The 117772-nt window shown below is 52.9% G+C and overlaps 6 protein-coding genes and 7 non-coding genes across 18 annotated transcripts; 5 read left to right on the top strand and 8 right to left on the bottom strand.

Moving 5' to 3' along the window:
- Positions 1-18043: 18043 nt before the first annotated feature.
- On the top strand, positions 18044-26872 carry LOC115831495 (arachidonate 15-lipoxygenase B-like; the record flags this gene model as incomplete). The annotated part of the gene is given in 9 exon segments (XM_030799797.1): positions 18044-18117; positions 19175-19275; positions 19940-20004; positions 21490-21613; positions 22135-22286; positions 23355-23502; positions 23505-23740; positions 23842-23979; positions 26600-26872. Coding segments are annotated over 9 exon segments (1311 nt in total), but the record flags the coding sequence as incomplete, so codon positions are not given.
- Positions 26873-26903: 31 nt separating this feature from the next.
- LOC100582770 (arachidonate 12-lipoxygenase, 12R-type) lies at positions 26904-41814 on the bottom strand. The gene is made up of 15 exons (XM_030800257.1): positions 41394-41814; positions 40133-40337; positions 35191-35272; positions 34969-35061; positions 34743-34865; positions 34362-34465; positions 33884-34056; positions 33543-33686; positions 31234-31437; positions 30901-30987; positions 30419-30588; positions 29839-29960; positions 27924-28024; positions 27413-27583; positions 26904-27215 (listed from the first exon to the last, which is right to left on the bottom strand). Exons 1-15 carry the CDS (start codon positions 41538-41540, stop codon positions 27036-27038), a joined length of 2106 nt encoding a protein of 701 aa, XP_030656117.1. The 5' UTR covers positions 41541-41814; the 3' UTR covers positions 26904-27035.
- An 8104-nt stretch (positions 41815-49918) lies between these two features.
- On the bottom strand, positions 49919-73356 carry LOC100586195 (hydroperoxide isomerase ALOXE3). 4 transcript variants are annotated; one of them, XM_030800141.1, is made up of 16 exons: positions 72780-73353; positions 72134-72616; positions 71059-71263; positions 69894-69975; positions 69224-69343; positions 68761-68886; positions 66462-66565; positions 65730-65902; positions 64755-64898; positions 64462-64665; positions 64286-64372; positions 63524-63693; positions 62811-62932; positions 58686-58786; positions 57931-58101; positions 49919-50812 (listed from the first exon to the last, which is right to left on the bottom strand). In XM_030800141.1, exons 2-16 carry the CDS (start codon positions 72278-72280, stop codon positions 50633-50635), a joined length of 2136 nt encoding a protein of 711 aa, XP_030656001.1. In that variant the 5' UTR covers positions 72281-72616; positions 72780-73353; the 3' UTR covers positions 49919-50632. The 4 variants fall into 4 exon arrangements, with proteins under 4 accessions (XP_030656001.1, XP_030656002.1, XP_030655999.1 ...); XM_030800142.1 differs by having other exon boundaries at positions 72991-73353; XM_030800139.1 differs by having other exon boundaries at positions 72134-73354.
- Positions 73357-73445: 89 nt separating this feature from the next.
- Positions 73446-73518, top strand: TRNAK-UUU. Its single transcript has one exon. It is a non-coding gene; the product is annotated as a tRNA-Lys (tRNA).
- Positions 73519-74041: 523 nt separating this feature from the next.
- On the top strand, positions 74042-74113 carry TRNAQ-CUG. Its single transcript has one exon. It is a non-coding gene; the product is annotated as a tRNA-Gln (tRNA).
- A 455-nt stretch (positions 74114-74568) lies between these two features.
- TRNAL-UAG lies at positions 74569-74650 on the bottom strand. Its single transcript has one exon. It is a non-coding gene; the product is annotated as a tRNA-Leu (tRNA).
- Positions 74651-75178: 528 nt separating this feature from the next.
- TRNAR-UCU lies at positions 75179-75265 on the top strand. Its single transcript is given in 2 exon segments — positions 75179-75215; positions 75230-75265. It is a non-coding gene; the product is annotated as a tRNA-Arg (tRNA).
- On the bottom strand, positions 75234-81205 carry HES7 (hes family bHLH transcription factor 7). 2 transcript variants are annotated; one of them, XM_030800356.1, is made up of 5 exons: positions 79764-81205; positions 79343-79409; positions 77284-77379; positions 76596-76683; positions 75234-76275 (listed from the first exon to the last, which is right to left on the bottom strand). In XM_030800356.1, the coding sequence occupies exons 3-5, from the start codon at positions 77377-77379 to the stop codon at positions 75824-75826; spliced, it is 636 nt and encodes a 211-aa protein (XP_030656216.1). In that variant the 5' UTR covers positions 79343-79409; positions 79764-81205; the 3' UTR covers positions 75234-75823. The 2 variants fall into 2 exon arrangements, with proteins under 2 accessions (XP_030656216.1, XP_030656215.1); XM_030800355.1 differs by lacking the exons at positions 79343-79409; positions 79764-81205 and having other exon boundaries at positions 77284-78099.
- TRNAG-GCC lies at positions 79998-80068 on the top strand. The gene has a single exon. It is a non-coding gene; the product is annotated as a tRNA-Gly (tRNA).
- An 11821-nt stretch (positions 81206-93026) lies between the features above and the next one.
- On the bottom strand, positions 93027-93108 carry TRNAS-CGA. Its single transcript has one exon. It is a non-coding gene; the product is annotated as a tRNA-Ser (tRNA).
- Positions 93109-93572: 464 nt separating this feature from the next.
- On the bottom strand, positions 93573-93646 carry TRNAT-AGU. The gene has a single exon. It is a non-coding gene; the product is annotated as a tRNA-Thr (tRNA).
- A 921-nt stretch (positions 93647-94567) lies between these two features.
- Positions 94568-110578, bottom strand: PER1 (period circadian regulator 1). 2 transcript variants are annotated; one of them, XM_030799362.1, is made up of 23 exons: positions 110379-110578; positions 104452-104863; positions 104239-104337; positions 103991-104145; positions 103775-103896; positions 103482-103683; positions 103279-103330; positions 102666-102808; positions 102203-102281; positions 102019-102125; positions 101696-101849; positions 101489-101597; positions 101269-101400; positions 100919-101024; positions 100615-100786; positions 100393-100523; positions 99988-100167; positions 98784-99014; positions 97300-97910; positions 96683-96869; positions 96303-96492; positions 95838-95988; positions 94568-95432 (listed from the first exon to the last, which is right to left on the bottom strand). In XM_030799362.1, exons 2-23 carry the CDS (start codon positions 104724-104726, stop codon positions 95163-95165), a joined length of 3858 nt encoding a protein of 1285 aa, XP_030655222.1. In that variant the 5' UTR covers positions 104727-104863; positions 110379-110578; the 3' UTR covers positions 94568-95162. The 2 variants fall into 2 exon arrangements, with proteins under 2 accessions (XP_030655222.1, XP_003274692.2); XM_003274644.4 differs by lacking the exon at positions 110379-110578 and adding an exon at positions 106354-108039.
- Positions 110579-113201: 2623 nt separating this feature from the next.
- VAMP2 (vesicle associated membrane protein 2) lies at positions 113202-117056 on the bottom strand. The gene is made up of 5 exons (XM_003274645.4): positions 116933-117056; positions 116294-116414; positions 115654-115812; positions 115517-115568; positions 113202-114912 (listed from the first exon to the last, which is right to left on the bottom strand). Coding segments are annotated over exons 1-5 (351 nt in total). The 5' UTR covers positions 116935-117056; the 3' UTR covers positions 113202-114895.
- Between the last annotated feature and the right edge of the window lie 716 nt (positions 117057-117772).

Raw genomic sequence — 117772 nt, 5'->3', positions numbered from 1 at the left:
GAACAGGGCCCCCAGATGGGAAAGGTGAGGTCCACTGGTCTCTGGGCAGGACCTCATCAACAACCCACACTCCACCTCTGACCCCTCACAAACCTGCCCCTGGAGCTTCAGAGCAGGAGAGACTATTCCAAAATCACCAGTGGGTGACTGGCCCCTAAGTCTTCCCGGAACCCAGCTGTTCCTGTGCCAGGCCCAAGGTCCCAGACAGGATGACCTGTAATGGACATCGACTGTTCTGCCTTCCTACATCCGTCCTGCTGGGCAGTGGGCAGCCATCTGTGCCCCATTCCTAATCCCAGTGGAACTGGCTAGAACTGACTGCTGACTTCCCCCTTCAGGCCAGCCCAATCATTCCGTTCCTCTGGCCTCAAAGACAGATGAGCTGGGCCAGGCTGATGAAGCTCGGTGCTGGGACGTTGTTCGAAGCCATGGGGAGAAATTGTCTTCTTGGGGGTTGCTGAGAGGATGGGACATTGAGAGATCCTTGCCACCACAAAGACAGAGCTGAACTGGCAAATGGAGAGAGACTAAGGCCTGATGGCTACTGTTTGAGCTGGGATACCTCACTGGGCCTAAAGCCAAGTCCGGCTGTTTAAGCAACATGGGCCAGCAAATTATTTTCTTTGCTTAAGCCAGGTTGCGTTGGGTTCTTTCTTTCTTTTCTTTCTTTCTTCCTTTCTTTCCTTTCTCTTTTCTTTCTCTTCTTTCCTTCTTTCTTGTTCTTTTTCTTTCTGTCTGTCTGTCTCTCTCTCGCTTTCTTTCTTTCTCTTCTTTCATACCTCAAAACCTTCACGATGGCTGGGCACAGTGGCTCATGCCTGTAATTCCAGCACTTGAGGTGGCTGAGGTGAGAGAATCACTAGAGCCTAGGAGTTCTAGACCAGCCTGGGCAACATAGCAAAACCTTGTCTCTACAAAACACAAAAATTAGCCAAGCATGGTGGTGCACACCTGCATTCCCAGCTACTCCGGAGGCTGAGGCAGGACGATCACTTGAGCCCGGAAGGTCAAGGTTGCAGTGAGCTGAGATCACACCACTGCCTTCCAGAGTGAGACTCTCTCAAACAAACAAAAACCCTCGTGATGTTTTCATGGTGATGAAATGTTGGTCCATTTGATTACAATGTGCTGATGGCTGCAAGTTCAACAGGAAGCTTTCCCATCTACTCCACCTCCTCACCCAAACCACTATGCCAAGCAGACACCTGTCCACAGCCACGCACTTTATGGCCTTGCCTCAACGTCATTCCCTTTGTCTCTGGCCAGCATGTCATCTCCTAGGCCTCTCTCTCAGCCCTGTCATCCATTCCCAAGCTGCATGCCTCCATCGACATATTCCTGTTGCAACTATCAACCAGGGGCCACTGAGGCCACAAGGGTTCTCCCGCATTGATTGGCTGGTCCTCAACCACAGTCCCTGGGGTCACCTCTCCCAGGGCTTAGCCTTTATCCAAGGATAAAGGGATGGGCACCAGAGCTCCTGCCACACTCTCTTCCAGGGCACGGGTGAGGGCAGGGGTGAGGGCAGGGTATGTCACGGCCCCAGTGGAAACAAGGCCTGAGGGACTGCATACCCAGCTTTGAAGGTCTGCACTAAGGCTCCAGACTGCTTCAGGCCCTGAAAAGGCAACGAGAGGCTCCAGTGCTAAACCCTTATCCTCAATGATGCCAAGGGGTGGAAGCCTTTCTGGCCCTTGGAGAAGAGGCCCAGCCATGGGGTGGCTGAAATAGATGATCTCAGATTATCTCAAGACCAGAGCTGATCCCAGAAACTGGTCCTTCCCCGAGTAAATGCTTCCCAGAGAAGGCCAGAGGACATGCCCTGTAATGATGCAGCTCTACAAGATGCTCCTCTGGGAGCCAGAAAGGAAGCAGAACTGGAGGTCCTGTGCTCCTCTTTTGAAGAAGGGAGAGGTTTAAGATCATCATGATGCTGAAGGGGGGAAGCCAGTACTGCAGGGGAGACATGGGATGGGGTGACAGGGGAATGAGGCTCCTGTGTCCAGTGGGGATAGATCCAGGCACCGGGGAGGGATCACTTTGGATGGGAAGAAGGGAAGCCTTTGAAAGAGGATTAGAATAGGACAGCTTGGGCCTGGGAGGAGCTGCACATTCCAGGACTTTCCATCAAGGGTTTCTGTTTTTTCAAGAAAGTGGAAGGTGAGGTCATCTTCTGAGTGTGTGGGGGAGGGAGGAGCATTATTTTCCTTGCTAAGTGCTAGAAACTGGGCTGAGCACTTTACCTGATAAACCTCATTTGATACCTTGAGAATCTCACGAGGCATGTGCAGTTGGTCATTTGTATCCACGGGATCTACATCCTCAGATTTTTTTTAGGGGGGAGGGGGGATGGAGTCTCACTCTGTCACCCAGGCTGCAGTGCAGTGGCATGATCTCAGCTCACTGCAATCTCCGCCTCCGAGGCTCAAGCGATTCTCCTGCCTCAGCCTCCTGAGTAGCTGGGACTACAGGCGTGCACCATGATGCTCAGCTATACATCCTCAGATTTAACCAACAGCAGATAGACAATATCTAAAAACAAAACAAAAAATAAAATACAACAATAAAAATAATACAAAGAAAAACAATACAGTATAACAACTATTTGCATAGCATTTATATTGTATTAGGTAATCTAGAAAAGATTTAAGGTACACAAGAGTTTGTACTTAGGTTACACGCAAATACTTCTGCACCATTTTGTATCAGGAACTTGAGCATCCTCAGATTTTGGTATCCAAGGGGGTCCCGGAACCAATCCCCTAAGGATATCCAAGGATAACTGTCTATTACACTTCTGTTTTACAGTTGTTAACCCTGAGGCTTAGAAAGGTCGTTTGGACTGCCCAAGGTCACAAAAGCTACTAAATGAGCACCAGGACTCTACTTTTCCAAAGTCTTAAACGCTACACTATTTTTTTTAATAACATAATGGATTTATATTTAATATAGTACTTCTCATCAGGAGGATGTTACTCAGTTAATATAAAGTTTTTTCCAAAACATTAAATCTCTTTTCCATGTCAATGTCTATAGTTTTTTTTTAACATTAAATTTTTTTCTGCATTTCAGTATTAGATACACTGAATACATTTTTCTAAATGTTTTTTCCCCAGAGATAATTTTCCTTTTTGGCTGACTCTCTGATATCTAAATATATTATTAACTTGGGAGACAACAAAACAAAAATCTAATAAAGAAATGGAGAAAAGACTCCTCAACGATTCAGGAGGCAGTGATTATAACCGAACAGTGGTGATTTCCTAAGATTCTGAGCAAGAACTTCCTTCTTCCTATTTCACATGCTTTGAGAGAATTCTAAGATTATGAAATATTAGTTGTGTAAATTTCAGCCATCTTACTTCTTTGACTGCCTTTCTAACCAGCAAATTATAGGCTGCATTTTTCTGTGCATTATTTGTTGTAAAGAAAACAATTTTTTTTCAATTTATAAATGTATGTTTGTTCCCATTTCATGGAAACAATGAAAAATGTGAAACTCCCTTAATTACTGATTCTTAGAACCTTTCACACACCAAAGCTCAGGTTTAGCCTCTATAGCACAAAAGTTTTCAGGGTGAGGTTTGACTCAGTAGGACTTTCAAAGTCACATCTGTCCATTTCTTTTTCATGCATATACCCCCGGGCGATTGCATCACCGCCTTCTACTGCTTCCACAACAGGCAGCACCAAAAGCAGTGACATGCGGACTAAGGACAACTGTGTTGAAACTGAGGTCATGATGTTGGAATCTTGAGGCCGCAGTGAGCTATGATTGTGCCATGGCACTCCAGCCCAGGTAACAGGGCAAGACCCCGTTTCTATTAAAAGAAGGAAAAAAAAAAAAACAAGGCCAGGTGCGGTGGCTCCCACCTATAATCCCAGCACCTTGGGAGGCCAAGGTGGGCGGATCACCTGAGGTCAGGAGTTCAAGACCAGCCTGGCCAACGTGGTGAAACCCCGTCTTTACCCAAAATACAAAAATTAGCTAGGCGTGGTGGCACACACCTGTAATCCCAGCAACTTGGAAGGCTGAGATAGGAGAATCACTTGAACCTGAGAGGCAGAGGTTGCAGTGAGCCCAGATCATGCCACCGCACTCCAGCCTGGGTGACAAAGTGAGACTCCGTCTCAGAAAAACAAAAATGAAAACAAAAAATGCCTAAGAGGTTGATTGTGACCTACTGTCTCAGCTTTAAAATGAACAAAACACTGAAAAAGGGTCACTGGGAGCCAGGCAGAATGAGGACACACTGCCCAGTTGGCACAGGCAGTGCCTACGTATACTTTCTTAAAAACGTCCCCTAAAGTTAAAGACTTGTATGTTATAAGGCAGGTTCCGTTTCCAGAGAATCAGAAAATATTATCATAACTCTAATCATACTTCGTTGCTAGATTTCATCTTCACTGATGGAATTACAACATTTCACACACATTCTTTCATTCTGTTTTTCTTTTTTTTCTGGCTCATATTCAGTGAGCATCCATTAAGGTAAAAAAGTGTCCTTTAAAAAAAAAAAAAAACTCCAGTGGAGACACCTGGTAGACATCACCTTAATCAAATAATCCAGGTGAGTTCGGGCATGGTGGCTCACACCTGTAATCCCAGCACTTTGGGAGGCTGAGGCGGGCGAATCACTTGAGGCCAGGAGTTAAAGACCAGCCTGGCCAACATGGCAAAACCCCATCTCCACTAAAAGTACAAAAACTAGCCGGGCTTGGTAGCAGGCGCCTGTAATCCCAGCTATTTAGGAGGCTGCGGCAGGAGAATCGCTTGAACCCAGGAGGCAGAGGTTGCGGCGAGCCGAGATCGTGCTGCTGTATTCCAGCCTGAGTGACAGGGAGAGACTCTGTCTCAAAAAAAAAAAAAAAGAAAAAAGAAAAAAAAATCCAGGTGAACTTGCTGATACCGTGTTGCTTTGCTCTAATGTTGTAAGAAGAGCACCTCATCTCTGTGGCTTCTTCTAGAAACTCATAACTACAGTCTAGTGATGAGAAGAATACAGACAAACCCAAACTGAGGGACATTCTACAAAATACCTGACCAGCACTCTCCAAATTTTAAAATTGCCTTTGCTTTTTTGGTGTAAAAACAAAATGCGTCCTTTACAATTCACCTAATGATTTCCATCACTACTTCACATTGCAGGCATGAGTGCTTTTGTTTTTCAGTTTCACTGATTTTTATAAAACAATGTGGAGAAAAATGCAGTTTATATACTATAACTGCATAAACACTACCATTGGAAAAAAACAGAACAGTGCCCTCAGAAATGGCAGGGCTGACTGGCAAGTGGCATTTGACCCGCTCATTCCTCGTTGAGAGTGAGTATACCAAAAGTGATTTAGAGATATATGTATCTGTCAAACTTCTTTCCATCAATTCCTGCTAACTTAAGCAATAAAGGCGTTAATGGAAAAGAAATGGAGTTCCTTGAGAAGTTAAAGAGCTGACTATGCTGGCCAGGCGAAGGGACTCACGCCTGTGATCCCAGCACTTTGGAAGTCCAAGGCAGTAGGATTGTCTGAGCCCAGGAGTTCAAGACAGCTTGGGCAGTATAGTGAGACCCCATCTCTGCAAAAAAAATTAAAAAGTCGCAGAGCGTGGTGGCTCACGTCTATAGTCCCGGCTATTTGGGAGGCTGAGGTGGGAGGACTGCTTGATCCAGGGAGGCAGAGGTTGCATTGATCATACCACTGCATTCCAGTATTCCAGACTGGGCAACAAAGCGAGATCTTGCCTCAAAAAAAAAAAAAAAAAAAAAAAGGCCAGGCACGGTGGCCCACACCCATAATCACAGCACTTTGGGAAGCCGAGGCGGGTGCATTACCTGAAGTCAGGAGTTCAAGACCAGCCTGACCAACATGGTGAAACCCTGTCTCTACTAAAACTACAAAAATTAGCCAGGCATAGTGGCAGGCGCCTGTAATCCCAGCTACTTGGGAGGCTGAGGCAGGAGAATCACTTGAACCCGGGAGGCAGAGGTTGCAGTGAGCCGAGATTGCACCACTGCACTCCAGCCTGGGCAACAAGAGTGAAACTCCATCTCAAAAAAAAAAAAAAAAAAAAAGTTAATCATGCAGTTTCAGGAAAGAAACTGAAACCCAGGAAGCTCCAGGCATCTGGGGAATAAGGGACAAGAACTGATGGATGCTGTCCCCAGGCACTGCCATGGGAATAATGAAGCGCCTACCATTTTTCATCCTTAAGTTATTTGCCTCCATATTCAGTTCCATGAGAGAGGCTGTTTGACTTAACACGGAGCAGCAGAGACCACTGGTTCCTGGAGCGAGAGAGTTTACACTCACCCAATATCTCATGTACTTCCCAACATTTCCCAGCCTGCCTTTCAGTTAGGTTGAGGCCATGTGACTAATTCTGGCCAAAACACTAATTCTCAGAGGAGTGATGTGTGTCCTTTCCAAGATGGGACAGTTACAAGCTGGTGTGCCTCCTTCATCCTTCTATTGTCCCATTGCCTATCCCTCGGAGGCATTTCCAGCTGACCTAGCCATCCTGACCTCTATTGCTGGACTTCCAGTTCAGGAGGACAAGGTTTGCAACTGCCCATCACAGCGCCGGCACACTGCAGATGCTTGGTAAGTACATGCTGAATGGAGGAATTAACGCACAAATAATTCCTAAAACCCTGTGGTGCCCATCACTTACCTGTGTGTCCCCAACCAGACCGTGAGCTTATTGAATGCAGGAGCTGGGTCTCACTCAACTTGCTAGGCCTCGTGCCCAGCGCTGCACTGACACAGAGTGATACTCAACAAATGTTTGTTTAATGTTGGATGAAGGGAAAGTGATTGGATGGTTGCATGCGTGGATATACTGGTGAGTTGGAGGGCAGTTGCACCCCAGTCAATAAACTGGTGTTTGTTTCAGTATATATCTTTTGGGATCAACTATCATTTCCCAGAGAAACTGCAGCATCCAAGGCAGCTCAGCCGTGAAAATCCAAGCAGTCAGTCCCTAACCACCCTTGGAGAAGCCACCACTACCTCCTCTGCCCAGGGCCTGTGAGCTTGTGAGCCTGTGAGGTCCCCCCGCCACACACACCACACAACCCTAGCCCCAGGGCTCCTGCCCAGGGCCTGTGAGCTGGTGGGGCCTATGAGGTCCCCCCGCTACACACACCACACAACCCTAGCCCTAGAGCTCTCAGCTGCCGCCCCGCCTTGAGAAGAGAAGGTTGTTACAGAGAACATTCACCTCTAGGGATATCCAGTTAATGCTCCAGAATGGTGGTCTCCTTGGGCTATGATGGATAGTAAATAGATAGAAGATAGATAGTAGATAGATAGATAGATAGTAGAAGATAGATAGTAGATAGAAGATAGATAGATAGATGATAGTAGATAGATAGTAGTCAGATAGTAGATAGAAGATAGATAGTAGATAGTAGATAGATAGATGATAGTAGATAGTAGACAGTAGATAGTAGATAGAAGATAGATAGATGATAGTAGATAGATAGTAGTCAGATAGTAGATAGTTGATAGAAGATAGATAGATGATAGTAGATAGATGGATAGATGACAGAAGATAGAAGATAGTAGATAGAGAGAAGATAGTAGATAGTAGAAGATAGATGATAGTAGATAGATGGATAGACAGATGACAGTAGATAGAAGATCGATAGATGATAGATCGATAGATAGATAGATAGAAGACAGTAGATAGAAGATAGTAGAAGATAGATGATAGTAGATAGATGATAGTAGATAGAAGATAGATAAGGAGAAGATAGAAGATAGTAGATAGAAGATAGATAGATAGATAGATAGATAGATAGATAGATGATAGATAGTAAATCGATAATAGACATATAGCCATGCATTACTTAACGATGGGGATAGGTTCTGAGAAATGTGTTAGGTGATTTCATCATTGTGTGAACACCATGGAGTCTGCTAACACAATTTTAAATAGTAGCGCCTACCACACACCTAGGCTATACGGTCTCGCCTGTTGCTCCCAGGCTGCAAACCTGTGCAAATGTTACCATGCTGAATACTATAAGCAGTTGTAACACAATGGTAAGTATCTGTGTGTATAAACATATCTACATATTGAAAAGGTACCATTAAAATATGGTGTTAAAGGTAAAAAGTGGTACACCTAAGTAAGGCATTTACTGAAGGCCTTGAAACCAGGGATGCCGATGGTGTAATGAATGGAGCCGCAGGACCGGAAGTTGCTGTGGGTGCATCAGTGAGTGCGTGGTGAGTGAATGTGAGGGCCTAGGACATTACTGTACGCTTTTATGTGACTGGCAGCACAAAATTTTACTTAGACCAGCATCACCACAAACAAAAAATGTGAGTAATGCATTGTGCTATGACATTATGACAGCTATGATGTCACTAGGCATTAGGAATTTTTCAGTTTCATTATAATTTTATGGGACCACCGTTGTACATGTGGTCCATCATTGATTAAAATGTCATTATGTGGTGCATGACTACAGACAGATATATAAGGAGAAATTAGGGGAATTGGCTCATGTGATTATGGAGGCTGAGAAGTCCCACTACAGGCCGTTCCCACTACAGGCCGTCTGCAAGCTGGAGACCCTGTGATGCCAGTAGCAGCATGGCTCAGTCCAAGTCTGAAGGCTTTGGAACCACGGATGCCAATGGTGTAATTCTCAGTCCAAGACCAAAGGCCTGAGAATACTTCCACTGGTCGGGGGGCCACTGGTATGGGTCCTGGAGTCCTAAAGCCAGAGAGCCAGGGTTCTGGTCACCAAGGGCAGGAGGAGGAGAGTGTCCCAGCTCCAGGAAAGAGAGAAAGGGAGGAAATCCTTTTCTCCCCTTTTTCGTTCCACCAGGACCCACAATGATTGGATGATGCCTGCCCACATTGAGGGTGGATGTTTCCCACTCGGCCCACTGACTCACACCAATCTCCCCTGGAAACACCCTCACAGACACACCCAGAAATAATGCTTTACCAGTTCTCTTGGTATTCCTCAATGCAGTCAAGTTGGCACTTGACTGCATTAATGATGAAGTGTTATATAATATAGGTAGAAAACAAGTCACACCGTGAGAAGCACATGATCCCTTTTGTTTTTTGTTGAGACAGAGTCTCACTCTGTCACCCAGGCTGGAGTGTAGTGGCACGATCTCGGCTCACTGCAAGCTCCGCCTCCCGGGTTCACGCCATTCTCCTGCCTCAGCCTCCTGAGTAGCTAGGACTACAGGCACCCGCCACCACGCCCGGCTAATTTTTTGTATTTTTAGTAGAGACAGGGTTTCACCATGTTAGCCAGGATGGTCTCGATCTCCTGACCTCATGATCCACCCACCTTGGCCTCCCAAAGTGCTGGGATTACAGGCGTGAGCCACTGCGCCCAGCCCCCTTGTGTTTTTTTTTTTTTAAGTGAAGTATGTAAATCAATAGAAATGGAAAGGAAAGGTCTGGAAAGAAGGATGCACACCTAGCTGTTGCTTGAGAAGGGAAGAAGGAGAGTAGGATTGTACAGCAGGGCCACAGTGAGGAGCAAAGAAGTGGGAGCCTTTAACTAAGAGAGAAAGGGAGAGAGATAGAGAGAGAGAGGTGAAACCCTAAAAAGGAGATCTATTTGATTGCTTGATATACTCACAGGGAACAGCCTTAGTTAAGAAAAATCCAAAACTGATGAATAGAATCAAGAGGACAACTGCCTGTCCTTTTAAAGATGTTTTCTTTTCTTTAATTTTTGGTTTTCTGGTTTTTGAGACAAAGTCTCATTGTGTCACCCAGACTGGAGTGCAATGGTGCCATCTCAGCTCACTGCAACCTCCGCCTCCCAGGTTCAAGCGATTCTCCTGCCCCAGCCTTCCAAATAGCTGAGATTACAGGCACCTGCCACCACACCCGGCTAATTTTTGTATTTTTAGTGGAGACGGGGTTTTGCCATGTTGACCAGGCTGGTCTCGAACTCCTGACCTCAAGTGATCCTCCCACCTCGGCCTCCCAAAGTGCTGGGAAGGATGTTTTATTTTCTAGCACAGCATACCATTGTTTGACTTTGCTGTCTATTATTAATAAACGCCTCGGTTTCTGTGAAGTTCATGTAAATGATTTGTTCTTTTTAAAAAAAAAAGAAAAAGCAAATAAACCGGAGATTATAGTTCATTGTTCTGTAGGATGTTGGCTAGTTTCATATCTAACCCAACAATCATATCCTAACATTCCTTTATTAAATTGCCTATAAGTGCCCGGCTCCTCAATTGTTCTTGGAACCAGCATGACCATCTGGCTGATTCGAATAAAATATTTGACTTGTGAACATTCTAATTTGTATGAACCATGTTTTTAATTTGTTTGAAATCCCTCCCGGGTTGAAGGGAGAGCTGCGTGTGCCACCCCAGAACAGTGCCTAGAGCCCCGGTCCCTTCTTCTGTCTGCCAGGTCCTCTTCCAGCCTCCTCCTTATCTTTGTGCCCGCCTTCCCCTCACGGCACCTCCATCCATGTTGGACATCCCAGGGGTGCCTTTGCCCACTACCCCGGGGAATGAGAAACAGACTCTCCTGTCCCGACCCGCATCCCCCACTGACCTAAGACGGTGCTGAAGCGTGGGACAGAGACAAAAGTGGCAGAAATGGAGAGGGATGTGTGGGTCGAAATAGGGGGCTTGGATGTGGGCCCAGGTGGTCGAGGACCAGCCTACACTGTGCCCATTTAAAGATTAATAGTATATGCTTTAGAATAGTGCTTTACTAATATAATTATGAATCAGAAGTATAGCTTGTGCTTAGTCCAACAATAAGAGAATCAGGCAGTGAGCTTGCTCGACTGACCACAGGGTGGAACAAACAACCACAGGAAATCTGAGGAGCCTCTGAGCAAGAAAGCTGGCTTATTGCTCAACCTTCCACTTGAGTGCCTGAACAAAGGTCTCGTGGGAAGGGAAGCCACCCCTGCTCTGTTACCCGGGAGGGTACTGCAGGAGGCTGCTGGTAAAAGAGGAGAAGTCCTCTGCAGTAGAGATAAGGAGGAAGTCTCCTGTCTCCCGCGTGTTCCCAGAGGCAGAGCAGCTGCTCTGCTAACTGTGCTCAGGAGTTGACCACTCCTTTGATGTACAGGCCTGTGGGTTTGAAGGGCTGTCTGCTTTCACGTCCTGTTCTGTTCTGTTAACCGCTTAGTTGGACTCTGATGATTATCTATAAGTTAAACATAGAGTATTAGCTTACGTAGTGGAACAGTAAATAGTATTAACTGGCTAATGACGGACGCAGCCCCCTCCGCCACCTCTCCCTATGCTCACTCACCATCAGCCCACCCTCAGCCTATAGGATCAAAGGAACTGTACTCAATAAATATCAATGGCACCCAGAGCTCAGGGCCTTTGCAGTCTCCGCGTTGCGATGGACCCTTGGACCCACTTCTGTTAACTCTTAAACATCGTGTCTTTGTCTTTATTTCTGTTCTCATTCCCTCGTCTCCACCGGGAAGGGGAGAGCCTGCGGGTGGTGTAGCAGGCTGGTTCCCCTACATCTTTGGCACTCAACTTGGTCTCCTTGAACCCAGGTGAAGTTATGCCTGAGCATGGTCATTGCGAAGAACGGTCACTCTGTCGAGGGACTCCTGAGAACGTGTGGTCGGCCTTGTGGTAAGCTTGTGCGCTCGGAGCATTCCAGGGACACCATGGGACAATCAAAAAGTAAACATTCTGCTTATTTACACTTTATTAAGCTCCTTTTAAAGAGGGCGGGAATTAAGGCTAGCACAGAAAATTTGATTACTCTGTTTCAAATAGTAGAGCAATATTGTCCTTGGTTTCCTGAGCGTGGTACTATGGACTTAAAAGATGGGAACAGGTGGGAATTGCCTTAAAACAAGTTTGTAAGGAAGGAAAACTTATCCCTTTAACAGCCTGGTCAAACTGGGCTATAGTTAAAGCAGCCTTGGAGCCGTTTCAAGAAAATGAAGCTTATCCTCCAGTAGAAAGAATTTCTGTGGAGGAAGGAGGTGATGCTGCTGAAGGAGGAGAGGATAGTGAAGAAGCTTTTGAGGAAAATACAGACAAACCTGGAGATGACTTAATTTCTTTTGAGGGGCACGTGGGACCTTCAGCTGCTCCTAAAATAGAGAAGCCATATATGCCAATATGTTTAAAACAAAGAAGGGCTTTGAGGAGCAGTCGGCTCCTTATTGGGATCATCTGGAGTGGCCGCCTCCAATAAAGCAATGTAGCTTGGAGCCTTGGAGGTTTGAATCTCAAATTTGCCCTGTTTCAGGAATTAATGAATTGTGGCCTCAGGAACCACGAGTGCGTATGTTGTGGCACCAGTACAACATAAGGCTGCACTGCCATCTAATGTGAATGAGTCGCCATTACAGGTGACTATTCGGCAGGCTAGGTTAGCCGGAGATCTTGATGCCTGGCAGTTTGCAGTTTTGCAACCCCTACGACAGCAAGGTGGAGCCCATCAGGCAGTACGAGAACCATTTTCTTTTCAGCTGCTCAAAGATCTTAAAGCAGCTGTTGGTCAGTATGGTCCCAATTCACCTTTCATCCGATCGCTATTGCAATCTGTAGCTCAGAATAAGCGATTGACTCCATGTGATTGGGAGATTTTAATGAAAGTTACACTTTCGCCCTCCCAGTTTCTTCAGTTTAAGACTTGGTGGACCTATGAGGCTCAAAATCAAGATAGAAAAAACCATGCTGTTAATCCTGCTATTGCCATTACATTTGAACAACTTCTAGGAATAGGGGGTCAATGGGGAACCGTACAACAATTAGGACTTCGAGATGATGCCATTGAACAAATTCGCAATTGCTGTTTGAGGGCATGGGAAAAAATTCAGGATCTGGGACCTACTTATCCGTCTTTTAATTCTATTAGACAAGGCTGAAAGGAACCATATCCTGATTTCACTGCTCGCCTTCAAGACACAGCTCAGAAGGCTCTCACTGATGAAAGTGCCAGGAAGGTGATTGTAGAATCATTGGCCTATGAGAATGCTAACCGTGAATGCCAGTCAGCTATTCGCCCAGTGAAAGGAAAGATTCTGGTGGGAGTTGATGTGATTAATGAATATATCAGGACATGTAATGGAATTGGTGGAATCATGCATAAGGCTATGATAATGGCTCAAGCCATGACAGAGTTAAAAGTGGGAGGTCCAATTAAAAACTTTTCAGGCAATTGTTACAATTGTGGGCAATTTGGACACACGAAAAAGGAATGTAAGAACAAATCAAACAAACAAGCAAGATGTAATCAAACAAAAGAACCACCTGGCTTATGTCCCAGGTGCCAGAAGGGGTAAACATTGGGCTAATCAGTGTCACTCCAAATTTGATAAAAATGGCCAACCGTTACAACCGCAGTTGGGAAACAGGAAGAGGGGCCAGCCTCAGGCCAAGCTCCAAACGGGGGCATTCCCACTCCAGCAGTTTGTCCCTCAGTCAGTCATTGCCTCTAGTCCAACCACCAACATTGTCTCTTGCCCAACCACCACGGTAACACAATTGGCACCAGCTACAGCAGGGAGTACAGCCTTAGATTTATGTTGCACAAAAGCTGTCTCTCTGCTTCCAGGGAAATCCCCTCAAAAAGTGCCCACTGGAGTATTTGGCCCTTTACCTGATGGGACAGTTGGACTTGTTTTAGGAACATCTAGTCTAAACTTAAAAGGAGTTCAGATTCATACTGGGCTGATTGATTCAGATTTTGTGGGAGAAATTCAATTGGTTATTCCAGTATTCCTTGGAGTGCAAACCCAGGAGATAGAGTTGCTCAGCTGTTGTTATTACCTTATGTAAAAGTAGAAAAAAGTACAGTAAAAAGATAAGGTGGTTTTGGCAGTACTGACAGTGAAGGAAAAGCAGCCTATTGAGTAAATCAAGTTTCTAAAAACAGACCTGTGTGCACAATAATGATTCAGGGGAAACAGTTTGAAGGACTGGTAGACAGGTGCTAATATTTCGATTATAGCTCTAAATCAGTGGCCAAAAGCGTGGCCCTGACAAAAGGCTTCTACGGGCTTGATTGGAGTAGGCAAAGCATCTGAAGTCTATCAAAGTGGTACAATTTTACATCGTTTAAGACCAGATGGGCAGGAAGGCGCCATTCAACCTATGATTACTTTCATTCCCATTAATTTGTAGGGGAGAGATTTGTTACAGCAATGGGGTACAGAAATCACCATTCCCTCTGCAATTTACAGTCCTGAGAGCCAAAGAATAATGACCAAAATGGGGTATATTCCTGGGAAAGGATTAGGAAAAAATGAGAACAGAATAACTCAGCCGATTGAGGTCTCAGTTAAATTTGACCGAAAAGGAATTGGATATCCTTCTTAGGTGCGGCCACTGTTGAGCCTCCAAAGCCCACTCCATTAAAATGGAAAATTCCAAAACCTGTTTAGGTTGATCAGTGGCCGCTTCCTCAACAAAAACTGGAGGCATTACATTCATTGGCAAAAGAACAATTAGACAAAGGACATCTTGAACCATCTTTTTCACCATGGAACGCCCCAGTTTTTGTAATTCAGAAAAAATCCGGTAGATGGCGCATGTTGACCGACTTACGAGCGGTTAACGCAGCCATTCAACCGATGGGAGCTCTCCAACCAGGGTTGCCATCTCCGGCCATGATCCCAGAAGAATGGCTGATGGTAATAATTGATCTAAAAGATTTTTTTTTTTCACTATTCCTTTGGATCCTCAGGATTTTGAGAAATTTGCATTTACAATACCTGCCATAAATAACAAGGAACCAGCTACGAGATATCGATGGAAAGTTTTACCCCAAGGAATGTTAAATAGTCAAACTTTTGTTGGAAAGGTTATTCAGCTTGTCAGGGATCAGTTTCCTGATTGTATATTATTCATTATGTTGATGACATTTTATGTGCTGCTGCAAGAAGGGACAGACGGATCGAGTGTTTTGCTATGTTACAAGAAGTGGTGGGACTTACAGGTCTCGCTATAGCACCAGATGAAATCCATACTACACCCTATCATTACCTGGGAATGAGGGTAGAGGAGAAAACAGTAAAGCCTAAAAAGGTGGAAATTTGTAAAGAGTCCTTAAAAATCTTAAATGATTTCCAAAAATTATTAGGGGACATTAATTGGATAAGACCTACTTTAGGAATTCCCACCTATGCAATGTCTAACCTGTTTGCTTTGCTGAGAGGGGATCCAAATTTACGTAGCAAAAGAACTCTGATGCCTGCTGCAGCTGAAGAGTTACAAATGCTTGAGGAAGAAATTCAAAGTGCTCAAGTCAGTAGAAGAGATCCTAGTGTTTCATTACAGCTCTTGGTGTTCCCTACTCTCCATTCTCCTATAGGAGTGATTGTTCAAAATGTTGACTTAGTTAAATGGTCCTTTTTACCTCACAGTACAAGTAGAACTTTCTCAATTTATTTAGATCAAATAGCTATTCTTATAGGCCAAGTACAATTGAGAATAGTCAGACTCGCTGGCACCGATCTAGATAAAAATGTAGTTCCTTTAAACAAAGCACAGGTGTGACAAACCTTTATTAATTCGTCAGAATGGCAGTCAAATCTGGCTGATTTTGTTGGCAATATAGATAATCATTATCCTAAAACTAAAATGTTTCAGTTCCTAAAAATTGACTACCTGAATTTTACCCCAAATAACTAGTTCCATTCCTTTGGAGGCAGCTGTAACTATCTTTACTGATGGCTCTCAAAATGGAAAAGCAGCTTACACAGGACCAGAAGAAAAGATTATTCAAACTCAGTTTCATTCTGCACAAAGAGCTGAGCTACAAGCAGTTATATCTGTATTGGAAGATTTTAATCAACCTGTTAATATAATCTCTGACTCTGCTTACGTAGTTCAAGCTGCCAAAATGGTAAAAACAGCTTTAGTAAAACATATTTCTGATGATCAGTTAGATTCCTTGTTTAGTTCACTTCAACAAGCAGTTAGGGCTGAAAATTTTCCCTTTTATATTATACATATTCAGCCTCACACAAACTTACCAGGACCTTTAACCCAATTAAATAATCAAGCAAATTTATTAGTGACGTCTGTTCTAACAGTGTCCAGCCTCTGAGCCCAAGCTAAGCCATCATATCCCCTGTGACCTGCACGTATACATCCAGATGCCCTGAAGCAACTGAAGAATCACAAAAGAAGTGAAAATGGCTGGTTCCTGCCTTAACTGATGACACTACCTTGTGAAATTCCTTCTCCTGGCTCAGAAGCTCCCCCACTGAGCACCTTGTGACCCCCGCCCCTGCCCGCCAGAGAACAACCCCCTTTGACTGTAATTTTCCACTACCTACCCAAATCCTATAAAATGGCCCCACACCTGTCTCCCTTCACTGACTCTCTTTTGGGACTCAGCCCGCCTGCACCCAGGTGAACTAAACAGCCTTGTTACTCACACAAAGCCTGTTTGGTGGTCTCTTCACACAGACGCGAACAGAAGCTCAAAACTTCCATTCCCTAACTCATGTAAATGCTGCTGGATTAAAAAAATAAATATTAATTGACCTGGAAACAAGCTAAAAATATAGTGCAACATCCTCAGTGCCAGGTGCTACAGCTACCCACCCAAAAACCTGAAGTTAACCCTAGGGGGCTTCAACCAAATGCAGTGTGGCAAGTGGACATGATTCATGTCCCATCATTCAGAAAACTTTCTTTCGTACGTGTTACTGTTGATACTTTTTCTCGGTTTATCTGGGCTACATGCCAAACTGGAGAAAGCACAGCTCATGTAAAACGACATTTATTATCTTGTTTTGCAGTCATGGGTGTGACACAGAAAGGAAAAATGGTCTGGTGGAAGGATACCAGAACCAAAACTTGGGAATTAAGAAAAATTATTACTTGGGGGAGGGGTTTTGCTTGTGGAGACAATCAAACACTCATTTGGATACCCAATAGACATTTAAAATTCTACAATGAACCCTACACCGACCGGACAGAAGAAAGGAAAGAATCAAAAGAGAAAGAAGAACGGTCCCTTCGACCTGTCTTTTCGGGAGCTGAGGAAAATGGCGAAGCTGAGCGCCTCAGAGAAAAAACAGAAGACGGAGAAGACTCGCCAGGCTACACCACTGCCATGGGGACAGATAAAGAAGCTGACTCAATTGGCAGAGGACAGCCTAAAGGAGAAATAACTAGCGATTACACCGGGTAATATGATCTTGGCTGTCTTGATGGTAATCACCACGCGGTAAGTCTCTCTGCTGTTTCAGCTAAGCAAAATTTTACCTACTGAGCTTATGTTCCATTTCCTCCTTTGATTAGACCTGTCACTTGGATGGACTCCCCTATTGAAGTTTATACAAATGATAGTATCTGGATGCCTGACCGATGATCGCTGTCCTGCATATCCTGAGGAGGAGGGCATGTTAATGAATGTGACAATTAGGTATAAATACCCTCCAGTTTGTTTAGGAATTGCTCCTGGATGTTTGCCATTACAAATACAAAGTTGGATGGTCTACGTACCTCCTCATAATCGTTCTCAACCTAGTTATCATGTAGTGAGCGGAATGTCTTTTCAACCCATCAGGACTGTAAAAACTTATGGGGATAGTTATTACCAGTCAAATATAAAAGTCCAAAATTACAAGCCTAAGGGATTGGCTTGCCCTGAAAGGAATCCAGAATGGTCAGAAAAATGAGAAATTCTTACTTGGGAGGTTTGTGTGGCAGATAATGTGGTAGTTTTGCAAAATGATTCTCATGGGGTCATTATAGACTGGGCTCCTAAGGAATCTTTTGCTAGAAATTGCACCGGACAAAACGCTGGGTGCGCTGAGGACTCCTTTATGATTGAATATAGAAATGATCCATATAATCCCCCCACTTTAGGTAGAAGAATTGAATCAATGTACCCATTAAAGTGGGAAGATAAGGGTACTGCTCCCCCACGACCAAAAATAATTAGTCCAGTCATGGGTCTGGAACATCCAGAATTGTGGAAGTTGCTTACGGCGACCTCCGGAATGAGAGTGTGGAAAGGCGAAGCGTCCTGGGGAACAAAAGGTAATAAGCCACTGTTTATTATGCCTTCTCCCTCTGCCCACTCCCCCGCCCCCCCCAGGAAGACCTCCAGGTGACGCTCCCTGAGGACTCGGGCCAGGTGCTGCTGCTGTGCTTACACGAGGCGTCCCCTGCCCCCCAACAGCCTCCCCTCCCCCAGCCTCCCCTCCCCTCCCTGTCTCCCCTCTCTGCCTGCCATCCCCTCCCCTCCCCCTCCCACCTCCCCTCCCCCACCTCCCCTCCCCCTCCCCCTCCCCCCACCTCCCCTCCCCTCCCCCACCTCCCCTCCCCCTCCCCCCACCTCCCCTCCCACCCCCTCCTCCCCTCCCCCTCCCCCTCCCGGGTGTGCCCCCTCCCCCTCCCGCCCCGCGGCGCTGCCTCACCCAGTAGGTCCAGCCCAGATTCCCAGGTGTGCCGCTGGGTCCAGCTGAGGCCGCTGGGGACCCCCTTCGCTCCCCCGCTACCAGTGGCTGGAGGGGGCAGGCAGGGTCAGGGCTGGGCCAGGGCTGCAGGAGAGGCATGGAGGGAGCCAGGGAGGCCAGGTGGTCATGGGTCAGGGGAGGGGGGCTGGTGTGGACACATGGGGAGGAGGAAGGCAGAAAAGGTGATATGAGGGGCACGGGAAGGAGGAGGTGGGATGGTTGGGAGGAACCATACTCAGGGAGGGGCGGGTGGAAGATAAGTGGGGGAGAGGGGAGCACCGGCTCCGACAAGAGGATTACGTGGGGAAGTTGAGTGGATCAGTGAGTGGAAGAGGGAGAAGCTGGTGGAAAGAGAACAGGCCTGTGAAGCAGAGAGGTTGGGGGCAGAACACTGTGGCCCAGTATTGGGGGGGTGCGTGTGGCTATGGCTTCTTTCCTCTTCCCACCGACTTTACTCTTTGGCCCCCTCTGGCCTGAGCTGTTGAGTTGGGGCTCAGTGAAAGGATGGGGACGACCTCAGGTGATGAAGCAGGTACTGAAGCAGGATCTGCCTTGGGGGGAAGGTGGAGTGGGCAGAGCTTCTCCATCCCTGGGGGAAGAGGCAAAGCAGACGCAGAGGCCAGGGGCTGGCCAACACTCTGGTTCAGAGATGCTCCCACCCCAGGTCTGGGGAGAGGAGGAGAGAGGCTGGGGGCTAAGATCTCCCTCTCTGCACTTGGATCCCCTCTGCAACCCGTGCCATTCTGTCTTTGTTTCTGCAGGAACATTGCCCTGAAGCTGCAGGACTGCTGGACAGCCAGGGCTCTGGAAAAGGGATCAGCGTACCTTCATCTTCTCCACACCAAGGTGTCAGGTCTGCAGGGTGAGGGAGGAAGGGCAAGGTGGCTGCGGCAGGGCCAGAGGGTCCTCGGTGGCCACCTTGTGGGACTGAGAACAAGAAAGCCAAAATTAGAACATTCTGGAAATCACAGAACTTGTTCTGTGCTGCCACCAGTTCCCACCTGTCCTTTTAAGAAGTTCATTTCTGCCCTGAGAATGTGCACGTCCTGCCATTGTGCTCTGCTCCCTGCAACCTCCGCCTCCTGGGTTCAAGCGATTCTCCTACCTCAGCCTCCTGAGTAGCTGGGACTACAGGCACCCACCACCACGCCTGGCTAATTTTTGTATTTTCAGGAGAGACAGGGTTTCACCATGTTGGTCAGGCTGGTCTCGAACTGCTGACCTCCTGATCCACCCACCTCAGCCTCCCAAAGTGTTGGGATTACAGGCGTGAGCCACCGCGTCCAGCCCAGCGGTGACTTCTGTGTGGGAAGAAGGTCAGGGCTGAAGGACCCTGGGAGGATGCCCCACCCAACACGTCTTCTCTTATCATGGGGTGATTGCCCATGTTCACCCAGCCATTCTTACCTATCAGGGCTTTCAAAAGAATAGCCAAAGTAAGTTCTAACAACTTTGCTTCTTTGCCAAGGCAAACACCAATGCTCCTTTTCTGCCCTCTCTGGATGCCCACGACTTCGGTCCCACAGGAAGCCAAGCTGCTGAGGCAGCTGAAATTCAGTCAGGGGACTGGGGTCTGTGTACTGATCTACACGTGCCTTCATACCTACTTCTTCAAACTGTCCCCAACACTGGGCCTGTCCCTTGAATATCCTCAGCAATTTAAGGGAAAAAAAAAGGCTGAAGCAGAAAGACTTTTTCCTTCTGAAATTGTGCCTACTTGCTTGGGGACCTAGGCATGCAGACTGGAAAATAAATCAAGCTTGGGTGGGGCGTGGTGGCTCCCGCCTGTAATCCAGCACTTTGGAAGGCCCAGACGGGCCAGGCAGGGCCCTGACCTCCATCACGAGGTCAGGAGATGGAGACCATCCTGGCTAACACAGTGAAACCCCATCTCTACTAAAAATAGAAAAACAAAATTAGCCAGGGTTGTGGTGGGCACCTGTAGTCCCAGCTACTTGGGAGGCTGAGGCAGGAGAATGGCGTGAACCTGGGAGGCAGAGCTTGCAGTGAGTAGAGATCGCGCAACTGCATTCCAGCCTGGGCAACAGAGAGAAACTGTGTCTCAAAGAAAGAGAGAGAGACAGAAAGAGAAAGAGAGAAAAACCAAGCTTGGGAGGTCGAGGCAGGTGGATCACCTGAGGTCAGGAGTTCGAGACCAGCCTGACCAACATGGTGAAACCCCCGTCTCTACTAAAAATACAAAAATTAGCCAGGCATGGTGGCAGGCACCTGTAATCTCAGCTATTTAGGAGGCTGAGGCAGGATAATTGCTTGAACCCTGGAGGCGGAGGTTGTAGTGAGCCGAGATTGTGCCACTGTACTCCAGCCTGGGCGAAAGAGCAAAACTCCATCTCAAATAAATAAATAAATAAATAACAAATAAACCAAGCCGGGAGATTCAGTTGTACTCACTCTCCAATTCCTTGTCCCCCCTGGGTGCACGATGCATTTAAACTATACAGGTCAAACTCTTGGTTCAGAAACCCTAGCACCAGTGCCATGCCCCAAAGCAGTGCAACCTCTTATTAAATGATCACTCTGGTTTAACAAATCATCCACACTGCCTTGTGGCAGAGTAGCAGGAGAATGGGACTTGGGACTGGTGAGTTTTGGCAGGGAATCGAAAGGGCCTCTGTGGAGCGGAAGCCTGGAAGGATGGGCCGTGCTGGGGCCTAGCATTCTTTAGTATTCCAGTTTTCTCAAATTCAACTCATCCTAGGTGAGGCCTTAGTGCACAACACAGAGCGTGTTAGGCTTCCCCCAAAATGGGTGGGGCCAAGGGAGTTCAGATGACTCCTCAGGCAGAAACCAAACCTGCAATCCTTTGTTTTCTAAGAAAACCACTTGGAAAAGTAAAGTCATCCAACCCGTTGTGGTAGGGAGGACGGAAGCCCAGCCCAGCTTCCGTCAGCATCAGGAAGTGGCTATGCTGGGAAGTTGGAGATGGGTCTGACAGTGGTGGCCATGCTGCAGGCAGAGGACCAGGGTGACCCTCCCCACACCCACCCTCTGCAGAGTATGCATTTGAGACTAGAAGGAGGATGAGGACACCTTTTTCGCCTCCTTCACCTCCCAGTTTCTGAATGACCTCAACTCCATCCTGATCCACCACTGTCACTGCCTCCCAAAGAATTTCCTGGTCACCGATGCCATGATGGTCCCCGCGCTGGACCCTGGAACCAGTCTGCAGGCTGAGCAGGCGCCAGTGGAGGGAGGGGCATTGTTCTGAGATGGTGAGGGCTGAGGGGCAGGGCCGAGTGAGGAATGTGCTCGCTCCCGCTACTTTGCCAGGTGCCATGCATTGGCAGGCCCTCCCAGCACAGAAACCATAGTGATGCGTTGGTTGCCATGGTTTCCGAGGATGCTCTGCAGCTGATCTGAGTGCCCCCCAGAGCTGCTGCTCTCCCCTCTCTGGGCTACTGGGGTGGGGTGTGCTGCGACCCCAGGAGGGTGGATTTCTTGCTGACCTCCAGCGGGGCGCACTTCTCTGTCTCTCGTTGATGCTTGGGCCTGGCCACAGCAGAGTCACCTTCAATACTTGGGTGGGGGAAGAGGGGAGGTGCTTCTTTCTTTGGAAGGAACCAGAAAGTGGCTCTGAGTTGGAACACCCCACTGGCTCCAGAGAATGAAGTTCCTTTAAGTGAAATACTTCCAGGTTCATAATAACTCCCCTTTCCTCACCCAAGCCTGCTCAGCCCTCCTCCTCCTCCACTACTCCCCTAAAGGGGCTCTCTGTACCTGGTGGACCATGCCATCCTCTCAGGCCTCTACCTCAGCATCATCCATGGGATGCCCTAGTTCATGACTGCACCCCTGATCCTGCTGCACCAGCGTCCCAAAGGCAATGGGCCCTTGCTACCCCTTGCCATTCTGGTCAGCCAGGCAGGGCCTTGGGGGACTGGTGGGTGGGGTGGGGGAAGCCTATTACATCCTCGGGATGACTGAAAGGTTGCCTCCTCCCAATGCCACTGTGCCTGGTGACAGCACCTCTCCAATCCTCCTCAGCCCCTCTCAAGTTTGTCTTTCTGTTTTGTCCTCTTTGATTTCCATCTTGATAGAAAGGTTATGATACTCAAGAGAACAAATTGCCCTTTGACAGGGTGTCAGAATCGATTCTACTGAGTCACGCACCTTTGGCAGTTCAACCGTGTTCCTAATAGTTAAAAACATAACCCCTTCGGGAGGTGTCCACACCCTCCCTTCCCATCCTTCCAGTCTGCCCCACAAAACTGGGGCTCTGGATGACTGGACTGGTACAGGGAAGTCGGCCAACATGGTGCCTTGGGTCACTTCACCTCTCAAGGAGATTATTCTCATCAACCTTGTCTTACTAATGAGGAACCTGAACCACAGAGAGGTTAATTAACTTTCCCAAGGTCACACAGCTGGTCAAAAGTCATGTGATTTTGTAGCAGGATGAGCCGCAGACAAAACCCCTCAGACATCAAGTTAAAGAAGGAAGGGCTTTATTCAGCCAGGACCATCGGCAAGACTCACATCTCAAAAACCGAGCTCCTCGAGTGAGCAATTCCTGTCTCTCTTAAGGGCTCACAACTCTAAGGGGGTCCGCTTGAGAGGATCGTGATCGATTGAGCAAGCAGCGGGTACGTGACTGGGGGCTGCATGCACCGGCAATTAGAACAGAACAGGACAGGGATTTTCACAGTGCTTTTCTGTACAATGTCTAGAATCTATAGATAACATAACTGATTAGGTCAGGGGTTGATCTTTAACTACCAGGCCCAGGGTGTGGTGCCAGGCTGTCTGCCTGTGGATTTCATTTCTGCCTTAGTTTTTACTTCTTCTTTCTTTGGAGGCAGAAACTGGGCATAAGACAATATGAGGGGTGGTCTCCCTTATTCTGGCCCCATGGACGTGGTGATGGGCTGCCCTTCCCCAGTTTCTGCCCAATGCTTGCCCTCTCCTGTGCCCCCACTCCAGCTCACTCAGACACCCAGCCTAGACAGCCCCATCTTCCTGCCCAGTGACCCAGCTGAAGACTGGTTCCTGGCCAAGACCTGGGTGTGACACTCAAAGTTCCTGGTGCACAAGACGGTCACTCATCTACTTCGAATCCACTTTGTGGTGGAGCTTTTGCTTTGTCCATGCTGCGGCAGCTGCCCACGAGCCACCCATTTTCAAGGCAGGGAGGAACCCTCCTCTCAGTGCCCACAGCTGTGGGAGACCCGGGGCTGCCTGATCTGACCTCTGACTCCGGCTTCCCCTTTCTTCTGTACCTTCCACATCAACATCCAGCCCGCACTGGGCTCTTTGTACCAGGAAAGCTCATCCAGCAGGTCAAGGCCCTGGAGGCCTGGGATCTTGGGGTGAGCACAGAGGGCCAGGGGAGGCCTGAGATGTGGTCCGGAGCCCCTGCTAGCGGCAGGAGTGAGCTCTCTGCTCATTGCAATCAACGTTGTTGGGACAGGTGGGCAGCCTGGAGCTGATCACCAAAGGGCTGGCAGCTGCCACCTACCACACCCTCTACCTGTCCCTCCAGCTGGCTGACTTCAAGGTCCAGGACCTCGCCCACTACTACACTCCAGATCTGGGCAGCCATAGAGAGGTGACACTCCCCTGGGGCCTGAGGGCTGCAACCCTCTCACCCTCGGCTATACCCCTGTTGGTTTATTCAACCTTCCCCCAACCTCCTGCTCAAACACACTGCTGTCTCCAAGCCCTTCCTGCTTACTCTTGATCCTTCCCAGCTGTGTTGGGAAGTTATTTAACCTCTCTGTGCCTGTTTCCTCATCTGACAATGAGGGTAATAAGAGCACCTATGGTATAGCTTATTATTCTTATTCAATCCAAAACCCTAAGAACAAACCCCAGTGCACAGAAAGTGCTCTCTGAGATTAGCTATTAAGATTATTATGCTGGGTGTGGCGGCTCACGCCTGTAATCCCAGCACTTTGGGAGGCCGAGGTGGACGGATCACTTGAAGTCAGGAGTTCGAGACCAGCCTGGCCTACGTGGCAAAACCCCGCCTCTACTAAAAATACAAAAGTTAGCTGGGTGTAGTGGCGGGCGCCTATAAATCCCAGCTACTGGGGAGGCTGAAGCAGGAGAATCACTTGAACCCAGGAGGCAGAGGTTGCAGTGAGCAAGATCGTGCCGTTGCACTCCAGCCCGGCAACAAGAGCAAAACTCCGTCTCAAAAAAAAAAAAAAAAAAGATTATTATTCACCCCATAGATAAAGTCACTGTGTCTCCAGGTTTTTCCATCGAAATCTTCCTCATAGGAGACTGCCTTGGGGTATAGCTGTGGCCTCCACCCCAATGGCCAGATCCTCTTAACATCTGTCTTCCTGCAGGTTCCCAGCTCCCACCAGCAGCCTGCATAATGGCCTCCCTCCAGCACTGAGATCGATGGCGGCGCCGCTGCCATTAGCCTCGAGTGGTGCCCAGTGGCTCGCCACATGCAATGCTGCATTCCCTGCAGCTCAGCCCCTCTGAAATCTGCCCCTACTTCCATTCTTCCACCTCAGCACACACTGGGCCTAGGGAGACAAGACACCCTAATTTCTCCCTCTCTCCCAATTCAAATTCTGCCCCTGCTTCAAGCCCAACTCATGTCCCACCTCCCCCTTGGAGTCCTCAGGGACTCCCCCTATATGAACATCTGCAGCAGGAGCTCCTTCCTCAGCAGGGGGTCTGCACATCCTACTATGGCTGGGGATGGAGGGCCCTTTGGAAACCAGTGGATGAAATGAACCCAATCAGCCGGTCCTAACGCAGATGGACCTGGTGTCTCATCCTTCCCTGTGGTCTGGAATCCAAATGCCTGCAGGACCAGTGAGCAGAGAAAAGCTAAGGAAGAAGAGTGGGCAGGGACCATGGCCAGTGGGAAACTCATGTTTGTCTGACGGGGACAATGGCGACCCAGCTATCACTGTGACCAGATCTTCTGATTTTTCAGCAGAAACCAGACATCTTCTAATATTTAAATGTTGGCAAGTGATTCAACTTAAAAAACAAACGGAAAAACCTTGCCAGCTGATCAAAACACATCTGCAGATCAGTCATGGCCCTCAGGCCTCTGTTTGCATGCCACGGTGAAGACCACAGCCTCCCGGTTTGATCTCAGCTCTGCAGTTCACTCTGTGGTTGGCCGTTTTCCTTCCCTGGCCTCAGTTTCCTCCTTTGTGGGCAGCAGGTCTCAGTGGCCCCTTCCAACCCACACCCCTGTGCAGTGTTGGCTCCTGAGTATTAGTCACCATGTATTCCCGACCCCCCAGCTTTGGGACCAATATTGTTAACATCTACTACCCGGACAACACGGCAGTGAGCAGGGACTCGGAGCTCCAGGCCTGGGTCAGGGAGATCTTCCAGGAGGGTTTTCCAAGCCAAGTGCTCTCAGAGGTGGTGTCCAGTGCCCCAGGGCAGCAGCCTCTTGGGTCTCAGCTCTGTTCTCTCTACCCTACTCCCATCTAGGGGTCCCCGCCACCCTGGGCCACTGTGCTGGGCTCATCTCGTGTTTCACAATGATCATCTTCACCTGCTCAGCCCAACATGCTGCCATCAACAGCGGCCAGGTGAGCCAGTGCCAGACCTGGGGGACAAGCAGGGTCGCGGGAGGAGCAGCCCTAGCAGCACTGGAAGCTCTGTACTGAGTTTGCGGGGGTCGGTCTGAATTCAGTCCCTGGATCCCCAATATTCCTATCATCCTGTGGCTTGCCCTGCCCACCGCCAAGGGCCAGACAGAACTAGCAGCCTCACTCCCTGAGGTCAATGCCACACGCCACACCCTGCTGCTCCTGTGGGGGGTCAGCAGTGAAACCAAGGACACCATAAGCAAGATGGCTGGGGTTTCAGCTTCTAGAGAGTGGGAACATTGAGGAAGGGATCCTGGGGACAATAGCTACTAGGAGGGTGCACTTAGCAGGCTGGGCTCGTAGGTGGCAGGGCTTGCAGCCACTAGGTTGCTGGTGGGTGTGGTTTAGGGTGTTGTGGATTCCTAGTAGGTGGAGCTTAGAGTGGTCTGGGCTTCAGAGTGAGCCGGGCTTGGGGTGGTCTGGGTTTCTTGTGGCCCGCAGTCTTTTGTCTAGGTGCGCGGGTGTTTTATGTTTCAAGTTGGATGGGTCTGGAGTGGTCCGGGACCCCTACGTGGGCTGGGCTTGGGTGGACTAAGTCCCCTGGTAGGGAGACTTTAGATGGAACAGAATCGTTGTGGGCTGAAAATGCAGCCGGCCAAGGTCCCAGCCTTTCCTTCTCCCTTCCTGGACACCTACCCAGAGGAGCACTTCACCGAGAAGGCCCCGCGGCGGAGCATCGCCGCCTTCCAGAGCCACCTGGCCCAGATCTCGGCGGACGTCCTGGAATGGAGCCGGGGCCTGGCGCTGCCCTACTCCTACCTGGGGCCCGCGGCCGCAGAGAACGGAATCGCGGTGAGAGCGCATGGCGCGCACAGACTGCACCCGCACCCCGCGGCGCCAGCCTTGCCGCCAGCGCCCCAGTAACTTGCCGCGCACACTCACAGCCAGACCCAGGGAAAGGAGGGTTTTCTGTTTTTTTGTTTGTTTGGTGTTTTGGTCTTTGAGGTTTTTGTGGTTTTTGTTTTGTTTTGTTTTTTTGAAAATAGCAGGGCACAGGATGGGGAGAGAAGAGACGGGAAGCGCGCTCCTAAATAGAAATGCTGTTCTCAATCAGCGCCGGGTCCAGGTAGTAGTAGGGGATGGGAAGGCACTTGTTGCGCTGGCGGATGTTGTGTGAGATCTGGTTCAGGCGCTGGCGGAACGCCTCTATGCTCCTCCGCGGGGCCTCCTCCACGAAGTGAATGTCCGGGAAGTGTCCCAGGGGCCGCTGCAGGCAGAGAGCTCGACAGCTGGGACCAGGGCCGGCCAGCACCCCCTCCTCCTGCCGGTGGCCCTGGCCCCTCCACCCTTTGGTTTCAGTGGCCTCTCACTCCCTGCTCCCCTCTTGATGCCGCCAGTTGTCCTCCCCTCTCCCCGCCTCCTGGCCCCCTCCTTGTGCTCAGAGTCCCCCACCCCATCTCGCACCCTGTCGTCAGGCTCGCGGCTGAGGGTCCAGAGCACCAGTAGCGTGATGCACGTGGTCTTCACATCTGGCAACGTGTCCATGAAGGTCTCCAGAGTGGTCAGCCCCTTAGCCTGAATCGGTGGATTCCGCATGGACGCTGGGAAGTTGGGCATCCAGGCAGTGAACTCCATCTGGAGGTGGGATAGAGGCGCGGGTCTGGGTAGAAGAGTACCCCAGGAGTTTCCTTCCGCCAGGCGCTGACCACCCGCCCTCCAGTCGCTGACTTCTACTCCCCGCCCTTGGCGCTGAGGCTGGGCTGGGTTGGTTAGACTGCGGGCGGGGTGGGGGGTGGGGGGCTGGGGCTGAGAGTTGGGGCTGAGGCTCGGTTTCCGTTGGTACTGGAGTTGAAGCTGGAACAAGCTGAGGCTGGACCAGGGATTATGGCTGAGGCTGGATTTGAGGTTGGGGCACGGACGAAATTTAGAAGGTCTGAGCCTGGGGCTGGGCCTGGGCTGGTGAGAGCACCGGTACCTGGCCTGTGTTGACAGCAGCGTGCTTGGCAGAGCAGGTGTAGATGACTATGGTGACATATCGGATCAGCTCAGGCACGGTTCGCAAGCACCTGGGGAAGCCTGACCGGCGGGGGAAAAGCCCAGGCGACGTCAGTCGTGCCCTAGTACTGGCTGCCCGGCAGAGGGCGCCACCATGCCCCGCTCTCACCGTTTTGCAAAAGCTTCAAGCTGCCGCATCCGTACCCTCATCCTGCCTGCGTGACCCTCCTGTGGCAGCAACCCCATCTCCCCTAATCCAGATCATAAGGCTGGGGACGGAGGGCTGCAGGCCTTGGCCAGAAGTCCTCCAGGGCTGCTCCTGGCCCCTGCCTAACCTGTGGCCCTCAGATCTCTCTTCCAGTTTCCCTGGGGATGCCGCGCTGGTCCCAGGCCTGGGGATGTTGGGAGAGGCAGGAGGCTTCCCTGGGTTCCTTCGTTCCTTCGGAAGAGTCCTGCCCCGACTCAACCCAACCCCCGCCCTCCACTCCCTCCATCACCTCCTTCCGGACTCTGTGCCCACTCCGGATGGATTTCTCAGTCCCACACCTCTTCCCTACCAAGCTGCTGGCTTCTCTTTCCTGTTGTCCCGTGTGTCCTGGTTACCATGGTGATCTCAGGTTCCAAAAGTCCCACATATTCAAACCAGACCCATCATCTTCCTCCCTAACCGCTCCTCCTGTTAGCCTCCAGCTCAATGGGTGACATACCTCATTTATCCAGTTGCGAAACTCTGAAACGTGGAGTCGCCCTTGGCTCCTCCCTCCCCTCCCCTCCCCTCACCACCAAACTCAAACTATCACCCAGTCCTGTCATTTCTAGCTCTGGAATTCTCTGTGGCATCCCCACAGCCCCCACCCTAGTCAGGTCCCCAGTCTTCCCTCCTGGACACACAACAGCTTCCCTAACTGTCTCCTGACTGCCAGTGCAGCCTGATATTCTAGCATACAAGTCTGATCTCCTTGCAAAACCCTCGATGGCTCCCTCTGGCCCTTAACCAGGCTGTGCAGCCTGGCCGCTGCTCACAGCCTCAGCCTCAGCCCATTGGGAACCTCCCCACGTCCCACCCTAAGCTCCAGTTGCAGAGAACGTGATTACAGTAAGAACTCCCTATGCTCTCTCTGGCTTTCTCGACTTTCCACATGCTGCTCCCGTGCGGAACATATTCCCGTCCTGCGTCATCTCGAGGCTAACCTCTCCATCCCGCAGATCTTAGCTAGGTGTTAGCCAAGAAGTTCGATCTCAGCTAGATCTTAGCTTGCTGCTCCTGCCCTATCTTCCCTCCACTATCCCTTCCCAGGGTGGGTTAGGCACCTTCCCTGGGCTTCCCCACAACTTACTTTAGGGAAATACCTGCCACCCCAGACTGTGAACTCCTTGAAGGCAGGCACCTTCACCACCTGTTTTTTTCCGTTTTGCCTCTTCAATAACCAGCACAGTGTTGCATTGTGGATGCTCACTGGATATTTGTTGAGTGTGTACCCAGGTGGCAGGACCTCAGGGCGCTTTCACCCCTCTCCTGGAGCTGCCAGCTCCCCCCTGCCAGCTCCCTGGCCTCCTGCCCTTTCCTGTTGGAGCTCATACCCCATTTCACAGTCCACAAAGATTTGTTTCTGGGGTGGGGCTGGGACCCCTCCAGGTCTCTGCAGAGATGACCCACAGCCCCTGATCTCAGACAGGGACCCATTGCCAGCCATGTTTTCTTCCCCAATCTCTGTGAGATGCCACTGCTCCAGGGGCCAGAGAAGAGCTTGTCAAAATCCTAGGGCAGCAATTTGGTCTCCTTCAGTCTACAATAAAATATGTTCTGATCCAGCCCAGGAGGGCCCTAGCAGACCTGCCTGGGGGCTGCCCTTCAGCTCCAGCTCCCCCGATTGCCCAGGTGTCCAGGCCCATACCTGAGCTCTCCCGCCCAAGGAGGCACTCTTTAAATATTTCCTGCACCCAGGACTGCAATTCCGGGTCACCCTCCACGGCGGCGTCACTCGGGTAATAGTAGGTGATGATCTCAGTCACATACCTGACCAGGGGACAGGGCCTCAGTTTGGATCCTCCTCCCCTCCCACTCCTCAGCCAGGCTTCTCCCACCTCCCCCAGGGTGCCCTGAGCTCAGTTGGCCCCAGAGCTGCCCCAGGCCTGTGGGAGGGCAAGTCCTGTGGGGCAGAAGTGGAGAGGGTGGCTTGGCAAGGCCAGAACACACCCAGAGCACTCCCTTTTAAGGGATGGGCAAGGCCTACAGGAGTCTCAGATCCCAGAAGGGATCTGGCCAGCAGAGGTGGGCTGGGGACCCAAGCAAGGAAGGAGCCTGCTGGGCTGAGGGTGTAGGTGTGATGGACACACAGACCCCAGGCCCCTTCCCCAAGGCCAAGCCCCTGGATGACATCAGACCCACACTCAGTTATCTAGAAGCTCCCCACACCCTCTCCAACATCCCAGGGTGTCCACCCTGAGAGCCACCCACTGCTGTCCTGAGCTCACCTCTCCAGTGCATTCCACACCGCCAAGCTGTCGTCGCGGTAGTAATATCCAGGCAGGTCCTGGACCCCACGCTCCACAAAGTCATTGGGGAGGTAGAGGCTTTCATAGGTGAGCTCCGACAGAGCCCGTACCATCACCTCAGCAAAGCCTTCCACGCCCAGGGACATGCCCTGTGAGAGAGGAGGCAGATCCTGGAGCCAGACGGGCATCCCTGGCACCCCTTCAGGTCCTCTAGGATCCCAGTAAGTGCCCCTGTAACCCCCGACCCAGCCCACCCCATCTCCAGGAACTCTCCTGCTCTGGACCAGCACACCAGTCCCGCCTCTGCTCCTTTCTAGACAGGAGAACCCACTTCATCGAGTTCCCTCCCTTCATGCCCCCTCATGATGACCCAAAGGCAAGTGGGAAGTCCTGCTCTTTGTCTAACTGCAAAGGCCAGAGGAAAGCAAATGTTTCGTTGGGGTTGGGGGCAGAAGTCTTACCTTGGCAGAGAGCCCCCCCTCATTGAGGAGAACAGCCCGGCCAATGCTGTTGATCTGGACGGTGTATCGGGTGTGGGGGATGAGGAGCTGTGGGGAGAGCAAGGAGGATGAAGAGAGAGGGCTGAAGTGGCCCCCAAAGGAGCTCAGCTCCCCATTTCTGTAACATGAGATCTGCTCACTCTGGGAAGTCCCTATGCCAAGCCCTCTCTCGTGGTTCCCAGATGCCCCCCAGGCTGACTGGAGTCTCTCTGACTGCTCAGTTGGCCTGGGGACTTTCCGAGGCCAGGTGAGGGCCATGATGCCTGGGGGAGGCCCCTTCCCCCAAGCCCATACCTTGTAGAGGGGGTGGCACATGGGCAGGTTCCTCAGCAAGGCCAGGCAGAAGGCCTCGGCAATGAGGTGGGTCTCCAGCAGGTGGGCGATGGCCTCGTGGCTGTAGAACTCCGCATAGCGCACCCATGTCTTGGCTAGCAGCCAGTCCCACTCAGAATCACTGGGCAGGAAGATGGGGCAATCCGGCCCAGGGGTCTGGCTGAGCTAGGGGTGGTGAAAGAGAAAGGGTTAGGTGAGGGCAGAGACCCACACACATAAAGTCCCCACCGCAGGAAGGGGGCAAAAGGGAGTATGAGAAGGTAAAAACACTCCCAAGCTCCGGTCCCACTGGTCCCCTGAGCACCCCTGGGCCTTTCCTCCCTCCCCACATTTGATCTTGCCGTTCCCTCTGCTCAAATGCAGTACCTTCCTCTCGCCCCTGTCTCTACCTGGCAGCTCCCACTTATTCTTCAAGAACCATCTCACAAGCTGCCTCCTCTGGCAAGACTTCCTTACTTCAGCCACACCTCCACCACATTCAGATGCGTAGGTTCTGCACTGCACAAGGATTCCTAGCCCCTCAGGGGGCAGGCAGGTCACTGAAATCAGCCTACACTGTTCCACTAAGGAGCCAGGAGCATCAGGCTCTGGGGCTCTGGCCCATCCACCCAGAGGGAGCCTCTTTCTAACTTGCACATGACCCTCGGGGGGACCTCTGGGAAGGAAACACCTAGTTCCTTCCTCTGCCAGACCAGTCTAATTATCTCAGTATTTCCAGCAGGGACCTGACCCCCTTCAGGGATTGGTTTTCCAGGTGGATGGATGGATGAAGTCAAAGAAGCAAGCACACTCCACAGACACATATACATGCACACACAGATGCACACACATAGGGGCATATAGCCAGCCCTCCGTATCCATGAGTTCAACACTGGTGGATTCCACTAACAACAGAGGGAAAATATTCTGGGAAAAAAAGTGTCTCTACTGAACATGTACAGACTTTTTTTCCTTGTCATTCCCTAAACAATACAGTGTAACAACTATCTACATAGCATTTACACTGTATTGTATTGGGTACTATAAGTAATCCAGAAAGGATTTATTTCTTTTTTTTTTTTTTTAGACAGAGCCTTGCTCTGTCACCAGGCTGGAGTGCAGTGGCACGATCTCCACTCACTGCAACCTCTGCCTCCTGGGTTCAAGAGATTCTCCTGCCTCAGCCTCCTGAATATCTGGGACTACAGGCACCACCCCCCCACCATGCCCAGCTGATTTTTGTAGTTTTAGTAAAGATGGGGTTTCCCCATGTTGGCCAGGCTGGTCTTGAACTCCTGACCTCAGGTAATCTGCCCACCTCGGCCTCCCAAAGTGCTGGGAGTACAGGCGTGAGTCACCACACCGGGCCTAGTGAGGATTTAAAATACACAAGAGGGCCGGGCGAGGTGGCTCACTACTCCCAGTATTTTGGGAGGCTGAGGCGGGAGAATCGCTTGAGCCCAGGAGTGCAACATGGAAGAAAGCATAGCGCTCCTTGTGTACACACAGCAGCAAGAGCTCACCCAGCTCCGCTGAGCAGCGCACTTTGTACTTCTGTACCTGAGGGGACCAAGACAGCAAGCAGGTGAGAGACGGGGAACTACCAAGGTGGTCCTTGAGCCTTGCAAGTTGCATCTACACCTAAGCCTATTGGGGCATACAAACCTGAGCTGCTCCCAGCCCATACCGGGCTTTTGTATGAACTAGAAAAATGTGCCCAGGCCGGACGCGGTGGCTCACGCCTGTGATCCGAACACACAAGAAGATGTGTGTAAGTTATATGTAAATACTGGGACTTTTTTTTTTTTTTTTAGATGGAGTCTCGCTCTGTCTCCCAGGCTGGAGTGCAGTGACACGATCTAGGCTCACTGCAAGCTCCGCCTCCTGGGTTCATGCCATTCTCCTGCCTCAGCCTCCCGAGTAGCTGGGACTACAGGCGCCCGCCACCACGACCGGCTAATTTTTTGTATTTTTAGTAGAGACGGGGTTTCACCGTGTTAGCCAGGATGGTCTCAATCTCCTGACCTCGTGATCCGCCCACCTCGGCCTCCCAAAGTGCTGGGATTACAGGCGTGAGCCACCGCGCCCGGCAATACTGGGACATTTTATATAAGAAACTTGAGCATCTGCAGATTTTGGCATCCCGGGGAGGTCCTGGAACCAATCTCTCGAGGATACCGAGAGACGGCTGAATACACACAGGTCCACACGCTCACATAAGCGCGCGCACACTCGGAGGAACATTCGCGCACACAGAGTCTCAGCGGCAGCGCCGCCTGCAGCCCAGGCACCTGGATGGCGATAGGCAACATCTTGCCCTCGGGTCCGAAGTGCAGCAGGCAGAGGGGGGCGCAGTGGTGCTGCTTCCGGCCGCTGAGCTCCACGGTGGGGATGCCCTCCATGATGCGGTAGTCGGCCAGGTAAATGTTCCCCTTCTGGAGGGAGCCGCGATGGGTGGCGAGTAGGCAGGTGCACAGGGCGCTGGCGACCAGGGGCAGGGGTGGGACGGGGACACGGACGGGGGGTGCGGGCGTGGCTGGGACTGGCGCGGGCGCCGGAGCGGGGGAGAGACGGGGACGCCCGAGAGGGAGGCCAGGAGGAGGGCCGGGGTCTCCGCCGGAGCGGGCCTCACCTCCAGCTCCGCTTGCAAGCACGTTCCCTCGCCCAGGAATGGAGACACCATGTCATCTGTGACGGGGAACTTGTCTGGGATCCGCGTGCAGCGGCGGATCAGGCCGGGGTTGACGCCGTTGAGGTACTGGTACCCAAAGAAGGTGTCCTCTGCCCAGTGCTCGGCCACGTACTCTGCGAGGACGGCGCAAGGGCGTCACAAGGCGGCCCGGCCCCCCTCGGGGACGGAGAGGCATGGGACAGAAGAAGACCATGGGCACCCAGAGGACTTGGGGAGGAAAACGAAGCCCCCAGCCTCGAGCGGCCGGAGGAGCCCGGGGCGACGTTTTCCAAGAAGCCGCCAGAGGGCGCGCGCGCGCCTCGCTGCCTCTCCTGCCCCACTGCCTCTCCTGCCCCACTGCCCCGACGTGGGGGGCCCGCCTAGCACGCGGGAGACCACCTGGCTCCCCCTGCTCGATCCGGGACGCCCCATTCCATACCGGAGACGACAGATTTCTTGCCAGGGAAAATTTTCCTAATGTCCTTCAGCCTCTTCCACGAATGTTTGCAGTCCAACAGGCCGCGGACTTTGAAAGCCAGTGCCCTAGGAGATGGGATTCCAGGGAGAGGCCGTCAGAGGGGCTGCCAGGTCTCTGGGTCTCAGGGTCTGTGCGTCGCAAAGTCTCTGGGTCCCATGTCTCAAGATCTTTGCATCTCTAGGCCTCTGGGATCATGTGTCAGGTTTTCTGGGTCTGCGTTTCAGCTCCCTCTGCCTTCCTGGCCATTCTAACCTCTGGGGCTGTCTTGGAGGCTGCCAAGGTTGGGGGAGAGGGACAGTCCTTGCAGGAGCCCTCGTTCTCCCGTCACTCACACGCACTCACATGGGCCCCAGGCGGACGAAGAAGGAGGCCGTCTTGAGGAAGGAGTAGCGGAGATTTAAGTTCAGGAACTTGGTGGCCTTAAAGTTGATGAGAATTGGGAATCCCGGAATATAGCCATTCCACCTGTGGGGAGAAGCGCAAGGCAACTGGGATCCAGGGGGCGGGGAGGAGGCAGGCGCCCAGGGGAAAACCATGGGAGGGGCCCAGCACAGCTTCAGGTCCTTACTCAGGCCGGTTGGGGTTGCGATGCCTCCGGACCGGAGGGCGGTAACTGGGAATGTGCACATAGCTGGGCAGGCCAGGAAGAAAGACTCGCCAACTGCAAGGGAAACCGAGATGTGACCCTCACGCCCGTGCACCACCCCAGGGCAAAGGGCCAGAGCCATCACTGTCCCCCACCTCCCTGGACCCCTGCTGGGCGCCCAGACTCTGCCACCCGCCCCCTCACTGGTAGAAGTCCTGCTTGGCTCTGATCTCCTCTCTTCGGTGCTCCAGGAGGACGGGGAGTGAGTCATCTGCTGTTGTCTTTCCTGTAGGGAGACCAAGGAGGGGACTCAAGGGCTGACCCTTGCCCCTGCCCACCCCTGCCCACTTCAGGAAGCAGGAGTTCAGCTTCTGTGCCCCAGGTCGGCTCTGGGGGGGCCCATGACCAAGGAGTGGGAAGGCTCACCTTGGGAGAGTGAAGGTGCGTCCTGTCCAGAAATATCAGATAAAAGAATCATGGACCCACCCTCTTTCCTCTTGCTCTACCCTCAAGCTGAGCTCTGCTGCTGCAAAAAGTCCCTCCTCTAGACCCACTGAAATATTTTTTATCTCTATAAATTCATGGAGTAGAAGAGCAATGTTGTTACATGCATGGATTGCATAGTGGCCAAGTTAGGGCTTTAGGATACCCATCACCCAAATAACGTATATTGTACCCGTTAAGTAATTTCTCATCATCCACCCCCTCCCATCCTCTCACCCTTGAGAGTCTCCATTGTCTATTGTTTTGCTATGTCCATGTGTACACATTTTTTTTTTTTTTTGAAATGGAGCCTTGCTTTTGTCACCCAGCCCGGAATGCAATGGCACGGTCTCAGCTCACTGCAACCTCTGCCTCCTGGCTTCAAGCGATTCTGCTGCCTCAGTGTCCCGAGTAGCTGGGATTACAGGCGCCTGCCACCATGCCCGGCTACTTTTTGTATTTTTAGTAGACACGCGGTTTCGCCATGTTGTCCAGGCTGGTCTCGAACTCCTGACTTCAGGTCATCGGCCCGCCTCTGCCTCCCAAAGTGCTGGGATTATAGGCGTGAGCCACCGCGCCTGGCCCATGTGTACACATTTTTTAACACCCATTTATGGGTGAGAACATTCGGTATTTGACTTTCTGGTCTGGCTCGTTTCACTTAATGACTTCCAGTTCCATCCATGTTGCTGCAAATGACATGATTTCATTTTTTTCATGACTGAATAGTATTCCACTGTGTATATATGCCACATTTTCTTTATCCAGTCATCCATTAGGGCACTTAGGGTGATTCCATATCTTTGCTAGTGTGAATAGTGCCACGATAAATAAGGCATCTTTTTGATATGTTGATTTCTTTTCCTTTGGGTATATACCACTGAAATATTAATAACTGCCAGTTGTTTAGCACTTACTAGGTCCTAGGTGTTGGGAAAAGGGCTTGTGGGGTGCCTGTATAAACTGGCCATAAAAATATGGGACAATACATTGTGGAAAGTCACAAAAGACCTCTGAGGAGGAAAGCGTTCTTATCGCCATTGTGTTCCCATGCTCTGAGCGTAACCTGCTGTCTTATCTATAAACACTGTGTTCAAGGAGAAAGACACTCCTTTGCAATCTGGAATGTGGACAGACGTGCAGGCTCCTAGTTAAGCCCACTCCCACTAGCTGCTCTCCGATAAGTTAAAGATATGCTGTTTGAGCACAAAGGAGATTCATTTAAACCACTATTGCTATAGATTACGCCTATGACGTACTGCCTCCCTTTCACTGTTTCGCCCTGAACATCTGCTTCTTAGATCTAAGCGATTGTACTCAATAAGTAGTGTGGAGACCAGAACTCTGGGCCTTTTGCAGCCTCCATTTTGCAGCTGCCCCCCTGGCCCCCACTCTTTATGCACTCTTAACCTGTCTCTTCTCATTCCTTCGTCACCACTGGACTTTGGGTACCCTACAGGTGGTGTTGAGGCTGGTCCCCAACACCAGGCACTTTGTAGACACTTTACTTTTATTAATTCAAGCCTAAGAGGCACCCTATGAGGCAGGTGACTATTACTATAGGCTGGTGACCCCTTCTCCACAACCACAAAGTACAGAAAGCTATGGAAATCAAGTTTGTTTGTCTGTTTGTTCCACAACAAATTCATTGGTTGACAAAGCCTGCTGTGAATCTCCCTGAGGCTATATACAATCTGTATTTAACTCACTGAGTGTAACTGTCATAGTTTTTACTGGGAAGTGTTAGTATATTTGATTGGGGTGCCCTGTGGTAGATATAGCACATAATATATGGGGTATGTGTGTGATATAGATTTATAGATGAAGATACGTATGTACACACATACATATTTTATATAAACATACACACGTGTGTACAGATACATGTGTATGTAGCTTCTCAATAAAATCCAAATTTCAAAACACCGCTGGAGTCAGCAGTTTCAGCTAAAGGACTGTATCCCCATGCCCATTTCACAAGGAGAAACAGTCGCTATTACGTATTACGTGGGGACAAGGCTGGATTTGCCCCATAGCAGGCTGCTTCTGACCACCAACAGTTGTTAAGCCTTTTAAAATTCCGTTCAGGCCAGGTGCGGTGGTTCACGCCTATAATCCCAGCACTTTGGGAGGCCAAGGCAGGCGGATCATGAGGTCAGGAATTCAAGACCAGCCTGACCAACATGGTGAAACCCCATCTCTACTAAAAATACAAAAATTAGCTGGGTGTGGTGTCGCGCACCTGTAATCCCAGCTACTCAGGAGGCTGAAGCAGGAAAATCGCTTGAACCCAGGAAGCAGAGGTTGCAATGAGCTGAGATCATGCCACTGCACTCCAGCCTGGGTGACAGAGCGAGACTCTGTCTCAAAAACAAACAAACAAACAAACAAACTCCGTTCAGATGTCATCTTATTGGATTCTCACATCCAAACTTTGAAGTAGGTTCTGTTGTTATCTCCATTTTACAGATGAGGGCACCAAGGTTTAGAAGAATTTGGAAATGTGGCCAGGTGCGGTGGCTCACACCTATAATCCCAGCACTTTGGGAGGCCGAGGCAGGCAGATCACAAGGTCAGGAGATCCAAACCATCCTGGCTACCACGGTGAAACCCTGTCTCTACTAAAAATACAAAAAATTAGCCGGGCGTGGTGGCACACGCCTGTAGTCCCAGCTACTCAGGAGGCTGAGGCAGGAGAATCACTTGAACCTGGAAGGCGGAGGTTGCAGTGAGCCGAGATTGCACCACTGCACTCCAGGGCGACAGAGCGAGACCCCATCTCAAAAAAAAAAAAAAAAAAAAAGAATTTGGAAATGTGCCCAAATGCCCAGCTAGTCAGCGGAAGAACTGAGACCCAAGTCCAAGTCCATCTTCCTCCAGCACCCTGGCTGGTGGTCCCCAGGCTGGCCTGCAGCCCATCATTTCCCCTCAAGGCCCTTACCTCGCCACCGTCTCCCTCCTCCACCTGCCTCAGCTCATGTTGTATTCAGGATGAACAGTGCTCCCTGGAGTTGTGCAACCCAGAGACCCAGCTCATTTTCATCCCCAGGGCGGGAGCCTCACTCCTTTGAGGGCCCTATGGGTGACTCAAGTCTCCCTGTCCTGTTGCGTGGCAGCGGCCCCACCCAACCCCATTCCTGCCTGGCCACCAGCGTCACCCTGCCTGTCCCCTGCTTCCATGTCACCCAGACCTGTCACTGCAGGAAGATGCTCTGTGTCCCCAGTGAGACCCTCCCCTTGGCATGCTCACCATCTCCCAGGCTTTCCTGGCCTCTCCTTTCCCCAGCTCAGGCCCTGTTCCCCACTCCTGGGGGAAGATTCCAGCACAGGGCGGTGAGAAACGGAAGAGAGGTCGTCAGCTGCAGGGAGGATGGGGCTTCGGGCCCTGGGTGTCCTCAGCTCAGCCTTTCCCTCCCATTCACCTCAAGGGAAGCCAACAGACACTCAGGTGGTGGAACTGGGGGATAAGAGAGGACAGGCCTCCAGTCCCCATGCAGCGCCACAAATTAGGAAGCTGAGCCCAGCTCACCACACAAGGGGCTCTGGCAGGGGTGGGTGCGAGGAGCTCAGCCACTCAGGTCCTGTGTCTCTCCCATGGGAGTAACCAAGCAACTGGAAAAACCACTGGGCAGCCTTAGCCAGCCTTAACCTTGGAGAAACCCTGACAGTCGATCTGAATAACAGAGCCTCTACTGGACAGATCCTTACTGGATTAAGGGGGACCTTTTGGAGTAACAGTGCATCCTGTTAGAGAAATACGGTGTCCTGTTGGAAAAATAGGGAGTCCTTTGGAGCAATAGAACATCCCATCCGTCTAAAAATGCTCAATTAGAAAACTGGGGCTCATGCCTGTAATGCCAGCACTTTGGGAGGCTGAGGCAGGCAGATCACCTGAGGTCAGGAGTTCGAGACCAGCCTGGCCAACATGGTGAAACCCCATCTCTACTAAAAATACAAAAATTAGCCTTGGTGTGGTGGCACGCGCCTGTAGTACCAGCCACTCAGGAGGCTGAGGCAGGAGAATCGCTTGAACCCGGGAGGTGGAGGATGCAGTGAGCCGAGATCGTGCCATTGCACTCCAGCCTGGGCAACAAGAGTGAAACTCTGTCAAAAAAAGAAAGCCAGGGCGTCATAATTATAAGATCACAGTACCATGGAGACCTGTTGAACTCAAAGGGCTTCTAAATGGGATAGCAAGGTGCTGGTTGGAATAATGGGGCATCCTGTTATAGTAACAGAATCCTGCTGGAGTAACAGGGAGACTTGTTGGAGCGCATATGATTGGCCTCTTGTGAGAGTCCTGAGCCTGTACTTAGCATCACAAGGGGTCTTTTTAGAGTGGCTGGGCATCTTTTGGAGTCAGAGAGGGCTGGAGACGTAGCAGGGAGCGCACTCTGGGAATGCTGTCTGCTGCCAGATGGGAATGCTGAGGGTAGCCACCGGGCCTCAGGCACCTATCTTCCTCCAGTGTGCAGCCCCAAGCTGAGCCCAGGGCAGCAGCACTGACTGAGGGAAATGTGTGACAGTGGCAGAAGAGCCCAGGAGTCCCTGGTGGGGCTGGGCCTCCCTCTGGCTTGATGGGAGCCTGGGTGCCATGCCAGGGTAGCAGGCTGGAGCGAGAGGCCTCACGGTCACAGGATGGAGCAGGGTGATGAGGGCTTACCTGTGGCCTCCCGGAGTGCCAGGGTCTCGTAGCCATCCATCCACTGGTAGGCGGGGAAGTGGTAGATACGGCCGTTGGGGGCACAGATCTGCACGTAGTTGCAGTACCAAGGGTCCTTGGGGAAGAAGGAGTACCGCTCTTTGTGCAGGCGGATGATGATGAGCTCACCCAGGTCCTGCGGGCACTGCACGGTGTACTGGTCCACCTAAGCAGGATGCAAGGCTGGCTGAGTGGGCAGGACTTCACCCTGGCTCCCAGGCCGCCCACCCCTCTGGCCCCTCACCCTGGCCCTGCTCGTGCTGTGCAATGCTCACCTCCCTGGACTGACGGAGAGACAGGATATTGACCTGATCGTTGAGCTTCCTTCTGACTTCTCCAGCTTGGGGGTCTCCTACTAGATCCCTCTACCCAGGGCTGCGTAGGACTCCAGCCCCTCCTTCTCTCCATCCCCAGCTCCTGTCTTCTCCCACTCCCCTCTCCAGGCACCTGAGGTTGCAGGAACCCTTCAGACCCCTGGGGACTTGGGTACCACTCTACAGTTTTCGAGTGGGGAGAGGTCCAGCCAGCTCCTTCTCCCATTCATCAATGAAGATGCAGATATTCAGAATGGCCACATAGATTGAGTGACCTATTAAGGTCGCATAGCAGCAGGTGGCTGGGTCTGACTCAAAATCAGGTCTGAGGGCCCGCAAAGCATGCCTTCCACTAGACAGGCTGGTCTGATGCCATTTTAAGTCACAGAGAATCCAGTGCAAATGTGAGACAGTTAGGAGGCAGCTGAATTAGGAAGAGTGACTGAGAATGGAAGAGAACGGGATGCGGGAGAGGGGGTAAGACAGAAAGGGGAGGAGAGCGAAGGGGAAGGAAAGCAGGTGGAAAGGATTGAGAAAAGAGAGATGCAGAATAGGCAGAGACAGGGAGAGAGGGCTGAGGAAGAGGGAGAGAGAAGAAAAGGATGGGGAGGGAGATGAGGAATGCCTGAAAGGGTTAGAGATGAAGGAGCAGGATGGAGAAGGATGGCCCAGAGATCTGGGACATGGGCGAGGGCTGGAAGCCAGCTCTGGACAAGGCGTCTAGAGCCACTGGTGAAGCCCACTGCCTTCAGAGCTGTGCCTCGACTCTCCAGCCTATCCTGGCCAAGCTCGGCTCACCTGGCTCCCCCTGCGCACCTTCACCCCTCCTGGGGCCACAAAGACACACAGACACACACAACACACACACACACACACACACAGACACACACACACACACACACTCTTACCGCCCCAGTTGCAAAGTCTCTCCCAAAGTGGTTCAGCAGCTGCTTATGGCTCTCTCCTTGCGTCCCCACAATGGTCAGTGAGACGGAGTCCCGTGTTCCCGACAAGAGATCGGTGCCTGTGGCCACCCTGACTTTGTAGGTGGCCATGGCTGCTCTTCAGGAGGCAAGAGGGGCACTCAGTCCCAGACACCGTGGACGGGCCACACGAAGGCCCAAGGCAGGCAAGAGAAGCCAGGCACAGAGTGGAGTGGACAGGGCTGGCCTCTGAGGTGGAGTGGTGAGGTAGCGAGGTGGGGTGACTGGGCCTGCCGGCCAAATCCTGGAAAAGCTGCTGCCCTTGGCGGCCGGGGTGCGTGCCGGGCAGGCCCGGGCGGGGCCCAGCTGGTGGTGGGTGAGCAGGTGTCTGGGCTCCAAGCCTTCTGGGAGCAGGCAGGGCACTCGGCCTGCCTCTGAAAGGGCGGATGGAAGATGCCGTGGATGAAGGCGCCTTCAGGGTGGGGGAGCCAGTCCAGCCTGAGCCAGGGCCCTAGGGAAGTTGCAGGAGGGGGCAGGGTGGGGCCCCCAGATCTTTATCAGACTAATAAGCTCCTTCCTCCTGCCAGTCCCCATTGGCTGCAGTGCCGGGCACCCTGCTAAGCAGGGCCATGGGCAGTGAGTGACCTGCATTGGTTCTGAGGCCACTGGTGGGCGGGGGAGGGGAAGGGGAGGGGCACTAAGTTGCTGCGCGCAGCTGGCCAGCCTCCAGGCCATTCCTCTCTGGGAAATGGGGCAGGTAGTGGCCACAGTGAGAAAGCTGTCCCATCCTTCTGCCCCAGGGCCCAGAGTCTGTGACAGGAAGGGTGGGAGGTGTTGAAGCTAGGGCTCGGGGACCACATGGGTGCAGAAAGGCCTGAAGATGCTTCGGGGAGGAACGATCAGGGTAGGAGAAGGGGGTCTGTTGCTTCCTGTGGGGCCAGGATCCACTGGGGAGGGATTGGAGTTGGATATAAAATCAGAAGACCAAAAAAAAAAAAAAAAACTAAATTAGAAGACAGAACGAAATCTGGGGCATAAGAATTAAGTTAAATAGCTGGGCGTGGTGGCTCACGCCTGTAATGCCAGCACTTTAGAAGGCCAAGGCAGGTGAGTCGCCTGAGCTCAGGAGTTCAAGACCAGCCTGGCCAACATGGTGAAACCTTGTCTCTACTAAAAATACAAAAATTAGCCAGGCGTGGTGGCATGCGCCTGTAGTCCCAGCTACTTGGGAGGCTGAGGCAGGAGAATCACTTGAACTCAGGAGGCAGAAGTTGCAGTGAGTTGAGATCGTGCCACCGCACTCCAGCCTGGGCAACAAAGCAAGACTCCATCTCCAAAAAAAAAAAAAAAAAAAGAAAAAAGAATTAAGTTAAATAATGGATTAATATGATCAATATTTTGTGGTATAATCATAAAATAGAATTCTACCCAGGAATAGAAAGAATGAACTGCAATGTGGATGAGTCTCATAAAGATGATATTGAGCAAAAAGAGCCAGACATTAAAGGGGATACATTCTGTTATCCATTGATAGGAACTTCCAGAACCAGCAAAACTGAGCAATTCTCAGACAACCCCTACTGGTGAGTATCTCTGGCAGAGGGAGGCCATATAGGCTGCTGGAGGTGTTCTTATCTTGATCTGAGGGGCGTCTAGGGTACTTCATTCATTTCATGATGTGTTATCCTTTAATTTCATGAAGTACATACCCTCACTTCCCTCCCAAAAAAGAATGAAGCTAGGAAGAGGGCTGGAGGCAGGGCTGGGCTCCAGTGGAACTGGGTTTGTTGGGAACCAGGTCATTCCTCCCTCCCTCCCTCAGATATGTAGTGAGCACGGTGCACGGCGTTCTAGGCACTGCAGACGCAGAGAAGAAATGAAACATACGTGGAGCTTATGGAATAGCTGGGAAAGAAGTGAAAGAAACAGTAAACAAGAATTTGTTCACTATAATTTTGGATACTAAGTGCTCTGAAGAAAATAAGCCTGGGAGGTTGGGAATGGGAACTAGTTGCTGATAGAATCACAGAAGTCAGAGCCGCAGGATAGGGAGAAGGTGTTAGGAGTAAGGTGAAGAGCAATTATGAGAGAGTCAGAGATAGACTCTCCAAAGATAGGATTTGGGACCCAGGGAGAGTGAGGAGGCAGGCACGGTCCTATTTCCTTTTTCTGGACCTGTCCCCTTTCCTTTCGCCTCCCAGGCGCAGCTCCTGTCAACCAGGAAGCACAGCTCTGCTTTCCTCCCTGATGGCACGCTTCTATCACCATCGAAGGAAGGTCATTCAGTGCCCAGGCCAAGTTAGGGTCAGAGGGGGCTGGGATTGTGAGATGAAGAGAAGGTTCCAGTAGGTTCCAGATTGGATGTGGAATGGGGTCGAAACTGCAATTCAGGTTTAGGTTAGGGACACAGATGTGGCTGGAGTTGGGGATTGAAATGATCTTTTCCAGACCCAAATCTGTTCACATCACTCTCTATGCTCCCTCCTCCCAACCCTGACCAAGACTGGCAGTGGCTCCTCTTTACCTTTGGGACAGTGACACCATCCCCTCCCATGGCCCCCATGGCCTGCCTGATTGGCTTCACACCTCACATTCCCCTTTGCTCTCTTCTGTCTGGGACCACATGCCTTTCATTCATTGCACCCATGGAGCTTGCCTTCGAGTGAGGGAAGCAGACAATATTACCTAGTAACCAAATACATTAAATAGTATGTTAAATAGTGATAAGTGCTGAAGAGAAAAGAGAGAACAGGGAAGGATAATATAAAAGATAAAGGAGTGCTGGGCGCGGTGGCTCATGCCTATAATCCCAGCACTTTGGGAGGCTGAGGCAGGCGGATCACCTGAGGTCAGGAGTTTGGGACCAGCCTGACCAACATGGAGAAACCCCATCTCTACTAAAAATACAAAATTAGCCTGGTATGGCGGCGCATGCCTGTAATCCCAGCTACTCGGGAGGCTGAGGCAGGAGAATAGCTTGAACCCAGGAAGCGGAGGTTGCAGTGAGCCAAGGTTGTGCCATTGCAATCAAGCCTGGGCAACAAGAGCGAAAATCTGTCTCAGAAAAAAAGAAATAGGAGCAAATTTTAGACACAGAGTGGCCAAGGAGGGCTCCTTGGGAAGAGGACTTTCGAGTAAAGACCTGAAGGAAGTGAAGTCAGCTCGTCGCCACCCCAGAGCCTTGGCACATGCTGTTCCTCTCTACCTCTCAAACTGAGGTCACCTTTCCTCTTCCTCCTGATCTTAGCTCAATAATTGCTTTTTCCAGGAAGGCCAAATTTCACTATACATGGCTCTCACAGCACTATAGCTAACATCTTTGATTGATGACTGTTTTCTCTAATAAATTAGTCCATAATTTTTTTTGGTTTTGTCCCCATCTCCTGGTGTCATACTTGATACCTGGGAGACACTGAAAACATAGTTGAATGGGTTAATGACAAGGACAAGGTCAGGGCTGGGGATTGAATCGATGATGGCTTTGGAGTTATGGTGAAGATCCGAAGAGAGCCGACTTGGGCTCAGGGTGAGAGAAGGGGCAAGGCGTGGTGTAGGGGAGGGAAAGGGGTTGGGTGAGGAGGGAGGGAGGAGAGGGGAGAAGGCTGAGGATGAGGGTTGTGCCCCGCTCTGGGTGGCAGGGCTGGCTGTCCTGGGCTGCAGACAGAAGCTGTCCAGCTGGATCTCCCTCCTGGGATCTCCCTCCTCAACCACCTTGATGACTCTTAGAGGATGCTGGGAGCCTGAAGATGCAAATCTTAAGATGCAAATTCCATGCAAATTCTCTCAGCCTCCTCTTTCTAATCTCTCCCCTTTGCCCTGTGTCCCCAGGGGGCTGCTGAGGCTTGGTGAGAAGCAGGGCAGTGGACTGGGCAAACTGAGTCATAGCCTGCTACCAATAGGTCTCCTCCAACCCAAATCCTAGGATGGCCCTGGGTTTGCTCAGGGTTCCACTCTGGAGTGGGAATTAGGTTCCTGAGGGAGACAGAGATGGCGGCAGGGATGCTGAGGATGTGAATGTGGCTGGGGCAGGGACAGGGACTGGATCAGGCATGAGGATGTAGATGGGGCACTCCCCAGCTATGACCAAAACATAGACGCATGACTCTTGATAGGTGCTCATTGGGCTGAAGAACTGGTTCTCCTGGACCAGGGGCGGGACCCGGCAAGGAGGAGCGGTTCCTGGGAAGGATTCACACTCACTGGGGTTGCTAACTAGTGGCCACCCACACAGGAAGCTGAGTTCTCACTGCTGGGGTATCCCCCGTGCCTGACCCCAGCCCAAGCCCTGCAAGGCAAGGAGCAACTAACTCCTGGGGACCCACTCTCCTAAGACACAGAGAAAGAAAAATCAAATCAGGCCACTCCCCTGCTTAAAGTTCACCAGAGCTTAAAATGGGGTTGTCCGTAGAAATGAATCCAAGGGCCAGGCGAGGTGGCACACGCCCGTAATCCCAGCACTTTGGGAGGCCAACGCAGGCAGATCATGAGGTCGGGAGTTCGAGACCAGCCTGACCACCATGGTAAAACCCCGTCTTTACTAAAAATACAAAAATTAGCCGGGCGCTGTGGCATGCGCCTGTAATCCCAGCTACTCAGGAGGCTGAGACGGGAGAATCGCTTGAACAGGGGAGGTGGAGATTGCAGTAAGCCGAGATAGCGCCACTGCACTCCAGCCTGGGCAATAGGGAGAGACTCCGTCTCAAAAAAAAAAAAAAAAAAAAAAAAAAAAAGAAAGAAAGAAAGAAAAGAAACAAATTCAAGGACTTATCATGGCTATAAGACCATGCCTTCCTGACAGCTTTTTCCAGCCACTCTGGCCTTCTTGCTGTACCCAGAACATGTGTCCTTCAGGACCCTTGCATTTGCCATTCCTGGGTTTCTAATACCCTTCCCCTAAGCTGTTCAAGCTGTTTCAACCAAGCTGTTTCAAGAGTGGTTTTGTTTGTTTGTTTGTTCGTTTGTTTATTTTGAGACAGTGTCTCACTCTGTCACCTAGGCTGGAGTGCAGTGGTGCAGTCTCAGCTCACTGCAACCTCCGCCTCTCAGGCTCAAGCGATCCTCCCACCTTGGTCTCCCGAGTAGTTGGGACCACAGGCATAGTCTGCCTGGCTAATTTTTTGTATCTTTTGGTAGAGATGGGATTTTGCCACATTGCCGGGGCTGGTCTCAAACTCCTGAGCTCAAGCGATTCGCCTGTCTCAGCCTCCCAAAGTACTGGGATTACAGGCGTGAGCCACTGCACCCGACCCTAAGCATGTGTTCATGTCATCCCCAGGTCTCAACTCCAGTGTCACCTCCTCAGAGTCCCTCCCTGACCACCGTCCCTCATGTTTCCCCTCCCTCTGCCCTCCATCATGCTACCCTGCCACCTGGTTGTATCTCCAACTGCACTTGCCACTGCCCAAAAGGATCTTTATCTGTTTATTGATGCGTTTATTGTCTGTCTCTCCAGCACCCATAAACTGTGAAAGAAAGGGTTGTGCCTGGGGAGCTCACAGCTGCTCCCCCAAAATCTAGAACGGCGTCTAGGCAGATAAGAGTCATGAAGCAAAGCGATGCTAGGATGTCAACGCTGGAAAGGGCTTTTCAAGTCTTCTCGTCCCACCCATATATCTGACAGGTTGGGACCACTGAGGCAGAGGGACTTGCTCAAGGTCAGCTGGGGAAGGAGGCTGGTGTGCTTCCCGTTATACCAATTGACCTTTTAGACTGACCAAAAAACAGTGGAGGGCAGACTGCAAGCTGTGGGGAGCTCCTGACCTCACAGAGCTCCAGAAGCTTGAAGTGAGCCTCCTCCCCATGTCCTGTCCCCAGAGTCAGGGCAGGACATCCTAAGTATACCAGGCGTGTCTGCCCAATAAATCTCTTTCCAAGCTGCCTTTCTGGAAAACCAGATTCCAATGACGCGCCCTGGTCCCTCCCTGTCCGGCTCAGGGGCATTTTTCAGGATAGGCATGCCTTCTAACACTGCCTTTGTGGAGGCCCAAGGAGTGTTCATCCTCTTGGGGGACAGGGTGCCTGAGCATGCCCATGCCCTTTTCGCTGCTGCTTCCAACCCCAGGGTCAAAGGGGCCTGCACTGTGCACCCAACAATAATACTGGCAGCTGTCACTTACTGAGGAGCTATCATGTCTCTGTCATTAAATCAGATCCTTTGTGTACACGATTTTAAAATATGAAACAGGCCAGGCGCGGTGGCTCACGCCTGTAATCCCAGCACTTTGGGAGGCCGAGGTGGGCGGATCACCTGAGGTCGGGAGTTCGAGACCAGCCTGACCAACATGGAGAAACCCCGTCTCTACTAAAAATACAAAATTAGCCGGGGTGGTGTGGTGGCGCATGCCTGTAATCCCAGCTACTCTGGAGGCTGAGGCAGGAGAATTGCTTGAACCCCCCAGGAGGCAGAGGTTGCAGTGAGCCGAGATCGCGCCATTGCACTCCAGTCTGGGCAACAAGAGCAAAACTCCGTCTCAAAGAATAATTAATAAATAAATAAATAAATAAATAAATAAATAAATAAGACAAATACATAGCTCTATTTAAAATGCTTGGCAGCCGGGCGCAAGGTCAAAGGGGCCTGCACTGCGCACCTAGCCTCAGCCTCACCCCTGGTGGCCACAAGGGGATGCCCCTGAGTATTTCTTAGTCCTTTGATTTGTTCTACAGTGAACAAAACTGGTGATTTGGGATAAGTCCTTAGGTTGCAATCTGCATGTGAGATATCCCCAAACACACATCTTTATGCACAGTGGTATGAGGATCCTCTTCTCCCAGGATCACAGATGCAGAAAGTGAAAATCCAACAGCCAAAGACAGTCTTCCCCACCTCACACACACACACACAAACACACACACACACACACACACACACACACACGAGCAAAGGGAGAAGGGGTTTGGTTGAACACAGAGAAGATTCTTGGGCTGGGATGTAATGGGACAGTTGGCTGCCCCAGAATTTCAATATGCCAGGGCTTTGGGATGGCAATTTAGTTAGGGAGGAAATGTGGTTACGTGTGGAGCTCTTCCTGGAGCTGCGGTTGTACTGAAAACACATGTTGCATTTTTTTCTTTTCTTTTTTTTTTTTTTTTTTTTTTTGAGATGGAGTCTCCCTCTGTCACCAGGTTGGAGTGCAGTGGCACGATCTCGGCTCACTGCAACCTTCGCTTCCCAGGTTCAAGCAATTCTCCTGCTTCAGTGTCCAGAGTAGCTGGAACTACAAGTGCACACCACCAACGCCCAGCTAATTTTTGTCTTTAGTAGAGACGGGGTTTCACCAAGTTGGCCAGGATGGTCTCGCTCTCTTGACCTCGTGATCCACCCACCTCAGCCTCCCAAAGTGCTGGGATTACAGGCGTGCACCACCACGCCTGGCCGTATATTTCTTAGGTGATTTAAGATATTTCTTGGATTTTTAGATGATTTCTTTGTTTTCTTAGATGATGGCAGCCCCAGCCAAGGCAGCCTGTGGATCCCCACTGACTCCAGGAACGAACACTGACCATGGTCTGCACTGGGGCTGAGACACACTGCAGCCTGCAAAGCCCCCAGCCATGTGAAGCTCTGGGTGGGTCGCTGGTTATGCTGACACTAAAACCAACTGATCCCCCTACCACGGGCACCACAGGGATGGGGGAGCAGTTACCCTGTCATTGTCCAAAGACACTGTGATCCCGCCAGAGAGAGGCCGTGACCAGGGTTGGGTCAGGCACAGAATTTGACTCAGGTGGCAGGGGAAGGAAGGAAGTTGGGCTGGATCTGAGGTCTGGGGAAGGAGAAAACCAGGGTGTTGGACGGCTGTGGATTGAGAAGACCAGGGAGACTGACTTAAGGGCTGCACAGATCTCTATGTTTAAGGGCTGTGGGGCTGGAAGGGAGAAAATCAGACACCCCATATCACCAGCCATGTGGCCAGGATCAACTAGACTATACCACCCCCAAATTCCAGTGGCTTCACCCAACAAGTTTATTTCTCACTCAGTCCATGTCTGGCTCAGTCAGCGGGGGCCTCTTCTACAGTCCCTTGGACACACAAGCAAGTGCCATCTCAACATGTGCTTCCTTCCGGAAGGGAGAGGCAGAGAGAAAAAAATCAGGGGTCTCTGTGCCGGCCTGGAGACAATCCACATCCCTTCTGCTCCCAACTCAGCCAAAACTCATCCTGTGACTCCATCCGTCCACAAGAGGGCCAGAGGCTGAGCCTTCTGTGTGTCCAGGAGGAGAATTGGATTTCGGTGGCAATGCTAACAATTACCCAGACTCTGAGGCTTTACAAAATACTATTTCACTTCTCAGTCCCCTGAATCCAGACATTCCTTCATCTCCTGATGACGCGCTCTGGGAGGTGAGGGCAGGAATATACGGCTTGGCTGGATGGTGGGTTTAGCCGGGACACTTCTGTCTCCAGAACAGATGATCCACTGATCCACTGCTGCCCCCTCACTGCAATCCCCTGGCACCCCCACCCTCACCCACCCCTACACACACACATCAAAGCAGCTAAACAAAATGAGAGCCAAATATTTTGGTTTTTATTGAACTCACTGCACTCAAGGACAAAAAGAAAAAAATGGGATGAAAGGGGAGTAGGATGAAAGCTTGAGAGAAAGACAGATCCCCACAAACACCCCAGGCCTGGGAACCTGTCCCTGAGAACAGCAGTTAGGGGTCCAGGCAAGCTGCGCTCCAATTCTTCCCCTCCCCTTAAAGGTGCTAGGGACAAAGGGGACCACATGTCAGACCCAGGCACACAGTCCTTCTGTGCCCAGTTTCCAGGCTTTTCCAGAGAAGGAAGCTGGGCTGGTGGCTCTAGGCTTGGAGGAAAGAGAAAGTAGAAAGGCATGGTAGGAGAAGGAGTTTGGGGATGGGGGAGGATGAGGGAGAAAAGCTCAGAAACCCAAGCTGGGCATTCCAAGAGGCTGGAACAAGAGGCTGCCCCAAGTAGGGCAAGAAGTGAAGCGGTTCCTTCCTTTCGGAGGGGCTATTGTGCATGGGACTTTGGTCAGTGGCTTTTAACCCTGGATGCTGCTGTACTGGTCTCTCACAGCTCAGGACCCAGTTTGTATGATGTCAGGGCCATCTTGGCTGCAACGGTCCCCACATGCAGAAGAGAAGGTTCAGGCGAACTGAGAACAGGGAGGATGGAAGGGTCTGGAGGACCCTGAGGAACTGGCCCTCCTCATGCTTGGACCTTTCTTTCTTCTTGGGTGGTATTTGGGGGTGGTTAGATGGAGACGCTGTTCTCAATGAGGGGAGGGTCCAGGTAGGTGTAGGGCAGCGCCAGACCCTGGTTCCGTTCCTGGATGTCCCTTGAGATCTGGGCCAGGCGGCTCTGGAAGGCGGCAATGCTCCGCCTCGGGGCCTCCTCTGTGAAGTGCTCATCTGGGTAGGTGCCCAGGGGCCTCTGGGAGGACATCAGGTAAGAGGTCAGGATGACATTCAGGATGGGATGGGGAATAACGAAGGACCACATGTAACAGCAAATCCAGTCAAGGTGGCTTCTAGTAGCACAACCCAGTTGCAGCCATTGTAAACACTTGCCCCAAACTGCGACCCCATGATCCTGACACAAGGCCCCCCAGCACCCAAACCCCAAACAGAGTAGGGGACAGAATGTGACGTAGGAGCCAGCCAACCCAAATTTAGTACTGCCTCTGCTGGCAAGCCTCTGCCTGTTACTTTCACTCTTTGAGACTCAATTCCTGCATCTGAAAATAGATGGGTTGAACTAGAAAAAAAAAATTTTGAGGCAGGGTCTCACTCTGTTGCCCAGGCTGGAGTACAGTGGTGTGGTCATAGCCCACTGCAGCCTCAAACTCCTGGGCTCAAGTGATCCTCCCACCTTGGCCTCCCAAAGCACTAGAATTACAGGTGTGAGCCACCACCGTGCCTGGCCTAGAAAATCTTTAAAGGTCCCTTTCATACCTGATCCAACTGCTCTGTGAACTAAAAGAAAGAACCACATTTCTCATACAACCAAGATCAACATAAACACTGTCCAGGAAATATATCCAAGAATATAACTATTAATTCATAATTTCACAAAATTCAACTCCTGAAAACAACCAGCATCCCGGTTCTAAGGTATCTTCACAATCAACCATCGTGATGGAAGTTTTGCCAACACAATCACCATCATCCTCCACTGCCACACTTTACAGCACAGCCAACCACTATCGAGAAATATCACAATGAGCTCCAGTCACTGCCATCCTGTGTACAGGACTGTCCCTCCCTCATGACCATATCACACAACCAGCTCATCACAACAACGCAGAGACCCAGCCTCCTAACCAGCACACACTTCCCGTTTACTAGAACCTTCATATAATTGTTGCCAATACTACTGATTTTTTTTTTTTTTTTGAGACGGAGTCTCGCACTGTCGCCCAGGCTGGAGTGCAGTGGCGCAATCTTGGCTCACCGCAAGCTCTGCCTCCTGGGTTCACGCTATTCTCCTGCCTCAGCCTCCCGAGTAGCTGGGACAACAGGTGCCTGCCACCACGCCCGGCTAATTTTTTGTATTTTTAGTAGAGACAGGGTTTCACCGTGTTAGCCAGGATGGTCTCGATCTCCTGACCCCGTGATCCGCCCGCCTTGGCCTCCCAAAGTGCTAGGATTACAGATGGGAGCCACCGCGCCCAGCCAATACTACTGATCTTTAACAAATTCTTTTTCTTGTTTTGTTGCATTGGCAAAGCCCTCCAGATCAATGTTAAATAGCAGCAGTAATAGTGGGCATTGGGCATTATTTTCTTGTCTCTGACTTTAATGAATAGACATATATGGTCTCACCATAAATACAGTGTTTTCTGAAATATACTTTTTTTGTTTTTGTTTTGTTTTGTTGTTGAGATGGAGTCTCACTCTGTCACACAGGCTGGAGTGCAGTGGTGCGATCTTGGCTTGCTGCAACCTCCGTCTCCCGGGACCAAGTGATTTTCCTGCCTCAGCCTCCTGAGTAGCTGAGATTACAGGTAGCCACCACCATGCCTGGCTAATTTTCTTATTTTTAGGAGAGATGAGGTTTCACCATGTTGGCCAGGCTCGTCTTGAACTCCCAACCTCAGGTGATCCACCTGCCTCAGCCTCCCAAAGTGCTGAGATTACAGGCATGAATCACTACACCCAGCCTGAAATATACTTCTGATCAAAACTCCTTAAGGGGGTTTCATTTTACACTGAGTTTTTATTAGTAATGGCTGTTCACATTTATCAAATGCTTTTTCGGCACATATTGAGATAATTATATGGTATGCATCTTTATTGACGTAATGAATTATATTGCTAGATTTCATAAGGTTGAACCAACCTTTCATTCCTTTCATCCCTAGAATAAATTAGACTTTATCATGGTGTATTATTGTTTCATTATTCACTATTGGCCTTCATTGGTTGATATATTTTTAAGATTGTTGTAGCTAAGTGGAATAAGTATATTTTTTTTTCTTTTTTTTTTGAAACAGGTTCTCACTCTGTCACCCAGGCAGAAGTGCAGTGACAGGATCACAGCTCACCGCAGCCTTGAACTCCCAAATTTAAGCAATCTTCCCACCTCAGCCTCCCGAGTAGCTGGGATTACAGGCATATGCCATCATGCCTGGCTAGTTTTTTTGTTTTTTGTTTTTTGTTTGTTTGGAGAGACAAGGTCTCACTATATTACTCAGGCTGGTCTTAAATCCTGGGCTTAAGCGGTCCTCTCGCCTCTGCTTCCCAAAGTGCTGGGATTACAGGCGTGAGCCACTGCACCCAGCCTTATAATTTCATTTTCATAATAACAGCTAACATGTAAGCACTTTACATGAACCATCACAACCATACATCAACCCTTAAGACAGGTATTCTTATTATTTTCACTTTAAAGATAAGGAAATAAGGCTTAGAGAGGCCATTACATAACTAAAGTCACATGGGTGGTAGGTGTGGATCTGGGACTAGAGCCTTCCAATGAGACCCATTGCCCTTCTTAAGAGTACTACCAGCCGGGCGCGGTGGCTCACGCCTGTAATCCCAGCACTTTGGGAGCCTGAGACGGGCGGATCACCTGAGGTCAGGAGTTCGAGACCAGCCTGACTAACATGGAGACCTCCCATCTCTACTAAAAATACAAAATAAGCCAGGTGTGATGGTGCATGCCTGTAATCCCAGCTACTCAGGAGGCTGAGGCAGGAGAATCGCTTGAACCCAGGAGGCAGGGGTTGAGGTAAGCTGAGATCGCACCATTGCACTCCAGCCTGGGCAACAAGAGCTAAATTCCATCTCAAAACAAACAAACAAACAAACAAACAAAAAAAGAGTACTACCTTTGCTAGGTGCTGACTCTATAATTCAACAAAATAATTGAGGAAGCTTCCACCTTTTGCTATGCTTTCAAGTAGTTTGAATGACTTAGGAATCATTTGTCCCTTGGAGGTTTAAAAGGATCAGATCTTTTAAAACCTTTTACAATTTGTATGGTTTTTCATCTCTTCTGGAGTTAAGTTTTAGGTGTTTTATTTTCCTAGAAAAGCACTCAGTTCATCTAGATTTCCAAATCTGTTTGCATAAAACCGTAAGCAGTATTTTATTATAATTTTATTATAATTTTAAAAATCAGCTGGGCACAGTGGCTCACACCTATAATCCCAGCACTTTGGGAGGCCAAAATGGGTGAATCATGAGGCCAGGAGTTCCAAAACCAGCCTGGCCAACATAGTGAAACCCCATCTCTACTGAAAAAGAAAATACAAAAATTAGCTGGGCATGGTGGCGCGCACCTGTAATCCCAGCTACATGGGAAGCTGAGGCAGGAGAATCACTTGAACCCGGGAGGGGGAGGTTGCACTGAGCCGAGACCACGCCACTGCACTCTAGCCTGGGTGATGGAGTGAGACTGTGTCTCAAAGAAAAAAAAAGTAAAAAATCTTCTCTGCATTTGTGGTTACATGCCTTTCCCATTCCTAATGCTGTGTATTTATGTTCCCTTTCTTTCTCTTTTTTTTTTTCCTCCTTGATTAGAATTGTCTAGGCCAGATGCAGTGGCTCACACCTATAATCCCAGTACTTTGGGAGGCTAAGGCAGGAGGATCACTTGGGCCCAGGAGTTCAAGACCAGCCTTGGCAACATAACAATACCCTGTCTCTACCAAAAATCAAAAAATTAGCCAGGCACGGTGGCACCTGTGGCCTCAGCCACATGAGAGGCTGGGGTGGGAGAATTTCTTGAGCCCAGGAGTTTGAGGATGCAGTGAGCCGTGATTACGTCACTGAACTCCAGCCTGGGCGACCCTGTCTGGAGTTGACCAGGCTTTTTTTGAGACAACCTGACCCTGTCGAAAGAGAGAAATAGAGAGAGAGAAAGAGAAGGAGGGAGGGAGGGAGGGGAGCAAAAAAAAATAGTGCTATAAGTGACAGTCTGCCACTTCTGGGCCTAGACTTGAAGAAATCTGAAAGCTTGTTTTCAATCTTGGAAGCCAGCCACCGTGCTATGAGGAAGTCCAGCTATCTTGCTGGAGAGAGACCCCTTGGAGAGTCCTGAGGGATAAGACAGCATATGGAGAGAGAGAAAAACCACACAGGTGCACTGAGGCCCCAGACATGTGAGCAAAGCCTTCTGGGAGCTTCCAGCACAGCCCAGTCACCAGCTGATTGCATGCAAGTGCTTCACCCTAGCTAGTACCCTGTGGACTGCCCAGCCTAGCCCTGCCCAAATTTCTGATCCAGAGAATCTTAAGAAAAAATAAATATGTCTATAGTTTTTTTATTTTATTGTGTTGTATTGTGGATTTTTTTTGAAATAACAAGTTTTACGTTTTTAAAATCAGATTGACATCTAATTTCTTTTTTTCTTTTCTTTCTTACTTAAAGATGGGGTCTTATTATGTGGCCCAGGCTGAAGTGCAGTGGCTACTCACAGGCATGGTCATGGCACACTGCAGCCTTGAACTCCTAGCCTCCAGGAATCCTCTCACTGCAGCCTCCTGAGTAGCTGGGACTACAGGCCTGTGCCACTGCACCTGGCTTAATACTTGATTTCTAAAACTGTAGTATAGCCATCAAAAAAACAGAACACACACACACCAAAGAAAGAAAGAGAAAACAAAGCAGAAGACAGAAATATGACACTGGATTCAAAGCCTACTTACTAGCTCTGTGCTGTTGAACAAATTGCTGAATCTCCCTGAACCTCAGTTTTCTCCCCTGTGAAGTGGAACTACAATTTATTGAACATTTATATGCCAGCACAGTGCCAAGCTTTTTTTTTTTTTTTTTTTTTTGAGATGGAACTTCACTCTTGTTGCCCAGGCTGGAGTTCAGTGGCACCATCTCGGCTCACTGCAACCTCCGCCTCCCGGGTTTAAGTGATTCTCTTACCTCAGCCTCCTGAGTAGCTGGGACTACAGGCGTGCACCACCACACCCAGCTAAATTTTGTATTTTTAGTAGAGAAGGGGGTTTCACCATGTTGGCCAGGCTGATCTCGAACTCCTGACCTCAGGTGATCCACCCACCTTGGCCTCCCAATGTGCTGGGATTACAGGCGTGAGCCACCACGCCCGGCTGCCAAGCATTTTAAATAGAGCTATGTATTTGTTTCATATTTTAAAATCATGTACACAAAGGATCTGATTTAATAACTGAGACATGATAGCTCCTCAGTGACAGCTGCCATTATTATTGTTGTTACAAGTTTCCAAGTTAAACTTTCTATAGTTTATAGGAGAGAGCCCTCCACCCTCATCCTGTTGTCTACTTATCCGTCATCCCTCTGGGACCAGATAGGGACAGGAACCAGAGTCCTGCCATTCCCAGGGTATAAGATAGCAAGTTAAAACTTGCCAGGAAGATCAAATATGTGGGATCTTTCTTTTTGTTGTTGTTGTTTTTTGTTTTTGTGTCACCCAGGCTGGCGTGCACTGGTGTGAACATGGCTCACTGCATTTTTTACCTCCTGGGCTCAAGTGATCCTCCCACGTTAGCCCCCCCAAGCAGCTGGGACCACAGGCATATACTAACACGCCCGGCTAATTTTTGTGATTTGGGTAGAGACAGGGTTTCACCATGTTTCCTAGGCTGCTCTTGAATTCCTAGGCTCAAGCAATCCACCGGCCTCAGCCTCCCAAAGTGCCGCGATTGCAGGCACGAGCCAATGTGTCCAGCAACATCTGGAATCTTTCTAGCACCAAAGGGAGTCAAGCGTGAGAAATAAGGATATTCACCTGTTAGAGAGCTTGTGTGCAAGACGGCTGGGTGGAAACGAAGATGATGGGAACCAGTGATAAAGGGCTACTTGCCTGGCCTAAACTCAGATATTGGCCCCTCTCTGGCCTCCTGCCTCCAAAGTTGACCTTTGCATCCATTCACGCAGCCACAGGAGCATCCTAGCTAAAGCAGATTTAATCACTGGGCCTCAGGCTTAAAAGTCTTGATTGGTGGCCGGGCACGGTGGCTCACACCTGTAATCCCGGCACTTTGGGAGGCCAAGATGGGTGGATCACAAGGTCAGGAGTTCGAGACCAGCCTGGCCAATGTGGTGAAACCCCGTCTCTACTAAAAATACAAAAATTAGCTGGGCACAGTGGTGGGTGCCTGTAATCCCAGCTACTTGGGAGGCTGAGGCAGGAGAATCGCTTGAACCTGGGAGGCGGAGGTTGCAGTGAGCAGATACCGCACCATTGCACTCCAGCCTGGGTAACAGAGCAAGACTCCGTGTCAGGGGCGGTGGGGAGGGGAAGCCTTCATTGGCTCCCCTTTGTCTTCTAAATGAATACTGTGCAGACAAAGCCCCACCTTCCTCTCTGCTATTTCCGTTTGTGATCCTACAAACACACCACTGATTTCTCGCCTTTGCTCCTTGGTCCTGTCCTTCCCCTCCCTAAAAAGGAACCCTGCTCCTCCTCTCTGTCCAACTCCTACTTGTCCTGCAGATTTCAGCTTAGATGTCACTTTCTCCAAGAAGCCTTCCTGGGTTCCCCCAGACCCATTTAGGTTCCTCAGGGCCCTGTCCTTACCCTTGTCACCGGACCGTAAGCTCACAAGGACAAGGTTCATAGCTGCCCATAACAGTGTCTGGGTCACCACTGGTACTCAGGAAGTGTGTGTTGAATGGAGAAATTAACACATAAGTAACTCCTACAGCACCGTGGTGCCCTTTTGCATTGACCTGTATGTCTCCTCAACTAGACCACAGGCTTCTTGAAGGCAGGAAGGTCTCATCCAACGTTATAGGCCTGGTGCCCAGTGCTGTGTGGACACATAGGAAGTATCCAACAAATGTTTGTTGAATGTTTGCATTAACACATGAGTAGTTGATGGTTGAACAGTTGGATAAATGGATGGATGGACAGATTGGTAACTAAACTGGTATTTGCTTCAGTCTATGTCTTTTGGGATTATCATTTTCTGAAGAAATTGAAGAACCCAAGGCAGTTCTGCAGTGAACATAAATCCCGTCGGTCAGTCCTCAAGCCCCCAGACAAAGCCACCACCACCCCCACTGGTGGCCCTAAAGAACCCTACTCCCCTCAACACCCCATATACACACCTGGTCCTTGGGTTCTTGGCTAACCAACCAGAAGAGGAGGAGGTTGTTACAGCTGATGTTCACTTCAGGGAGGGTGTCTAGGTAAGTCTTCAGGGTGGTGGTCCCCTTGGTCTGGGGTGGGGGCTGCCTCATGGATGATGGAGCATTGGGCATCCAGGCCCCAAAGTCATGCTGTGGAGACCCCCATCCCAGTTGGGTCAGTGGGCCAGAAGGGGAATATCACCTCCCTCTTCATCATCCCTGATTCCACCTCTACCATCCTAGAGGTGACAGTTGGGAAATGAGGGGGTCATGGAAAGGCAAGAGAGGAAGGGGTAGGGAGTGGAAAGTCCCAGAAGTGGGGCAGGAGGCCAGCTTACTCCTTGTCACTGCCCGCCCAGTGTTCCAGGACTGGGTGGGGTGAGTCACTAGGGAAGGAGGTGGCCCCAGAGTGGAGGTAATCCTAGAAAAGGGCCTTGGGTTGGCATGCCATACAGAGCAACCTGCTACTCCACCTGGCTGGGTTCTAACCGTGAGAGGAGCCCCTAAGTTCTTCTCCCAAATTAACATCAACTTGAGTCACCATTACGACCTTGGACCCAGCTCCACCCAGTCATCACCCAATGCCAGCCCTTCACCCCACTCAGCTGCCACTCCAACCCCAAGTCTAATCATAAACCCACCCCAACCCTGACCCACCCAAGCTCTCAACGAATTCAGGCCTCAAGTCCATTGCTGAGACCTGATTTTCCCAGGCCTGCCCTTTGTAGCCTCACCTGCCCACTGTTGACAGCAGCGTGCTGCGCAGAGCAATTGAAGATGATTGCAGTAAGGAACTTCACCATCTCTCCTCGGGTGCACAGCCGGCTTGGGAAACCTGGGTGTGGGGAGGAAGGGTAGAGGGTGTGGATGGAAGGTACTGGATTCCTAGGGCCAGCTCAGGACTGGGGCTTACCACAGGGGGAAAGTGAGGAAATAGGGAACACCAAGCCACGACTGTCTTGTTGGGCTGAAGTTAGGGATGGCCATCACCAAGGTTTGTGGTCTCTGAAGTGGGTCAGGATAGGAGATGGGGACTGGGATCTGGCCAGAAAATCCCTGGCAGGCAGGGCCAATGACAGAGCCAGCTTCAAGCCCAAGTGCCCAGCTGCCTCTCCCTGACTTCCAAGGCACTTCAATCTGCAGCCCCTATTAGGATGTAATGATTTAATCCTACCCAGTTCACCAAGATTTGTTCAAGCACCCAGTATCCAACCATCCTCTGCTGGGCTTAGCAGCAGAGACCAATGCAGAGGGTGTGTTACTCAAAAGCTCACAGTAATGGAAGCAGAAGGAAGCTTCTAAGACCAGAGCTTGGCTCTTTGAGGAGAGGGCAAGCAGGGCAGAAAGGGGCACCCGGAGCAGAGTGGTTAGTGGAGGCCTCCTGGAGGACAAGAGGGGCCTTGCGAGTTGAAAGATGGATGAGCCTTGAATGGAAAAAAGACAACAGAGAAAAGCATTTCAGGATTGGAGAGGGGAGAGCTCCAAGGCTCAGCCCTTGGTGCATTCATGCTGTGCCTCACTCATCTCATCCAGGTCCATGGCTCTAACCACCTCCCACTCGCCAACAACTCCCAAATTCCCATATCTGGCTGTGCCTGGCTCCTGAGCTCCAGACTCAGCCGTTGGCATTACCCTGCAGGCAGCTTACCTGACGTCCCCACCTAAGCACGTACACCACCTCACACTGCACACTGGCAAGCACAAATGCCCATCGGATTACGTCACCCTTCACTAAAACCCTTGGAGGGCTTCCCATCTCACTCACCTTGTCATGGCCCTACTTGATTTGGCCCCAGCCCCTTCTCCCACTTCATTTCCTTCCTGGCTGTTCACTTATTTGACTCCAGCCATGCAGGCCTTCCTGATAGTTCTCAAATGCACCAGCACATTCAGAATTCAGGGCCTGCACACTTATTATACCTCTGCCGGCTACTCTTGCCCCAATTATCCTCAGGACTAGCACCTGTACTTCCTTCAGGCCTCTACTAATGCATCAGCTCCTGAGAGGCCTGCCCTGACCACCTCCCTGAAATGATCTCTTTACCTTGACACACTGTATCCCCGATGCTGTTTCAGTTTTCCTCTTAGCATTCATAACCACCTGACATATGTTTGTTGATTCTCTCTTTCTCTCTCCATAAGAATGTTAAGCTCCACTAAGGCCAGAATTTTTGTCTTTTTCACTACTAAACCTCAGCCCCTAGAACAATACTTACTAAATACCAAAAGCCTGGTAATTATTGGTTGAATGAAGGAATGCATGAGAGGGTAAGAAGCCAGAGCATGGGAGGCAGAGGTGGGAGGATTGCTCAAGCCCAGGAGTTCGAGACCAGCCTGGGCAACATAGCAAGACCTTGTCTCTACAAAAACATTTTTTAAAAAGGTAACTGGATACAGTGATGTGGTGGTGCATGCCTGTAGTCCCAGCTACCAGGGAGGCTGAGGCATGAGGATCACTTGAGCCTGGGAGGTCAAGGCTGAAGTGAGCTGTGATCACGCCACTGCACTCCAGTCTGAGCAACAAAGTGAGACCCTGTCTCAAAAAAAAAAAAAAAAAAAAAGCCAGAGTGGGAAGGCATGGGGTATTAGCAGGGTGAGGGAACAGGGAGGGGACCTAATTGGAGGTGAGGCTGCAGCGGCATGCAGGGCCATGTGGTTCCTGGGCAGTATTTCAGAGGATTAGCAGGGTAGTGGCCCTGCAGGCTTGGCGGGCAAGCAGCGAGAGGCTGGGAGAGGTGGGACCGGTTAAGAAGCAGCTGCCACAATTCCAGAGCACTATGAGGAAGACTACAACTAGGGTGGTGACAATAGGGATCAGCCACCTAACTGGATTTAGGAAGACAGAGAGGGGAACATGAGTCAAAGAGAACTAAGGTTTGCAGTCAGGCTGACTGGATGGAGGCTGATGCAACAGAACAGAGAGGTTGGGAGGCAAGACTAGACATTTGCCTGGGAGTGTGTGGGAGTTTTCTGAAGGTTCTGTTCCTGGTTGAGTCTCTAAACTCAGAGGCTGAGAACAAAAAAGTAAAGCAGGCAGACACACCTGTAGTGTCAGCTACTTGGAAGGCTGAGACGGGAGAATCGATCGAGCCCAGGAGTTTGAGACCAGCCTAAGCAACAGAGCAAGACCCTGTCTCAAAAAAATGAAAACAAAAGCAAAAACAAAAAATAAAAACAAAGAAGGGGACAGACCATCTATAGGAACTTCTCTGTAGTTCATATTGCCTATTTTTCCCCCATTGGAATATGGAACCTGACCAAAATGGTGAAAGAAACCCCATCTCTACTAAAAATATAAAAATTATCCGGGCGTGGGAGTGTGCGAATGTAGTCCCAGCTACTCGGGAGGCTGAGACAGGAGAATCGCTTGGACCAGGAGGTGGAGGTTAATGAGTGTGTTTTCCTTTCTTAAATACTGTATGTGAATCTACAATAGGTTTGTACTCATTGAAAGAGCTGTTGTCAATCTGAAGAATGTTCTGATGCATTAAATCAGAGAAAAAATGTAATAAAGTAAGATAGGAGAGTTGAATTAACCTCAGACTGACTGAGGTTAATAAGTGTGTTTTGCCCTTAAATACTGTATATGAATCTACAATAGGTTTATACTCACTGGAAGAGCTGTTGTCAATCTGAAGAGTGTTCTGATGCATTAAATCAGAGACAAATGAAATAAAGTAAGATAGGAGAGTTGAGTTAACAGTAATTAGATCCCCCTTTGGGTCTTAAGTAGGAAACAGACACCCCCAAATATGAAACAACTGCCCAAGGAGGGAGGAGCTGTCAGGATCAGCACTGATCATGATTAATAGCAGGTTTGCAAAACACAGGGAAGGGTCACCCTTTAAAAACTCCAAGGCTGGATGCAGTGGCTCACGCCTGTAATCCCAGTACTTTGGGAGGCTGATGTGGGCAGATCACCTGAGGTTAGGAGTTCAAGACCAGCCTGTCCAACATGGCAAAACTGTGTCTCTACTAAAAATACAAAAATTAGCCAGGTGTGGTGGTAGGCGTCTGTAATCCCAGCTACTCGGGAGACTGAGGCAGCAGAATCTCTTGAACCCAGGAGGTGGAGGTTGCAGTAAGCCGAGATCATGCCTCCACACTCCAGCCTGGGCAACAAAGTAAGACTCTGTCTCGCGCCGGGCACGGGGGCTCACGCCTGTAATCCCAGCACTTTAGGAGGCCAAGGCGAGCGGATCACAAGGTCAGGAGATCGAGACCATCCTGGCTAACATGGTGAAACCCTGTCTCTACTAAAAATACAAAAAATTAGCTGGGTGTGGTGGCGGGCGCCTGTAGTCCCAGCTACACAGGAGGCTGAGGCAGGAGAATGGCATGAACCCGGGAGGCAGAGCTTGCAGTGAGCAGAGATCGCGCCACTGCACTCCAGCCTGGGCGACAGAGCGAGACTCTGTCTCAAAAAAAAAAAAAAAGAAAAGAAAGAAAGAAAGAAATGAAGAGAGGTTGGTGGCTGGAGGGGCCATGTGGCAGGACAGGAAAGGGGGTTTGAGAGAAAGTTCCCAGAATCCTCTGAAGTCAGAGATGGCTCCCACTGCACGTTGCAGAACATTGACAGAGCTCAGGAAGCTGAAATGAATGGGTGGGCTTGTGGAAAGGTTGAGGGACCAGAGGGGCACAGAGCAGTGGATGCAAGCAAGGGCTTTGGAGACAGTCGGAGCTGGCTCGGAACCCTCCTTGCGCAGCCTTCTTTGTGCCTCTTTCCATATCTGCTAATTGGGGATATTAATAGTATCTACTTCAAAGGCTGGTCAATAAATAACTGATGGGAGTAGGGGGTGGCCGAGCAAGTGCTAGCTCATCAGAGCTACACTGGAAGTGGGATAGAGAGGGGATACCTGAGCTTTCCCGGCCCAGGAACGCCTGAGCAAAAATCTCGCCAACCCAGGCCTGCAGCTCCGAATCCTGCTGCACAGATGCATCACTGGGATAATAGTAGCCCACGATTTCTGAGACAAAGCTGCAGGAAAGAGATGCTGGTACCACTGGAGTAACCACGGGCTCAGGCCTGGCCAGAAAACCGAGGCCCACTGCTGCTCAGGTGGCAGAGAGACAGATAGCCCATGGGGGTTCAGTGGGGACCCCCAAGTGCAGCTGGAATCTGAGTGGCCAGGCTTCCCTTAAGTCCCACTCACTCCTGAGCCATGGGTGCTCCACACCTCCTTCCTGCAAAGGGGCCTGGGGGGTAGGCAGGAGAGTGCAGGAAGAGTCTGATTCATGCTGCCACCCCCCTCCCCACTCAGCACCCAGGAGGAAGGAAGACCTGCCTGCCCGAGGCCCCAGCCCATGCTTAGATGATGCACCAGCCCTGATACTCTGACTCCACTGGACACCCCCTCCTTCCCCTGCATCCACACGCCCCCAGCCCCTCTCTGGACCACAGCTACCTGACATTTCAGAGGGGACCCCAAACTCGATTCATACCCTCAAGAATTCCCTATGCTAGGGTGTGAAAACACCTGAAATCCCCAGGCGCCATGAGCGCAGGGACCACAGTGCTCCAGGCCAGGATACCCTGGTGGGACTGCTGGTCCCGCCCCGCACCTCGCACCTCTCAATGGCCGCCCAGATCTTCAGGCCGTCGTCTCGGTAGTGGTAGTTGGGGATAGCCAGGACGCCGCGGGCCCGCAGGCTGTCCGGAAGGCAGAAATTGGTGTAGGTGAAGTGGGCCAGGCCCGTGCCCATGAGGTAGATGAGGCCTTGCCTCCCGATGGACGTGACCTGAGGACACAGCAGAGCTCGGCTCCCAGGCCGGCCCAATCCCCACCCTAGTGTCTGGGCACGAGATGGGGCTGGGGACTCGGCCCAAGGAGGACCCTCTTCGGTTCATCAAGCAATCCACGGATCAAATACCCACGAGGGTCTGCCCGACGCAGGCTGCGCAGCTTGACGCCCCGTTACGTGCGAGGGAGGAGATCCTTAGGTATTTGGTAACTAAAAGAATGAGCTGAAAGCCGGGGAGCCTGGCTGGGCTCAGGGTCAGCTGAGGGTAGTGCTGGGGCTCAGGATAGGCCGCCCTGCCTGTGGACCCGCGGGCCGGCGGGGCGGGGCGGGGGGCGGTAGTGGGGGGAGGTGGGACCTGTGTGTGGGGCTGCCGGGGCGGGGGGGTGGACAGTGTCTGTGAAGGGGGCGGGTAGGAGACCGGAGACCGGCAGAGTGGGCGGGGCTGGTGGAAGAGGCAGGGATTGTACAGGTGTTCTCACACCCCAGGTGTCCTCACAAGGGGCTTGGGCGCAGAACAGGGCTTGGGGGCGGGTAGAGGAGCAAAGCGTCTTCGGGGGCGGAGATCAGTGACCCGGCAGAGAGGCCGCACCTGGTCCACGAGGCCCTCGGGGTTGAGCAGCGTGGCCCTCGCGATGGTGTTCACCTGCAGCGTGTATCGAGTGTGGGGGAGCAGGAGCTGCGAGCCGAGCGGATCACATGAGCTGAAGGCCGGGGACAAGGCCGCCCGGCCCCTGCCCCGCTGGACCCCCGCCTGGGGTCGCGGACCTTGTAGATGGGGTGGCAGAGCGGCAGCTGGCGCAGCGTGGCCATGGCGAAGGCCTCGCACAGCAAATGCGTGCACAGAAAGTGAGTGTTGTTTTCGTGCACCAGGAACTCAGAGTTGCGCACCCACGTCTTGGCCAGCAGCCAGTCCCATTCGGAGTCAGTGGGCAGGAAGATGGGGCTGTCGGGCCCGGGGGTCTGGCTGAGCTGCGTCCGAAAGGAACGAGGGATGATGGGGCTCCGGGCTGGCAGTTCGCACCTGAGCCCCTACCCCGGGGCGGCGGCACCGGGCTCACCTGGATGGCCAAGGGCACCAGCGCCCCCTGGGGGCTGAGCCACAGCAGGCACAGTGGGGCGGCCACGTACTGCGGGCGGCCGTTTAGGCAGTGCGTGGGGGCCTCCGCCAGGATCCAGTAGTCCGCTAGGAAGATGTTCCCCCTCTGCAGAAGGCACACAGAGGCTGAGTGTCCCTCCCTACCCGCGCTCTACTTCCCTCCTGTTTCCCTGCCCACTTCCACCCCAGAGAGGAGCTGAGGTCCCCAGCTGAGGTCTCAGAAATTCTTGGTGCCTGAATTAATGGCCAGTGTGAGGTACCCCGCCCTTCCCAGAATGTCCGGAATGAGGTCCAGCTGAGTCCCTCCTTGTGCAACAGCTCGCCTGCTGGGACGAGCCAGCGTCCTCTCCTCCTCACCTCATACCTAGTCCTTCCCACTCTCAACTCAGATGGAATCCCCTTCTGACATCTGAGCACTATGTATCCAGCAACAGCTAAACGAACACATGAGAACTGACCAACCATGTCTCTAGCTTTCTGGAGGAGAATGCCTGAGGGCTTGACTGCCCCACAAAGACTGGGTCAGCCTCTTCTCCGACAACCTCAGAGCTCCTAGTTCTCGGTGATTTTCCCTGATGCATCTGGCGGCCCTACCATTGGCCTGTCCTAAAACAGCCTTCCTCTAGGCCTTAGCATCTCTTCAGAAGGCCTCAAAACAAGGGCAAGGCTTCCTCCAAGATGTCCCTGCAGCCACCCTGCGCGTTCACACCATTTCACCAGGCCCCATCTTAGGCCTCAAAGCCTCCCAACCCCAATCTGACCCTCATCCGTGTCTGCTGCTGCTTAAAGTGTGCAGGACCATGGCTGTCCAGAGGATGAGGCCCAGAAGTGAGATGCAGCCGGGGCCATTTCCATACCCTCCACACACATCCCTTGTCCATAATGGTGACACACCCACCTCCCACCTATCAGGCCCACTGCCCAGGTCCTTACCCACCTCTAGCTCTGTCTGCAGGCATGTGTCCTGTCCCAGCAAGGGGGCCACCATGTCATTGGTGACAGGCAGCTTGCTGGGCAAGCTGGAGATGCAGTGGAGCATGACGGGATTGACGCCATTCAGGTACTGGTACCCGAAGAAGTGATCTTCACACCAGTGCTCTGTGACATACTCTGGGGGGCAAGAGAGGGGACCAGTTGGTCTAGAAACTACTTCCCTAGATCCTGGTCCTGCCAAGTCCTTTGCTTATCATTGTGGTTTAGGTTTTCTTCCCAAAAACTCTATGAAGTAGGAATCATTATATCTTCAATTTAATACTAGACCGTAAGGGTCAGAGAGATGGAGTGACTTGCACAGCTGAGTGGCAGAGCAGGGATTTGAACCTAAGCCTTTCTGGACCCAAAGCCCGGAGCACTTGGTGGTTGGAGTAGGGGAAGAGAGTCACATGTCCCTGATCAGGATCAAGATTTCCTAAATGACTGTGACCCTCTCCCAGGCAAGCAAAGTGTCTCTCTCTCCTGACTCCCCTGTTTTCGTCCCCTCCTCAGAGAAGGTGCTTTGTTCTCTAGAAGAATCTGGAAGATGCCACCAGTGAAGCCAGGAGCCCCTCCCACTCAAATCCAGCAGTCTCCCTGGGAGGGTTGGGAGAGGGCCCTTTCCCAGGAAGGACAGGAAGGGGTCTGAGCACGAGATAAGGTGAGGGGTAGACATCTCCTGCCTGGCTCTGCTCACTTGTCGTGAAGGTCTTATGGCACCAGAAGATGTTCTGCATGTCATCCAGCTTCTTCCAGGAGCCCTTGCGATCCAACAGCCCTCGAAGCTTCATTCCCAAGGACCTGATGGGAGAGGAAAAGATGAGAGTGAGGTCTGGGGGCTAGAGTCTGCTGGGAACCACTGTGTCCCCCTCTGCCTGGAGGAACTGACAGAGTCCGTCCCCAGAGTAGAGATGCCTAACAATCCACGTGGGAGAAAAAGTGTAGTGCCCAGCGGAGGCTCTGTGGCCTTGGAAGACCCTGGTTCATATGCAGCCATCCCTAAGACAGGTCACTGCACTTGCACATAAAGTTGGCACGCATGGCCCTATGGTGCAGACAAGCCACGCTCACTGGTGTTTTGGCCTGTATTCTCCAAGCTGCCCTCTTGTCACAGACCTCCACTGGCTCCCCTCTGCCTACAGGACAGAGCCCCAGCTGCCAAGCCTGACTAGCCCATGGAGATCCCTACCAGCCAGCTTCTACCAACCTTTCCAGTATTTTCTCCCACCCTGGGCATTAGACAGGGCCAACCAAGACCCGCTCTCCAAACATGATCAGAGAGACATGCTTTGTAGACTGGACGGTAGAAGAGGGGCTGGCACGTGGAGGGGTGCATACTCTTCACTTTGTGGATGTCTGTACTGTTTGAATTTTTACAGTGAGCACTATTTTTTTCCTTCTTTTTAAGATGGGATCTCCCTGTGTTACCGAGGCTGGAGTGCAGTGGCTGTTTATAGACACAATCATAGCTCACTGCAGCTTCAAACTCCTGGGCTCAAGCAATCCTCCTGCCTCAACTTCCCAAGTAGCAGGCACTACAGGTGTGCCCCACCATGTCCTGCAATGTTATTTTATAATATGGAGAAACATGCTTGAAATTAAATTCCCCCACTTCCAGGTCTTCATTTAAGCTGCACCTCTGGTAGAAAGCCATCTACTCCATCTCTATGATAAAAATCTATCTGTTCTAGGCACGGCTCAGAAGCAAAGTCCTTTATGGAGCGTTGCCTGAACTCCTCCTTGGACACATGAACTGCTCCACGAACACATGCCTTGGATCTTTCACACTCATCATTCCCCACATCGTATTGTAAGCCCAGTGGACATATATCATCCCCATTATACTATGAGCTCCTCAGGGCAAGGACTTGGCTGTGTCTGCCCCACCATATCCAGTTCTTAATATGCACTCACTAAATGGGCCGATCAAACGAAAGGGAATGGAGGCCGGACACGGTGGCTCACATCTGTAATCCCAGCACTTTTGGAGGCCAAGGCGGGCAGATCACCTGAGGTCAGGAGATCGAGACCATCCTGGCTAACACGGTGAAACCCCGTCTCTACTAAAAATACAAAAAATTAGCCGGGCGTGGTTGCAGGCGCCTGTAGTCCCACCTACTCGGGAGGCTGAGGCAGGAGAATGGCGTGAACCCGGGAGGCAGAGCTTGCAGTGAGCCGAGATTGTGCCACTGCACTCCAGCCTGGGCAACAAAGCGAGACTCCGTCTCAAAAAAAAAAAAAAAAATGTAACGTGGACTGGGGGTGGTGGCTCACGTCTGTAATCCCAGCACTTTGGGAGGCGAAGGCAGATGGATCACTTGAGGTCGGGAGTTCGAGACCAGCCTGACCAACATGAAGAAACCCCATCTCTACTAAAAATACAAACTTAGCCCGCGTGGTGGCACATGCCTGTAGTCCCAGCTACTTGGGAGGCTGAGGCAGGAGAATCGCTTGAACCTGGGAGGCAGAGGTTGCAGTGAGCCGAGATCGCGCCACTGCACTCCTGCCTGGGCAACAGGAGTGAAATTCTGTCTCAAAAAAAAAAAAAAGATATGATGTGCCCTGAAAAGTGTAGGCACCTGGGGAAGGGAGGGTGGCAAAGGGTAATGAATGATCTGAGAGGCCCAGGAACGGTGTCACCTGGGCTGCTAAGCACTCACTCACTCACTGCACAAACACTTGCTGCGGGCCTGCCCAATTAACACCCAGTGGGTGGGAAAACCACGAGGAGTTCAATCATGAAAGCAGAGGCTGAGGAGTCTGGGGGCAGGGAGAGGGGAACTGGGGAGCAGAAGGGGGAGACAAGGGCAGGAAGGGGGCAGGGGGCATGTAGAGAGGGAAGACTGTGGGGCAGAGAGAGGGAATGAGTCCAGAGAGGAGGGACTGGAGCAGGGGAGGGGATACTGGGGATAGGGAGAAGGGGCAGTCTGGGAGCAGGGGGAGGGGGATGGATGGGCAGAGATATAAGATGTTCATTAGAGGGGCAATGGCCTCACGCAGGGATGGCATTGAAGAGCAGCGAGATCGTCTTGGTGGCTGAGTATCGAATATTGGGCTCCATGTACATCAGGGATGGGATGTCAATTTTCATGGGGAAGCCAGGCAGGTACCGATTCCCACTGCTGGTGGTTAGGGGAGTAGAAAGACAGAAACCAGTCAGTGGGCCCTGCGGCCCTGCATCCCAGCCCCTTAATTCCTTCCCTCTTTCCTGCCTTCTGAGTCCCCGGGTCTCTCTTACTCCTGGCTCCTCCCCTGCCCTCTCTGCTCCTGAGCTAAAATAACCTCCTCACTCTTGTGCCCTCTGCCAGACCCTTTGGGGCCATCTCCCATCCTGAGGCTTGAATGAAACTGCATTGTCATAGACCCCCTACCCCTCCTTCCTGGCTATCAGAACCCCATCCTCCCGACAGACCTTCCATTTGACTTCCTTTCCCCTCCTTCCCAAGCTTTAATCTTCACCTGTCACCCTGGGCTACACAAGTTGTCGTCTTTGTCAAGGCAAATTTCTTGTCTGACTCCATCTCCTGAAAGCTGTTGACATCTACCATGCGGGGGAAGCCAGGGGCATAGATCTTCCAGCTTCCAAGAGAAAGAGGTCAGAGGTGGCAGGTCATGCTCGGGATAAACACAAGCCTTAGCTTTAAAGACACAACTTCAGATTAAAACTTCAAAAACCACCTACTTTCTGGATGGGTGACAAGGAATTGGACATTTCTCCATGAAAGCACTGGGCTTCACATAGGGTAGCATTTGAGGATGGCATTAATGCCCACACTGGGTTAGAGATGGGTTTGTGTTGAGATTAAAATCATGGCCAGTTTAGTGGGGGAGGATGAGAAAGGACTGAGATTGGTGGATACTTCAGGTCACTTCCAATATTGGGATCTAGGTTACATCAGGGACAGTTGAGGGCTGAGTATGGATTCATTGGTGGTGTTGGGACAACTGTTACTATTGGTGTTCTCAGTTCAGACTCAGGGTCACTATTAAAGTGGGGTTAGGTCCAAATAAGAGTCCTGATCCAAGCTAGACACCCAAGGTTGAGAATGAGGTTAGAGTTAGGAACAATCTGATTAAGGCTGAGGTCAGAATAAAGATGGGGAAAGAAGTCAAATTAGGCCACCCTCACCGGTAGCATTCTTGTCGGGCCCGGAGCTCCCGTGTCCTGTGATCCAGGAGGAGGGGAAGGGAGTCCTGACAAATAGTTCTTGCTGTGGGGAATGAAAATTACTCTTGGTATGAGTCTCTTTTCAAACAACATCTTCCGCAAACTTTGCCTGAACCCCCGACGCTTGAACCCAATCCGACAGTCACATCCCTGTGAAACACGTGGTGGTGCCCCCATGTTCTTTGTGTATTCATCAGTAGGAGGGATTCAAGACAGCTTCACCCCCAAATTATAGCAACCTTCCTAATTGTTGACATGTTTATCTCCCCTCCAGACTATAAACTCCCTGAGGACAGAAGTCATCTTGTATTCTTTTTTTTTTCTCTTCTGTATTCCCAGCTTCTAGCACGGTGCCTGGCACCATGTGTATAAGACGCACTTTAAATGACTGATGAACAAATATATTTTGTGAAGCTATGGATGGATGGATGTGCTGTGGAGACGGATGAGAGTTTATAGTGAGGTCTACGGAAAACTTATTATGGACCATGGGGTAATATTCATTTGCCTCACTTCGACCTAGAATATACCTCCTTCATCCTGAGCCTCCTTCCAACACCCAGAGCAGCCCTACTGTTGCCTCTCCAGATCAGATAGCTCTGGAAACTGAAGATGCTCAAGCCCAGCATCCGCGGAAGGCCCCAGAAATTCAACAAAGGAATCCTAGCAGCACCTCTCAGGGACTTCATCCACACTAGAAAAGCTAGTAGTAGGGGAGGGAATGGGGCCTCTCCAGCTAAAATCTCTAAGCAGTCAGGGTTTCTCCACCTGTTAAAATCTAATGACTCGGCGTGCTGGTTAGTTCCTCTCTGAGGTCCGGAGGAACTCACTCTGGAGAAGTGCAGAGGGAGGCTTGGAAAGCAAAGTGCTTCCTATGTGTATGAGAGAAGGGCGCGTGCCCGTATGACTGTATGTGTCTATGTGAGTCTCCAGAAGAGTCAATACCGTCTGGAAAACCTTCGCATTTCAGGACTTGAGAGGCTCCTTTTTTCAGGAAACATCTACTTGGGAGCCCAGAGTTTCTGACCTCAATCTTATTCCCTACACTCTGGGGCTCTGTGAGACCCCACTCCTAATCCCAAAAGACACCTTCTGCAGTACAGTGTAGTCCTCGTCCCTGGCCCACCTGTTCCTGGCCTCAGCTCCACGGTGCAGTAGCCTTCAATCCACTGATAGCAGGGGAAGTGGGATACAGTACCATCCGGTTCGGTGACACAGATGCGGCTGCAGTACCAAGAGTCCTTGCGGAAGAAAGCGTAGCGCTCCTTGTGTACACGCAGCAGCAAGAGCTCACCCAGCTCCGCTGAGCAGCGCACCTTGTACTTCTGTACCTGAGGGGACCAAGACAGCAAGCAGGTGAGAGGCAGAGAACTGCCAAGGCGGTCCTTGTGCCTTGCAAGATGTATCTACACCTAAGCCTATTAGGGCATACAAACCTGAGCTGCTGCTAACCCATACCGGGCTTTTGTATGAATTAGAAAAATGTTCGCTGGGCCGGGAGCGGTGGCTCACGCCTGTAATCCCAACACTTTGGGAGGCCAAGGCGGGTAGATCACCTGAGGTCAGGAGTTTGAGACCAGCCTGCCCGATGAAACCCCTTCTCTACTAAAAATACAAAAAATTAGTCGGGCGTGGTGGCAGGCGCCTGTAATCCCAGCTACTCGGAGGGCTGAGGCAGGAGAATCGCTTAAACCAGGGAGGTGGTGGTTGCAGTGAGCTGAGATCGCGCCACTGCACTCCAGCCTGGGCAACAAGAGCAAAACTCCATCTCAAAAAGAAAAGAAAAGAAAAAGGTGCCCGAGCACAGTGGGCACTGCATTTCACTAGCTTCCTAGGCCGGCTGGGAACCCTTGTGGAGGCCACCTGGGGCTGGCAGAGGCAGGCAGATCCTCTCCAGATAAGAGGAAACCCAGGCTCAGAGAGGGGAAGCGACTTGCCCAAAGACCACTGTCAATTATGGGAGGAGTTTAGGAGCCAGGGGAAGTCCCTCGACTCCCTGTGCAACGCTCCTTCCTCTCCACAGTCCTGCCTGGATGGAGTTCATCATCTCCAGAAAAGACAGGGACCTCAATAGGGAAGGTGAGGAGGTCAGAGCCGGTGTCCTGAGTTCAGCAGGATCTCAAGAGTCCAGGAGGAATACTCCTCCCGCCTGCGGCCCCTGCCCCTCAGAGGTCGCGCTTCCCTGTCTCCTTTGTACTCACCGATCCAGGGGCGAAGTCCCTGCCCACTCGATCTAGCCGCTGCTTGGGGCTTTCACCACACGTGCCCACCAGTGTGACAGAGATGTTGTCCAGTGTGCCGGCCCTCAGGTAGGGACCAGTGGTCACACACAGGCGGTACACTGCCATGATGGGAAGGAGGAAGTGATGCCCCCGGCAACGCTGGCGGCAGCAGCACCCGGCCTGGAGGAGGAGAGCGGCAGGCCGGACAGGGCTGGGTTTCTGGGTGGAGGGCTAGGGGCTGCGGGGCAGGGTAGGGCTGAGGAAGGGCCCAGCTCTCTCCGGGATGTTCCTGGGCTCTCTCTCTCCGAAGCTCCCTGCTGGCGGCTCGGGCTCCCTCTCCCCGCCCACCGTCTTGCACTCTAATACTTGTTTGCTTGCCTCTGACACAGCCGGTCCCTCTGGCTGGCTCACCCAGATGGATATCAGGAGCCTGGGTTCCACTGCGGAGGGAGGGACCAGATGCTGAGATGGAGAGAAGGAGGAGGTGACGCCTGTATAATTGGGACACTGCCTTCCGCCTGGTCAGCGGCCCGGACTGATGCCCTGGAGTGCTTGTCCGCCCACTCCCCAATGTCCCCCAAGATCTGTTCCTCCCCATTCCCAGGCAGAGATGAACACAGGGCACCTGCATTCCTACGTGTGAATCATCCGTGTGAATCACTAAACAGTGGAGAGTTGCACTTGGTCATAAATCACACGTGACTGCAGCCACACGCAGGTGAGTCGCACACGCATTCCAGCACATGTCAAATGGTCAGGAACAGCTCCCCTATCACCCCATACACCGATCCCCCCACGCCTGGCCCTCTTTGTCCCCAGCCTTTGGCACGCCCGACCTCATTCTCTGCTCTGGAGTAGGGCAGGTCAGGAAAGCGAAATACAGCGCCGGCAAACAGCGTCCGAAGGCCCCGCGTGGCATTCTTTCTGCTCCAGGACCGCCCTGGGCCTGCGGGATCCTGGGCGGGAGCCCGGGTGTCCGGGATCTGGGCCACTTGGGGCTGGGGAGGAACCTCTCAGAGAAGCCCATAGCCCGCAGCGGCCCCGCGCGGCCAGTTCCGGCGCCGCACCGTTCCAGCCTCTACTATGCTCCAGTCCCTGCGTCCCAGCCTCGGCTAGGGGCTCTAAGAACGGGAGGCATAGAAAGCTCAATCAGCAGCAGGCGGGCTTCACCTGCCGCTTCCGAATCTGTGCCAAAATATTCTGCGCAGGTAAAACCCTCTGTCAGTTCTACAAGCCTGGATTTTCCTATAGAGAACTCTCTTATAAGCAAAGAGTGAAAAGCTACTAAAGGGCCCGGATAGCTCAGTCGGTAGAGCATCAGACTTTTAATCTGAGGGTCCAGGGTTCAAGTCCCTGTTCGGGCGGCTTGTTTTTGCTTTCGGTACCGCACTTCGCATAAAATGGTAACAAAAATACTCACTAACCTTGAAAGCTAAGTGGGACAAAAAGTTGGTTTCCACAAAATACCGCAAATGACGGTGGAGGATAATAAACATACTTTAAAAACAGTACATACGCGAGCCGTATTATCAAATTTAAATTTTCTGGTAGCCACATTACAAAGAATAAAAAGAAGCAACCGAAATTAATTTGACGGATCTATTTTACTTACCCTAATATACCAAAATCTTATTTTAACATATAATTAACATTTTTAAAATATTAATGAAATTTTAAGTCTTTTTGTTGGTACAAAGCCTTCAAAAGAAGGTGTGTATTTAGAAGCTGGCAATACATCTGAATTCGTATATTTCAAGTGCTCGATAACGGTGTCTACCATACCCAACAACAGATTTTGTTTTGTTTTCGTTTTAAGTGACGGGTGTGGAAGACACGCAAAATAGAATGTACAGTAATGTACATAATCTTGACAAAAAAAGAGAAGGAGGTTCCATGGTGTAATGGTTAGCACTCTGGACTCTGAATCCAGCGATCCGAGTTCAAATCTCGGTGGAACCTTAGATATTTTTCAATATCAGGATGTTAAATACTATTAATTGATTTTCACAGAGGGGATACTCCTATGACCCAAGATAATCCGACAAAAAAAAAAAAAAAGACGTAAACTAGGACACTACCAATTATTTGTGCTTTTCCTACCGGGTAATTGAGTCCTATAACACAGTGTTAAGAGAACATACAATAAATTATTTAAATATGTTGGAAGTTGAGCTAACATTTGAAAACATGTTAAAGTAGAGATGTTGGGAAGAAACGAAATTTTGCTTCAGCTGTTACCATCAGGTCTTGGCTTGAGGGATGGATGCAGGCCTCTGATCTGTCTGGAAGACCAAACATGGAAGGTGATGGTGAAACCATTACTAGGGGAATTCGTAAAATTACTGTCTGCATGTAAATAGGTGTAGTCTAACGGAATTGTATCAGGTGCTTAATCCGCGAGAAAAACTCCGGCCTGGCAGCGGTGGGATTCGAACCCACGCCTCCGAAGAGACTGGAGCCTAAATCCAGCGCCTTAGACCGCTCGGCCACGCTACCTGCGCGGAAACCTAGCCGCCCCGTTGTCCTCCTAAGAGACTAGAAGTAAGGAATGGGGCAAAGCTTAGAGTGCCAAATTCATCCATCTCCTTTTCCACACCTTTTAGACTGGAAATGAAGAACCATCGAGACTCTGGACCGCATAGCAGCAGATGGCAAAACAGATAAACGAGAAGAGACAAAAACACACAGAAATTTACAACAAAACTAGTTTATTTGGGTGGGACTATATCTGGGAGTGGGGAGCGCCTGAGGCGGAAACACCGCCCAAGCGGGCAGCCGGAGCTCTAGACTCGCTCGCTCACCCATTTTCGGTTGCTCTCCCTCCCTGTTTTTTCGACCTATGTTCGCTCTCTCTCTCACCTGGCTAACATGCTTTGCGCCCGCTACCTCTACCTGGCTTGGCCTCTGAGATCCAAACCGCGCGCTCCTGGCATGTCCCGCCCAAGTCCCTTAGCCCCATTCCCCAACCCTGCCCCGTTCCCACTCTAGTACCCGTAAGCTACAAGACGCCGCCGCCTGCCATGTGGCTCTGTGGCGCAATGGATAGCGCATTGGACTTCTAGCGACGAAAGAGCAATTCAAAGGTTGTGGGTTCGAATCCCACCAGAGTCGATTTTATTTCAATGTTTCCTTTTTATCCGTTTTTTTCTTAAGGCCCCCATCCCTTCTCCCCCTACCCTATCTCTCTCTCTTTCCACCTGGTTTCAATTTCGATCTCAGTTCCCGCTCTGCTCTCTTCTTTACTTACCTGTCTGCCCCGGGGCTTGGGCCATGGAGAGCAGGACTGAGGGTGGGAGACAGAAGGGAAGGGAAAGTGGGCGTGGACGTCGAGATAAAGGCAGGCCCCTGGCTCGGGGACACACGGGGATTTAATAACCACTTTATTCCATGCACTAGGGACTCGGGAAGGGACTGGGGCTGGGCTGAGGGGCAGAGAGAGTACAATCCTAGACGCAAGGGAGAAGTTGGGGCAGGGAAAAGGGACAGGAACCAGGGAAATATATATTTATATAGATACTCTAATATAGACCACATCTTACCACGCGCTGAGCCCGCGCGCCCCGCCGCCCTCCCCAACGCCTGCTCGCCCGGACGCCCGGGTCCCTCTGCTGCCCTCGGGCTGGAGTCTCTACCCCACCTCTAGACCCCGCCCCCACCACCCCCCAAGGCTCAGGGCCAAGGGCTCCAGAAAGCGGGCGGCGGGGGCGGCGGGGCCTTGGGCGCCCCGTCCTGTCTGTGAGGCGGCGGTGGCGGCGGCAGCAGTCCGGTGAGGGGCGCCGGCGCGCCAGAATCCCCGGCGCGCGGGGAGCAGAGGGATGGGGACCATGCACAGCGCGGGCTAGGGGGGCCCTGGTGCATTGGGGGGCGCTGGTGCAGCGCGGGGCCAAGGGCCGGTGCGGCGGGGTCCAGGGATGGGCGCGGCGCTGGAGGCCTCGGATCTACCGGCTTGGGCCGGGGCGGTTTGGGGCGCAGGTAGCCGTGCAGCGCGGAGAAGAGCTGGGCGCGGGCGGCCGGGCTGGCGTCGTGCGCGAAGGCCGCCAAGCGAAGCAGGCACTCGCGGAAACCGGACAAGTAGCAGCTGGCGAGCGCCTCGGCGTCCTGGACTGGGGACCGGGGAACCCCTGGAGCCGCGGCGGCGGGTGCGGCCGGCGGGAGCACAGGTGGGCAGGACAGGGGCCCAGCAGGGGTGAGGGAAGGGGCGGGGCGCAGAGACACCAAGGCCGGACAGGCGCACAGAGACAGGAAGCCAGATGGACGGAGAGAGGGAGAAAATGAGGGAGACACAGAGACAGACACGCGCGGGTGTTATTAACCTCGCCTCGGAGCAAAACCGGCCACTCCCCAAGCCCACCATCCACCGCAGGGTCCGCCCGCTCTGCCCCGGCTGGAGCCTCCTGGCGTCCCCCCTCCCTCCCTCCGCTGCCCCACCCCCGCGCTGTACCCGGGGGCTCCACCCGGCTTCGCTCCCTCAAGTAGCCCACGGCGAACTCCAGTATCTCCGCTTTCTCCAGCTTCGGGTTCCGGAGGTTCTACAGACGGAAGGGGAGGGCGCAGAGACAGAAAGGGGTGGGGAGAAAGGGGGAAAGTGGCAGGGGGAAAAAGGGAGGGGCGGATGCGGGAGCTGGGAGTGCCCCCGATCGCATTTGCGCACTGCGCACAGAACGCGCGACCAAATGCGGAGTGGAGATGACCAAGGAAAGTCCTGGCCCACCCTGAGACGAAACTGTCCAGTCCGAGGGGTTGGAACCAATGCCGAACGCGTGAGGAGGAGATTTGAAACCGCAACCCAGGGAATGAAATTAACCACCCGACAGAAGAGAAGCTGGCTGATCGGAAGCTGGCTGTGGGGGAGGGGGAAGCGGACACTTAGAGACCCAAAGGGTGAAACTGACCGACCCCGGGAGCGAAATTTACAGAACCAGGCGTGAAACTTACAGACCCGAGGGGTGACGAAGAAGATCGAGTTCTGAGAGCGAGTGGGGGTCTGGGATGGAATTCCAAAGGCGGGACTCGGGTGAGGATGCCTTGGGGCCAGGGTTGCCAACCAAGCTTGTGTCCCCACCCCAGTGGGAAGCCCTGGGACGCGGAAACGGGAAGCTTGGGGACCCGGGGCTAGCGGAGGGACTGACCTGGTCCCGGGTCCGCTCCAGCAGCAGCAGCCTCAGCTCTTCCAGGCTGCGGTTGATGCGGTCCCGGCGCCGCTTCTCCACAAGCGGCTTCAGCATCTGCGACCAGCGGGAAAAGGAGAGCGGGCCGACCGGACCGAGACTCAGTGCGGCCGCGCCGGCATCGGATCCCGCCGCTGGGAGAGCCCGGCTTCCACCCCGGCCCCAAGACCCCAGATTGCCTAGGGCCGGCCCCATTCGATCCCTCTCCGCTCCCCCTCCCAATGCCCCTAGATCAGTTTCTGTAGCTCGCCTCCCTGGATCTTCGCATTCTCCTCTCTCAGTCTCGTCCTCCCTCCTCCCCTCTCTGTGTCTCTCCTCCTCTTTTCTCTCTACGTCTCCGTCTCGTGCAGTTTCTCTTTGTCTCAGTGGAGAACTTTGGGGACTCTCTGCGCGCAGGCACGTGCGCCGCACGGTGCCGGGCTCAGAGCTGGCGGCCCTGAGTATAGAAAGGGAGATACCTAGCGCCACCGCGCCGCCTCCTCTCCCTCAAAACCCTCCAGGCCTTCACCTTCTCCACGGTTCTCCTAAAATCTTCCACCAGTCTGGGACCTCTGGAACCAACGCGCCCCGGGACCTTCTCTACAAGACCGCCTTGGGCCAGCCCCGCCCGGCTCACAGCCAGAGTGGAGCAAGTGCCTATCCTCTTCTCTTTTCGTCCCCACCCTCCTCCCTTGGCTCTGCCCTCTACTTGCTTATTTTACTCGAACACCGGCCCCCTCCCCAGGCCACAAGGTGCCGACACCCATTACCGAGGCCCCTAGTCCTATGTTTCCGCCGCCCACTCAGGTCTGGCTCTGACCCCTGTCCCCTTCTTCATATTTTGCAGCTTCCTCTCCAGCTCCTGGCTCCTGGAGTTCTGGAGCACCGCTCCCCTCCACCCCTGAGTCCCCAGCCTCTCTCCAGACCGACGGCGTCAGGGGCCCAGTCCCCTGGCCAAACCAGGGACCTCTGCTCCCTCCCCTCCCGCCTCTCACCTTGGGGCCGTCCCTATTCTCAGCTCGATCCCGGGTGACCATTGCTCCTCCAGACCCTGTGTGGACCGGGTCCCTGCTCGCCTGGAACCTTATATTCCGCGGCCCCAGGGTAGGAGGGATAGGACCCGACCCCGCCCCCTTCGGCACCCGGATTCTGCCCCTCTAGGACCCGGCACGAGGCTCCCGGAAAGAGGAGAAGTGAAGGGGGGAGGGGAGGAGAGAAACTGGCCTGGGAGTGTGGGAAGTGAGGGGTGAATGGGGACACTGGCTGGTTTACGGACCATAAGGCTGTATAAGGAGGCGGGACCCAGCTGAAGGCAGGAGGCTATTAGGGGCAGAGCTCGCTTGGGGATGAAATTCAGAGTTCCTCCAGAATTGCAGCTTTCTCGGAGGCTTACTGTACCCTCACTAACCCTGAAATAGAAGTTAGTACCTCTCAGCCCCCAGGCTGAATTTTATACATCATCTCCGAAGTTCGCTTCCTAGTCGAGACAGGGAGCAACCCGACTGTGCTGGGTGAATCTGTCCGACTCAACCGAAGCTCTGCCGGGAGGTTGGAGAGGCGCTCTCTTCTATCTAAGCCAGTTACATTCAAGTCCCCGAACATCTGCGCGCCCACTATGCGGACAGGGCACTGGTCTAGGCTCGGGCGAGTCATAGTGAGATACGCAGGAGAGACCCAGCTTATCCCTGCAGGATCTAATGGAAAAGACCATGTGACACCAAGTAGCTATTACAGAAGCCCAGTGAAGTAGGTGCTCCGGGAAAAGGTCTCCTTGAGGATGGCTGGACTGAGGAGGAACTTCAAGGCAGAGGGAGCAAGTCTTTGAAACATAGGTAGGAGTGGAGAGGTCTTTCCACTTACAGTACAAGTATTTGATTCAAAACTAGTCATAGGAGATTCAGGAGTGCGGCTGATAGGACACCTCACGCAAGTGTGCCCGCATTGCTTGCTTCTGGAGGCCCCTGGTGACTGTAGGGTAGCAGGGAGCAGGCAGTTTTACCAAGGGGAAAGCAAGGGATACAAAAAAGGGATCAACACCCACCTCAAACTAAGAGCATGACCCTCCGCAGAACGATGCCTGACCACTCGGGGGCTTCAGGACAAAGTGCCTGGGAAGATAAATCAGAAACTGAACGGGACAGCCAGGTTGCCAGGGATAAAGACACGGAAAGACGGGGTTGCAGACCGAGACGGAAGAAAGCTGTGAAGTCAGAGACCAGTGGGGTTTCCTTCAAGCCCTCCCAACGGCCCTCCGCACCTTGGCTTTGTCACGGAGCCTTTCTTGCCATAGCCCGAGCCGGGAGAGGCACAGACCTTGAGGAGGGGGCTCCCATTTGGGATCAGGGCCCCCAGCACATCCCACCTCTCTGTCCTTCAGCCAAATGGAAACGCAAATGTGTGTCCCCAACAGCCCTCGCCGCCCCCCTCCTTGGGAACCTGGGCTCGGGCTGAATTTTTCTCACCTGCACGCGAGGCTGGGGGCCCCCGGCTGTTCGCACCCGGGTGTGGGGCCGCCCCTGGCCATATGGGGCGGCTTTATGGCCCGGTGGCCGGATCCGGACCAGAGGAAGGATGACTTGGCGCTCCACCCACGTCAACCATTCGGGACCACTTCCCTGGCCTACGCCGTTGCCTGTCCCACTCCGCCGCAACCTCTTACAATCTCAGATAGGATCCCGGTAAAACCTGTAAGCCGCGCATTGGTGGTTCAGTGGTAGAATTCTCGCCTGCCACGCGGGAGGCCCGGGTTCGATTCCCGGCCAATGCACAAGTATGGTTTTCTTTTCTTCCCTTCAAAAAGAGAATAATATATTTGGTAGCATTTCTAAGAAACATCTTCACTTAAATATTTCTACCAAATATTAATCTTAGCCTTTTGACTATAGCAGAGTTTGCAGCCCCAGGCCTAAACTCCAATTCTGCACGCCCTCACACTCCCCTCCTCCCAGCCTGGGGGCCCTGCAGCCTCCACACCCCCCTCCCTCCGCCCCCGGCCCGCACCTCCGCAGGCGTGACCCTGAGAAACTACACCGTGCTCGGATCCCTGCCCCGGGGGTCCTCTCGGCACCCCGCGGGGGAGGGGCCAGGTCTCCCCGCCCCCCACTCTAAATCCCTTGTTCTTTCCACCTCTCTTCCTCTGTTATTTTCCGTTCTCTCTGAAGCACGCTTCCTTTTCTTAAGCCTATGGGTCTATGCCTTTTTTTGTCTCGCCTCCTTTCCGGGTCTCTGAGTGCCTCTTAGCTTCTCCATCTCTGTATCTCTCACGTTTTTTCCAGATCTTCAGCGACTTCTGCCCTGGGTCTCTCTGGGTGTCGGTGGTCTCGACCCTCCGCATCTGATTCCGCGTCTCTCCGCGTCTTGGCGTCTGCATCTCCGCCTCTGGCTGTCTCGGGTCTCTGGTATCTCGTCGTCTCTCCGAGTCTCTGTCGGCTCCCGGGACTCTGCGCTCCCACGCTCCTGCCATCCCCTGGGAAGCTCGCTAACACCTCCAGGTTCCTGCCACCTACCCTCCCCGCCCCTTCCCGGCCGCTTTGATCCCGCACGCGTCGGGCCCGAGGGCGGGCGGGGGGGCGCACAGCCACCTGCGGCGACCACTTGTGAGCGGGGCGGGGCGGGGAGGCTGGGCGGGGCGGCGGGGCGCCCCGCGGTCCGCTCCCTTCCGGCGCGCTCCTCCTCCCTCCGCTTTCCACCTCCTGGCTCTGTCCGCGATCGCTGCCGGGGCCTGCGGGCTCGGGGCTCAGGTTCGCTGAGTGAATCTCGGTCTCGGCCTTAGTCTATCTGGGTCTGTCTCTCTGGAACTCACCCTGGAGCTGTCTCTCCCGTTTCTTTCAGCCTATTTTATTTGCGCCGGGGTCGGGTCTCTGTCTCGTCCTCGGATTGTATCTGTGACTGCCAATGCTCTCTTCTTAGCGCTAACCGTGGCCTCCAGAAGGAAACTGTTAAAAAACAAAACAACAACAACAAAAAAACGTGCATCTATCTATATGCCTGTGTGCGCAGCTGCTGGATTTATTCGGTCAGCCCATATTTATGGGGTGCCTCCTGTGTGCCGAGTACTATAAGGAGTACATTGGGTCTGGGACTTCCCGAAGCTTATATTACAGTGGGAAAGACAATAACTACGAAAGCAAAAAATAACATAAGATAGCTTTAGATGGTTGTAAGGCTGTGGGAAGAAAACAACAATAACAACAAAAAGGTCATGGCGATGACTTGAAAGTGAAGGGCTGCTTTACTCTGTGTGGTCAGAGACAGCCTCTATGAAGAGGTGATATTTGATGCCAGCGTAGTCAGCAGCCTTGAGTCCAGGCAAAAGTAACTGCAAGTACGGGCTCTGAGGCAGGAGAGCTATTTGCTGGTGGGAGCTGGAGAAAGGTCCAGCGAACCCGGGATGGAGAATTTGCAGAGTGGCAGAGATCAGATTGGAGAGTCAGGCGTAGCCCATCCCGCAGGATCTTGGAGAGTACTGAAAGAGTTTGGATTATAACGGCAATTGGAAGCCAGTGGAGGATTTTCATCAGGAAAGTTATATTCTCTGACTTAGGTTTTAAAAGATCACTTTGGGGCCAGGCGCGGTGGCTCACGCCTGTAATCCCCGCACTTTGGGAGGCCGAGGCAGGTGGATCACCTGAGGTCAGGAGTTTGAGACCAGCCTGCCAACATGGGAAATTATAGCCCCATTATAATCTTGCCCAGGATGGAGTGCAATGGTGGGATCTCGGCTCACTGCAACCTCTGCCTCCCAGGTTCAAGCGATTCTCCTGCCTCAACCTCTCGAATAGCTGGGATTACAGGCATTAGCCACCACGTCTGGCTAATTTTTGTATTTTTAGTAGAAACAGGGTTTCACCATGGTGGCCAGGCTGGTATCGAACTCCTGACCTCAAGTGATCTGCCCGCCTCGGCCTCCCAAAGTGCTGGGATTACAGGCGTGAGCCATTGCGTCCGTCAATCCCCATTATAATCATATATATATATATACACATATAATAATATAAACATATATATATATATACACATATATATATGCAGTCCATCATTGACCAAAACATTGTTATGCAGCGCATGACTGTAACTGGGTAGATGGTGGTGGTGGCTTTTAACTGAGATAGGAAAACCTGTGGGGTCAGGGAGAGGTTTAGGAAGAGAAATCAAGAATTATATTTTAGGCATATTAGTTAAGACATCCTGGCCAGGCGTAGTGGCTCACGTCTATAATCCCAGCACTTTGGGAGGCCAAGGCGGGTGGATCACGAGGTCAGGGGTTTGAGATCAACCTGGCCAACATGGTGAAACCCCGTCTCTACTAAAAACACAAAAACTAGCCGGGTATGGTGGCATGAGCCTGTGGTCTCAGCTACTCCTGAGGCTGAGGCAGGAGAATCTCTTGAACCCGGGAGGCAGAGGTTGCAGTGAGCCTAGACTGCACCATTGCACTCCAGCCTGGGCGACAGAGGAAGACTCCGTCTCAAAAAAAAGACATCTGAGTGGAGGTCGCACATAGGTTAGCGATATACAAGTTTGGGGATCAGAGCTGGAGGGTAAATATGCTGGAGTGATTGGGAGGTAGATGTCTTTTAATGCTATAAGACTGGAGCACCTAGAGAGAAAGTGTGGCGGGAAAAGGCTGAACATGGGCCGGGTGTGGTGGCTCATGCCTGTAATCTTAGCACTTTGGGAGGCTGAGGCGGGTGGATCACCTAAGGTCAGGAGTTCGAGGCCAGCCTCTCCAACATGACAAAACCCAGTCTCCACAAAAAATAGAAAAATTAGCCGGGCATAGTGACGCACGCCTGTAGTCCCAGCTACCCAGGAGGCTGAGGCAGGAGAATCGTTTGAGCCCGGGAGGCCGAGGTTACAGTGAGCCAAGATTAGGCCACTGCACTCCAGCCTGAGCATGAGAATCTGTCTCAAAACAAACAAGAAAGAAAGAAAGGAAGGAAGGAAGGAAGGAAGGAAGGAAGGAAGGAAGGAAAGAAACAAAGAAGAAGAAGAAAAGAAAAGGCTGAACATGGACCTCTGGGGCACCCCAACACTTAGAGATTTGTTGAGGAGGAAGAATTGGCAACGGAGACCAGAGTGGTCAGAGAGGCAACAGGAAAACCAGGGGGAGTGGGGTGTTCTGGAAATCCAGAAGAGAGGGTGTATGAAGAAGGAGATTTTGTTATCTATTGTACAGCATGGTTAGTAATAACGTATTGTATATTATGAAATTATTAAAAGTCTACTTTAAATGTTCTCACCACAAAAAAATAAGTAGATGAGGTGATGGATGTGTTAATTAGCTTGATTTAATCATTCTACAATGTATTCTTATATGGAAACATCACATTTTACCCCATAAATATATATAATTATTTGTCAATTAAAAATAATAAGTGAGGCCGGGTGCAGTGGCTCACACCTGTAATCCCAGCACTTTGGGAGGCCGAGGTGGGCAGATTTCAAAAAAAAAAAAAACATTAGCCGGGCATGGTGGTGATGCCTGTAATCTCAGCTTCTCGGGAGGCTGAGGCAAGAGAATTGCTTGAACCTGGGAAGCGCAGGTTGCGGTGATCCGAGATCATGCCACTGCACTCCAGCCTGGGCAACAAGAGCAAGACTCTGTCTCAAAAAAAAATTGTGCATACCTTCGGCATTTAACTGCAACTGATAAAGGCCAGTCTCTACTCTGGCTGCTCCTGCTGCCCGTCCATCACATCACCACTCATCCCCAGTGTTAGAGTGGCTGGCTGTGAGCATTTTGGGGGATCTAGTTGTGGAGGTGAGTTGGATTTGTGGGATATATTTAGATGATTTGTAGTCACTTCCATATATAGTTTTTTTTTGTTTTGGGGTTTTGGTGTTTTTGTTTGTTTGTTTTGCTTTGTTTCTGAGACAGGGTGTCTTGATCTGTCTGTCCCCCAGGCTGAAGTGCAGTGGTGAGACTGCAGCCTCAACCTCCAGGGCTCAAGGAATCCCCCCACATCAGCCTCTGGAGTAGCTGGAACAACAGGTATGCACCACCACACCCAGATATTTTTGTTTTAATTTTTATTTTTTGTAGAGACTGGAGTCTCACTATGTTGCCCAGACTGTTCTCAAGTGATCCTCCCATCTTGGCCTCCTAAAGTGCTAGGATTACAGGCATGAGCCACGGTTCTCAGCCAATATAGAGTTAAGTTAGCCTTCTCATCTAGGGTAGGAATGGCTTCCAGGGATACTCCTATTTCCTTTGCCCAGTCACTAGTCTTCATGGTGGAAGTGTGCAGGGCCAGAGGACACATGTGATATGAATGTCTGATGGCTCTTGACATTATCAGTCATGGGTGGTAGAGGAGAAACAAGATTTGAAATGCAGAGTTAGCAGCTAGTCTATGGAAAGTGTTATAGAGGTGTGTGGGCAGTAACTACTACAAATAGCTGGCTTGGCACAGTGGCTCACGTCTGAATCCCATCACTTTGGGAGGTCAAGGCAGGTGGATTGCTTGAGTCCAGGAGTTTGAGACCAGCCTGGGCAACATGGTGAAACCCATCTCTGCTAAAAATACAAAAAAAAAAAAAAAAAATAGCCAGGTATGGTGGCCTGCTCCTGTTTCAGCTACTTGGAAGGCTGATGTGAGAGAATCACCCGAGCTGGGGAAGTCGAGGCTGCAGTGAGCTGTAATTGTGCCACTGCACTCCAGCCTGGGCAACAGGAGTGAGACCTTGGCTCAAAGAAAAAAATTAAAACTGTTAAGTTATTTTTCTGGACAGTGTGGCATTTGTCGCCTTTTATTTTTACTTACTTATTTATTTATTTATTTATTTATTTATTTATTTTTGAGACAGAGTCTTGCTCTGTCGCCCAGGCTGGAGTGCAGTGGCGTGATCTCGGCTCACTGCAAGCTCCGCCTGCCGGGTTCACGCCATTCTCCTGCCTCAGCCTCCCGAGTAGCTGGGACTACAGGCGCCCGCCACCACGCCCGGCTGATTTTTTGTATTTTTAGTAGAGACGGGGTTTCACCATGTTAGCCAGGATGGTCTCGATCTCCTGACCTCGTGATCCGCCCGCCTTAGCCTCCCAAAGTGCTGGGATTACAGGCGTGAGCCACCGCGCCCGGCCTACTTATTTATTTATTTTTGAGACGGAGTCTTGCTCTGTCGCCCAGGCTGGAGAGCAATGCGCCATCTTGGTTCACTGCAACCTCTGCCTCCTGGGTTCAAGCAATTCTCCTGCCTCAGCCTCCTGAGTAGCTGGGATTATAGGCGCCCGCCACCACGCCCAGCTAATTTTGTATTTGTAGTAGAGATGGAGTTTCACCATGTTGGTCAGGCTGGTCTCGAACTCCTGACCTCATGGTCCGCCCGCCTCAGCCTCCCAAAGTGCTGGGATTACAGGCATGAGCCACCACGCCTGGCCATTTGTGACCTTTTAAAATTTGTAAGTTGTTGCAATCTCTCATTTCATTCTAAATATTACTTTTTGTACCTAATTTTGTACATTGTCCCTTTTTTTTTTCTTTTTTCAGATGAGGGTCTCAATATGTTGCCCAGAGTGGTCTCAAACTCCTGGCCTCAAGCGATCCTCTGGCCTTGGCTTCCCAAAGCGCTAGGATTCTAGGCCTGTGCCACAACACCTGGCCATATTTTTCCTTAAACACTTAAACAGTTGTTTCCCTCCCCACCTCCTCCTTCTAAATTATTTAAGCTTCAGACTCCCGGACCTAGGGCTGGGTAATTTTCTGGAGCTCGTTGGTCTAGTGCAGATGTGGCCTATGAAGATGTTCTCCCACTCCTATCCCCAGCGTGTCTGTGTCACAGAGTGTCAGTGGGGGTCTCCGTGTGGTTGCACTCCTCTGTGTCAGCGTGGGCCTGACACAGTTTGTGGCTGTGTCCATTTACACCGTGGCCTAATGGCGTGTGTGTGGACGTCTGAGCCTCCAGCCTCTTCCTGGCTGCCCTTTCAACAGTGGGCCACACTGGGGCTTGGGGGAGGGGAGCTCGTGTCCCACACGCGCTGGGCTTAAGGAACGCAGGGGGTGGGGAAGGAACGGAATAGCCAGTAGAGCGTCCCAGCCTCCCCTCCCCCATTGTGAAGGCTCCCCAATCCTGGTTTCCAAGACTTAGCTCCTCCCTCTTCAGTTCTTCAAAAGGAAGGCTGGTTTCCTGGGAGCCCCTGGGCCCAGGGAGTTCCTGGAGGGTTGGGTCCTGGGGGATTGGGGGTTGGGAAGTAAGAGGACCAGGACCCTGGGCCAAGGAAAGACCAGGATAGACGCTCTCCAGGCCCACAAGGCAAACTTAAGGTCTTGCCCCGCTCAGCTTGCCTTGGGTGGCAAAATCAAAGAAAAGAGAAGGGGCAGCACAGACCCAGGCAGAGAAAACAGGCCAGTGAAACCACTTAAGGAACTTAAAGCCCCACAAACACAAAAGGTCTAGATCCCTGAACCTCCTTTATTCTTCGGCACATATTTATAGGGTGCATACTGTGGGCCTCCATCTGTCCTAGGCCCTGGGGATATAGCCCCAAAAGAAACAGACAATGATCACTGCCCTTATGAGTCATACATTCTTTTAGGGGAAACAGTCAATGTACATTATACAAAGCATATCATTTGTTAGATGGTGCTATAGAAATAAATTAAGCTTGGGTGGGGCGCAGTGGCTCACGCCTGTAATCCCAGCACTTTGGGAGGCCGAGGCGGGCGGATCACCTGAGGGCAGGAGTTCGAGACCAGCCTGGCCAACATAGTGAAACCCCATCTCTATTAAAAATACAAAAAGTAGCCGGGCGTGGTGGTGCATGCCTGTAGTCCCAGCTACTCGGGAGGAGAATCACTGGAACCCGGGAGGCGGAGGTTGCAGTGAGCCAAGATCCAACCACTGCACTCCAGCCTGAGCGACACAACTAGATTAATCTCAAAAAAAAAAAAGAAAAGAAAAGAAAAGAAAAAATCTATCAGAGAAGGGGAGTGGAGAGTGAGAATTGTAATTTTAGATGTCATCAGGGACGATCAGCGAAGGATTCATTGAGAAGGCGAAATTTAAGTGATGACTGGGCAGGTTATGGGATAACTGGGGAAGAACATTTCAGGCAGGGTGAACTGCTAGCACAAAAGCCCTGAGGTCACAATATGTCTGGCATTTTCAGACTTTCAGAAATTTTGCAAGAATAGTACAAAGAATTGTTATTTATTTATTCATTCATTTTTTGAGATAGGGACTCACTCTGTTGCCTAGGCTGGAGTGCAGTGGTGCCATCATAGCTCACTGCAGCCTTGAACTGTTGGGCTCAAGTGATCCTCCTCAACCTCCCAAGTAGCTAGGACTACAGGTGTACACCAAAAGGCCTGGCTAATTGTTTTATTTTTTGTAGAGATGGGAATCTCACTACGTTGCCCAGGCTAGTCTAGAACTCCTGGGCTCAATCAATCCTCCAAAACTGCAGGATTTGCACAGGCGTGAGCCACTGCACTTTATTTATTTATATCAGTATTAATTTTGGGTTTTTATTTTATTCATTTATTAGAATCCATCACAATCTTTATTTCAATGCTCAAATTGTCCCAGATTTAGCCAATGGGAGCCCCTTTGGCTGCAGACCCTAGCTGCTGTGTCTTTTTTGATACATACCCAATATTCTTTGAGCATTTCTTTACATTCTGGTGCAACAAATGTTCCAAGATCATCTTGTAATTCCTCAGCCCCAGTCCTGGAATCAGCCTCTTCTCTAAGGAGTCCTGGTTCATTTTAGCAGAGAATGGCATTTAGTAACCAAGATCTGGGCATTTAGTATGGGATATCATTGTTTCTAGGCTCACTCAGTGGACAGAGCTAGGAAATATGTGTATGCGTATATGTTGTGTATGTGTATATATTTATTTCTATATCTGTACACATAAAAACCATGAATTCATATTGATAGCTCCATTAGAAGACTTGAACGAGAAATGACAGAATCCGATTTATGTTTGTTTGTTTGGTTTTGAGACGGAGTCTCACTCTGTCGCCCAGGCTGGAGTGCGGTGGCACGATCTCGGCTCACTGCAGCCTCCGCCTCCCAGGTTCAAGCGATTCTTCTGCCTCAGCCTCCCAAGTAGCTAGGACTATAGGTGCACACCACCATGACCGGCTAATTTTTGTATTTTTAGTAGAGATAGGGTTTCACCATATTGACCAGGCTGGTCTCAAACTCCTGACCTCATCATCCACCCGCTTTGGCCTCCCAGGTGCTGGGATTACAGGTGTCAGCCACTGCGCCCAGTCCCTGATTTATGTTTTAAAAGGATCAATCTACCCAATATATTAAGAGTAGAGGCCAGCCAGGAGCAGTGGCTCATGCCTGTAATCCCAGCACTTTGGGAGGCCGAAGTGGGCGGATCAAGAGGTCAAGAGATCAAGACCATCCTGGCCAACATGGTGAAACCCCGTCTCTACTAAAAATACAAAAATTAGCCGGGCATGGTGGTGCGTGCCTGTAGTTCCAGCTACTCGGGAGGCTGAGGCAGGAGAATCGCTTGAACCCGGGAGGCGGAGCAGTGCAGTGAGCCGAGATCGTGCCACTGCACTCTAGCCTGGGTGACAGAGCCAGACTCCGTCTCAAAAAAAAAAAAAAAAAAAAAGTAGAGGCCAGGCATGGTGGCCCACGCCTGTAATCCCAGCACTTTGGGAGGCTGGGGGGCGGGGGGGTGGATCACTTGAGGTCAGGAGTTCGAGACCAGCCTGGGCAACATGCTAAAACCCCCATCTCTACTAAATATACAAAATTTAGCTGGGCGTGGTGGTGCACGCCTGTAGTCCCAGCTACTTGGGAGGCTGAGGCATGAGAATCGCTTGAACTCAGGAGGCTGCAGTGAGCCCAGATCATGCCACTGCACTCCAGTCTTGGAGGCAGAGCAAGACCCTGTCTCAAAAAAAAAAAAAAAAAAGACACTCATGGAACTAGCCAGAAAATAACTTAGGGGGTATTGCAATAATCTAGGTGAAAGATGAGGGTGGCTTGGACCATGGTGTAATGGCAAATAGTCAAATGTTACTTTTTTCTTTTTTTGTTTGAGACAGGGTCTCATTCTATCACCCACGCTAGAGTTCAGTGGTATAATCACTGCTCACTGCAGCCTCAACCTCCTGGGCTCAAGTGATACTCCCTCTTCAGCCTCCCAAGTATCTAGGCCAACAAGCATGCTCAGCTTTTTTTTTTTTTTTTCTTTTTAAATTTTCGGAGACTGGGATACTGTTATGTTGCTCAGGCTGGTCCCGGCCTCCTGGACTCAAGGGATCCTCCTGCCGTGGCCATCCAAAATGCTGAGATTACAGGTGTGAGCCACCACACCTGGCCCTAGCATATTTTAAATAGAAATTGCTCATTTGATGTAGAAGGGTAGAGAAAGAGAACAATCAGGGACGATGCTAAGGTTTTTAGTCTAAATAACTGAAGGAATGGGATTCTCATTTACTGAGATGAAAGTGTGTCTGGAATTGGTGGGTTCTTGGTCTCACTGACTTCAAGAATGAAGCCACGGACCCTCGCGGTGAGTGTTACAGGTCTTAAGGTGGCGCGTCGGGAGTTGTTCGTTCCTTCTGATGTTCGGATGTGTTCGGAGTTTCTTCCTTCTGGTGGGTTCATGGTCTCGCTGGCTCAGGAGTGAAACTGCAGACCTTCGCGGTGAGTGTTACAGCTCTTAAGGCAGCGCGTCTGGAGTTGTTTGTTCCTCCAGGTGGGCTCATCATCTAGCTGGCTTCAGGAGTGAAGCTGCAGACCTTCACGATGAGTGTTACAGCTCATAAAAGCAGTATGGACCCAAAGCCTGAGCAGTAGCAAGATTTACTGCAAAGAGCGAAAGAACAAAGCTTCCACAGTGTGGAAAGGGACCCGAATCGGTTTGCCACTGCTGGCTCCGGCAGCCTGCGTTTTTCCTCTTATCTGGCCCCACCCACATCCTGCTGATTGGTAGAGCCGAGTGGTCTGTTTTGACAGGGCGCTGATTGGTGCGTTTACAATCCCTGAGCTAGACACAAAAGTTCTCCACGTCCCCACCAGAGTAGCTAGATACAGAGTGTCGATTGGTGCATTCACAAACCCTGAGCTAGACATGAAGGTTCTCCACGTCCCCACCAGAGTAGCTAGATACGGAGTGTCGATTGGTGCATTCACAAACCCTGAGCTAGACACAGGGTGCTGATTGGTGTATTTACAATCTCTGAGCTAGACATAAAGGTTCTCCACATCCCCACCAAACTCAGGAGCCCAGCTGGCTTCACCCAGTGGATCCTGCACTGGGGCTGCAGGTGGAGCTGCCTGCCAGTCCCGGTGCCGTGCGCCTGTACTCGTCAGCCCTTGGGTGGTTGATGGGACTGGATGCCGTGGAGCAGGGGGTGGCGCTCGTCAGGGAGGCTCGGGCCGCACAGGAGCCCATGGACGGGGTGGGAGGCTCAGGCATGGTGGGCTGCAGGTCCTGAGCCCTGCCCTGCAGGAAGGCAGCTAAGGCCCAATGAGAAATCGAGCGCAGTGCCGGTGGGCTGGCATTGCTGGGGGACCCAGTACACCCTCCGCAGCCGCTGGCCCGGGTGCTAAGCCCCTCATTGCCCGGGGCCGACAGGGCCGGCTGGCTGCTCCGAGTGCGGGGCCCGCCAAGGCCACGCCCACCCGGAACTCCAGCTGGCCGGCGAGCGCCGCGTGCAGCCCGGGTTTCCGCTCGCGCCTCTCCCTCCACACCTCTCTGCAAGCTGAGGGAGCCGGCTCTGGCCTTGGCCAGCCCAGAAAGGGGCTCCCACAGTGCAGCGGTGGGCTGAAGGGCTCCTCAAACGCCCCCGAAGTGGGAGCCCAGGCAGAGGAAGCGCCGAGAGCAAGCGAGGGCTGTGAGGACTGCCAGCATGCTGTCACCTCTCAAAAGGACCACAGGTGAAAGAGGTTTGGGGAAGAAGCCTAGGAGTTTGGTTTGCACTTTTTTTTTTTTTCTTGTGACGGAGTTTCACTCTTTTTGCCTAGGCTGGAGTGCAATGGCTCGTTCTCGGCTCACTGCAACCTCCGCCTCCCGGGTTCAAGCGATTTTCCTGCCTCAGCCTCCCTAGTAGCTGGGATTACAGGCATGGGCCACCACGCCCAGCTAAGTTTCTGTTTTTAGTAGAGATGGGGTTTCTCCATGTTGGTCAGGCTAGTCTCGAACTCCCAACCTCAGGTGATCCGCCCGCCTGGGCCTGCCAAAGTGCTGGGATTACAGTCACGAGCCACCGCGCCTGGCCTTGGTTTGCACATTTTAAGTTTGTGATCTGTATTAGGTTTTTCCAAGTGTAGATGATATGTGGGCAATAATATATAAGCATCTGTAATTCAGGGAGGAGTTCTGGAGCTGGAGATGAAAATCTGGGATGTATTAATGTATTACCTGATATTTAAAGCCACGAAACTGGAAATGACCAAGGTAGTGGGTACAGATAGAGAATAGGTTGGAAAATTGAGCCTTGGGAACAGCCCAACATTTAGAGATCCAGAAGGTGAGGAACAGCAAAGAAGTCTGAGAATAAGCTGCTGATGAAGTAGAAGGAATATCAGAAGGGCGTAGTGTCCTAGAAGGCAAGCGAAGAGTGTTTCTAATGGAAGAGTGAGTATCGGTATCACCTGTCGCTAAGTAATGGTCAATAGATTTAGCAATGTGATGATCGATCATTCGGCAACCTTAACAAGGGCAGCTTTGATGGGGGCGGTGGACACCTGATTAGGAAGGGTCCAAAGGAGAGTGGGAAGATAGAATTCGATAACTTGCTCTGTTTGCTGTAGAAGGGAGTAGAGAAATTGAGTGGTAGCTGGACGGGCGTGTGGGGTCAAGATAGCTTTTGTTGTCTTGCTTCTAAATTGGGAGAAATTAGTGTCTGTAGGCTGATGAGAAAAATCAAGTAGAGACGGATTTTTTTTTTTTTTTTTTTTTTTTTGAGATGGAGTTTTGCTATTGTTGCCCAGGCTGGAGTGCAATGGAGCGACCTTCGCCTCCCGGATTCAAGAGCTTTTCCTGCCTCAGCCTCCCGAGTAGCTGGGATTACAGGCGTGCGTCAGCCACCACGCCCGGCTAATTTTGTATTTTTAATAGAGATGGGGGTTTCACTGGTCTTGGACTTCTGACCTCAAGTGATCCACCCGTCAAACCTCCCAAAGTGCTGAGATTACAGGCGTGAGCCACTGCGCCCGGCTGAGAGGGAAAATTTGATGGTATAGGAAAAAGAGCAGTGTCCTTGAGTGGGCCGGGGGGATGGGAAATCTAGTAAAAGTAGGGATTGGCTTTAGGTGGAAGCATTCTTCTACAATAATAAGGGAACAGAAGAGTATGTGGTCACTGACTCATTTAGGTAGGTAGGTAGGTAGGTGCGATGTGAATGTTGATGGGAAACTCCGAAATGCTTTATTTTCTCAGTGAATCAGGAAGTAAAAAGCTGAGGGACGATGAAGAAGGGATTCGTAGTTTGAGGTGAGGGTAGGAATGAAACAGTCGCATGGGGCAGTATGAGAGTGAATAAATTGGAGGAAAGTAACGATTGCTGAGTAGCACTAAGGAGCCACCTGAGTGTGGTGGCGTTAGGAATTGAAATTGGCAGTGAAAAGTTTTTTGCAGGTCGATAGGAATATGAGAGTCGCAAGAGGGCGCTCGCGGGCTGGCCCCTGACGGCCGAGTCTGAGATTCTCAGAATAATGCGGGAGATTCTCCAAGGAAAGAACTAGAAAACAAACTACTTTTACCTTCTCCCGAGACCGAGATACCTAATACCAAAACTACTGACGCTGTGAGCAGGATTCGAACCTGCGCGGGGAGACCCCATTGGATTTCGAGTCCAACGCCTTAACCACTCGGCCATCACAGCCGCATGCGGCCTCGGCCGTGCGCAACTATAGCTGCCTATCAACACTCCCGCCTCCGGCCGGCTCCACCCCCGCTGCCTCGAGACGCCTGCGCTCATGCGCTCGGCTAGGTGGCGCAGAGCATGCCTTCCCTCTAGGAGCCGTCAGCGGCCCCATTGGAGCGGCAGCTTTCCTATTCTCCCTCTCCTCCCCGAGCATAGGATGGAAACAAAACGGGTCCAAATCCGAGCCCTGTCTTCCATACCCTTGAGGACAGACCCTGAGATGCCTACTTCATGCTACTTCATGAAAGCGAAGTGAGAATCTGTAGTTTCCAATACATACTAAAAGTGCAGGGGAACGGAGGCCCAAAGACGGATTGACATGTAAGAAGAATCTTAGGAAGATTCTCGAAGAAATGGTTCTTAGGCCCTTTGAAAGTGGAGAAGTGTACTTGCAGCAATAATATATCACTCCCCACTAACTTAGGCACCGCTGGGATTCGAACCCAGGATCTCCTGTTTACTAGACAGGCGCTTTAACCAGCTAAGCCACGGCGCCGGCATGAAGGAGGCGTGCCTCAAGGTAAATCAACTCTTAATGGGTGACAGTAAGTGAAAATCGGCAAACTGCAGTGGTTCCTCAGTGATTCATCCCTTCCTAAGCTACCTCTTCCTTTTCAGGTTCTGAGCCAAAAGGTTAATGCTTTGCCCCTCCATTCTTCCACACCTTTGGGGCCAACTCAACCATAAGTGAGCACATGACTCCATGTGTCCCTTAGCTACCTAGACTGACCTGCTGAAGGGCCCTCTCTGTGTGGTGACCAAGAAGCCAAGGAAGGCTGGGCGCGGTGGCTCACACCTGTAATCCCAGCACTTTGGGAGGCCAAGGCGGGCAGATCGCCTAAGATCAGGAGTTTGCGATCAGCCTGACCAAAAATGGTGAAACCCCTTCTCTACTAAAAATACAAAATTAGCCGGGCGTAGTGGCAGGCACCTATAATCCCAGCTACTCGGGAGGCTGAGGCAGGAGAATCGCTTGAACCCGGGAGGCAGACGTTGCAGTGAGCTGAGATTGCACCACTGCACTCCAGCTGGGTGACAGAGTGAAATTCCGTCTCAAAAAAAGGAAGACAAACACCCTCGAAGACCTCAGGGCACCACGGGGTTAAGCGGGGCTCCTCTGCCTTGGCCACCTGTGACCCGGGCTGGAGCTCACCCAAGCCCTTGGCCACACGCACCTCTCATCAATCCTTCCCAGGGCAAACCCAGCTGAGGCCATGCTAGAGGGGACAGCAGAGTCTGAGCTAGGCGTGGACATAGCAGGCTCAGCAGGGCCCTCACCTGGACAGGATGGAGGAAAAGAGGAATGGGGATCGTCAGGAGATGGCCCTGTACACCCTCACTACAACCTTCCCGGAAGCAGGGCCACATGTCCCCTCGACACGCTCCCCTCACCCCAACCCCAAACTTCACGACGTCCTGGGCGATTTTATCTTTTTGTATTAAAAAAGTAGTAACAGACACAAATATCAAAAACACAAATGCCACTGGCAGAGGGTACAGCTGAGAACGCCTGGGTCCCACCTGAGGGGCAGCACCAGGGACTCCATGGTCCACCAACCTCCCCCACCCGAGAGCAGCTAGGGGCTGGAACCCCCGGGTCCTGCCTGAGCCTCAGGCTCTCCTCCCGTCTGGGGAGGAGGTGGGAGAGAGAGCTGTCTCCCCCAATAAATAAGTGTAGCCCCAACCCTCAGGAGTCGGATTCAGGCTCAGCTGAAATACGGAGAGGCCACTTCAGCAGCTTGTCAGCAACTTTGTCCAGGGGAGGGAAGGATTCCTCTCCAAAGGTGGGAGGTGACACTCCTCTGGGCTGGGCTGTGGAGTTCTGCTCTCTGCTCCCTAAGAGGCCAGAGGCAGCCCCTGGATCCTAGGCTGGTGATGGGGGTCCGGCCCCCTATGCTGGGAGAAGCTGGGGCAGTTCCCACCGGTTGGTCTAGCCACATCTGAGTTCTGAGAATTGGGACATAAGAGAAGAAAGCCTCGCGTGGACTCCTGGAGATGGCCCAGAATAGAGTCTAGCTGGCGCAGTTTCCTGCTGTAGGTAAGGCTGGACGGGATGAGCTCCTGTCTTCCTCCTCCTCCATGGCCAAGTCCGGAGAGCTTGAAGCCTTGGCCCCGCCTTGGGCCTCCTCGCAGCCCTCACCCTCACCACTGCCGCCACCGCTGCTGCCCTGCTCGCCTCCACCCTCTTCCATGGGCTCCAGCCCCAGTCCATCCAGCTCTGAGAAGAGTGGGTCATCAGGGTGACCAGGATCTTGGGTGCTGCTCCCACAGTCCACACAGGCCTTGGTGAGAGAAATGGACATGAGAGAGTCAGACAGCGTTCTCACTGCTAACCTGCCAGCCCAGCTTCCCACCCCCAGCCCACTGTGCTTCCCGAAATGTACTCCCAAGAAGCACCAGTCCACACAGATGCACCTGCGGTCCAACAAGGTTGGAAAGTGCCTTGTGCCCTCTACCCAGATGCCGTTACAGAACAGTCACAATGCATATTAGCATAGGATAGGCTGAGAAAAGTTCTGCAAAGACTCATGCGGCTTAATATTCTATAATCCACAGCAAATTTAGTGGAATCAACATTCTTCAGAATTAATGATCCAAGGACATCAAGGAGATCAGCTCTTGGCCTCGATTCCTTGAACTTGAGCTCGATTCTTTTTTCTCCCCCTGTCCCAGGCTTCTCCTCTCACCATCACATCAAGAGCCCGAGGCAGTTGGCCCTTCCGGACCCAGGAGTGCACAGCGCCCAGTTCCCGCCGCTGGTCCTCAGAAAACCGAGGCTGCTGCTTCTGCATGGCTCGGAGCCGCTCCCGATCCTGCTTCAGCACAGAGGTCACGTCCCTGCCCGAGAAGGGGTTCAGAAGGCAGAGGCTGGGATCCAGGACCCGGACCAGGACCCATGAAGCTGGCATCCTTCCTCTACCACAACTCCCCACCTCGTGCTCCTCCCCTAAACTAGGGCTATGGGAGGTCAAGGCTTCCAAGACCAGGAAACCTGCTCTCCTCCTGGGAGGAACTAGTAACAGGGCTCCAAGCGGCAGGAAGAAAGATAGGAACCTTCTATCCTATCCAGGGCAGAGCCAGCCCCAGAAAAGAAAACTGCCCCCCCTACTACCTCTGAAAGGAAGGCCAAGAAGGCCTCTGAAATGCCTCACCTGGAGGGCACCTGGTAGGTCATCATGACGCGCTGGTCAGCATTGGCCATGAGCAGCCAAATGGGATCCTGGAGCACGTACTTAATCACCTGGTCCCCGGGCTCAGCCCCGCCCCGAGCAGCCCCAGCCTCAGCCTCGGAAGAGTCGATGCTGCCAAAGTATTTGCTTGTGTGGCTGCTCTGGCTGCTGCCTGTGAAGTGGGGGGCAAACCAATGGGAGTCAGGCTGGCTGCATGCCCACTCCCGGGGCCTCAGAAGGCCTCCCTCAAAGGCCACATGTCCATCCCAGTGGCCTTAGGAAGCTCCGCCAAGACGGGGCCTGGGCTCCTGGCTCCCAAATCACTGCCCTACCCTGAGAGATGTTGGAGGCGGGGTACTCACGAGTGATGCTGGCTGAGGTGCTGCCCCCCTCATGGGAGCCTGAACCAGACCCAGAGCCCAAGCCAGAGCCCAAGGAGCCCGAGGCTGCGGAGCCTGTGCCGGAGCGCGAGTCCTCTTGCAGCAGAAGTTCCAGCAGGTCACTGGAGCCGGAAAGTGCGTCCTGATTGGAGGACTCAGTGACCTCCACCTGGAGGAGGGGAGGAGGGCAAGGAGGGATGGAGGGGTCAGCACCTAGGCCTCCCTTCAACTGCTCTCACTGGTTGTGGGGAGAGCCACATCCAACCCCAGTGGTCCCTGCTCCCCACTTCGTGACAGCAGGACCAGGCTGAAAGAGAAGAAAGCTGGCGAAGAGTGGGGATGTGAGGCCAGACCCTTTCCAAGTGGCAGATGCTCTCTCAGAAGTTACTGAGATGTCCTCACCACCTGTCAGACAGACAGGATTGTCCCTTCAAAGAGGAGGTAGCCAATTTCTGCCTCATTCAGAAATTCAGCTGGGGTCTCCCTCCACCTCCTGGAGGCCGAGATGCCGGCCTGGCAGAGACAACAGGCAGCACAGGGTGGCAGAGGGGCGGGGCTGGGGTGGGGGCTGGCAGGCAGACGCAGGGGTCAGTGCTCACCAGTCTGGCCTCTGGCTCAGCAGCCTCCTCACTGGGAGGTGGGGGCCCGGCACTGCTCCCAGGGCCCCCTGCAACAGCAGCCCCCTCAGCACGGGGGAGCTCCTCGAGCTGCAGCAGATTGAGCTGGAGTGGAGAGCTGCATCTCGAGTTGAACAGTGGAGAGTCCGGGCGCTGAGGAGGGCTGGGGGGGAGGGCGGGCAAGGATGGAGAAGGGGAGTGCGAGGCAGGAGTGGGAGGCCCTTCAGCAGGGGTCTGGAGTGCCCCATAAGGATAGCTGGATGGGGTTGGGAACAGATAGTTAGGGAGCACCAAGGCCACCATTGGGGTCACCAAAGGGGCAGGGAAAGCAGCCGGGGGCACAGATGTGGGAGCAGGGGGAAGAGGCTGGGGGCCTCCTCGAGGAGAGAACACTGGGAGAGGGTAGGGCTGGACAACCGCTGGGAAGGGGGTAGTGGCTGGTGGGGTGGGCCAGGGGGTGGAGGGTGGCACGGGTGAGGGGTGTGAGACATAGCAGGGCGCTTCAGCCCGAGGGTTCTGGTGGTGGCGTGAGCGCTTGGCTTTGGATCGGCAGTGGTGTCGGCGGCTTGGGGGTGCGGGGCCGTGGTGGCAGCCTGTGGGGAGAGACTAGGGTTAGCAAGGGCCTGAACCTGGGGTTAGTGCCCCTGCCCCCCATACTGCCCTGACCCTCTGACCAGGGAGAGGACAGGCCAAGGTCCCAGAGAGAGCTTCTCAACCCACACAGAACGAGTGACTCAGGAGGTGGGGCACCTTCAGGGAAGAATCACAGGAGCCAGGGACAAGGGGATTTATTGAGAAAGGAACAAGGCCAGGGAGAGGTTACATGAGGGGTCGAGCTGGGGGCGTGCGGAAGATGGAGGCACGCTGGCATATAGAGGAAGCAGGGTGAGTCCATGGACACATGGACAGGTGGCTCTGGTCCATCCGCCAAACTCCTGTGGGCACTGCCAGCTTAGGCGTTCCTCCTGCCCATCGAGGCCGTATTCTGCCTAGCTTGCAATGGAGTGAAGAGTGGGGCTGGAAAGCCCAGTCCTGAGTCTGCCTGCAGGGGGCCTCCCTCAGGCACCTGGAGGGGCTGCCTTCCACCTGCCCTTGAAGCCCAGACCCCACCCAGAGTTGGCCCAGAATCTATGCATGTCTCTTCATCAGTGACAACTGACTCCTAAGTGGGCATACTTCCTGCCCCTGCCCCCAGGCTAGGCCTGAAGTCACTTACCTGGAGCACAGCACCTCTGCCTGCCCATCCCACTGCCATCCCCCCCAAGCTGCTCTCCTCTGGCTGCAGCCTGGAACCCCGGCCTAGTGGGGAGAAGCTAGCGAGGGGCCTGTCCCTAAGCAGGGCCTGGTGGTGGAAGCAGCACCAGTCTGGGTCCCTGGAGCAGAAACACCTCCCTTAAGACCCACCCCGCAACAATCCAGTCCTAGACTGGGCAGAGGGCAGGCTCCAGGAGGCCCCAGGTGGCTACCTCGCTCGCCAAGGGCTGAGGGAGCTGTGGAAGAGCTGTCGAGTCCACGCAGCCTGCCCAGGTCTCGGAAGCGGCTGAGGAAGGCTTGCTCTTCCTTCTGTGTGTGCAGGGACAGCACGGCCTTGGTCAGCCCCACTGGACGGTAGGCATCTGGGGCTGGGTCAGGGGCTACTGTAGGGCTGGGGGCTGGGCCTGGGGCTAGGCCAGGCAGGTCCTCCATCATGATGATGTCTGAGGAAAGTGAGATAGGGAAAGGATATCAGAATCACCTCAGGGGTCAACACATCCATACCACACCCTCCCTGTCTGATAGCCTAGCCAACCCCTGGCAGCTCTGCCCCACAGCCAAGCCTGGTCCCCATGTACATTTCTTGGTCACCTCTCTGCCAACGGCTGGCCCTGGGTCCTCCTCTCCATGCAAAGCTGGCCCAGAAGAAGAGACGATAGATACTCAGGCCCCTCCAGTGGCCACTCCCTGCCAGGAACTCTACTGGGATGACCCCTTCACAACTCTTGTTGGAAGAGAAGCCCACCCCTTGGCCTTCCCTCACACATTTTCTTGTTTCTTTTTTTTTTTTTTTTTTTTTTGAGATGGAGTCTCACTCTTTCTCCCAAGCTGGAGTGCAGTGGTGTGATCTCGGCTCACTGCAACCACCACCTCCTGGGTTCAAGCGATTCTCCTGTCTCAGCCTCCCGAGTAGCTGGGACTACAGGCGCGCGCCACCACGCCTGATTAATTTTTGCATTTTTAGTAGCTACAGGGTTTCACCATGTTTCCCAGGCTGATCTCGAGCTCCTGATCTCAGGTGATCCTCCTACCTCAGCCTCCCAAAGTGCTGGGATTACAGGTCTGAGCCACCATGCCCAGCCCCTCATAATTTTCAAGGTCAATATCCAAAGACCCTTCAGGGATCTTCAATTTTCCTCGCCTTCAGACCCTCTGTGGTTAGCACCTCAGGGCAAACCCCCTACCCCAGACTTTGTGTTTCAACTGACAGTAACAATACAAGAAGCAGAACAGGGGAAGGGCAAAGCCGAGAAGCCTGGCAGGGAGGGGAGAGCAAGAAGCAATAGCCCCAAGCCCCAGGTCAGGGGAGGCCTCCTTCTCTCCATCAGGGCCTAGAGGGGAGACGAAAGGCAGGAGGGAGCTCTAGCTGGGAGACTGGTGGAGCCCAAGCACTGCCCCCCAACTCCACACCCATACCCGACTCCGGGGGCTTCTTGTCTCCCACATGGACGATGGTGGAGCTGAAGCTACACTGACTGGTGACGGACACCACGCTCTCCGCCTTATTGGCCAGGGCGAGCGGGCTCAGGGTGCCTCCCACCACTGGCTCCTTCCGTGGGGTGGCCCCCTCCCCAGACAGCACTGCTGACGGCGGATCTGTGCAGAGAGATGGTGCCAGTTACCATCCCCACCCCCACCGGGAAGTCAGGAGAGAGGATCCCAGGGAAAAGGGGAAGGGGATGGTGGTAGGGAACAGTCTGGAGACCAGGAGGCTGGGGAGGAGGGCAGGGCAGAGCAAGAGGGCCCAGAAGCAGAAGGGAAAAGACACAGGGCCACCAGGCCATGACGGGGCAGTGGGAGCGGGGTGCATTGGATCTTTACCTTTCTTGGTCCCCACAGAGACTGGACCTGTCCTCTGCTTGTCGTCGTCAGAGGCTGAGGAGGTGGTACAGGAGGAGGAGGAGGCACATTTACGCTTAGTGGTGCTGGGGAGGTTGCAGCTCTCCAGGTACCTGGTGATGGACACGGCAGAGGGCATCAGAGTAGGGCTTGGGGCGGGCAGGGTTAGAGCCCGAGGTGGAGAAGATGCCTGGCAGGCCTTACCTGAGGATGCTGTCCAGGCAGTTGATCTGTTGGTAGGAGCAGCTAGAGGCTTCTTTCCTCTCAGCCTCCTCAGGGGCCAAGGCTAGTGGGGCCTGGATGGGAGCAGAACCCGTCTCCAGCTCTGGGTCTGGGGATTGGCAGGGAAGGACCTTGGCCTTGAATGTGCCTGTAGCTGGGGCAAAGAGAGAAAGAAGAAAATAGTCTTCCCAAGCTCACATGGAAAAAAACAGCAAATGGGTTGGGGGTGAAAGTCAGGGGACCCCCCCAGGTCTGTCTCTTCACCCACACATCGTCATCAACTCACCAGGGAGGCGGGGCTGGGGCTGAGGCCGGGCCCGAGACTCAATAAAAAGCTGCTGGCCCTGGTGCTTCACCAGATGCACATCCTTACAGATCTGCTGGAAAGTCACCTGTGGGACACAGCACCACAGTGAGCAGAACCAGGGGGTGTGGCCAGTGTCAGGGGCCAAGGGCACAATAAAACAAGAAGGTACCAGTGGGGAGGCACAGACGCCTTGACGGCAGCAGGACAAGAAGGAAAAGGCAGGAAGAAGAGGGCAAAGGAGGATCGGGCAAGACTCTGGGACTGGCAGTGCTGGTTCCAAGAAGAAGGGAAAGGGCGATTAGAGGGTGAGATGGGAGCAGGTCACTCACCGGCGCAGGAGGCCCAGGCCCCTCTGCATCACCCCCGTTGCTATCACTGGAGGACCCAGGGCTGTGGAGAGGGCCTGGTGATGTCACGGGGCCGACTCCACAGAGTCCTGTGGGGCTGGGGCTGTGCACGGGCTGCAGCGGGTAGAAGGCAGGTTAGATGGCTTGATCCCGCTTCCCACCCCTTTTCTCACCTCCCACCCTCCCTCTCTGCTACTCTCACCTGCAGCAGCAGCCGGTGGATCTGCTCTGACAGCTCCTGGATATCAGTGTCCAGGGATGGAACTGGGCTGGGGGCCGGGGGAGTGAATACGTCCTCATTCAGGGGGGCCCTGTAGGGTGGGGAAGAGTGAGTCCAGCCCTAGCCCAGTCCTGTCCCCCACCGCACTGCCCTATCCCCAACGCCAGCTCGGGGGCATGGCCCACTTACGTGCGTACTTTGTGGCGGCCCAACACGAAGGCTACCTTGCGGCTCCACGGGTGCACAAAGCCAGCCCAGCTGGTGTCCATGGTGACATACTCCCCGTTGCGGGCACAGAAGCGGATAGGGGAGTGGTCAAAGGGCTGGCCCGCCAACTGCAGGACTGATGGAAGTGGGAAAGGAGGAGGGGTCAAAGGGAGGGAGAGCTGAGTAAGAGGCAGGCGATGCCACTGGACATCCAGGAGACCAAGGCACCAAGAGACACAACCACAAGGGCAGCCATTCCAAAGCCCAGGACAGTGGGAAGGGCGAGCAGCGAGAGAGGAACTCACTCTTCTTGTGGATAGCCAGCATGAGGGGTCGGTCCTCAGGATGCAGGAACAGGAGCACTGGGGCTCCCAGGAGGTCCTGGGGCAGGTAGCCCAGCAGGGGGGCAGCCCTGAACGGGAAGGAGGCATCAGAGTGGCCGTGGCCTCAGCCCTGGCTGCCCTCGTCTCCTCTAGATCCTATCCTCACCTTTCATCCACATCCTGGAAGAGGCAGCTGGGTGTGTGCCGCGTAGTGAAAATCCTCTTGTCGGGGGGTATCCGGGGAGCTGAGGCACAGAAAGTGTGGTCACTGGGTTTTGTCCAGAATGCCCCACTCCTCAGCCCTCCACTCTGCCTGGGCCCAGGCTGGCTGACGATCTGCCACACAGCTCTGCCCTGGGCACTATGGGCCCAAAGATGGTCTGGGCCAATCCTATGCCCTGTATCAGTAACACGACTGAGAGCAAGCAAGGCATTCTTCTCTGTCCTCCTCTAGCTCGGGCACCTTATTCAACTCTACCTCTAAAAGGAGCTCAAATTCTCATCTTTATAATAGCTTTTCTTGTTCCAAAATTCAAAGGGTCTGGTTCATGCCTCCCAAATTCATGTCTGGCCATGAGGAAATGTCCTTCCTCCCAGCCCCCACCAGGCCACCGCCCTGACCTGCCCACCTTCGTAACCCGAATGGATGCGCTCTGCAATCAGCAGGCAGCACGGCTGTGCAGGGGCCCCATCTGAGACCCGGATCTTGGTCACATACGGGGTTAGGCGGAATGGCTGGTACCGAGGCCCTGGATCCCGGTCAGGACCTCCTCTAGCAAAGGAGAGAGGAGCATTAGGGATTTTCAACAGAGAGCCACCCACTCCTCCAACCACAAGGTCACGGCAGACAACAGCAAAGACCCTGGGGAGGGGGCAGGAGGAGGCAGAGGTAGGCCGGGCACGGTGGCTCGCGCCTTTAATCCCAGCACTTTGGGAGGCCAAGGCAGGTGGATCACCTGAGGTCAGGAGTTCGAGACCAGCCCGGCCAACATGGTGAAACCCCGTCTCTACTAAAAATACAAAAATTAGCTGGGTGTGGTGCTGCATGCCTGTAATCCCAGCTACTTGGGAGGCTGAGGCAGGAGAATCGCTTGAACCTGGGAGGCGGAGGTTGCAGTGAGCCGAGATCATGCCACTGCAGTCCAGCCTGGGCGACAGAGTGAGACTCCCTTTCAAAAAACAAAAACAAAAACAAACAAAAAAAAAAGGAGGCAGAGGTCTTCTCCAGCTCCCCTCACCTACCTGATACGGCAGAAGACGGACTTCTCCTGGGTAAAGTCCCTGAGGCCTGAACCTGGGACAGACAGGAGAGGAGTGAGCACAGCCTCCTGCCCCTTCCCTAGGCTGCGAAGAACCCACTAAGGGAAAGTCTGGGTCCCCTGGCCCCTCACAGCAAGAATTTCCTGGGACTGCTCATGCCTCCCCACAGTGCTTGGGCACCTCACCTGCTGAGGCCCCTGTGCCCCAGGTGGGCAGACGAGATGGAGCAGTGGAACCATAGAAGACTCCCACATCCTGGGGAGCCAGGAGCTCAGAGAAGCGGGTACCCCGGAACACGTCCCGCTTGCAACGCAGCAGGACAGCTGCCTGCTCCGAAATGTAGACGATTCGGCCGGTCAGGAAGGAGACAGCCACTGAGAAGGTATCCTGGCAGGAGGGGGAGAGCAGGAGCAGATTCAAGAGCTGTGAGAGAAGGGGTAGGGGTGCGTCAGGATGCAGAGGCCAGGCCACCACTGACCTGGTTCCGAAGCGTGTACTCAGACGTGATGTGCTCCAGCTCCTCTAGCGTATAGGTGGACATGTCCATGGAGCAAGGCTCACCCTCCTCCAGGCTCCACTGCTGGTAGTATTCCTGGTTGGCTGCAGGGTGGAGACAGTGAGGCATTCAGTAAGGAGGCTGCCTCAACACAGGAGCCCAGGCCCAGGCCATTCCCTCTTGGGACACGCCACTTACCCTGCACCTGCTTGACACAGGCCAGTGCGTACTGCAGCGTGGCCAGGGTCCCAGAGCGGCCCTTGCCCCGGCGCTCTGGCGGCAGTCGAAGCTTGAGCTCTCGAAGTGCTGTCATGAGTTCCTTCTGGGTCCTCGCCCGGGCTGACTGTTCACTGCTGCGGGGCCCACAGGGAAAAAAGAGATAAAGATATTTTTCCCAGAGTGTGGCCTGGGCCCCTAGACCTCTCCTCCAGCCTCACTCGACGTACCTGCAGCCACTGGTGGATGGGTTGTCCTGCTCTGAGCTGGCACTCAGGAGGCTGTAGGCAATGGAACTGCTGGGTGGGGATGGGCTCTGAGAGTTTGTGCTAGGAGACAGCAACAGGCCCAGTTACAGGTAGGGCCAGCAGTGCGAGGCCTGTCACCCAGCTCTGCCTCCTCACAAGACCATTCCTAGACCCAACATACACATCCGTACACACCTCTTGCTGCTCTCAGTGGTCTCCAGAAGGGCTGAGTCCTTGCCGTTGCCCGAGGAGGAGCTGTGTGAGCTCCGCTGAGATGCGCCTCTAGACTCATGCCCGTTGGACTCATTGCCGCTTGAACCATTGCTGTTGGCATCGGTGTCATCGGCCAGGCTGGGGCCTGGGCAAGGCCGGTGCTGTGGGGGCCCAGGCGATGGGACGCCCCCAGGACAAAATGATTCCCCAGGCCTGGGGTCCCCTCCCCCATCAGCCCCTTCTAGGGGGCCACTCATGTCTGGGCCATGGGGAGAACAGAACAGAGAAGGCAGAGAGGCCACCACGGATGCACAAGGGGGCCTGGAGGCCTGGCTGAGGGAGTGAGATGGACGATCTGTCTCTGAGGGTTGAGAAGTTCGATCACAGCCAGTACCTGGAGAGGGAGACCAGGAAGCAGGGCTTGCAGAAAGCTGGTTTGTTAACTCCAGAGCACCTGCTGGCTTCACTCAGACCTTCCCCTGCCTGGCCTCATGCAGGACTGATGGGAGTGGAACCAAGGCCTGGGGCTTCCAGTGGGGAGTCAGGATGTTTCCTGTACCCTTAGTGGGGCTGCAAGTGGGACAAGGTTCTCCTGAGCCTTCCTTCACATCCCCTGCCACCATGGCCTGAGCAGTCAATGAGAACTACAGCTGCGGGCAAAAACCTGCACACTTCCCATTCCCAAGTTCCCATTAGGTGTCCCTCTGCATGGGCCTCCAAGGCCTCGGGGCAGGGGGTGAGCTGGTCGCCTCCTATATTTAGGCCTCCAGGCTAATTTCATCCGGGGGCGGTGCCACCCCCGCTGCACATGCGCGCCGACGTGCGCGGCCCCACCACGCGCTTCCGCCGCCGCCACGGTCGCCAGGGAAACCGACGTCAGCTGCTGAGCTCAGCGGTTGCTGGAGGGACCACAGGAGGGCGGGAGGAGCGACCCCTCCCCCATTTCCCGGCGGAAGTGGGGGAACGGCCCACTCTCCCACTGGTGGGCGCGGCCGGGGGTCACGCATCCTTTACATATCCCCAGTCCCAGGATGGCTTGGTGGCCGTACGAAGTGAAACGGCCTGTTAGGATTCCAGGGTTGGTCCTGGCTTCCCCAGGACGAAGCACAACGGCCACCGCCCTCGGCGCAAAAGCTCCTCAACCTGACTCTCGCCTGGATCCCAGTCATTCTGGTCAAGACAACACAGCCTTTCCTTCTTTAGCCCCTGCGCTGCTTCCCCACCACGACGACCGAAGCCGGCAACCTGCCATCGTCAAGGACCCGAGGATCCTCTCCTCAGTCCCCTACTTTTCTGGCCAGACCACCCCCCCCAACCCCAAGCCTTGGGCAGAAGACGCGCAACAGCCAACAGATCGTTCTTCCCCTACTCCCCGTCCAACCACACCCCCACTACTGAGCATTTTCTGAGCGCCAGGGGAAAAGGGAAGGTTGTGGCCAACAGCAGGAACTAGCGCTGGGAACGGGATGTTCTAGTCCGAAGTGGGCTGACATCACAGGCGGCGCAGGGCCAGGGACTGGAGAGCAGAGACACGGGGAGCGCTGAAAGCCTAATAGGGTCCTGGTACCAGGGCAAACCTGGGGCCCCTCGAGTAACGAGCAAGAAGACCGGGGCATGCCCGCTGAGAGTCGGCTGTGGGGCCAGGAAAGCTGGGACGGGGAGGTGGGAACAAGCTGGAGGTAAGGTGAGTGGGTCAGGAGTGCAGACTCCCGGTGCAAGATTTCGGGGAGGACTTCGGTCCTTGGGGGCAGGGAGAGAGTGGGTAGCGGTAAGGACGACAGTGTGCCCTCTGCCTGGGCCGAAAAGTAGCCCATCAGATTGGAAGTGGCAGCGGTCCAGCTCAGGGACGGAGATCGGCCCCAGGATGGCCGCAGAGATGCCTACCTGGTCGCAGGAGTGTCCTCCGCCCGCCTGCCCGCCGCCGCTCCAGCCTGCAGCCGAGTGGAAGCTCCACCGGGCGGGGAGGCGGGTTGCATAATGCCGGGCACTGCCCCCTCATTGGCCTCTTGCCGACGGAGCCGCAGGCCCCGCCCCCGATTGGCTGGGGATCTCTTCCCGGCGCCTGATTGGCTAGTGGCCTCCACTGAGGTCAGGGCTGTGTCACACACACGAGCGCACGTGGACCTGGGTGCTGGTGCTGGGCTGAAGAGCCCCAGACACCGCCCAGCCAATGGGCGCGGGACGCTTGCACAGTGAATAATGGAAGGGAGGAGAGAGGGAGGTACGCTGCGCCTCTTTAGGGAAAAAACCCCGGCCAGAATAAGTGCTCAAGACTTGTCTACTTCCTGAACGCACTAGCCTTGCAGAACACATCATCTTGGCATCTTCGCCTTTCCAAGGGTGAGGAAAAGGAATGGCGCTGCAAGTTAGGCCACGCTGGATGAGATGGGTGGTCCTTGAGAGGAGGGGAGAGACAGAAACCTGCCTGGGCCTCTCCTGGGTTCCTGTACCAACCTTGTTCCCTCCCAACCTTCGTTCTACATAATGAAGCCCTTTAACCGAAGCACTTCCTCTGACACTTCAAATCCTGGGAGAGGACAGTTAAGGGTCCACGTGTGATTGGTGGGTGAGTGGGTGGAGGAAGGATGCGGACAATGGAAGGGGCGACCAGAGCCAATAGTGGCTGTGAAGGGAAACAATGGCAGGTGCTTCTACGGCCACTCAGAGACAAGGTCTCCCGGCAGCCTACGTGGTGTCTAGTACTTCCCTCCAGAGGACGCAGCCACCCACAGTTAGGGCTGCCCCAAAAGTGGGGGCCAGGAAGCCAGGACTACAGAGGGACCAAGGGGATGGCACAGAGAAGAGGCCAGCTGGGGCCCTAGACAGAGAAAGGTGGGGTGGCAAGGGCCTCATATTTCCACTGCTTGGAAAAGAGAAAGCCAAACTCCAGGGGCCCATACGAAACGTCATCTGTCTCCTTCACTGTAGTCTCCAGAGCCCAGGACAGGACCTGACACTTGGCAAGTGATCGATAAACATGATTTTTTTTTTTTTTTAAACAAGGATAGGTTGGGGAGGTGGGAAAAGAGTGTCAACAGGAGAAAGGGGGCTGGGAATTCTGATTCTCTAAAAGAGGGTAGTAGCCTAGAAAGAGAACAGGGGCACGATTTGCAGGCAATAAAATGTTAGTCTGGGCTCAGGAGAGCTGCAGTTACACAGCCCCCTCCATCCAGGACCGTGATGAGTAGTTCCTCGCAGGGCTCCCTGGAAACGTGGGTAGTAGATGAACAGGCTCCAAGCAGCTGCTGACATAATCATTGTGGGGGCACTCCCCTCACTGTCACGTGGCCCAAGCTTTCCTGAACAATGAGGGAAGGGTGAAGGGGAGGGCTCTGTGGAAAAGCTGGGACAAGAGTGTGTTATAAATTAACCCAGAAAAATCGAAACAGGAAAACAAAAAAAAAGATTCAGGAGCCTGGAGGCCGGGCGCGGTGGCTCACGCCTGTAATCCCAGCACTTTGGGAGGCCGAGGCGGGCGGATCACCTGAGGTCCGGAGTTCGAGACCAGCCTGACCAACATGGAGAAACCCCCGTCTCTATTAAAAAAAAAAAAAGATTCAGGAGCCTGGATTCTCAGTCTCCTCTCCCTGCAAATGATCCTCCCCACCCCAACTCATACTGTGGCCTTGGCCTTGTCTCATTTGCAGACACCTCTTCCCTGGAAACATGGTTTTTCTCCCCCTTCAGGGATTTAGATGTGATCTCCCCGAACCCAGGCAGTCCTTGGTCTCCCGCCTCCATCTCCCTGTCTTTTACATAGACAAAAGGCTCCAGCCCTCCGGCAGCCCCCGCTTGCTCCCAAGACTCTTGTTGTCCTGCTTCACCGTCCCCACAGTAACCAGGCCCTGCTGCCGTCAATGGAGGCGAGGGGGCGGGAGACAGCGGTGACGTCAAAGCGGAAGAAGGGGGCGGGGCGAAGCTGCGGGGGAATGTGGGGCAGGGAGGCTGGAGAGACTGGAGAGGCAGCGGTTTGGGAGGCGGCCAGCCCGCGAGGGCGGCGGCCAGCGCACTTGGGAACATCATGTTCTCTTGGCTGGTGGCCCAGGACATGCACCCAGCCTGGGCGCCTCCCCCAACCAAACGACAGCCGTCCTGTCCCAAAGCCAGGGATTCCTGGAGAGAGGATTAGGAGGAAGGGGGCCCCCTCCCCACACCTCCCCCCCACCACGCCTGGCTCTCTTTTCAGGACTCCCATCTGCCCGCTCCTCAGCTTGTTCCTGCAGCTCTGGCTTTTCCTCTCTCCCAAACTGTACACATCTGCTGGCCTGGTACCAAACACCCAGGTCGGAGAAGTTGGAGGTCCAGTCTCTGGGAGAGAACACGCACCTTTGCTCCCTTCCAGAAGCCCCCTCAGAGCCTGAATCTCTTGTTATTATGACAGCGGGCGAGGGGAGAGGGAGTGAGGCGCGGACAGGGAGGAGAAGTGGCCTAGGATGAAAAAATCAAACTGGGACAGAGCAAGTGGCCCAGTCTGGGGCCTGGATCCTGGGAGAGGGCTAGAAGGGAGGAATGAGGGAATTTGGACTGCTGCCTGAAGACCAGAAGAGTCAGGAAGAGAGAAATGGGACTCCATCAAAACTTGCAGAAAAACTTCAGAACGTGAGCCTAGTTCCCAGCCACAGCATTCACATAAATCTCTCACCATAACCCAGGCATTACGCTAAGCACTTTATATTATCTTATTTCATCCCCAGAACAACCCCGTGAGATAGGTATTATTATCCCCATTCCACGGGGGATAACTAAGGCACAGAAGTTACTAAATTTGTCCAGTGCCTCATAACATGGTCTCAAGCTCTTAACAAATGGAGCCCAGGATTCAAAAATCTGAACTCTAATAATGGCTTGTCATTCCGGTTTCTTACCCTTCAGGAACCTGTGAGGTGTTAACCAACCTGTAAGCTGCATTCCAGCACTGGCAAACCTGGCCTCTCAAATATCCAGCCAATTCTGTTTGGTGCCAGGAACACGGACTCCATCCAACCCCTTTCTCTGCCTTAGGCCTGATCCCAAGACACTGTTTGCACTCCCCACACACTTAACATCATAGCCCGTTTTCCCAGGCTCACAAAGTGCTTCAGATCACCCTAACAGCCACCAGCCCCAATGATTTCCTACGAAGCCCACTTCTTCACTTTTCTACTTTACCTCAGGCCAACTTTACCAGACGCCTGGCCTGGTTGTTTGTACAGAAGGATACCAAAACACCCTGTTGGTGCCTCCCCACCTCCAGGGGCTCAGGAAGACGTGCACAGCCCATCTGCACAAACCCCAACCCTATCCTCTCAGGACTCAATAGTTGCTACCCCACGTCTATTCTCAAAGACGACTCTGAGGCCTAAACCCTTCCCTTTAACACGAGACAGACACCCGGAGCCGTAATGTGACTGGCTCTGGGTCTCAAATTAAAACACCATCCTTTCTCATATCAGCATGCCAACCCTTTGGTACCCTCCGACCTGCCCTACCAGGGCCTCCCTCCCGCCTCCGAACCTCTGCCTCTTTCAAGTGTTTAAGGGGACCACCCAAACAGCAGCCACTGAAACATCCTCCATCAGCTCTCAAGGGTCCCGTTCCGCTATCTCCCTGGGAGCAGGGGCTCCTTCAGTCCCGACCTGAGAGGGAGCTCCCTCAGGTCGCCGAGGGCTTCCGAGCCCCTCCCCCCGGGCAGTCAAGTGTCCAGGGACTCCAGGGGGGCGAGGGATCTGAAGTCACTAACTCCCACTCCGTCCCTCTAGACCTGAGTTCACGGTCCCTATTCTCCACAACCATCAGAGCTCCCACCGCAGCTATCACGTATTTGCACGATCCCACACACACTCTATTTAACACCTTCCTAACCGACCACACCACCCCGGAAAAGTCCACATCGACCGCCCCGCATCTCTCCCCCATCCCCGAGCACTCACCGCTCGGCGCGCACGCACACCCCGAATTTCTTCTAGGACTTCAAGCATTACACTGGCTCCTCCAAACCCGCCCACGGGCCGGGCTGCCACGCCCCCCACGCTTATTGGCTTAGGGGCGCCGACCCATGCCCCGTGCCGCGTGCAGTCGCCGGCCCCCGCACAGCCTCCATTGGCGCCTCCGGCCGCCATCGTCTTCTCATTGGTCAGCAGACCAACGGGGACGGGAGAGATACACGTGCGAGAGGGGCCGCCCCAACGCGGCGATTGGAAGCCTGACGGAGGTCACGCCCTCGACACTTCTGAGGTTCTTATTGGCTGGGGAAATAACCCCCGACCTGCCAAGATTGGTGACGTAATTGCCAGTCCCGCTCTCCAAGCTTTCTGATAGGCTGAGAGGTCTTGGAGCTGTAGGGTACACGTGCCGGCGGTCTCACGCGGCAACTTGTTTACCCAGAAGCTGGGGATTTTCCTTGACGACACTCTTAACCACGGCTGCTAAATCTGCGCAGGCGCACCGAGCGTGACCTGCACGCAGGCGCAGACGTGAGCGGTGGCAGCGTAGAAGGCGCACTTTGTACAGAGACCCGGGCGTGACAAGGGCGCCTCTGGCGCTGGGGTTCTGGCCCTGGGTCCCCGAGGCTCCCTGAAGCTGGAAGGTGAGAGCATTAGGGTGAAGCGGTTTTCAGATCTCAGCACGGTGTCTTGGTGACGATGAAAATGAGAGAGCCTCTTCCTGATTGTTTTCTGCGGGCCAGGCCAGGCGCTTCTCACAAACTCTTGAGGAGGCCAGCTCACATACTCCCCCCCGCCTCACAAATGAGACCGAGATCCAGGGGGGTTACATAATCTGTTCGCCTGTAACACGCTAGTCAGTAACAAGGCGAAAACTTGAACCCAAGTCCCTGACACCATAAAGCAGGCGGGTCCTAGGGCCCATGTGAACTCTTAAACCTGGAAGGGATTTGAGTTGGAAGTGCGAAATCCTGAGCACTGCCTAGCATATAGTAAGACTTCAATCAAGTTGGACGTTCTGGTAATGACTGTGTACCTAATTGTAAGAATCACGGTGGCTCACGCCTGTAACCCCAGCACTTTGGCAGGCTGAGGTGGGTGGACCACTTGAGGCCAGGAGTTTGAGACCAGCCTGGCCAACATGGTAAAACCGTCTCTACTGAAAAAAAAAACCCACGGCTGGGCGCGGTGGCTAACGCCTGTATTCCCAGCACTTTGGGAGGCCGAGGCAGGCGGATCACGAGGTCAGGAGATCAAGACCATCCTGGCTAACACAGTGAAACCCCGTCTCTACTAAAAATACAAAAAATTAGCCGGGCGAGGTGGTGGGCGCCTGTAGTCCCAGCTACTCGGGAGGCTGAGGCAGGAGAATGGCGTGAACCCGGGAGGCAGAGCTTGCAGTGAGCCGAGATCGCGCCATTGCACTCCAGCCTGGACGACAGAGCAAGACTCGTCTCAAAAAAAAAAAAACACCCACAAAAATTAGCCGGGCATGGTGGTGGGTACCTGTAATCCCAGCTACTCAGGAGGCTGAGGCACGAGGATTGCTTAAACCCAGAAAGCGGAGGTTGCGTGAGCCGAGATTGCACCACTGCACTCCAGCCTGGGTGACAGAGCCAGACTGTCTCAAAGCAAACAAAAAAAGGCCGGGCGCGGTGGCGATTCTCCTGCCTCAGCCTCCCAAGTAGCTGGGATTACAGGCACATGCCACCACGCCTAATTTTTTCTATTTTTAGTAGAGATGAGGTTTCACCATGTTTGCAAGGCTGGTCTCAAACTCCTGACCTCAAGTCATCTGCCTGCCTCACCCTCCCAAAGTGCTCACGCTCTACCTAAAATATACTCTCTTTTGATCAACATCGTGTTAAGTGGATTTTTTTTTTGAGACAGTCTCGTTCTGTCACCCAGGCTGGAGTGCAGTGATCTCGGCTCACTGCAACCTCCACCTCCCAGGTTCAAGCAATTCTCTGCCTCAGCCTCCCGAGTAGCTGGGATTACAGGTGCCCGCCACCATCCCCGGCTAATTTTTTGTGTGTATTTTCAGTAGAGACGCGCTTTCACTATGTTGGCCAGGCTGGTCTTGAACTCCTGACCTCGTGATCCGCCCACCTCGGCCTCCCAAAGGGCTGGGATTACTGGCGTGAGCCACCGCGGCCGGCCACTCACTGTTGAAGCACCTGGGAACAGGGATACTAAGATGCCACATGGGGGCCTCCTGAACCTACAGTTCAGTGTGGGGTCTAAAGTCACAAGTCATACAACAGAGTACAGGGGTAGTAGGCCATCTACAGGCAGCTCCACAACGTACTCAGCTGTGTCTCTGTGAGTCTATTTAAACCACTATTTACTAACCCCGTCTGGGCACTGGCACTGAGTTAGGCACAGAGGGGAAGACATGCTTCACAGAAATGGCCAACTACTTCATCTACTGCTGCACGGGAGCCACTGCAGAGCATCTAGAAGTTAAATCGAGAGTAGAAAGGAGTCCAACAGCAGGAACACGCCCCAGGAAAGGAAAACGAAAGCTGGGAACCCTAGACCATAGGGCGCACCGGGCTTAGAGACACAGCGGCTGGCTATGACACTTCCCATTACCAACTCCTAGTGCCCCCCTGTGGCCACTTTGAGAATCACACTTTGCCCTGCCCAAGGTCAGGGCCTCTTGCAAAGTCCAGTCCATTACCAATGTATCTTCTCGACCTTCCTGGTATACCTTCCGATCCAATATTCTTCCCATTGGTTAAGAAAAGATCTTATTCTCCCCCAACCAAAAAAAAGATAGAAAAAATAAAAAAGATTTTAGACAACACCTGGTTACTCATTACACATTTATTGTACATTTTCACAATCTGGATGCGCCACAGAACTGGGGGCATGGGGTGGGGGAAGAGGGGGGCAGGGGACACTGGGATAATATGGGGGGTCTAGAACACAGCACCCCCACCCCCAGCATCTCTCCTACCCTTTCACACCACAGCTTAGATATCCCTGCTCCCCCTCCACACAGAAAACCTCAAGTGTGGGGGGAAGAAAGTTTGGGGGCCCCCTCCCGTGGCAGGTTAAGGGACTGTACCCTCAAACCCTTAAAATTGTGCCATTTAAAAAGACAACAGACCCTTCCTCAATCACTTCACCCAATGAGAGGACAGCTCTCTCTGGGCTCAACAGCCCTGGAGAGGGGCGAGCATCCCCATTTTCCAGCAAGTCCCATACACACATTGGCAGTGACTAGTACCCCCACCCTAAATTCAGGAGGGGGGCAGTCAGAGGAGCTGGGCAGTGATGGGGGCAACACCCCCCAAATTGGGGAGGCAAGTTTTCAGTCCAACCCCCAGCAGGGGTGAGGCCAGAGATTTCAGGCAGGAATTGGGGGGATTCTCTGCCCTGCCCCACTCCTCCCCAAGGCAGTGATGACCCCCCCACACACACTGGTAGCCACCCCTCTCAAAAGAGATCAATTGTGGCCAACCCCCAACTCTCCTGGTGGGAGGAGGAGATGGATCAGGCAGATGGGAAGGAAACCCCATGGGAATGTCAGTTGAGTACCCCACATGAAAACTGGGGAGCAGGAATGTGGGGAGAAACCCCGAGTGGCAGAATTATTGGTCCATCATAACATACTGAACTCCAAGACACTTACATACCAGCTGGGGGAGGGAGAGGAGGGTACAAGAGGTTTGGAAAATGAGGGTAAGGGAGGCAAACTGGACTAGAGGGGCTAGGAGGAGGCAATGCTGGGGGCCAGAGCAGCCTGGTTCCCCAAAAGCCCAGGCTCCCCACCACCTGCGAGTAATGTCGTGCAAATGAAAATGTGATACAAGAACTAATGGGGACTAACTCCTCAGTAAAAAAAGAAACACAGGTTGAGAGAAGAGTGATGGAACAAAAAGAAATGGAAAGGGATGGCAGTATGTAATGATACGCTAATTAACATGCTGGACGCTCCCAAAGACCTTGGGATTCTTAGGACCAAGTGGGGCCAGTCTCAGAGCCTCCCAATGGATGCAAAGATGATGCATCTAAGGAAGCCTGGACAGGTGCTTTTTGTTTTTCGTTTTTTGTTTTGAGGGCGGGGCAGAGGGAGCATGACAGGGAGAGGGAGGAGGAAAGGAGGGCCAGGGTGGGAGGAAGGATCAGCTAAATCTGAGGGAAGAAGGAAAGGAAAGGGACTATTGCATAGCAGATGCAAACGAAGGGACTTGGGGCTAGTCAGGAAGAAAGGGAAAGGGAAGGAAGGCAAGAGAGAGGAGGTGAAGGGAACCTCAGGAAGGGGTGTTAAGGACAACCGGAAAAATCTTCTAGTAATAAAACTACAAACAGACCAAATATATATAATATTATATATGTATAAATAACAGCTGGCTATTTACAGGGGGACACACACACGGACACACACACGCACGGATCCAGGGGAGGGGGGGCTGAAAGATATGGCTGAGAGGTGGAGGAACGGCTGAGGGTGGGGGGAGAGGCCCTTCTCTAGGCAGGGCAGACTCCTCGGGGATTTAAGTGCTGAAGTAAACTGTGGAGAGAGGGGAAGAAGATGAGGAAGAGGGAGAGGGGAGAAAGAGAGAAAGAGAAAGCAGTGTGTCAGGCCTGGCCCTGCTCCAATCCTCCCCACTCCCCAGCTGGCTGATACCCCTACCCCTCTCTTGGACTCAGTTTTTCCATCTACAAAGCAAGGGGCTAGACAGGTAGGTTCTGAGGTCCCTTCCGCTCCATAATATGGCCTTGAAGCCACAGACCCTAATCCTCTGAGCCTCTGAGACCACAAGCTCTCAAATAATGGGGTGGTTGGCTTCCTGGTCATGTTTCAAGCCCCTGGTCCTTTCCTTTCTCCCACTCCTCAATTCCAGGGTTCTCAGACTGGGCTCTTAGGCCCAAAGGGTCCTCAATGGATACACCAGCTTTCCTATTTCCAAATGTTAACAAAACTGCCAAGAACCAGGCAAAATGCAGGCTAAATAACATCCAAGTTTTTGGCTCTAGATGAATCAGAATTGCCATTAGCAGCTATATGTGTTTTTGGCTGAAGAGTAAAAACTAGGTTAATGACCTTCAAAACCCAGAATCCATTGGGGAAACCTCTCCAGGGAAAGGGCCCCGGCCATTCCCACCCTACTCACCTATGATGATGATGAGGATGATGGCGCAAATCACTCCCAAGATGATCATCATCTAGGGGTGAGAGAGGAGAGGATCAGTAAGACAAACTATGATACCCCATTCACCCGCCAGTTCTCCTTCCTGTCCCCACCCTTACCTTGAGGTTTTTCCACCAGTATTTGCGCTTGAGCTTGGCTGCACTTGTTTCAAACTGGGAGGCCCCCGCCTGGAGTGCATCTGCACGGTCGTCCAGCTCCGACAGCTTCTGGTCCCGCTCCAGGACCTTGTCCACGTTCACCCTCATGATGTCCACCACCTGGGAGAAGGGCCCACGAGGCAAGGGGTGTGCGAAGGCCCACCTCAGTGAGGGCAATCCTCAAACATGTGCCCACCATGCCACACATGGAACATGCATCCTGATGCTGCCAGGTTAACATGCCAAGGACACACAGAACATGCCTAGCACACCTGGGGACATGCAAGGAGCACACATCAGGGGCATGCTGGTGACATCTCAGATGTCATAGCAACACCCTCCCTCTATGGAGCCTCAGACACTCTGTCCATCACCAGAGCACACCTGCCCAGGCTGGCACACCCCAGGCTAGCAAAGCTGATTAACACCCCCAGCGCCCTTCCAAGTGCGTGCTGACAGGGAGACAGGGATGGGGCATGGTATCTTTGTCCGCAAACCCACAGGCGTGAACTGTCATCACTCCCAAACCAACATGGGCCCCTACACCTATACGCCAACCCCCAGGGTCCTTCCTACTGCTTTTGACTCCCCCCACACTCACCTCATCCACCTGGGCCTGGGTCTGTTGCAGTCTCCTGTTACTGGTGAGGTTTGGAGGGGGTGCAGGGGGGCCACCCTCCCCAGCCGGGGCGGCAGGGGGGGCCGTGGCAGCGGTAGCAGACCTGCGGAGCAGGGACGGATTAAGACCCTGGGCCTGCAGCCTTCCGGCCCCGCAGCCAGGGCTCCGCCCATCCACCTGTCCATCCTCGTCCCTCCAGTCCTCCTTTTCGGGAGGAAGGCCACCCGATGGAAGCCCTGGTCTCGGTCCAGCCCCGCCGCCGATAAGCTGCGTGACCTTGAGTGAGGCCCCCCTCCCCCCACCGGCCTCAGTTTCCCCGCCTGTCAAATGAGGGCGACCTCACAGATGCGATCCGGGTCGACCCGAAAAGACAGGCGGCCGCGGTTGACAGGGGCGGGGCGGGCCAGGAGGACACTGGGTCCGCTCCTTCCCGTGGCCATCGCCCGAGCCGGCCAGCCCGGGACGCGGGGCTCCTTGGCCGCCCGCGCGCAGTCACCGGCTTGGGCCTGGCCCCGGGGCGCGGGGAACGCGGGAGAGACCCCGGGCACTCCCCACGGCTGGTTGCCAAGGGCGGCGGCCGGCGCAGGGAAGCGCGGTGAGGGTGGCGGGCGGCCGACTCACATGGCGGGGGCAGCGGGCGGAGGACTTGGCAGCGGCAGTGATGGCGGCGGCGGCTCGCGCTGGCTCCGACTGGCGCTGGCTGCTCGGGACGGAAAGATGGCGGCCGCGCGTCACCCGCATCCGGGCACTGCGGGCGGGGGCGGGGCGCCGCGGGCGACGCGTCGGGAGCGGGGCCGCGGGGGCGGGGCGCTGCGGGGCCGGGGTCTTGCCCGGCAGGACCAGGGGCCTGGCGCCACCATGCCCCGGCAGCTCCCTCGGCACTCGCGGGACCCCAAAGCGGGCTGCTGCGGCTTCCCCAAACCCACTGCCACCCCACCCTGTCTGACCACAGCCGCCCCCAAACCGCCTGCCACCTGCCCCTTAGGGCACACCGCAGCCTGGCCCCACACCTAAGCCCCAGACCACTCCCTCAATCGTGAACCCAGTAAACCAGCCTGCACCCCACACAGCCCAAGGTCTTGCCCCGCGCCCAGGTCCCAGCACCTAGCGGCCCGCCTTCAGCACTTGGAATGGGCTGGAGTTGGGAAATCAGAGAGGGCCAGTACAGGTGCTGGGGCAATATCGAGAGCGGGGACCCTGCTGCTAGGGTGGAGAGGAGTGGGGGAGGTTGGTCCCAACCCATCACCGCTGGTGGATGTCTCAGAGGAAGCCTGGGGTCCCTGGCCACTGGGTAGGAGGGTAGGAAGAAAAGATGAAGCAGGCTCTTCCCGCCCAAACAAGTCCAGGGGGCGAAGGACGGGGGAGTGTCTACAGGGTGTGGGGAGGGGGCTGCCCCGTTTCACGATTAAGGTTCAGGGGTACTTAACAGCTGGAGCAGGCCCGACTGAGGTGGGGTGAGCT

The sequence above is a fragment of the Nomascus leucogenys genome, chromosome 19, assembly GCF_006542625.1.
Source record: "Nomascus leucogenys isolate Asia chromosome 19, Asia_NLE_v1, whole genome shotgun sequence".
In the NCBI taxonomy this organism is placed as follows: domain Eukaryota; kingdom Metazoa; phylum Chordata; class Mammalia; order Primates; family Hylobatidae; genus Nomascus; species Nomascus leucogenys.
The sequence above is the reverse complement of the archived record's forward strand: the minus strand, read 5'-3'. Positions and strand labels throughout refer to the sequence as shown.

Bases quoted from the DNA above. Each gene is read 5' to 3' on its own strand.
- HES7 (XM_030800355.1), bottom strand. From the start codon at position 77,517: ATGGGGCCGGCCCTAGGCAATCTGGGGTCTTGGGGCCGGGGTGGAAGC. The intron at 76,684-77,283 runs GTCAGTCCCTCC...TTCCGTCTGTAG, and splicing joins TGGAGCGGACCCGGGACCAG to AACCTCCGGAACCCGAAGCT. The intron at 76,276-76,595 runs GTACAGCGCGGG...CCGCGGCTCCAG, and splicing joins AAGCCGGGTGGAGCCCCCGG to GGGTTCCCCGGTCCCCAGTC.
- LOC100586195 (XM_030800139.1), bottom strand. From the start codon at position 72,280: ATGGCAGTGTACCGCCTGTGTGTGACCACTGGTCCCTACCTGAGGGCC. The intron at 69,344-69,893 runs GTGAGGGTGGCC...TTCTCTTGGAAG, and splicing joins GCCCGACAAGAATGCTACCG to CTGGAAGATCTATGCCCCTG. The intron at 64,373-64,461 runs GTCCGCGACCCC...CTCGGCTCGCAG, and splicing joins TCTGCCACCCCATCTACAAG to CTCCTGCTCCCCCACACTCG.
- LOC100582770 (XM_030800257.1), bottom strand. From the start codon at position 41,540: ATGGCCACCTACAAAGTCAGGGTGGCCACAGGCACCGATCTCTTGTCG. The intron at 31,438-33,542 runs GTGCCTGGGCTG...CACCACCCCTAG, and splicing joins TGTTGCCTATCGCCATCCAG to CTCAGCCAGACCCCTGGGCC. The intron at 29,961-30,418 runs GTGAGCTCAGGA...TCCCCTGGTCAG, and splicing joins GTGTGGAATGCACTGGAGAG to GTATGTGACTGAGATCATCA.
- VAMP2 (XM_003274645.4), bottom strand. The intron at 115,813-116,293 runs GTGAGTGTGGGG...CCCTTCTCCCAG, and splicing joins CCCAGGCCCAGGTGGATGAG to GTGGTGGACATCATGAGGGT. The intron at 115,569-115,653 runs GTAAGGGTGGGG...TCTCACCCCTAG, and splicing joins ACTGGTGGAAAAACCTCAAG to ATGATGATCATCTTGGGAGT.
- PER1 (XM_003274644.4), bottom strand. From the start codon at position 106,468: ATGAGGGGGCAGTGCCCGGCATTATGCAACCCGCCTCCCCGCCCGGTG. The intron at 100,787-100,918 runs GTGAGTTGATGA...TCTTTGCCCCAG, and splicing joins GCCCCAGCCCCGCCTCCCTG to CTACAGGCACATTCAAGGCC. The intron at 96,493-96,682 runs GTGAGTACCCCG...CCCACTTCACAG, and splicing joins CACCTCAGCCAGCATCACTC to GCAGCAGCCAGAGCAGCCAC.